At 41.6% G+C, this 114,554-nt stretch overlaps 4 protein-coding genes across 9 annotated transcripts; 1 reads left to right on the forward strand and 3 right to left on the reverse strand.

Moving 5' to 3' along the window:
* Positions 1-20,135: 20,135 nt before the first annotated feature.
* On the reverse strand, positions 20,136-42,331 carry BMS1 (BMS1 ribosome biogenesis factor). The gene is made up of 23 exons (XM_058841622.1): positions 42,216-42,331; positions 41,750-41,986; positions 41,180-41,370; positions 40,722-40,801; positions 39,084-39,272; positions 38,485-38,627; positions 37,159-37,280; positions 36,220-36,416; positions 35,413-35,549; positions 34,099-34,928; positions 33,172-33,273; positions 32,079-32,236; positions 31,478-31,559; positions 30,470-30,546; positions 29,232-29,417; positions 27,706-27,894; positions 26,928-27,108; positions 26,395-26,453; positions 24,212-24,334; positions 22,998-23,145; positions 21,986-22,161; positions 21,359-21,520; positions 20,136-20,652 (listed from the first exon to the last, which is right to left on the reverse strand). The coding sequence occupies exons 2-23, from the start codon at positions 41,923-41,925 to the stop codon at positions 20,416-20,418; spliced, it is 3,945 nt and encodes a 1,314-aa protein (XP_058697605.1). The 5' UTR covers positions 41,926-41,986; positions 42,216-42,331; the 3' UTR covers positions 20,136-20,415.
* Positions 42,332-43,854: 1,523 nt separating this feature from the next.
* Positions 43,855-58,990, reverse strand: LOC131580321 (uncharacterized). Its single transcript, XM_058841381.1, has 3 exons — positions 58,621-58,990; positions 46,205-46,941; positions 43,855-46,115 (listed from the first exon to the last, which is right to left on the reverse strand). Exons 1-3 carry the CDS (start codon positions 58,988-58,990, stop codon positions 45,177-45,179), a joined length of 2,046 nt encoding a protein of 681 aa, XP_058697364.1. The 3' UTR covers positions 43,855-45,176.
* A 907-nt stretch (positions 58,991-59,897) lies between these two features.
* TMEM254 (transmembrane protein 254) lies at positions 59,898-66,687 on the forward strand. The gene is made up of 4 exons (XM_058841907.1): positions 59,898-60,089; positions 61,605-61,708; positions 62,904-62,963; positions 65,134-66,687. Exons 1-4 carry the CDS (start codon positions 59,988-59,990, stop codon positions 65,252-65,254), a joined length of 387 nt encoding a protein of 128 aa, XP_058697890.1. The 5' UTR covers positions 59,898-59,987; the 3' UTR covers positions 65,255-66,687.
* Positions 66,688-71,609: 4,922 nt separating this feature from the next.
* On the reverse strand, positions 71,610-103,887 carry LOC131580374 (L-threonine ammonia-lyase-like). Of its 6 annotated transcripts, none has more exons than XM_058841449.1 (12): positions 103,655-103,887; positions 98,741-98,767; positions 95,177-95,519; positions 90,901-91,017; positions 89,721-89,962; positions 85,608-85,773; positions 85,040-85,136; positions 84,070-84,145; positions 83,243-83,368; positions 81,959-82,126; positions 81,589-81,646; positions 71,610-73,877 (listed from the first exon to the last, which is right to left on the reverse strand). In XM_058841449.1, the coding sequence occupies exons 1-12, from the start codon at positions 103,753-103,755 to the stop codon at positions 73,779-73,781; spliced, it is 1,620 nt and encodes a 539-aa protein (XP_058697432.1). In that variant the 5' UTR covers positions 103,756-103,887; the 3' UTR covers positions 71,610-73,778. The 6 variants fall into 6 exon arrangements, with proteins under 6 accessions (XP_058697432.1, XP_058697430.1, XP_058697433.1 ...); XM_058841447.1 differs by having other exon boundaries at positions 103,461-103,796; XM_058841450.1 differs by lacking the exon at positions 98,741-98,767.
* Between the last annotated feature and the right edge of the window lie 10,667 nt (positions 103,888-114,554).

A 114,554-nucleotide genomic window follows, 5' to 3' on the forward strand; every position in this document is an offset into this window, starting at 1 on the left:
AACTTTTAAAGCACATTATCTACAGCATTCAGACATGAAAACTGTCTAGCACACATGCCCTGGCTGTATTAGATGTGCTTTCCAAGCTTAGATTGAAGAGTTTAGCCCTCCCCCCCTCCTTGTTTCTCAGGTCAGAAAGGGCTAACAGTACTTCAAAAGATAGCACATACTCTCAGCTGGAGAAGTTTTTCACTGTGGGGGGAATTACAGTCCCAAAGGAAGTTCCTTTCTTCCATTAAAAGGAGAAATTTTGGCTGCTGAGGGAGGCAGAGCTGTGGGAGAAGGTTTTTAATGAACTCAAGTAGAAATTGTGTGAATTAACAGCTGCGTCACTGGATCGGGAGTCAGGAGATATGTGCTCTATTCCTGGCTTTGTGACCTCAGGCAGATCGGTTTTACTCAATAATTACTGCACTACAAGTAATTGGCAGCCAAAAAATCATGTAATGCAATACTCATAGAGAACTGTTAGCCATTTTATGTTGCTTTCAGTTTAGTGGCAAATGAGACAGGAGGTGTCTCAGCCCTTCTGAAGAAATAAAGCGCAAAGACCAAACCCAGGACCTGGTTTGCTAAGTGCCACATATGTGTACAGTATGGAGCAAAGACTGAATGGGTAGACAAGTGAGAAAGACCTCAAAGAAGTACGATTGCTCTAGACCTACTGGCCAAGCAAGGAATAACATCCAGGCAGCAACCACTATCCTCTCTGACCTAGTCTTTTCAAAAAAGTCATCAGTACTACAGAAAAAAATGGAAGTTATATATTTTAAAAATAAAAAAAATAAAAAAAAAAAAAAGAAGTCAACCTAGAAATCATCAAGCATTTTAACACACAAGCCTGATAAAGTTACAGGATTATCTAAGATTTTGCTGGTCACAATGTCAAGCATATTTAAGGAAACCAGTGAAAGGGAACAAATTGTACAACAGGTCATATCTTGGCTTCTGAAAGGAAGCTGGATGGCTTAAAGTTTGGAAGGGTGGAAGGATTATCAATCCTCTAAACACTCTTTTATTTCAAGACTATAAAACACCTTGCTACGTATTATAAAACAAAAACTATATCCCAAAGCCTAATACAATTTAAAAAGGCATTATGCATCCTCTTCCCTTCTGGTTTTGCAGAGTCGTTCCCCATTTGATATTAACCCAGACAACCTGTCTCTTCACATTAGCTTCAAGCTGCCTCTAAACTTTCAGTGTACCCTGGTATGAGATTTCTGCTCTCAATCTGCACTTTAACCAGTGAAGTTTCTAGTTATACTGTCAATATTTTCCTTGGGCCAGGTCAATATTTGACCTCTTGGCTTTCTTCATAAATTAAATTAATACTGCAGCAAGAAAAAAGCCCTCTGAGTTTTGAAACATAAGCTCTAAAGAGAGGAAATCTCAGGTGTCTTTTGAAAATAGAAGGAAAATATCCCAGCTATGAACTTTAGACAATGAGTGTAGTTTTTTATTATCTACCTTTACTTATAAATAATAATAAAAAAAATGTATCTATTATTCTTCAGACAGCCCCCCCTAAATATTAGGGCACATTAATCTAATTTGCTGCAAACTAAAATATTACGTATGTTTGTGTTTTCTTTCCCCTCTCTACATAAATTTGTGTGGCTGTAGAGCTCAATAACCCAAAAGTTTGTTACAGCATAAATTCTTCATCAGAAGAACTACCCCAAAGGCAGCATCCCCTGGTGTGTAGCTGATCTCCAGCTGTATTAACAGGTGTTCACTGCAGTGCTCCAGTGCAGTGTCCAGTTTACCATACTGAAAATAAAACTGTAAAACAAAAAGCCCACACAGCATTTTTCAACTCTCTTTGCTCTGCATAAAAGGGTGAAATGTCCTGCTGTGGGATAACAGAGCCATACAGCTCATCATCAGAGAACAGGAATGGGCTCAGACATCATGGGCTATGACTTGGCAAGCACCACTCAAACCTGGGTGTCTCAGCACCGTGACAGCACTCAAACTCAGAACAGGCTGGCTCTGTGTATCCCAGGATCAAAGGCAAAAACCTCCTGGACCAAAGCCCTCTTCTCTAGAAACACATCATCAGCTTCAACACCTACAAAACACTAGCTTAAATGCAACAACATGAGTAGAATACCTTTGTAAAAGGCTTTTCAGCTCCAGCCCAGCAAAATTGGACCGCTCAGCTAAAGTAAAAGCAGGAACAATTACACTTATAATGTACACAAACTAAGAATTTGTAGTAGTACTTATCACCAACACACAACCATACACCATACAAAATTATTGAAAAACTGTGAGAACAAAGAGTATGTATAGAAGAGATACATTTTATTCCTGCAATCAGGTATCATTATAATGGAGTTTCTAAAGACTGAAATATTTCAATTATTATTTTGTGGAAATGAATGTAAAGTGTTTTCTACTTTACCTATATTTCCTGCCTATATTTGCATGAACTTTGTTGAAAGAAACCAGTCTTGTCCTTTCTAGCAAGCCTGAAAGGTTAAACTCCTATACCAACATGAAAATAAACACATTAAGAAAATGGTAGAACTGACAGATCACAGGTGCTTTCTACTACCTTGGTATAACACCAGCAGGTTTCAGAGAATGGAAATTCTCCAATCACATATTACACCAGTAATATTTGCAAGAACTACATAAACCTCTACCACTTTTCCAGTTAACATGGTAAAGTGACTAAAAGGCAGTGAGAGCAAACATCACTAGGTGGAAGCTAGGGCAGCCAGGACAGCCCCACACCAAGGGCTTTTCCTGTGGCATGGGCCAGGCTCAGCTGCCCTTCCTGCCTCTGACCATTCTTCACACCCACCACATGACATTTCATACCATGAGATTCCTTCCCAGAGCACAGAATAAAAAGATTACCTCTGTTGCCCCCTTTTGCACTTTAATCCCACAGACCATGGACACACTTTGGCAGGTAGATATTCTGAGCTAATTATTGCTGCTCTTTGTTTTGCTTACTTGTGAAGCACAAAAACAATGTTCAGTTATACATCATAGAATAAACACCTGGCTCAAGTGCCTGATTAAATATTAGTCAAAAGATAAATTCCTACTGTAGAACCTTGGCAAAGAGTATTTCTAGATCTACTTCCCACTGCCCAGCAGGCAACAAGACACTTTACACAGAAGGAAGCCAGCCTAACTTACCTTGTTCCTTTGAGGAAGTCTGGATCACAGGGCAAGGAAACAGCAGCTACAGAAAGACCCATAACAGCCTGTCTATTGCAGACAAGAGCTGCAGTCTTTCTGAGGACTGAGCATCAGAAGTCAACCTCTCCAGGCAACACCCCACATACAGCAGTGGCCAAGGAGCCTCTAGGCATCCTGGGCTGCCATAGCTCCTGCTGCAGGATGGGCAGCAACTGGACAGTGCCCCCTCAGACACCAGAGAAGGAAAGTTCCCATAGCAGCGGTATCTGGGGGAAGAAATAGTCTGCTTAAGTGTGTACAAACCCAATTTCCTTCCTGATGTCCTGTCCTCTCCTCCCTTCAATAAGGCACTGCTTTATTATGTTACTTGGCAAAGAGTGGTTTGTTCAACACAAGGGCAATTAGTTTAAATTTTTCTGTGTAGGAGCTTAAACCAGTATTTGTAAGTGACCTCTACAGAGTCCTTGTTGCTCTCCACAGCATCCTGACAGGAAGTTAGAGGTTCAGTGCAGTAATAAGCAAACCAAAGCTGCTTGCTTTCTTACTGTATATATGTCTAGTAATCAGATATTAACTGCTCCCATTTGCAGGGTGGCAGGGGAAAAACTTGGATCTTCAGCTGCCAGTTCAAGGGGAAAAAAATAAAATTGAAATGTATCAACAAAATTTCCCTCCCTTCTTAACACAGAAGGGAGAAAAGGCACACTTGCCTTGTCATAACACTCCTCCTTTCTGTCCTCAGATCAAGAAATCAGTCTGGGATTACAGTAAGACTGTAGCAATTTCTGAACTACTGTTCCGAAAAATACAGGCCCTTTGCCTCTAGAGGCCCTGCTTTTGCACTTCCAACAGAAGACTTCCTACAAGAGAAGGTCTGACATCTTCATTTCTTTCCATTAATGAAATACTACTAAGGGTAAATATCTTTTAACAGAATTTATCTGTTATCACCAGCATGACTGAGTATCATTTTAAAAAAAGCCTAATATTGTGTCCTGTAACAAACTATGGATTTTACCTCTATCACGTGCATTGGTGCTAACTTGTAATGGAGATAACTTAGGAAGAGAGAGAGAGGATTTAAAACAGTTTGCACAAAAATCTAGCAAAGTGACAATCTGTAATCCAGCTCTCAAGTTTTTCTAGGCAATGTGTAAAACTAGTTGAGGCTTTCAGTCTATTACACAGAAAAAGATTCCCCAGGCAAGTCCAGATGCTTAACCAGGGCTTTGCTCAAAAGCCAGAGAACAGAACAGGAGGTCACTTAAGACAGGAACACATGGAAGCAAACTGCTTCCATGCAGCTGCATGGGAAAAAAAGCCACAACAGAGACAATGAAGGGTGTTAAGGTAAAAAAAAGTGCTTTATAACAGTCATCAGTTTAAAAAAATATTTTAGAAAACCTTTACTGTCCATCTAAATACAAATAATTCCCTAAACAGAGATAGCATATAGTGTGAGCTCGGCTCAGCAGTGTGAACCTACTCAGCCAAAACCAATCACTGAAGTCAGAGCTATCTCCAAACATTTGACAAAAACACTTCTCTTCTGCTCACCTGGCTCACTCTGGGGCTGGCTCTGCTGTCACACTCTTTAACCCCTTCAGGAGCTGAGTCTCCAGCCCAGCCATTGCTCTGCAAAGGCCATTTCCCAAGAGGCAACAAATGAGCGTACGCTGGCATGTTTCCACCTCAGATTTATTGCACTCTAGGGAAAATAAATCTTAATAACTAAGGAAAAACAATCAATGTAAACTTATTACAAATGCACAGTTTATGAACTTATTTTTAAAAGTTAGTCAAAGTATCATGTTTTTTTCTTCGTAAAGTTTTGCTTCCTTTTTTTGCCCCCATTATTTGACTAACAGGAAGTCTGAGAAGACAGTTAAAGCTAGTTTAAAACATACCTCCTTCTTCCTGTCTTAAATGCAAAGTATTCCCTGGATTATTAAAAAAATCAACTGTATTATTTTATACTAAGACAAAGAAGTTACACTTGCCTGCTATTTATTGGTAACAATATTCACTCCAAACATTCACAGACTTGGGCACACAGCTGAAATTGCAATATGGGTACTGATGGAAGAACAAAAATAAGCCATGGCTTTTCCTTCATACTTTACATACCACATCAGGCCTCATCCCTGCCTCAACATTCAGGCAAGAGGCAACAGCCATCCCATGCTGCTGCTCAGGCATTGTCGCCCTGAAAACTCAGTTTTCTGGGCTTGCTGATATAGTTTTCTACTTTCCCAGGACAGTAACTGTAAACATAGATGTGTGTACATTCTTTCTGACATACGTCCTTTGATGGACATCTCTCACGGCCAGTGTGGCTGGGAAGGTGTTATCCCGACTATCCAATCCCTGGCCGTGGTCAGAAACCTATAAATTCTGAGAGAAGAAATAGAGTGCTGTCTTCCTTTCACCACACCTCGAGCTGTGTTCATGTGATCCTATTTCATATCCAGCAGCAACAAGGCATCACCAGAGTTTTAGTGGGGGAAAAGAGACCTCGACCAGATAAAGAAGAGAGCAGAAAGTCCCAGATATTCGAGGCCTGTCTGCCTGTTCTCACATCTCCAGGACTGCCAAGTCACCTCCTCACATTTCACATCTTTGAGAACTGTAACTGCTCCTGGCTCCACTTTTTCTAGATTTTCCTCCTAGCAAGCATCCCTTTGCCATCCATTTACCTAAGGCAAATACAGCAAATTCTGCACCAGAAATTGCTTCAGAGCTGCACCATATATTGTGAATGTCAAGGATGACTATTTCTTTTTTGGCTGTTCTACAAATATCTTATACTGTATTATAACAAACCAAGGGGCTTGGAGAGGCAGGGATGTGTATCCTTCTGTTTTACAACTTCTTTTATTCAGTGCACAGCATTTTGTACAGCTGCAGCACCATATTCTACAGGAAGAAATGCAATAAAAGTATTCTTAACCTCCAAGGAAGCTGAGGTTAAAGAGCCCTCTACTGAAAGTTGTGTTTTTCCACAAGTGTGCTACACTTCATAACCTCTTTTTCTCCTCCACATGTGTCAGAACAGTTGCACTGATCACTCAAGCAACAACAGCATAAACTCCCTCCAAAGCCAATACTGTCAAACAGTCAAATCCTGGAGGTATTCATCATGTTTATTAAAAATGCTTTCTCATTCTGCTGATAGCAGCAGTGCTTACTAAGCCTGAACTTTTAATTGCCCAATATAACCAGAGAACAGGCTTCAAGGCCTACATTTAGCTAACTATGTTTACAAATTTGTATGTGCCCAGGTGTTCTGTAGGCAATGAAGAAGAATATGCAGTTCTTCCTCCCAAAAGGCTAAAGTATAACTTTTTAATCACTTTATTTGGAAAAAAAAAAATAAAAGTTATGGAGCAAATAGAAGAGTGTTGATGGTTCCAAATTTTACAGAATATCAGCTAAATTCCTTTTCAATACAAAACTCAACGTAAAAAGAGAAAAATATGAGAAATTATAAATAAATTACAGCAAACTTCCCACTGATGGCAAAAGGAGGATAAAACACACAGTTATCTGACACAGAGAAGGTTAAGAGGACAAAAGAATGAATTGGGTGGACATGAAAAATTGAAGGAAAGACAAATTCGGAACTGATGTCAGGCCACACACTTTAATTGCGGAACTGAATGCCAGACATTAACACAGAGCCGGGGTCATCCAGAGAACGATCAAAGGGCACTTGGGGGACATTGGGCACTGGGGTGCAGCAACTTTCTCCAGAAAATCTTACTGGTCTTTACTTATTTGTGCTGTAGCTGTGTTACATGAAATAGCTAAGATGAGCTGGGGTGCTCCTTCAAGACAAAGCAACAAAACCACAGAAAGAAAGAAAATAGTCATACCACTGAGGTTGTCAATCATAAGCAAAAGAAAACTACAGCCATTCAAAATAAACTGCCCCTTCGGAGCTGAGGTCACCTTGTCAATATCAATCTTCTCATCTTGATGCACATTAAGAGCTATTGGAGTGTCCCCTTTCATCCTATGACTGTGAATTGACCTTACTGACACTACTGAATACAATATGGTCATTTAGGGATGTGGTAATTATTGGTAACTGCACTAACAAAGTTAGTAGCACACAGAACATCATTGCTCTGGCTTGTATTGCCACCTGGCCTTTATTTTAAGAGATTTATTCTCATTTCATATGCCTTGACACAAACTGCATACACATCAGTCCCTTATTTAGAAGTTTTTCCCATGGGACTCCCATGACAGCTTCTACTAAAAAAAAAAGGGTATTTTCACCTGAAAAAAAAGAGCCAAAACAAAGCTGTTGCTTAAAAGTCTGAATTAAATCTATAAAAAGTCATACTACACAAACACAAATAGTCCTACAATCTTATCCTAGAGCCATCCTGATTTCCCTATCTTCTGTCAAAACATAACACAGCTGGGTCAAGAGTGAGCCCTCCTGCCCAGTGTTGCAGCCTGTCACTACAGAGGTGACACAGCACACAGCCCCAACACCTCTGATACACACCAGCCCATCAGAAGCAAACCCCACCAAACTGCACCTCCCTCTCTCCAGGATTTTACTTCCAAACATGGATCAAAAGATACAACTGTCTCCAAGACTCGAGATGGGAAGAGCAGGTGCCTAAAACCTGTATAGATATTCCTTTTTGCATGACTCCTGAGCAGCCTCAGCCTTGTGAGCCCGAGAGGTGGCCGTGCTGGGGAGCCGTGGCCAGCCCAGGCACACACAGCAGCTGCTGCACCGCTGCCAGAGATAAGCCACAGTGCTTCCTCAGGCAGCAGCTTCCTTCGGTCTGAAATTGCCTCCACTGATTTACTGACGAAGATATATAATGTGACCACCGCAGAGATGACTTTTTGTTAAAGGAAAGAGAAATAATCAATAGGAGCTTGGGCTGGAAAGGGACCTTGGAATTGATTTGGAGATGACATGCTGGGCTTAGGCCCAAAGCAGAGATCCTGGCCAAGCAGAGTCTAATGCTTTTAGAGTTCATTTAAAGATGACCCCAAATTAAATTTCCAATTGTAGGGGTCTAATTCACTCCAGATTGTTTAGAAACACTGCTAAGAAAAAAGAAAAATCCCAACACAAATACCCTTCTGAGGTTTTGGAGTTCAACTTAATAAATTTTTAAGCAGACCTTGTATTTTATCCTGTGCTTGTTCACTTTTGTTGCTATAGGTTGTCACATTCTGCTAACCCGGAAGATCAATCAGAGGCAAGTTTCTCCGACAGCTTGCAAACACGACTGTTTTCTTCACACTGTTTCAATTCAGTGCTACTTCTGCCATAGACAGACACATATTTTAAAAGCTATTTATTTTCCCTTGAAATAGATACAAAATGCAATAGCAAGGAGAAGGCTCAATACTCAACCTATTTAAACTAACACTCAAAAATATTTCACCTCGTTTTGCCATATCACAAGCAAGACTTGAGAAGTCACCTGGTTTTAGAGATTGCCACACATTCATCCCTCCAGACTGCAGCAGCCCCATCACATCAGATTCATCTGCAGTGCAGTCTTACCTGCCAACCGTGCCAGCAGCATTTGCTTCACAACTGAGAGAAAAGCGAGAATAAACCCCATGCTGACGACCCAGCAAAAGGTCACTGAATCTCACTCTGCTGTGAAATGCCACTGAAGACATCCAGAAAAAGATCCAGAGCACCAGAAATGCAGCAGTGACAGAAAACCTGTCATCTGCTACTCAGAGTATTTCAGTAGCTCCAGCAGCCTGAGCAGTACCTTTGCAGAGTTCTCAATTTCAAAGTCCCAGTGTTTTTCCCTAAAGAAAGCATCACTCTGCAAAGACAAGGGAAATGGGGGTGTATGTGGTGGAAAGAAGAGGGGAAATAGAGGTGAAAAACACTTCTTTCAAGTGAGTCATACTCACTTTGGCTGTTTCTTCATCTGTGTCTTGACAAACAATTAATGCTAGATTTTCACACTACCACTCATTTGGCAGAAGATATTTAAGTCAATACAAAACACAGATCGGATTTCAAATTAGCAAGATCACCAATGAATTATATGATGAGAATGATAGCAAGCCTGTGCTGGCACCAGGCTTCAGCTTGCCACCTGGTATTCCAGATTGCAATGATCCCAGCCTGTGCTGGTCCCCACCACCTGGTGCATTGCAAAATGCCTCTTCTGCAGCACTGCAAGGCTTTCTGAGCAGCCTCTCGGAGAGAGGGCCCTGCTGTTTCCAAGGTCACCCACACTTCCAAGAAACAGCCTTGCAGAAAGGCTGCTCGGCTCCATCAGACCTTTATTTGCATCTCAGCACTGTAAGAACCACTTCAGCCTGCTGAATGACCAGTGATCCTATCACTGCACTCCTCCTCATGACCAGGACTGCTTTCTCATGCCCATTTTGCTCATTGAAGGCAGCTGTACTCCTCCTTGACACGATCCACTGTCAGCACCCCCACTCCAAAACAGTGTGTATGCTTCTGCCCAAATAAGCTTCTCCTTAGTGCCGGAGCTTTATGGACCAGCTCTTTTCCTTCCCTGTTGAGCTGGTTTGATAACAGCTCATGCCCATCTCCTGGTCACAGCTGGGGCCAGACCATGAAGTGAAGCATCCAGGTGTGTCTCAGAAAGCCCTGCTCTTTCTGGGTAGGGGGCATCTTGTGCTGTATCATCTGAATAGAAAGCAGAATTTCCTAAATGTAAGCAGACAAATTCCCTATTCCAGAAACTATCTGGGGAAGGATCTGTTGCTATATTTAGCAACAGATAATTTTGTAAGTCCAAACAATAATGAAATAATCAACTGTAGAGCAGGGGAAGTCACATGCCTAATCTACATTGGTGAGCAGAGAGAAGTCATACCAGGGTCCAGACCAGATTCCCCACTGAAATCTCACTTGTGGCAGGAGTAAGTCACCACTACTGTTGCAGACAGGCAGCTCTGCATTGCTATTTATCTTCTTTATAACTAACAGCAAAAAACTCCAGGGGTGAGGCCTGAAGAAAAATTGGCAGAGACTTCAAGCCTTGGCCAGGGCCTCTCCAAGAGTGCTCATAAGGACACAGCACACAGTACCTGGTGCTCCAGCCCTTGCCACCTGCAGGGACACAGCAGCTGGAGCCCATGCCAGAACACAATGTTCAGAAAGCAGCACAATCTAAAAAACATCAGCCCAGCCAGCCCCTTGCACTACATGTAGCATGTAACAGGACTGATAGAAAACTTATAAAAACAACAGCATTACTTGGCTTAGGAAGACATTTTCTTACATTGATCAATGGCTTGTAAGGAGATTTCCAGCAATGCCATGGAATCAGTAGTGCAGCAGATCCTTCCTTCTTACCTGGTTCCACCACCTTCTTCCAAGCACAGCAGCTCTCACAACTGCATTCAACCTTTACATGGACCAACTTCAGCCACCTGGAATTTGATACTGAAATACCTGCAAAGGTACAGCAGATCATTTATCACTCACCTTAATCAGAAAAGCCTTATCTGCTAGATCACAGGACTCTAGCAAATTTTCTGGGATCTAGCTAGCAGACCAGCGGGGAGGGGAACTGAGGGATTGCTGGGGATTCACAGAGCCTGCCTAGGGGAGGTGCAGTACTGGGGCTACAGCTGAGCTCCCGGGACAAAAGAAGTACAGGAGAGCTAGGGAATGACTCCACAGAATATTCTGAGTTGGAAGGGAGCCTCAAGGATCACCAGGTACAACTCTCTTGAGTGAATGGCCCACATGGATTGAACCCATGACCTTGGCACTGTTAGCATCATGCTCTGACCATTGAGCCAATAAAAGACTGGAAGATCTGGTTGTATACTGGGGGAAAAGAAAAGACACATGATCTGGAATAAAACCTGCCAAAATGAAGTTAAATCATTATTTTTATTTTTTTTTAATATCCCACATTTTCACCTCCAGGATAAAGATATATGGAGCTAATGCTTTGTGACTCAAAGCTACAATGTTCTAAACCCAGCACCAGGAACACTAAAGGACATTTGCCATGCCATTGCTCTGTTTCCCACCTTGGCAAAAGCAGATAATTTATGATCTCTCCACAATCAGAGTAGCTTAGAGGCTTCTTACACTTACATCAGTAAAAACCGCTGAGACTATTAGAGTGGATGTAGAATGAAAATGCAAAATATATCTGCTATACAACTCTCCATATTAGCTATAGCTGGAAGGAAAATAGGAGGCTCAGCAGATTAATTGCTTTACTCATTATGGCAAATTATCCATTCCAAAAGGCAACTAGTGGCATGAAAATAATGTGTTTATTGGAAGACATTAGCAGAGGGGTAAGATTTCCCTACCATTAAAAGCGCTAGTTTATGTTTTTAACTTTACAACAAATTAGCCATACATTACAAAAGCTTCTCAACAGCTCTCTCAGTAGAAATTAAACCTTGAGCTCACAAATATTGACACCTCTGTCTTTTCATAGTAACAAACCTTAAATGAGATAAATTAATACTCTTCTGCAGTGATTAGGAAAAAACATTGATTCGAATCATGCAAGAGCAGCCTCAAAGGCAAAAGTCCACTTATCCTTTCCTCCCCTAATACATGCTAATTTGTTTCAGCGAGGACATTAACATTTAAGAGCAGGCAGGTCTGCTTCACCTGCTCCAGTGTAGCTGAGAGGCTGCTTTGGAGTGAGAGCTGAAAGCCCAGTGGCACTGGCTGTCCTCACACACACAGCCCCCAGCATGGTGCATGCCCAGGGCCCATTCCTGTCAGCAAGGTGAGAGAGCAAGGGAGAAGCTCAGAGAGTGTCTCACAGGTTGGAATGCAGTAAGCTACTGATACTGAAAGTCCAAGGGAAATCTCTTCCAGGCTGGGAGAGCAACAGGCTAGGGTGGGTCTGCTTTACACCATTAGGCACAGCTGAAGGAAAGGCACATTTCCCTACTGAGCCCTTTCACCCCAGCAACAACAGGCTGAATCATGTGCAACATATATTACAGTTCATTTCTGGAGAAGACAAAAGTGGCGTATTTTAGTTTTCCAGAAGTGAATGGCTGGATCGCAATCTTTCCCGCTTGCAAGCCTCAGGGACTAACAGGCATCACTCCATCTGGGAGACAAAAATCTGCCCTTCCAGCTGAGACCATAGCCCAAGAGTATTGATCAAATGTCCACCTCCCTTCCACATAATAGAATTTCCCAGTGAGCTAATTGTTTTTCCTTCTTTCATCTCCATAAATGAGGTCAGTGGCAAGGGCAAAGAAAAGAGAATTAGCTCTAAGTGTTCTTGGCTTCAAAGCAAGAGGAGACAGAGCTTCCAGATTTTGGAGAGTGCTCTACAGCACTTATAAAGTACCATGGGACCTTCCAAATATCTGAATTTGGAATTGCTTCAGCATAGGACAAGGCTTGCCTGCACTGCCCAAAGATTTATGTTTTCCTACACCTGCTGTTACAGTTTGGCGATGCCACTTGTAGGTCTCTGATGGCTTCATGTTGTTTCTCCAGCAGTGACCAGCTCTCATCCATAGCTCCTACAGCGTTTTGCAAAAACACACAAAGCTTCCCAACAGATGTGGCAGCAGGCACGTAGCACAGTGCATCTCAGTGCCCCGTCCTCACTGCCTTCTGCCTGCAGCAGCAGAGCTGAGCAGCACCTCTGGTCCTGGGAGTGCAAGTGAGGCAAAGCAGTCAATGCAGGTCTAGGTACACACCCACATTGTGCTTTCAGAAAGGAATACTCAACCACCAGCAAAGGTGCCAATGACAGAATTAAAACCCTGAGAGAAAAGTAGGTATTTTGGCTTTCTCTTCCAAAACAGCAATGATTCTCTGAGGTCTGGCCATCAGCCCTCCTCTCTTTTTGTCCCCTCAAAACGTGGGCATTCCCTTGTGCAGTACAAAAACCCTACAGGACTCATTAGTGTCTCAGGCAGAATTAATAACAAGAATGAGGAATGATGGTCAGAAACCTGCAGTTGCAGACTTCTGCTTCTGTGTGTAGGGAAGCAATGAATTTGCTGCTGAACTCTTCACAAAGTGTTTTCCCATATTTTGGAGACAGTTAGAATTGAAAACTTATACTGGTAGTATAAACAGCAAGTTCACCACCAGAAAGGAAAAAAAAAATTAAAAAAAAAAAATACAAAAAAAAATTCAACCCTCCTCCACAAGTCCATCCTGTACTTTTTCATGTCTGAGTCCCAGCACTATCAGACCAAGAGCCTGAATGCTGGTTGTGTGTGGTGAAGCTTCTGGCACACTCAGGGCCATTGCAGCATCTACTTTACAGCCCTCAGGGGAGCGAAAGCTGTCCAAGCATGAGACGGGAGGGCACAGTCAGAGCAGGGATGAGGCTGGGTGGGGTGGTGGGACAGTTATGGCCTCAGCAGCCCTTGTTCCTGCCAGCCACCTCATCTGGAGCACAGGGGAGAGGAGGGCTCTCATCTGCTGGGCAGCCAGCCAAACAGCCTCAGGTGGGAACAGTTCTGTGCTCTCCCAGTCAAGGCAAGGCACACCTCAGTGGTGAAATTCCCAGGAGTTTGCTGTTCCTGTGTTCACACTGCTGCTGAAGCTGTAGAAAACAGCTTTGCATTCTGGAAAGATGCCTTTAAACCAAGCTCTGAGTTTTGTGGGGTTCACAAAGACCACCTCTCCAGAGGCAGAATAGACCTAGCAGATGTTACTGGTCTCAAAGCAGACGAGGAACCTGTCCTGAGGGACCAGCCCCCATTAACCAAAAACTACAACACAAGTAAGGTCAGTGGTAACGCCATGTCCAGCATTTGTAAATGGAATTCTGCAAAGCAAAATTTTTATTGGAACATTCCTGACACATTTACATATGCTTTCACCACACTTCTGCCAGAAAGGACACCTTATAGAATAGAAAACCTGCCAAAAACATGTGCAGTTCAACTCTGGGAATAATTTTTGAAAGTCTGTTCCTTCCTGTATGTGAGTAAAGGTTATTATGTGTCTAGAATAGATCCAGTCCAGACAGATGGAGCATCATGGGGGGAAGAGGAGTGAACTCATGATCTGTTTGTTTCCTGAAGAGCCTTTTGTGATGAACTTTGTAAAAAGATTCCTTGTAAATCCAAATGAATTAAATTGCTTTATATAGCACTGGGATAAACAACTTATTGACAATTAGATTTTTTAAAATTTCTTAAGCAATGGATCCTGGAAACAGAAGAACAAGCAGGAAAAATTGGATAAAATAATTTTAAAATGCACACCTGTCAGTAGGATGGAAGTTCAACCTCTTCCAAAAAAGAGTTTCTCACTTAAATCATACAAACAATCCCATCAAAAGTCAGGAGTTTATTATTTTCAGGAATAAAGATCTCTCTCTTTCTTTTCAAGATCTGACCAGCCTCAGATCACAGAATCATCTCTCAAGATACTCAATAATCCATCTTGTTCCCTGGTTCTTTACTGTCTGTAATGAACAATGTGCCCTAGAAACTATCACATGATCCAAAGACTTCTGAATGTCTAACAGGATGCAGTCCTGCAGCCTCTCCTGGTAATTTCTGAAAGGGCATAAAACACTACAAACACATGCTGAAAATCTGAGCATAGAAGAGAATTCCTATAACGTAGCGGTGTTTTTCTTTAGCATCAGATACATATTACTCAAAAAAACCAACAAACACAAAAAAGCAGAATCAAAAGAAGGAACTTATGATCTTAAGCCAAAACTGAGAAAGAGACCTGAGACAATCTTAGCAGGCCTCTTGAGACTGAAGTTGTTTTCAACTACAGCTAATGTTACTTTAACCTGTCTTTGCTTATATCTTTTAACTCTGTTTTGGTCCAAAACTCTTGTTCTTACTCAGGCACTGAAATGCCAGGTTTGGTGCAAATCCCAGAGGGAAAATATGAGCACATTTCAGTTCAGTCCCTTCCTAGCCTGCTTCATCTCCCAGCACAGTGGTTTTACTCCATTCCGCATTCCTTCAGAAGGAGCAATTCAGAGTAAAGGGTTCCTGATCACTCTCAATCTCTTTGCCACAACATGGTGGTGGGACTTGTCTCCAGGTCCTGCTGACTGTTCCTCTCATGGGAAAACAAGACAAATATTTGTCCAGGAAATTCAGAGTAAAAACCTACTGCAAATAAACAATTTGAGTGAACTTTTGAGTAAGCCAGTCTTTACCTAGTTTTGCTTACGTTCAGACTACGGTCTTATATTATACTACTTAAAAAAAACCCTTGAGAACTCCTTCACAGGTATTTTCCACAGATCATTTAAAATGAGGCTTAAATGGCAATCTGTTAATACCACAAAAGGTGAAATTATTAAATGGATGACACTGTAAAAATTCAACTAGCTTTTAATATTGAATTTCTATGGATCATAGGTTTGTTTCATAGCTCCTATGAAACCCGCCCTAAAGAATAAATGAAAAATAATTACAATATCATATTTCAAGCATGTTTTAAGCATATTTCAATTGTGACTGCCAGTGCAAGAGGGGCTACAGCAGAAATGGTAAGAAAAGCAAAAACTGGCTCAAGACTTTTCCCCCTCCCCTGCCTCCCATGAGTTTTTGCCAAAGCAGATGACACACCAAACTGTGCTACATGGCAAACTGGAGCAAAGAATTGATCTGAGTCTAAAGTACCTCCCCTGTTTTCCTCTTAGGCACCACTGACAAAGGAAATTGGCAACATTAACTTCAGATCCAAATGCCCACATCCTTAGGCCATAATCTGAAACCCTGATTTTTCACTCAGGAAATCTGGCATTTAGCAACAGAAATTCAAAGCCAAAGAGCCAGTTGCTCCAGACTGCATCGTCACAGATGACCCATCTCGGGTTCACTGCTAAGTTATCTTGGTGCCAAATAACTTTTCCACACAACAGTCTTCCAGCACAGGAATTTAAGAACCTCCAAAAGAGGGAAATATAACCCAAAAGGAAAATGAAAAAAAAAAGTGAAGACAAAACAAATTCAACTATACCCAGCAACATCCTGGGAAAAAGAAATGAAGGAAGGAAGAAGTTGTGGATAGGTCTTTATCTGATTTTATACAGTCAGCATAGAAATGCTTTATCACCACCTACAATATAAGCAACCTGAATTTTTTTGTACTGTATAGAAGCACATATCTTTTTTGTACTAAAGAGAGTTAATTTTCATCTATTTCCTCTATTTCCTCCATTCAGGCAACTACTTAATACATTGATCTTTGTTGCATTTCCATTTTCTCCACCAATACATTTCTTATAATTGGAATGAGCTGCTCTATTAAGCTTCTTAATAGATTCTATGTTCTCAAAACCCAATAACTTCAGGACAATACATTAAAATAGACAACAAATTAAGCTTGGTGTTTGTGAATGTGAGACCCCATCAACAGTGACCTTTAAAGTTACTGCAAGGACGCTGTTTAGAATTGGTTGCAGAGAAACCAGTATCTGATATTTGTAATTGCATTAGTTTGTGGCAATGCTAAACACCCTGAGATCTTTTGATGGCCAGGAACAAATTACAGTTGTGATGTGAAGCAGCAATGCACTTGTGCAGATGTCAATGAATTCACCTAGAGCCACGGCTGTGGAATGAACAGGATCTCTGCATCACCCAGCACAGACACAGCCTGGTCTGAGTGATGGAGTCTGGTCTTAGGTTTGTATATGCAAGCAGTGTTGAGCATTACACACAGCGCAGAAGTATTTTGACAGTCTAACATATTTATTTTAATTATATCAATTGGATCCAATAGCTATGCCACAATATCACATTAACTTAGTTTGAAATACCATGTGAATAGAGGTTTTATTTGCAAACCATTACAAAGATGTAATTCCATTTAAAAATAGCAAGCAGTATGAAATAATTCTCTCAAAGCTGGTTAGCCCCGGTATGATTTCTACCTCTGCCAATACAGCTACCTTCACATGCATTTTATATTCATATTTTATACTCCTAAGTCAGTCAGAGGGGCTTTCTGCCACAGCTGAAGAACAAGGTGACCTGACAATGTGGAGGATGAACACCTGAAACACACTGAGCAACTGGAGCCAGGGGAGGGGGATACCTGGCAGACACTGCAAACTGCTGGAGTGGGTATTTGCCAGGTACCCGTGCCACAACCCAGCCTCTAGGACAGGGCAGATCACACCTGCTCCAGCACGTGTATCACCAATTCCAGCCTGAAATCAGACTGAAACAACACTAAAAGTTAGCAGGAATGAGGCTTGGTAAAGTGAATCTGGGTAGACAGCCATGGAATGGAAAATTGTCTTCATCTAGCTTTATGCTTCCTGGGAAAGGTTTTATTTAAAAGTGAGCTCCCAGCTGCCCTTTGCTGGCATGAGCGTCTGCTAACTACTTCCACAAACAGCTCCACGGGTAACATCAGCAACACAGCTGCCCTCCTGGCTGCCCATCGACCCCTCACACCTCTATTTATTTTTAATTCCAATGCCTGTTTCCTTGCAACTTCAGTTTCTTTTCCAAGTTACACATTTCCACAGCCTCACAGGATGGGCTGTTGCTGTTGAAATCGCCCTGGTCACAGGCAATTGGTCAGCAAACACTTCCATGTGATATACTTTGGCATACAGTTCATTTTATATTACCCTGCCTGGATGACCTGTATGGCACCTTCTACCAGCACCTTTTTTTAATCACGGAAATCGTTGTACAAACGACTTTGCTTTTCATTACAGCTTTTCACATTTGCCTCAGGCTTAATGATGAACACAACTGCTAATTATTTGCACCTCCCACAGCGCTGACTGGGCTTATCCACTATAAGAACAGTTCAGACCCTCGTTCCACCACCTGCCAGCCCAGGACTGTTGCCAGCCATTCCCTCTGATAACCCAGGCTGTTTCAGCAGCTGAGGAGGAGCAGTAAATATTGTTTGTTTTCCTAGGGCAGTTTTACTTGGAGGCTGTGGTAAGGGATGTGGGGCTGGGCAGGGGCACAGCTGAAACATTCCATGCTAAAACCAGGCCAAAAGCACTGTGAGAGTTTGCTGTTACTACTAAAACCGAGATTTATTTAGTGTTTGGGGACAAAACCCAAGTACCTTTGATAGCTGGCATATGGTGGTTCTCCTTATAAGCAACATTACATCTCTCCCAGCCTTGCAGGGGCTGTAGCTATATTCAGGTTGACAGAAATTCCAGCCTCCTTCCTCATGGTGCAGGGCTCTCCCTGGCACTGCTGGAGCCTTCTCTGTAGAGCTGTAAGTCCGGGGAGCAGGAGCAGCCCCCAGCTGAAGGCCCTGACCCGGCTCCCTGTGCCACCGCCTTTCCCCTGGCAGGGCTCACGACACACACCAGCTCCCATCTACTGCCCACTGCTTTTTAAACTTGTCTCCATTTAAAACAAATCTGTTAAATTTGCAACATTTTATCTCCCACTGAAAAAGGCTACCTGAAGAAAACAAAAAGTATAATCCAAAACAAGCATCTTGTACCGTCGTCCCAGGCGTGACATCTTCGCGCTCAGCTCTCCGAGTGCTTCTCTCCACAATGAGAAGAAGACTGAAGTCCCCCACTCTTGTCTCTGGCAGAGCTATTATGGATAAACCAGATCTAAGTTATTTTTCATTACATAATGTGAAAACCTGAAGTCAAATTCAGTGAAGTCAAATGCAGTGGTAACTTCCCAGGCACGCAAAAAACCAACTGCTTGTCACATTGAACACATGGAAGATGCAAACAACAGCACCTAGGATGGAAGTTCGCTCACAGCAGCATAAAAACAGCCTTAAAACAACACTTCCTTAACGGCTTAGATAAGACCTAGCCTAGCACAGCTGGACAGAAGCAGAAAGAACCCTGCAGAAACAAAGTGATGGCAAACCATCCTGTACTACTCTGTGGGGCAAAATGCCAACAATTTCCTTGTAAATCTCTGAAGGCAGCAGTTGTCTATTCAGCAGAGACTCTTCAATTATTCAAACATAAATCATGTTTTCATATTCATGTGACCTCATCTGAATCTCTCAAGGGAAAAAAAAAAAATTACTGACAAATTTATTTGAGTCAGGCGTCAGCCTAATATCACATAGACAAAGATGGATGCATTAGAATTTCAGTATCAGTAAACAGAATATTATGAGATTAATTAAGAAAACCCCAAAATACTAAATGTAAAAAAAAAAAATCTACAGACCCATTCAACCAAAGGCTTTTGTGTGAGGCAGCCTGATCCCACATGGGATCTCACATCTGAGATAGCAAATATTACTACAGTGCAATAATAATGAATTTCAGCTTGATGACAAAGAGTAAACATTCAGGAAGGAGACCAAGAAATTACTGATATTATCTGTCCCACTGCCTGCTTGAGGATGAAGTATTAAAAATAGGTATGTCATAGTAAATACTTGAGGCCATCTATGACATAAAAAATAAATTCTGTTGCTCTTCCAATAAAATGAACATTCAAAGTCTTCTGTCATGCAGAGAAAGAGTTCAACTGTCAATTAATTTAACTGTATTGACCTCTGCATTAATCTTAAGCCTAACAATGTACCATGAAACCAAGCTGGCTGGACACAGGAAGATTTTCCTAAAGGAAGCAAGTTACCCTGTCAGCGCTTGCCCCACAGAAAATCAGAGTAGCTACACATTTGGAAAAGGTCTGATACTGTTTGCCCAGAAAGCTGCAGTCAGTGAGGGATCTACTGACAGCCTCAGGGTGCCAAAACTGGCCAAGTAACACAAGATGTGGATGCAACACTATTTTGAAGATCTGCTTAATAACCTAGTGAGAAGTGGAAAACACTGAGATGCTTTCATGCAGGGGCAAATGATCTAAGCACAGGAGTGAGCTGCTCTGATCAAAGATAAAGAATTTCCAAAACTCCTAGCTGGTGACAGTTGATCTTCACACCTTTTAATGAAAGATTTGCCAAGGGCAAAATTTAAGTCATAGCTCAAAGTAAGGAACATATTTGGAGACATTCAGGGGAGTTTTCTTCCACTGAAGTCCACTAAGACAAAACACAAAGAAACATTCTGCAATTGACATTAAAATACTTTATTGGCTAGATAGAATGTGCAGTATGCATAGAAATATACTGAAATACAAAGTCCTCCAGAATACTCCTGTATAAAAACCACAATTCATACTTCTACATCTTATTTATATACATTACCAATGTATTCAAGAGTGTAAGGTCATATTTGCATTTCTTTTTTCTCCTGAAATCACATCTAATGTAGTCCAAGGCCTTTTTGTTTCTTCAAGAGAAAATTGCACAGCTACCCTATTTCTTCATTTGGCCTGAAATCCGATGAAATTTTACACACTCTTCTCTCCCTTGCTCGATCCTTTCAAGCTTGACTTCTGCCTCTTTTTCTCCCTTTGTCCCAGTATGCGATAGACTTTCTTCTTAGCCTCCTTTTGCCTCTTGAATTTCTGTTCATCCTCCTTCTGCTTAACTTTGAGATACTCTTTAAGCTGTTCCCGATGCTTTACTTTGGCTTTCTTTATCTTGTAATTATTCACTGTACTCAAAGCACTGAGTAGAGCTGATATCTAGAACAGAAAATAGACAATCAATACACATGCAGCTCAGTTTTTGTGAGCAAGAAACAGTGTAACCTCAGCAGACACACATAATGAATCAGAGATTCAAGGCAAGTTCCTAATTATCTCTGCACCCGTTACCCCATTTCTAAAATGGTTTAATTATTTATCCTGTTAGGAAGTTAATCAAAGCTTTAATTTTTGTGAACTCTGATTTTGGTTAGATAGCTTTTAAAAGGCTGTGCCTAATTGCTACTATAGAACACTTAAACTGCAGTTTGGATCTTCTTGCCTCTGCAAGTGCTCTAATTCTCAATTTTGGAAGCAGAGTATTTGCTTCAAATCTTGTATGTGTTAATAATGCATGGCAATGACAAGTCAAATAAAAAACTGCATCTACCAATTTAAGCCATCCATAATACGAGAGCACTAAATCCAGGTGAAATACCTTGCAAAAGTGCTGTGACAAGGACAAAAGTTGTATTTTGGCTTCAGGTGACCTACTAGTCTAAAAAATAGACTAGCCAGCCACTCAGTGACAGTTCCATACACATACTATGTGCCAAACAGGAACAAATTGCAAGTGATCATTTTTCACTAGCAACATCTATATCTTTAGCATTAGCAGTAAATTCAAGTGCCAAAACAATAGTTAGAAAAGCTTTAAACACATTTACCCTTCAGGAGTCCTAGTTTCAGAGTAAGTGATAATTACCTTCTTTTCATGAGGCTCCCTGATAACAGCTGGTCTCCACTGGTCTTTTGGAGTCTTGCCTTTCTTCTCGAGATTCTTAGGCTTGTTCTTAAAAGGCAGTGCCTTCTGCAGTGCTTTAGGAATGTGGAGCTTATTGAAATGCCTCTTCTCCCTCACAATAGGCTAAAAGAACGAATATAGAACATATATAAGACTCATGACATTAAAAAGCTTTTATATAGTTTTTCATCTTTCAGAGGAAAAAAACCCCACAAAATTCCACAAACAAAAAAAAGAAACACACATCCCTCAAAAAAACCCCAAATCAAACCACAAAAAACAAACTAAAAGTACATCCTCTGACATCCTTGGACTGAACTGTAAATGGTATGTTCACCCCAGTTACAGAAGTCTCAGTAAGCTTCTGGAGAAGACTTCTCCCCTGCAGATTATTTTATAAACTTTAACTGACCCACAACAATTTGCTCTCAGCTGTTTATTTCCATCTCATGCCAGGACTGTAAATTTGAAGTCACACATGCATGTGTATGAACATGTATTTATACTGCTCTTGGTTTGCAAAGGTCTGTGACACACTCCAAATCTGACTGGTTTTAAAAAACAAACCAAAATTAAACAGAAATATACCTTATAGAGAGAATCCTTGTTTTGTTTCAGTTTGATGCCTCTCTCATACCTCAGCTGGCCTGTTGTCTTCATCCCACTCCAACTATCTTTCTCACCTGCTGGTTTCAGCAAGGATGTTACCGGGTTATAAAACGTTGGGATAGAAACAGGGTACCAAGTCCTCACAAAAACAATATCTGAAAGAAAAAGGACTGTTACTTGGCTCTGAAAATGTAAAGAGTTCATCACATCCACACTCTAAGCAAAGACTGCCTGAACAGAACAGATACTACACCACATGCTAGCTTTGTGCTTGGTACATAGATCAAATGTCTTCAACTTTGGTGGTAAAAGCAATGCAAAACCCCATAAATGCATGAACACCACACATTCCTGAAGAGCAGGCAGCTGAATACCATCCTTTTTATCATCCATTTTCAAGAACAAGCAACAGAATTCATATATGTTGATGTGTCTGTACTATTACTGGCAAAACCAATTTTCCTTTGCCTATTTTTATAAAAGAACTAACTTGCTTTTATTTTACACTCTCCATGATTTTGGTGTGTTTAGAAAAACAAATAATATAAACCCAAGTAAGTATAAACTCATATAAAAAACATGGAAAACTCATATAACTCATAGAAAAAAGTTAACTGGAGTTACAATGCCAGTCCTTGGATTTCTCAGAAAAGCACTTTCTAGCACTTGTACCACTAAATTCAATTCATGTTCAAGGAGAAAGCCTGTGTAAAACACTAAAACCGTGCTGTGCAAAGCATTAAAATACTTGAAGATACATGTCTTCAACTCAAGGCTTTTCATCTGCATACTATGTGATTTCTGAGAATAAGTGAAAGATATCCAACATAAAATATACTTCTTTTTAATTTCACTGTGCATCTCACAGGGTATTTCTTACTCTATGAATTCACATCTCAATTATCAGATCCCAGAATTCTGAGACACGGCTTTGCAATCTGTGAAGAAGGATGAAAGTTGTGTGATAACTTAAATGCAGCATGCAACTTACCACTCATCAGCAACTTGTCTTCAAATGTTGCTCTGAAAGCACCCACAGGAGCTCGGAGGGCCTTTTTGATCTGTCCTCGGATACCACTCACACTACGGATTGCTGCACCTTCAAATTTAGCCACTTCCAACTGGGAGTTAAACATTCCCTGAAAATGTGAATTAGCCACCATCATTCAAGATGCCAGGTCTCTCATTGTGGCCTATGGAGGCCACAAAAACAGAGCTCCCACAAGCATTATCTTATAATGAAACAGGAGGAGCCGTAGCCTTGTCTTTAGACTAAGAGTGCTGATCATACAAAAAACCCACTGAGCTGACTTTCAGGTGAGCTACTGAAAGCAATCACAGGCAAGGTTTCTAAGCATTAAATATATAAAATTTATATAAATTTATATTTATACATATATTTAAAATTTAAAACAGAACATATCTACAAAAGCTTTACAGTTCTCCTTTGAAATAATTTGCTGGAACACAGGATATCTTAAAAGCAAGCAAGCTGCCTTAAATTGCTAGTTCTGAGATTCTCATACGATACAATTCTTGGAAGTTTGGGCTTCTTCCATATATCACAAGAAAAGCAAGAAAAAAAAAAATCTATCTATGCCTAGTGCACATACTTGAGTGCTTCATTGCTGGGATCACTGCTTAGCTGCTTGCTGCCTCAAATGCAGAATAACCTAAGCTCTCCCTGAGCCTGAAAGTCCAGCTAAGCACAGTGGGAAGGTCAGTGGCCATTCCTTCTGCAACACTTCCTACCCCAAACACTTCTGTAACTGTAACTGAGAAGTCTTAAACACTGCTAGAAGTCTCCTTCAACTCCAGAGCTTAAATTTAGTGGGATCAGGCTGATACCTACCAGGCACAGTCTACATCCTCCAAAGATGTCTGCCACTGCTAATCAGTGGGTTTTAGGAAGGAAGCAGGGGGCGGGAAGGAAAAAATTCACACTGAATGTAAACCAGGAGACTGTTACAGAATTTTTGTCTGGTTAACAATAATTCATATTCCTTGGTAGTAATCAGTACCTTTAGAGATCACATGGAAGGGAGCTCAAAAAAACCACAAGTAGTTCCTGAGATCCAGAACAGCATTCAACAATAACTGAAAATTCAACAAGAGAACTTCTGCCTCAGGAAAAACAATCCCAGGTCGCATTCCTTCCTAACATCAGTACATCTGGTTTTACAGTATACATACCTATGAACTTACCTTAATAAAACAAGTGTTCTTAAAAATTTTGAATGGAAAACCAGTTAGCTTTAATTTCTTTACAATAGTTATGGATTTATCTAAGTCGAGCACAACACCCGTCGCAGCAATCCGGAAGTCAGGCTGGAACATCAGAGGTGAAAGATATTACTGAATGTGCATTTCTCAAACCGTGAAGACATCATTGAGAATCACAGAATCATAAAATAGTTTGGATTGGAAGGTCATCTAGATGACTTCTAAAGGTCATCTAGTCCCACCCCCCTGAAGTGAGCAGAGACATCTTCCTATAGATCAGGTTGCTCAGAGCCCCACCCAGTCCGACTCTAAATATTTCCAGGAACAGGGCATCCACAAACTCTCTCGTCATCTTGTTCATGTTTTACTACTCTTGTAAAAAATTTCTTCCTCATATCTAGTCTAAATCAACCCTTTTAACTTAAAACCATTCCTCCTTGTCCTATCACAGCAGCCCCTGCTAAGTTTATCCCCATATTTCTTTTAACCCCCCGTTATGTACTAAAAGGCTGCAATGAAGTCTCCCCAGAGCTTTCTTTTCTCCATGATGAACAGCCCCAACTCTCTCACCCTTTCCTCCTAGGAGAGGTGCTCCATCCCTCCAATCATCTTTGTGACTGTCCTCTGGAGCTGCTCCAACAGGTCTCTGTCTGCTGTGCTGAGGGCCCCAAGGCTGGAGGTGGTCCTCCAGCTGGAGTCTCACCCGAGCAGAGCAGAGGGGCAGAATCCCCTCCCTCGCTCCACTGCTGGCGCTGCTCTCGCTGCAGCCCAGGATGTGATTTGCTCTCTGGGCTGCAAGTTCACATGACCACAGCATGCCCAGCCTCTCATCCACCAGAATCCCCAAATCCTTCTCAGCAGGGGCTGCTCTCAATCCATTCACTGCACAATCTGTAATGACACTGGGGGTTCCCCAGGTCTGGTGGGGGACCTTGCCCTTGGCCTTGTTGAACCTTATGGGGTTCCTCCAGGATCACTTCTCAAGGTTCCCCTGGACAGCATTCCATTCCCCAGGCACATTAACCACGCCACTCAGCTTGGTGGTGCCTGCAAACTGCCCGTGTCACTGATGGTTAGTGCTGATCAAACAGTGCTGGTCCCTGAGGGGGACAGACCCCTGAGGGACACCACTGCCACCACTGCACAACAGGACACTGAGCTGTTGACCACTACCCTCCAGATGCGGCCATTCAACTCACTCCTCATTCACTAAACAGTTCACCCTTGAATAAATATCTCTCCAACTTAGAGAGGATGTTGTGGGGCACCTGCACTCCACATTTCACTTTTAAGATTCAGTCTTTCTGACCTTTACAGAAGTGCTGCAGCATAAAAAACGCAGATTGACTAGTACAGACTAGTTGAGGTGCTGCTGACATAACATTCCTACCATTCACTAATGAGATTTCCAGAGCTGCCATTCTAATTACCTTGGAAACAATCTGAAAGTCCTTGTGATCTACCTCACTATGTTCTCTTTATGAAACAGAATCTTCTCAGACAGGAAGTCTCAAAGGAGAAGTGCTTTGTGCACTGCTCTAAGACACTATATTATGCAAAACTGTGCAATAGCACTTGAAGGCATATTTTAGGAAGGAGATACAGGAAGGAATCACCACTCTGATTACTGTCAAGCTCATTACAATGCTATGCAAAGCGTTTGTTACCAATTGTCTGCAAACATGAACCTACCTTTGATTAATATATTTCTAATAAAGATCATATCTGATAAACAGTGCTTTAACACTATTTAAATTGGAATTATGGAATGGTTTGGTTTTGAAGGGACCTCAAAGATCATCTCATTTCAACACCTCTGCCATGGGCACCTTCCACTAGACCAGGCTGCTCACAGCCCCACGCAACCTGGCCTTGAATCCTTCCCGAGATGAGGCATCCACACCTTCTTTGGGCAACCTATGACAGAGCCTCACCACCCTCACAGTAAACAATTTCCTCCTGAAATTTGTTTAAAAAAAAAAAAATCCTCTCCATAGTTTCCCACCTCAACATAATACACCTTTCAAAACCTAGAGTCCAGCTACTTTCTTAGTTCCTACAACTACACTGCTTTATCATAATGTAAACCTTCTTCCCAAAATATATATATTTTGCCCAAATATCCATAGAAAGCATTAATGAACATTCTGTGGTAAACAACCTACCGTTGTGCCACTGACAGACTGAACTGCCAAAAATCCTGTCCCCTGAGGAGTGATGGGCCCTAAAAGAAAATTAAATTTAAAAACTTACAGAAAGTTTTACTACACATTATCTAGCCCCTATTTAAATTCCAAAAGCTTAAAAATACATGACAAATATACTCAGTGAAGAAAACCAAACTTTAAAGCGCTCGAACTGTTGCTCACATTTAAAGCCCCATAAAGGAATGGTTAACATGAAGTTACTCGTGCAACATCCGGGCCCATAATGAGTGCAATGTATATCTGCACACAAATCAGGTTCCTTTGATATGCAACAACTTAGCAGAATGCTCAGAATTTGATTAAAAGCCAAGCGATTCCCAAATCATTTAAATAACTGCCTATTTTCCCATACTATTTGGTGCTATTTTTTCTTCTGTGGGGAAATTTCAAGACTTCTCATTCCTAAAGCTGCATTCCCTGACACATCCTGCAAAGCTTGAGACTTTCAGAGTGCTGAAGTGACCCAGGAGAGCAGCCCCAGCAGGGCTCACCCCAGAAGGCCGCTCCGCAGTGCATGTGCTGCGGGGTGTACTTCAGCAGCCGGTGCCGCCCGTTGTGGTCCTCGATGTAGAACATGGGGATGGTCTGAAAGCGCCTCCAGCCCAACGACAGGATCAAGGGATCGCGGGTCTTAAGGATCTTCTTATACCACCGGTGCTTCTTCAGGCGCAGCTGATTGGGAGAGAAGGTCAACCATGCTACTACAGGATGGCAACAGTGATTCTGAAATTCAAGCCTTAACTTGTCAAGAATGAAATGCAACTTCTGTCTATGCTACAATTTTTTATACACTAAGTTTTCTCTTCAAATATTCTTGCTAACATTAGATTAACTGGGAAGATCAATCAGTATTTCGCTCACTCTGAAGTCATGTGTGTATGCATTCATGCAAGTATCACATTAAAAATACATTTATATACGTGCTAGAAACTTTTCTGTAGTCACTTGTATATAGATCATGAAGGTCAGAGTACAATTAGTGTTTGCAATTTAGCAATCACAGTATCAGACCTTAGTCCTGAGACACCTCTGCAGCTGAACATTAAACAACAGTAACCTTTTCTGGTTATCCAATTAAGCCCATAAAGATCCAGAATCTGCTACTGTAGAATTACACTTTGTGCCAAAAGCAAATCCCCCATTCAGAAGACAAGGATGGAAGTGTCTCTCTGTGTTTACTGTATTTTAGAACACAGAGAGCAGTAACTCCAGACACCCTGAAGCACACCTGCACCCAGATAAAATGCACTCAGCCCTTTGGTTACATACCTGTACATAGCCAACATTTCCTTCGCTGTTGCCTAGACCACCCAGGATGATAGGGTAATGAGGATCAAAATTCAGGACAAATTCACATGGAACATTCTCAATCTCTATTCGAACATACATCCCAGGCCTGAATCCCTCATACTGCACTCTGGTCTCATCATCTTGATCTTCAAATTCTGCTCGATTAAGCTGTGTGACAAAGAGAAAGCCGTCGTGTGTTTCACAAAATCCAGGTATTAACAACTTGTTCATGAAGGACTGATTCTTTTTAAAACATGCTACCATTTATATAAATCATTTTGGGAAAGATCTAACAGGTTTTGTGACTTTTTATTCAGAGATCTCTACCACCACAACACGCTTCCAACTTGAGATCCCAAATGGCCCTGTTAATCTACCTGAAAGACAGTACCCAAGAAAAGCAAGTTACTGAGTGACTTCTGATACACCTTCCACTATGGTGACTCTGCATTTTAAAGATACAACTATCAAAAGTGCATTTATTGATTTAGGAGCTCAAGTATCTTTTAAAGTTAATGTCCTGATCTTTAAGGTGTCAGTTTATGAGGATGCTGCACTCCTATCTTACCCAGCAGCTTAAAAATATCTTTGTGCATCCTCACACTGTACATCATCAAAAGTTTTTCTGTAGCATATGATAAGAATATAGATAACGTGCAAATATTTAAGAAGATACCCTCATGAATAATAGAAGCCTCACCCTCCTGTTCTAGCTCCTGATGCTTGCCTATCCATAAGACACTGATTCTTTTACTGGAATGTCCTTCTTTACCCTTTAAGTGCTCTCAGTACATCAACAGACCAGAGCTCACATTATCCTTTGTGACAGAGGCTAATACAAGCAGGTATGGATTAATTTAACAACTATTCAGGGCAAAATTTTGTCAGAAGACAAGACAGTGAAGTTTTTACACAAAAATGTAAGGCAGTGCTCTCCCAAGTCAGGCAAAGAAGGAATCTAGTTTTAAGCTTACACATTCTTATGATAAAAAACAAAGGCCTAGATCAACACCTCACATTCTGGATACAGTTATGCTGAAGACTTCTACCACATGTACAGAGCAACAGTCATTAATTATTTTTTCCTCAAAATAACTTCACAGTTGGATGAAAAAGACTGTCACAGAGAATTTACTTATCCATTAATAACACTGCAAAATATCACACTAAAAATAATACTGGGAAAATATATGGCACAAATTAATATGAGAAAGATTTTCACCTTCCTACACATAAAAGGATGCCGTTTTTTATTTTAAAAGTTTTTAAGTAGTTGAAGTTTAGATGATACATCCTGGCTTATTCAGTGATACTGCACTCATTTTAAAGCTTTCAAAAGTTCAAACATAAAAAAAATCACAAGCTTGTATTTCTTCATGTGTACTTTCTGGAATACCTCCTTAGCATCACCTGTGTCTCCAGGAAAAAACCTTTTTGGGGGCAAGCTCTGGGGAGTATTTTTCAAGACATATATCCAGACAAACTGTCAAATTAGCAGATTGTACCTGTGCTTGTTTATGCATTTCTTCTTTAAGATCATCAAAGTATGTGGCGTCCCCCTCATCATATTCTGCATCAAACATTTCTTTAAGTTTTCTTTTCTTGTCCATGCGTTCCTTTTTCTTTTCCTCCTCCTCAGGTTCTGGTTTGGACGTTTCTTCATCTTCCTCCTCCTCCTCTTCACTTCCAGACTAATCAACAATAAGTAGTCAAACATGTAAAATGGTTCACTGGGAACAACCCATTCTGATCAACAGATATTTGATAGATATTATTAAACAGTATTTTTATAGATATGACTAAACAATACTTTTTTATTGTGCCAATTATTGGACAATTGAAAATTGAAAAACATTTCTGGAGACAGAAATTAGTAAACTATTCATACAAGGAGATAACTTCAGCAAGGACCAAAAGATCTCAGGATCTAATCATATTCCTTTTCACTGACAAAGCTTTTTTTACTGAAAATAATTTTCACATCAGGGAACAGATCCTAGAACTGACCTATCTGTTATTCTATAGCTAATATAAGCATACATAATACAGGAGGAAAAAAAAAGTAATTGCTGATAGCGTTGAGCCATACCATGTGGAAGGTAGCACTCTAGAGAGCAGAGAGGAGGAAGTTTGTTCACAGGCCATTTGAAAACTGCCAAATTATGCCATTACCCACGATTTTATAACGAAATGCAAAGCCATCAAATTGCTCAGTCCAAAAACAAATTGATTTTTTCAGTTTGTACTGTCACAGACAACTAGAGTTCTGTTATTGGAAGATATCCAAGCCACAGCATAAAATTGCTTCCATCAACCTCCTTTATGCAGATAAGAGGAATGAACTAGGAAACTGTGTCAAGTTTCCATAATTTGTTGTGTTTAAACAGAGTGCTATAATCTTCCACATCAGATGAGATGACACAGTACAAACAGTTATGATTACATTTGGTTTTAAAATACTTCTGCCATGCCTCCAGATCCTCCAGCTCTTGATTAAGCCTGACACCTACTGTTAAATAAGTGAGGTGACTTCTATGTAATTAACTATAAACAAAAATTCAGACTCAGGCTAAAAACATGCCACTCTAGATAAAGCCAGTAATACACATACCTTTTCTTTCTTGTTCCCACTGATTTCCTTCCCATTGATTCTATGAATACTGAATTTATTACAGAGGATGCCTATCACTTGATAAGAAACTCACGCTTACGTTGCTAAAGAAGATAAAAATGCAGATCAGACCTGCTCTCCTCCAGCAGCAGCCTTTCCTTTGTGCACAACACCAGTTTCCAGATCTTCAAAATCTCCATACAGCTCTTCTGCAACAACAAACACCCAAGACATATGAGCATTAGTTAACCATTCTCCACACCATCTCTCATTTGTTCACTACTGTGCATTTCTCAGTACTGCCATAGAGATTAGTTTCAGTCCAAATATTTTTGATTCCCATCAAGTTTTATATGTTTGTTCTTCCCTCTCTACGGCTTCAGCTGAAAATTCCCAGCTAAACTCAACGTGGCTCCTCCTTTATCCTTTCAACACCCTTATGATTTAAAAAATGTAAAGTTTATATCATTCCAAAGGACTCCAAATACATTAGTATGCACTCTAATGACACAAGACACCAGCAGAGCAATTGAGCTCCTATGTTTAATTAAAAAAAAATAAATATAGTTGACAGTTTTTAAGTTAAAAACATATGCTTATAGAAGCCTGTTAAACCACAATCATGATGCATGTAAGATACAGCCACATTATTAAAACTTTTAAAGTATTTCCTAATTTAAAACAAAACAAAAACACCACCTCCAAACATCTGAAGATAGATCTCACTATTCAGCCAAACATGAATGTCAAGTTTGTCTTCCCAATAAAGAACAGTTTGTGTTTATTTCTACCATGACTATCCAGAAGATTAAACCATATATGATGTATAATGAACTCAGATACATAATTCAAAGCTGGCATGTCCAAGTGTTGAGACTAACAACTCTACTTCATCATTTAAATTACATACTCTATTTTCTGGAAAGTAAATTTCCAGAATGTCTATGTGCCTACTGTTTCTACAGAGATTTACAGCAATGTGTAATTTTGTCAGTATCTTTATAGTTTAATGTATATAATAGTTCGAAAAAACCTGCAAGTATAGCACTAAGGTAAAATATTCTATTTACATAACTAAAAGGTCATACTTTTCTTAACAATCCTGTATACATGAATAATTTTTAGAAGTGTTACACATACCATCTTCTTCCAACAGCTTTGCTGCATCTTTATCATCCTCCCACTTTCCAGTAACAAAGCAGTCTCGAATACTGTTCATAACCTGCAAAATAAGTGTCATTGCCTTGCACAGCTGCAGCTTAGCATCAACAGAAACATTCCCCAAGACATTGTCCACTCCCCCATCAGAGACAATTCTCACATGCAGCTCCACATCAAGACACCATTACCAAAACTACACAGTGCCTTCCCAAAAGCAGGATTGTGAACCCAGTTTAATTCTTGCCCAAAGGTCCCAAAAGGTACCAAAATCTCTACCCAACACTGTATTTCCACTGAGGTCTCCCCTGCTTTTTAGTTTTTGATAAATAAAGAACAAACTATTATCCACCAAATATTCAAGTGAGCCAAGCATTAAATTGATTCACTGTAACTTGCCACTCTTGTAAGAACAAAGAGTTCTGGAATCTGTTACTTATAGTGACAGCAAGGGGCAGAATCTAAGACACTGTGGCCATAGCTCCCACAGGTCTGTTTCAATGACGACTCAGTCACACTTTATGAGACACAGCCAGGACAGAACCAGGCAGGATATGCAGAAGCAATTATCCAATGGCATCACCTCTTCTAAATCCCAATCTTGTGGCTTTTCCACCAGAAATTTGGAGCAGTCAAGAGCATTGGCCTTCTGCTTGGATGCTTTGTCTGGACGGCTGACACGGAACAAGCCTCCAAGTTCATCATCTGCATCCTCGCTCTCCTGGTCCTCATCCTCGACAGCTAAACCAAACACAGAGGCTGTGATGATTTCCCCCACAGTACATGCATGAAATTCATTAACCACCTCTCTCCTTATGTTCCCCAACAGCTGCAGCAGTTTGAGGAAATAAAAGAAACAACCTGGAACAGTTTCAAATGTAAAAGCCTGAAAAAAAGGTACACTGATCCAGTTGTTTTCATAACTGGAACGATATTAAAAAAAAATACTGCCCAGTAAATAAACAGAGGATGCTGCTTCAATATCACAAACTGGAACAATACCAAAATGATCTGTGAACAGGAAGGACATTAAGCTTGCCTATAAATCAAGAATACCAGACCAGAGAATCTGTCAGAAAGTCTTCCCACACCTGCACTGTGGAAGGTTTACAAAAGCCAAATTCTCACCGTCTTCTACAAAGGTTCTGCACAATGAGATTTGTACACTCAGACAGTCACTGGAAAAGCTGAGAATTAAGCAAGACAAATTATATATATATAGCAATTTTCTCTTCCTTTTAATCCAGCTATTTTTTCTTTGACAAACACCTGATACTAAGTCATGTATAAGAGACCCTTCCACAGTCACTGTGAGACAGAAATTCCTGAAACCAGCCAACAGACAACATCCCTTTATGAAACACAATTACCACAATGAGTTTGCATAATATCTATCAGATGATTACACAAATGATCAAACCTTAAATGTTTGGAAGAAATAACTGTACCAGAAAACACGAGTAGTCTGGAAAATTAACTCAAAATGCTTTTACGGGAAAGGTAAAAACTGTCTTGTTATTACAATTATTAGTGAAAGTGAGCATCAGCAATTAAAAAATAAATTAACTCTCCTCAAGCTTCCCATCAAATGACAGTGCTCAAATATTCATACTTGAAAGCTTGGCAACAGCTAAAAGCCACCATACATTGAGACAAGTTTCCAAACTGATGTGTACCTGTTCCATATACAAGTTTACGAAGATTGGGGGTTGATCGTTGCTGTCTCAGAAAGGCCTCAGCTGCCTTCTGTGTGAGGTCCTCTTTCCATTTAAGTGCACCTGAAATGGGAAAAAATTCACATTCTGTCTTCAAAAAAGAACAAGGATCAGAAATTACAAAAATAATTTAAATAAGGACATGACAGAAGGCTTTAAAAGTGTAGACACTACCCACGGTTTCTTTTTCTCGTAATCCATATAGACACAGAAACAAACTGTGGATAACAAATTACACCACTGATTTTTTAAGATATTTTTTAGGACAGAATTTTAGAAACTTATTAACAACAGTAACAGATTCAATCATGTTCATGATGATACATGTCTCCTTCACAGACTCACAAAATGGTTGTGGCTGGAAGGGACTTGTGGAGGTCTCAGTGACCAGCCCCACTGCTCAAGCAGCCACACCTAAGGCAGGTTGCTCAGCACCATGACAGGATGGCTTTTGAACGTCTCGAAAGATGGAGATACCTGTTCCAGTGCTCTGTGAGCAGTTAATGCATTTTAGTAACAGTCCCCCAAACACTTTTTAGTCTTTCTAAATGTAATAGAGCATCGTAATTTGTTTTATACACATAGCTATAAAGATTAAAGTATACACAAAATCAATGAAGCTTTGTTTATAAAATGAATCACCTCTCTTTTAGAGGAAGGAAACCTGATATTGCATACTGCAATGTAAATGAAAGGCTTCAGAGCAAGTATTTCAAGCTTTCCTAACTTGAAGTTTTGCTACTTAAGAATTATATATAAATACATATATATATTAAAACATATATATATATATTTATGACAAGCAACATTACGGGGTATTTACTAATATACCCTTTAACAATTAATACAGTTAAAGTGGACAGTAAAAATTAAACAGTTATAGTCTACCTGTTGTGTCAACAGAAAGGTCTATTTCTTCTTCATACTCCTCTTTCTCTCTCAGCAGATTCTCCACATCATCATCCTCAGTATCTACAGTTTTAACTTTAGTCTGTCTAACACTATCAGCTTTCTTTGCTTGACTGTGCCGAAATCCATTCCTATTTGACTCTTCAGCTTCTAATATCTCATGTGATCCTCCTTCATCATCACCCTCTTCAAGAGAAGAGTTCTCATCCTCAGATTCTGATGTCTCTTCTGCAGTGCAGTTTCCAGAATCTGTAGTGAGCACTGCTTTTCTTTTGGGACTGTGCTCTGAGATTTGTGATTTCACTTCTGTACGTTCACTATTCATATCATAGTGCTTAGATTCAGCTCTTTTATTTGCAGCCTCAAATTCACTATCTGAGCTTTCATCTTTGCAAGTCCTTTGTACATCCCCCTCCTCCTCTTCCTCCTCCTCCTCATCTTCTTCCATCTCACTGTCTTCAGGGGCAGTTTCTCTTTCTTCAGAGCTCATCTCCAGATCATCATCACTGTCTGCAAATGCTGGTAGCTCATTCACAGCTTCTTCCTGAGCTACCTCTGTTTTCAGCCGCTTGGCTCTCCTAACAGCCATCCCTTCCTGTAAGAGCACTCTCTCACTTTCTTCCTCAGCATCATTTTCATCATCACCATCACTTCCATCCTCAGACACTGCTTCTTCATCATCTTCTTCTTCTTGGTCATCTTCCTCATCACTTGCTTCATTTTCCTTCTCATCATCTTCAAACACAGCCTTCCGACGAACTCTTCCAGTCTTCAAATCCACCTGCCTCTCTTCTTTTGGCATCACAAACCTGTTTTCCCAAAGACCACATTTGGGGTAAGATGGTAAAGTACAAGAAAATGTTAATGAAAGAATGAAGCTTCATGTCAGTATTTTTAAACAGTTCTACAAATTCTCTTTCAAACAAAGTAAAGTTATGTAGACCATTAGAAAGGCAGCGGCATTCTCTAATGTCTCTTTATTCAAGAATATTGAATGTTATAGCCAAAAATAATTCCAAGAAATTTCTTCATTGTCCATGGAATGAGTTAAAACAGAAATGTTATTTGTATCAGCAAGAAATCCTTGGAAGGCAGGACTACACTGCTTGCAACTTTCTAGTACCAATTATTTCTATCCCAAAATACAGTGTGCCATATGAGTAATCTCAGAACAGGAAGAATCAGACAATATGTCATTTTACTAGCTATGCTCTGTTGAGAATTTTTCCTAAATTTGAGCCCGAAACTAGAGATTCACTCATGCTCAAACACTGCCCAGCATTCAAAACTTACTCTTGTCCCACATCTTCTGAGCCCAAGGGTTTAGAGTCCATGAAGAGAGAGACCTTGCTTGATGCCATCTTAACATCAATGGCTGAGTGTGTGGAAATGAGGCTCTGAACAAGTTCATGATTTGGCCTCACTTCCTCCTGGAAAGACAAAGTTAAAACTCAATTCAATTAAATAAACAAATGTCTATTGACAGCCATCAGTCTAAACCAGCAGAAACATGTATATGCAAGAAAAAACTGCAGAGCATTTTAAAGAAACATTTTCTCAGAACAGAATAGCAAGGCCTCCCTTCCCCTCTTCACATTTCAAGAATATCTATAATATCAACACAAGAAAAATTAAAAAGGGACTCCTTCACAATATGCAATCGCTACAGTAAATACCAGCAAACATACCACAGACCCAAAGGTATTTAACATTTAGCACAATACAGCAGAAAAAAACTGAAATAAATTTGTTTGTAGACAATTTTTTTTTTCTCCCTTTGACCAGTCAAATCCTTAAAGTCCTCTCCCAACAACCACCATGCCCTGCAAAATAAGAGTGATAACAGTCCAGCACCAGGAGATTTCATAAATCTTAGGTCAATATTTGGGAAGCTATTACACAAAGTTTATTAACTGATCTTCCAATGTTTTGTACAATATCTTCTCAAAAATCCCTGAAGGAGAAAAGAACTAATTAACCAGTATGGATAGATAAGGATTGATTATTTTAAAGAACCATATTTTTAAACACTTATTTTGGCTTTAAGGATAAAAACTGCTTTTTCCAAGAGAATTCAAATCACCAACAGCATTCTTTTACCTCTTCTTTCTCATGAGCATGGCTTCCACCAAGGTCAATGTAAACAGCATCTTTATCATACACAATACCCCCGACTCCTGAAAGAGGAGCATAGACGAGCTTCTCTTTCTCATTTAAGGAGCGCTTCTTCTGCTGCTCAGGGAGAGCACAGGGGTCTGGCAGGAAACTCACATCACTTACAGTGAAATCTCCTACACCTGAGAGGACAGACAAAAGGAATTAACAAAGTTTGCAGAACATTTTGATTCTGAAATAAGTGTAATTCACCATGAAAAGATTCAAAACCCACGCTCCCTCCCAAAAAAAAGGAATAACAAACAAACCAAATCCAGACATTGTGGCATTCAATGATTCAGCAGGAAGCTTTGTACCAAAAACCCAATTCCTCTGCCTTACCACTGAACTTAGAGAAGTATACATAAATTCACCAGAATCCTGCAAAGCTTTGTTTCTTTGCTTGTTTTCAAATGACAAAAACAGCAACACACTTTTCTGAGTACATCTGTAAATTTATTATTACAGTATTTCTTAATTTAAACTTTTTAATCATTCACTTGAAATATTAAGTTATTAAATTCTGACCATAATAAATATATTACATATTTTACTAATTTACATCATTCAAATTTGCTTTTCATTATTAAGGCTGGTACGTTTTACATTTTAAGCACCTTTTAAAGTGATAAACCTTTGAAAAAAAATAAATACTGTGAATAATGTGTCTATCAATGCAACAAAACTGCACAATTAAAGGCAAAACCAATGACAAGATTTATTTTCACAGAAGCATGCATTATGAAAAAAAAATTCAAAAACATAACAGGTATTTAGAAAGGTGAAAAATCTGTTGCATAACAAACTTTAAAGATAGAAATAATTTCAGCTATGTTGTTTTCCGCAGATCGGTACAGAAAGAGTTCTAAGACTCTGAAAAATTACCTGGCATATGAATTTGACTTTTGTTTTTTAGGTGTGCTCCTCTCAGGTATCCATACAGTGATATCTTCCTGTCACATTTGGGATTGATTCGAACATCCTCTGGGTTTGTCAGCTCTTCCATTCTATTCAACATTTAAAATGATAGTTAAAATATCCAGAGTCCCAATGGTAACTTTTGAGTAAAAGAGAACATCACTGCTGCCACTACATGATCTGCAAACTCTAATAATCAAAACTGAATTATCATAAGAAAGAAAAAATTCATCAATAAAAAAGGTCTTCTAAAAGCATTTTAAAACTGTATTTTAAAAGTTGTATAATTATGCTCAAGAAATTTCCAGAAGGTTTACTGACACTTCACTGAACAGGTACTGCTTTCTTAGCACATTTTAACTACTCTTTATGGGCTTTGCACCCACAACCCTCCTCTAATCAATTTCACCGTTAGAGGGTTCACATTCCCTGCAGCCACACAGCACCTTCTTTTCCCTAAGAATGGTGGTGGCATCACAAAAGCTACCACAGAAAAAAAGAGTGGCTGTTTGCAGGCAGAGGAGGGGGAAACTCCTTTCTACTCTGCAAGTGGGAGGCAGCACACAGAGGCAAGGAAGAGAACAGGGGGCACAACCCTGCTGCAGATCCGCTTAGAGCTGACCCAACAATCATGAAACTGCAACAGTTACAGCAGCCTAAAACTATGTTACTGAAAAACTACAGAATGCGGGGTTTGCATTTTCCCTCTCTTTGCTTCATGTATTTTGCAGAGCTTTGCACAATGCTTCTAGTTCTCTGACAATTTTTCCTGAAGAATTAAAAGCTAAAGAAGAGGCTCATTCAAGGCACTTTGGATTATTGTGGGAGTTTGGTTATAACTGTAAGCATTCTGGCAGTAAAATATGAAAGGTGAGGTAATTTTGCAAGCAGGCACAGTTGCCATCAAGATTACTTTTATGTTCTAAAGAGACTGAATTAAATGTTACAGGGAGACAGAGCAGAAGGGATATTCCTGGGACTAATTCACCAGCTGATGTTTAATCACTAGAATGTTGTTTCTTTTTCACAGAAATTCAGTATAATCATAAACAAACAAGATTATTTTAACTATCCTGTGTTTCAAAAGAGTTTACAACAGACTGGATGTGTGTACATGATCTGACACAGGTGAAAACTGCACAGCACAAACCTGCAGAGTTTGGTGTACCCAAAGCTGCTTAGGGAACACCAAACACTCACACACACACAGAGCTGAGGGCTAATAGCACAGCTTTTTCAAACAACAAGGTGCAATTTATGCTGAGAATGAAGAACAGAGAGAAAAACACACACCTGTCTGCAAGAACATACGGATGAGACGTTTGCCAAGTGAGAGGCCGGAATTTCATAACTGAGATAAAACGCCCCAAATTGTGAACTTCCTGCTTTTGATATTCTCCATGAACCATCCCTGACAAATAAAACAACTTGGCACCCTAAACACATTAAAAAGACATAAAAACATCAAAAAATTCAAATTAGTAATGCAATTCTAATTTGTAAATTTTAATTGAAAATTTCACATTACAATTGGTTCTGAAAGATCAAACTAACCAATTTACTTCAACATGAAAACTGTCCCCTAAATCTTAATGGAAAACTATTCACATCCTCAAGACCTCATACAGACCTACAAGCAGATTCTCTCTGCACAGCACCTGCATAAACAAACCTAGTAGCAAATTTAGCAGCTTATCACACTGGGATAGAGAAAAATCACACAAGTACTTTAGCAAATAGAAGAAAGATGAAACAACCTGATACAGTTTCAACATTGTTCAGTTACCTATTTAAAAGATGTAAGAACATAATAAATACTTAAGTATTGACCCACTGTTAATTTAGCTTCCACAACGCAAAATATATGAAAAAATTAATGTTAAATGTCATACCGGATACACTTCAGTCCAGAATCTGTGCTTTAACTTCTTTTTAGTCTTCTTTAATTGTTTGTTGTTCTTGAATGTGTCCAAGTGTGTTAGAACTCCCATAATTTTGGGAAAGCCATGTACCTGGCAAATGTTCAGGAATTCAAATGTCTCCATCTCAAATCCAAAGCTGGCATCAATGAGCATTAGAACCTGTAAACACAATAATCACATTTCACTACAGCAATACCACAGTGCCCACATGAGCTAATTTCAAAGACCACACCTTTAAACTCTTAAACTTCTCAAGAACCAAAATTTTGCAAAAGGTTCTGCACTTTATTTTCATATACTCTGAAAACCAACTTTGGCTTTTTATTTGACGTATGGAACTTGCTGCTAAAGATGTTCCAGACACTCTAGGAATGCAATAACATTCAGTATTATAATAAGATCTGAACGAGTGCTTACCCGGTTTAATTTAAATTTAAAATTTAAAACATGCAAAATTTATTATCTTTCAGGAACATCTTAGAAAAAATTAATAAAACTCTTATATCTGTGTCTTGGGTACACTAATGCTGCTAAAGCCAAGTCTTTTGGTAAAATTAAACCAACTTTTTCCCTTGTTGCAACTGGTGTTACACATCACCAAAATGCACTGACACAGGGAAAAAGCAGCCAACAACCCATGAAAATGGTATCAAAGTTGGTTTAGGGTCTTAATAATAGAGAACTTGAAGCATACAGGAACTGACAACAGAGCTTCAAGTGCTGATGTAATCTCAGCCCCCTAACAATAAATCCAAACAGATTCTCAGCACCACCATGTGCACACAGAATCTGAAACATCCACCAAATACACTAGCAGAAGTATTTGCATTGTTTGGTACATCTCCCTTACTCAGTAGAAAACATAAAAGAAGAATATCTAGACCAGTGTACACATGTATTTAGATATCTATATAGTTAATACTTAGACAAGGATCCCAATACCTAACCAGCTGTGAATAATATACTCCAAATCCAAAAATAAAGTAAAATTCTAAACAAATTGGATCATGCACTGGACCCCCAGGATCAGTTGATGTAATCTCTTGATCCAAAAGTTGCAAGTAAATTGCAACAGTCACCACATTCCACTGAAATCAGTTCTATTACTACATGAGGTTCTTCACAGATGGAGACCTCAGAGTGCATAAAAAACCCAACTAGTAAACTAATACACATTTCTACTTTGAATATTAGTTGAAAACTTCTTGACTAAAAATCATTTTCAGATTTTATATGGTTTGACCAAATCCCTTAATGAGAAGTGACTGTGTCACCCTGGCTTCTTATAACATCTTCCACTCAAAGTTTACCAGTTGCATTAGCAATGAAGTTCAGCAGCATTTCCCTTCTCTCACATCCTCCCCACCACCACCAGGTACACACACACACACTTTACTTTCCCTCACTCCCAAGATGAGGGAGGTCCCAAGGTTGTTCCAGAACATTAAGTGTGTCAAAGAGCTCGGGTCTTGCTCTCTTTGAAACCAAAGACAGTTTTGCCTTTGACAGCAAAAAATGTGTAGAGAAATCAGACACGGGTGCAGTCCAACCAAAAGTAGTCTTTTCAATGTAAATTGTAGTAGAAATCACATTCCATTGTTAACTTACCAAATCGGCAACTTTAGCCAGGTCAATCATTGTGTTAATGTCACATCCACATTCAATAATGGTCAGCCGGCGTTTTTTACCTGAAAACAGAATTGAGCATCAAAAACTGAAACAAAGGGGGCAAACCAATTTGTACAGTTTTCTTTTCAGAAATTTCTTCTCACATTCCTGAAGTTCCTCCAGGGTATCTGGGACTCAGATTCTGGTCTAGCATGTAAATAATCCAACATGCATCACTGTAGAAGTGTCTGTTTTTAACCTGTTTAAAATTCTGCTAAAATATAATTTTTAGATTTAAAATTATCAGATCTTCTTTTACTGCACGTATGCCAGATCACACATCCAAATGATTTCTTCAAAATGACCAAAAATTATGAAAACATGAACACATCCCATCTCTCAAAGCAAGACAAGTAAGGAGTGCAAAAGAAGCATTTTCACTTCTCCTTTGTTCTCACCTGAAACAATTGTAACAGGACCCCGGATTTCAACCAACTTTTGCCTTGTGAAGTTCTTAATGAGACACTTTATTACAGTGCTCTTCCCAACCTTGGGAGGGCCAACTACCACCACCACCACGGGAGGTGGCTCCAAAGGAGTCCGGTCAACCACAGGAATGTGATGCTTTTTAGTCTTCAGATCCTGAGTTCTAAGAAGAAATTTGTAGTAAATAAATACAGGAACGTTATAGATAGTGACATTTACTATTTGAAAGTCTTCAGTACTTGCAAAAGTTTGAACACAAAGGTTGAGCACAAGCACACCAGGAACACCCACTGAGTCTAAGGAGCTACTCAGTTTTTCTGGGGATTAACCCAGGGTACAATGTAACAGCGACGCACAAAGGTCCCCACTTCTGACACACACATAAACTACAACGTGGCTGGGTGAACGATGAGCGCTAGGCACTGGAAACGCCAGTGAAAATTAGGGGCTGTGTATTTCTACACAAAGTAACGAAGCAACTCCAGGCAACTCCCACCCGTCCACCGCCTCTGCACACTCCAGAGCCAGTTCCCGCTTCTCACCGATGGAAAGTCCGGGCCATCCGCACAGCGGACTGCACCGTAAAGGCTTTGGGGTTTCTCTTCCGTGCATTCTCCTCATCTCCTATTCCCAGGTCATTGAGATAACGTTTCCTTTTCTTCTCTGCCTTGGGCCCGCTATGCTTTGCACGATGCTTCTTCTTCTCTTTTTCCTCCATCTTTCTCGCTCAACAGTTGTTTACAACCAGCAAGGTTCTGAGCTCCTCCGTGTGACAGGGGCTGGCACAGAAGAGAGCATAGTTAGCACAGGGCACGCGTACCCAGCACACCGGCTGGAGAACGCCGTGCAAGCACTGCCAGACCCAACTCACGGAGCTCATTCGCTCCCTGCCCGGCGCACGGCAGGCCCGGCGGTGCCCCGGCGGGGAGCTGCCGGGCACACTGCGGCCCCTCAGCTCGCCAAGGGGTCCTGCGGCGGGGCCGCTCCCCACCAGCAGCCACCACACACCTGTGCCGTGCCGTGAGTCCCGGTCCTGCCCGCTCCGGTGCCGCCGCCTCGGCCCGGCCCGGCCCGGCCCGACCCACGTGTGCCCGCACCGACCGCTCCGCTGCGGAGGAGCCCTCCCGGAAACAGCGGCTGAGCGCGGAGTTCCGGGCGCGGCGGAGCGCTATTGCCGGCGCACACGGGGTCCCACAGCGGGAGCGTGGCGGCGGCGCCGCGCAGCCCGCGGGGGAGCGGGAACCGGGAACCGGGAGTCGGCTTTGCGCAGTGTTTCGGAGTGAATTACTCTCCTGCAAGCTCTGTGAAAGCGCGCCGGGGCCGGCCCCACAGCACCCGGCGCGGAGGAAGCGAGGGGACCTTCAGCTGCCCGCGGGTTTGGGGCAGTCCCCGTACGAGCTGGCAGATGCGGCCCCAGCAATCACTGGGACAAAGATTAAGAAATAAATCCTTGCCAAGGACTGGAGGGGACATCCTTGACAAGGATGGGAGGACGATCGAGTCAGAGGGTAAAAGCCTATGAAGCGCTTTTCAGTGCAGTAAACTCGGACGGAATCGCCACAGAAACAACTGGGATTTTAGCTCTGAGCCCCCTGACAACATGGCAAGCACAGTCCGAGCCGTGACCGAACACCGCCGTGACAGCCAGGGCTTGGCACTGAGTGCCACGTTCCCTTAGGCACAGCCGCTCCACCACCTCCCCTGGCAGCCCATTCCAGTGTCTAATCATCCTTTCTGTGAGGAAATTCTTTGTAATTTCCAAGCTAAACCTCCCGGGTGCAGCTCAGCACTATGTGCTCTCCTCCTGTCGCTAATACAGCTCAGGTGGGGGCATTTTGCAGGTACGGAGCCCCGCACCCACAGGGACATGACCAGGCATGCAGAGGACATGGTGCCCCAGGTGAGAAGTGGGCCATTGTTCCATCTCGGCTCTGTGCCACGCTGGAAGGCCAGTCCCCCTGAGGTGCCCACCCTGCTTAATGAAACCAAGAGCCCTCTGGGGTGCTTTGCCTGCTGGCGTGGCCAGCGAGTGGCAGGGCTGCTAAAGAGGTGTCCAGGCTGTGAACTGCTCTCTGTGATGCTGCTCCATCCTGCATCCCAGGCAGCTGGCTTCCAGCTGGACTTGCTGTCACACTAGTCCTGCTGCCCAGGAGGTGGCTGTGAAGAAAGGAATGTGATTTGCAGGTTCCCACAGGAGCTCGGGACACCCAGCAGTGGAGTAGGCCCAGGCTGACGGTGACATTGGTGAATTTGGGTTCTCACTATCTCTTTGACAAGTTATATAGAAGAAAATACATTTTTCAATTATTTAGCATGCAAAATCCTCCCCTCTTCTATAAACAGGAGCATTTTACAGGCAGTAGAAGATAGGTTCAACTACTGAACACATTTGGTTCCTTCCCCAGCTGTTCCTCAGCATCACCTACTCATATGACAGCAGAGCTATTGGCATGCAAGTCCAGGGGAGGCTGCAATACCATCGCTGTGGAAGCACCTCCTATGTCTTGAATAAGCATTCTCATCAAGCAGGTATTATGAGGGAGAGGGTATATGTAAATAAAGAAGTCTTAATGCATTTTTCCCAAAAATTTAATAAAAGAATCATATATAAAATCATAAATACAATAATCTCTTTATCCTTCACTCTCAAATACAACTTGTGTTCAAAGTGCCTAGCAGCTAGGCTTCTCATTCTGAAGCCATGTAGCTGTTCTGTAATACATGAGTTTGTTCCAATCCTTTACATCAAGGCAGAAAAGTTACATCCACAACTCAAAATTACTGACAAAAGTCAGGACTAATTTTCTGGACTTGTTGTGTACACACCTCCATAGACAGTTTCTTCAGGGATATCAATTTTATTAATAAAATAATGGTTTGTGATTAAGTTTAATTCTCATTGTTTCTCTTGTTCTAGAAACAAAATAATTAAGTTAATAACAAATGTATTGTAATCTAAGCATACTTAGAAGTATTCCAGAGCCACATTTTAAACACAAAAAAAAAAAAAAATTACATGTGGAGTTTTCAGCATCCTAGACTTAATATTGCTTTAACACACATCCATGGCAGTTCTCCAGAGATACACATGGAGAACACTTCTATGATTTCTGTGGTGTTCTGCACGACCATGGATCTTCAGAATTCTAAAAATAGGCTCAATGTGCAAATGCAAAGATGAAACACATTTTTTTTCCTCTGAGTGCAATTCTACAATTTCATGAAGATAGAAAACCTTAATTTTGCAAATAGAAAACTAAAACTAAAAAAAAAATTGCAAACAAATTATACAAAGGAAAATCACAAAAGCATTGGCTTTTAAAAGGCTGTGGTCATTTTTAAATGAAAACATTATATATGAAGTACCCAGGAAAAGACCATTAGTGTTCCTTATCAGGCACATACCTAAAATACAAACACACCCAGTGAGATGTCCCCTGCCACCACCAAGGTTGCTTTTCCCATGCTTGTGCCCTCTTGTGTTAATGCTTTCTCAACTAAAAGCTATAAATCTGTTATCTAAGTTTCCTTAAGTTAAAATAAGCAAATTATGACCAGAATAGAAAGAAAACTCATTGCCATAAGGCCACAGAAGCAATCCACAGTGCTAAGCTGCCTGGCAGAATCAATCCAGCACAATCTGAACACAGAGAACTCTTCAGTACTGACATGCTTGTGAAGATATGTCTGTGCATGCAGGTTAAAGTTAGGCTGCCCATAACCAAACATGTGCAGGAATACTGCAAGCAGCTGGTGAAAGATCGCTTGGGGTGGGGAGGCAGCTTAGATTCAGCAGGTAGCCCTTGCTAACATGGCTTATCTTTCTTTTTCCCTTCCAAACGGCACAAAATTCAGGGCAAGCACTGTGCACTTGGACCTGCAAAACCTCGAGCTACTTCAGACAACACTGCCAACTAGGAAAAAAAAATCACATTCATTTTCCATCTGGCAAGTTGACCCACTGCCAGCTCATGTCTGACCCAAATGATAGACCAAATTCTGGCCACCAAAAGCAGAAAGGTAATTTTTTGTCTGACCTTGCTCTGCATTTTGCTCATTCTCAAACAGCAAATCTAAACCTGTTCCCAAAATTTCATTTCGCATGCCCAGCCAATAAGGGTCAGAGTCATTTACTGTCTCCAGCAGCTGCTGCCCATACAACGGGGCTGGAGTGGCAAGTGTCCTTTGATACCCCCCTTCATGTTTTGGAAGCACCAAAGGAGGACTAGCATTACTAGCCGCAAGCAGAGGTGAACTCTGCCTCATCTGCTCGGGCTCAAACTTATGTTCCCCCCCATCATAACTGAAAGTGGAGCCCATCCCAAAGGGAGAAGTGCCTGACTTGGCATACAAACCGTTCTCAACACCCAGGCCCTGGTTAGCATTTAAGTAGTTTAAGACAGGCTTCCTGTACATATTCTCTTTAGCTGCTGGGTATTGGTGATCTGTACAAGGCTGGAAAACATCTGCGTCTGAGTAGAAGTTTTCAGGAAAGGACTTCTTCAGGTGCAGATACTCCTGTGTCTGCTGCACAGGGAGCGAGAACGGAGGGACACTCCCCACGCTTCCCGCACCTAGTGGGACCCCCGTTCCCGAACAGTCCAAACCGAAGTCAGCTGGGGTCTGACCCAGCGCTCCGAAAGTGTTGTCCAAGCTCCTGAAATGCATGTCGCGCCTTGAGTACAGCTGCCCCGAGCAGGACGGGGGCTGACCGCAGAAGCTCTGGCTCCCTCCCGGCAGGCCTGGCTGCGGGCAGAGGAGGCTCCGCTCTGTCCCCGGGCCCTGCTGCGCCGGGGGCCGCTCCTGGCCAGCGCACCGGGGAGCCTTCGGCTTGCCCGGCCTGGCGCAAGCGGCGGCTTCGCTCTTCTTGTGGTTGAGCTGCCGGGCTCTCCTGTTCTGGAACCACACCTGCGGAACCGGCAGAGATTGAGCACCCGGGCCGCCGGGGAAGCCGCTCCGCCACCCGCCTGTCCTCCCTCCCGGACAGCCCCTCTCACCTGGATCCGTGACTCGGGGATCTCGGTGAGGCCGGAGAGCTGCTCCCGCAGGGCGATGCCGGGGTACGGCTCCTTCTCGAAGGCGCGGACCAGCAGCTCCAGCTGCGCCTTGCTGAAGGTGGTTCGCTTGCGCCGGCCGCCCTCCCGGCCCGAGCTGGGGCCGGCGGGGAGCTCCCGGGGCTCGCCTGCGGGGAGAGAACGGCGAGCGGCGGTCAGCGGGGCCGGCCAGCATCCTCCTGCCCCAACGCCGCCAACGCCAGCACCGCCACCAATACAGCCACCACCAGTACAGCCACCACCAACACTGCCACCAACACCGCCACCAATATAGCCACCATCAAGACTGCCACCAACACCGCCACCAAGGCCCCCGGCTCCAGCCCGCCCGGGGCGGCTCACCGGCGGGTCCGGGTCTGGTGGCCAGGCTGGCGGAGGGGAGGCTGGAGGGGACCAGGCTAGCGGAGGGGAGGCTGGCGAGTTCCATGCTGGCCGAGGTCTGCGGGCGGTGGAACGAAGGACACTAGCTGCTCCGTGCCTTAATAGCTCTCCACCCCGGCCCTTAGCGACCCCCACCCACTGGGTCCGGCCCCCGCCGGGGCTCCGAGGGTGACTCAGAGCCATCTCCCACACCTCCATTGTCATCCCATCACCAAAATACACATAATGAGGGCTCGTCCCATCCAAGGAGCCAAAGCGTCTCCCAGCGAAGTCCCCGCTGCTGCCACCAGCCCATCCACCTTTTTTTAATTCAAATGGAGAGCGAATAATTTAATGAAGAAATCTTCCACCTTTGGTTCAGCTCTCTGAGGGAGCTCCCCTTCTCTCTGCACTGCAGGCCTGGAGCTCTGCTGGAAACCTGATGTTCCCCAAATTCAAGGAGGTTTCCATACCACCCTTCTCCTAAAGGCAAACCATCTTACTGCACCCAGGTGACAAGTCCTTGTTTTCCTCATTTGGTTACCCTGCTCCTATTCCCATCCAAAGGACATTTCTCATCAGCTTTACTGCAGGAAATAAAATGCTGGTGTCTTTACTAGACATTGCATCAATATCCAATGTTCACAGTAAAGGACAAAACCTCCCCCAGCACACTCTGAGGTCACCCAGGTCAGATGGAGCAGTGCCTCTCCAGACTACATGCTGAAGAGCTCAGCAAAGTCTTCCTTTCCTGGGAAAGCTTTTTTTTTCTCTTTAGACAGCTCTGTTCATCCAAGTCAGGTACAGAACAAGCAAGGTCTGTGCCCAAAGTGAAATAATGATCAACATATTAATTCCAAAGAGTGGCCAGAAATATCATTTAAGAGAGCCAAGGGTGACATAAGGGACTTACAGGGAGCAACAGTTGCAACATTGGAAAGGATTAGATGTTAGAAAATAAGCAAATCAATTAGGCAGTGTAATAATTTGTTAAATGAGGCCATTAATGGCTATCACTGAAGGTGTTCAAGAACAGCAACATCATTACATCATGTGTTTTTCATCTCAACATGTCCCCATTCATTTTTCAAATTTGGGACCCACTCCAGCTTGCTGTGAAGCTGAAGGGTACAGGGACAAAATGTGTGTGAGCTGGTACATACTTTGCATTCTGTAGGGACCAGTGCACCCATCATCCATGCTGCCACTTCTGGGTTGAGCTGCACAAGGGTTTTAACACCACACACACCATCACAGTGCTTCACAACAAAATGTTAATGTCCTTCTGCACAGGAATGACAGTCAGCTCCCATGAGTCTAGTACTCCAGAGGCCGGATTCCTTTAGCTTAGGTTAGCTCTGTTCTTAAGGCAAGATCGATGTCCTCAGAAACCACTACACCTAAATAATATTTCCAAGCAGAAGTGCATATGAAGACATTGAGAATTTCAGAGGGATGACAGCAGAAAGAAGTCCAAAACATCTGGAAACAACAGCTCAAAGCAATTTCTCAGTACTTCTCCCCTTTCTTATACCTTAGCATCCCCATAAGCCTGAACTGTCATAGCAGGAAACCATCCCACGATTTTTTTTTCCCTTTGGCTCCAGAATAGTTTGGAGTTTTTTCCTGTCCATGTAAACAGTAAAATTTGTATTTAAGCAAGAATTGTCATATGGGAGAAAGGAAAAAAATATGTCAGGTGGAAAATGGTTCAGCGGTTCTAGGAAGTGTAGGTGTTTCTAATCCTTCAGGTTTATTTAACTTCTGTTTTTCACATACATGTAAAGGTAGGGGTGGATGAAAGCACAGATACAAAAAACAGAGTTATAAAGCTTGGGGGCATAGTTTTATTGACAGCATTCACTATAGCAAATTCACCTTCAGATACTGATTCTTGTTCTAAGCATGAAGGGTTCATCTCTAGCTGTCTTGAAAACCCCACAGGGCTTTGCACATAGTCATGCACAAGCCATCTCCAGTGCACTCTTGGCTAGCAAAGCTCATGCAGCTGCTCCTTCAAAAAAGCTGATTTTTTTTCCTCCAATTTAGTTTTTGACAAGCTTTGTTCAAGCATTGGCATGGGATAGGGATGTACAGGGGCAAATGGTAAGAGAGAATTGGGGAGCCTCAATTTGAACTGCACAATAAAATATGGAATTGCATATGACCTTTCCACCTCTCTGCAATTCCAATACAACTGTCCATGGGGTACATGATACAATGGATCAAGGATACCAAGGATGTTTGAAGGGTACAAAGAGAGATTATTAATTCAGTCTGAACAGAGGGAATGCTAGAACAAATGCTTAAATTTTTCTTTCTGGATTTCCAGTTTTCATGGCAGAAAATATCATCTCATGGGACTAACTACAACACAAAGCTGTCCCTGTAGGCAGCCTGCAATATTGAGCCCAGAAGAGCAGGGAAACCTCCTCCCCAACACACACATACACACCTTATAGACACAGCCAGTGCAGAAGAGATAAGAAGGAGCCAGCAGAGGCTTGCACAGACTTGCACTGCTTGCTAACAGTGACTGTCCATCACTACTAGCTGGCTCAAGTAGAACATGCTTTTGTTAACATCCCCTAGCTATAGAGAGAGCAGTTCACACTTCCCCAAGTTATTGTTTGAGGCATTCTGCCAGGCAGCCCCTTTACACCCTTAATTTTCAGAGATTTTCTTTGCAATGCTAATTGATAGAGATTGCAGAGTTTTGTTTTTAAGTCAGATTCCAGGAAAGAAGATGACAATCGTTGCCTCCCCCTCTTTTTCCTCCTTTACTGCTGAGGCATATGGACTTGGCTAACATAAGAGCTCATTTCTGCCACAGCTGCAGTTTGACCATACACTAATCCATCAAGAACACTGACCAGCCCTTGCTGTCCATGTTCTCTTGGCATCTTCATGCATGTCAGTGATAAAACAACTGTTTGTGAGCTCATGCATCTCTTCTCTGAACTCTATCAGGAAAATAGTATTCTCATCCCTACTTTTGGTTCATTTCACAAACTGAGAAATGGGAAGAGTGTGGTAAAAGAAGCAGGAATACCCAGAGCAGCATGCTTAACAAAGCATCTCTTTGGTTCATAGATTGTCTTCAGACTTCCACAAAAATCCACAGAATTTCTCTATACATTTAAATAGAGTCCAAATGTGGAAACACACTCTGCCAAGGTTCCTTTACGCCAGTTGTGATACAAGTGCATCTACAGAGGAATCCTAATCACAGGTGGGATATGCTAAGAACAGAAATTAAGGATATGTAAGTAAAGGGCATTTAGGAGTGACAATTATTAGACAAGGACTAGCCACAGTGCTCTTTAAAATGGCTCTCGTAAAAAGGTTTGCGCCCATCCTACACAGGGCACTGGAAGCAGCTCTGTTCTGTCTCTCCAGAGCAGCCCTCATGTCAGGAGTTGCAAAGGTGGCCCCAAAGTCATGCCAACATGAGTGGTTTGCTGAATCACCCAGTGCAGCAGGGCTCTGGCACCAGGCGCCTGCCTGGGGAGTCTTAGGACAAACAGCCTTCAGAAATCCCTACATCAAACATTTTCTAGGGCAGTACAATGCTATTGATGTTTGAGCAGAACTTTCATCCTGAAGCAGGCAAGATCAATTTCACTAGTTGGTCTTCAGACATTAACACCTCATAAAGAGGATGCTCATGCCCTGCTTATCTGGAATGTGTCTTTAATTATCTTTTGGTACTGCGTTTTGCAGCCCATTACTTACCAGTCAACACTGCTTTAATTATGGGCTTGGCAGTAACAGGCAGCTCTTACATCATTGAAATAAAAATGCCAAAAAGGAACCCTGGTGAATTGCAAAGAGATTTCAAATCATGTTCAAATGGAAAACGGTGGAATTCAGCAAAGCAGCATGGATTCTCATTCACAAAGATTTCATACCATGAGCAGCACTCTCATGGCCAGGGGCACCCAGGAGCCCTCCAGAGAACATGAACAGACAAGTGATGGTTGTGCTCTCACCTGTTCCTCAGAGAAAGGAGCGCTTCCAGCAGCCTCACTTGCTTTGAAAAGTGTCCAGACATGTCCAGTGTCATGGTTGTCAGCAGGATAAGCAGGATGGAGGCCCATTTTGCACCTTGAGCAAAAAGAAGGCAACATTTATGACAATCCTTGCTTTTCAAGAGTATCCATTCCCCAGTCTAGAAATGGCTTTTGAGAGAGCTGTCACCTGGACTGAGCTTTCCCTTACAGTAAACACCTTTGTTATGCCACAGCATTGCTCTAGCCTTTTCTCCTACCAGAAATAAATATTGTTTCTAATGTTTCAAAGTGGAGGCAAAAAATATTGCTGAAAAACACCACACACTTTTGGGACATAGCAGGCTTGCTTATAATTCACACTAAAACCTATAGATTTCAAGGTGAAAAAGGCATTAGGCCAGTTCCAGATAACTTGGAATAATCTCACACTTTAGTATTTCTTATATTTAACTCTTTAAATATTAAAATCTATGGAACTGTTTGTAATGCTCTGAAATCCAGGAAAATTATAAAAAATGTCCTACCTCCAAGATCAAATGTCTGTCTTACCTGATATTTAACTCTTCACCAATGACTAAAACTGGATACCTGCCAGGGAAGGTAGGAATCTATAACCAGCTCAGTAAATGATATACTGGTACTTTTACTTGGAAATTTTGAAGACCTTGGTAATTTTCAGCCCAGAGTTTCTATTTAGTGAATTTATTCAGTCTTTCTCTTTTACATGTATGTAAAATTTTAGCTTTCAGAGCATCCTCTCACTAGGACATGTTATGTGAAACAACACCTAATTTTCTGTGTTCTGAATGTGCAACATGCTAAAATCATTTGGTGCTTGCTGCTGCCCACCCAAGAATGTGGAGTGACTTTCACTGATTCTATCAGTTCATACTGATCATTTTTTCATCAAACCCCTTCACTCTCTACCTTCAGCCACCTAATTTCCAGACTGAAGAATCCCATCGTGCTAGCTGGCCCATGATTATGTCCTTTTATAGTAACTGCTCCTCGCCTTCATTGTTCATGTTGTCTTTTCCAGAACTTTTTCTAGTTATGCTGCTTCCTTCATGAAAAAAGAAGATAGAGTGACTCAGAATTTAAGATGTAGAGGAATCATGGTATTTAAACTATTATGAAGGTAATGTGCAGGTTTTTTTCCAGTGCTTTCCTAACAGCTAACATTTGCTTTGTCTTTTTCACCCTCACTGAACTTGCATTCTCATAGAATAATCTATCAAACTCCAAGATCTCATTTCTGCATCATAATGATAATCTGTTGTGAAACCTGAGAACAGTTCCTTACATGTACCGTCACTATGCTGCCTACTGGTGAGTTTTTGAGTCCCGTGTTAATCTTGAAATAAATTGTCATCCCTGTCAAAAAGAAGGCTGACTTAAATTTTAAAGGAAGTAAGACCCCAGATAAAACTGAAGTCAAAGTATTTGTAAAAATTGTATCTCTTATGAAGTGATAGCCCAGCAGTACCCAATAATGTGTCCTGCTCTGCTGGAGGAAAGTCTGTGTTCTGTGGGACAGACCTTCCTCCCACAGGCACACAGAGCACTAATCTGCAGTTTGAACAGGCTGAGCCTCAGCCTGCAAAGGGTTAGGATGACCACAGGGAAGGACAAAGCAATAGCACAGTCTGCACCAGTGCAGGAATGGGCTGGAGTAGGATTTCCCTGTTCAATAAACCTAATGAATATTTTATCAGTATTCTTGACCCCTTTGAGCACACAGTAGAAAAGCCACACAGCCATGCAGTAGCAAACCTGTGGCCACTAAAATCCTGCCTCAGGAAACATAAAAAAATTGTGGATAAAATATCCTCCAGAAATCCAGCCTGGGCCTCCAGAGAGTTACTGAGCTCGGTTCAGTCTGGCAAGCCCTCGCTTGCTGCAGCACCACTGAGATGAATATGATCTTTAAATGTGGTGGTATTTCATGCCCAGTACAGTCAGGCTCACAAGCTACATTACTTTATGGTAATCCTTTTCCCTGTACTCTGTGCTGTCTCCTTCTCTGTCTCCTTTCCTTTGGGAGAAAGTGTCTGTCTGTTTGTGTAACTGCAGATACATCCTGTGACTGATCAGCTCCACAAGCACTACTGGACTCTTGGCACCCAGGAGGATCAGACCTTTGCACTGAAGACGCTTTAGGAAAAGGACTATCTTTTTCTTGTGCCTTGAGCACACCCACATGATACTATAGAAATACAACAAATCTCAACATCATAGTCTCCTAAACTTGATTATGATAACTAGTCACCTAAAGACGAGTGAATTTGGCCTTAGGGCTAGTCTGCTGGGACTGGAGACAAGTTGTCTGGAGTCTTCTCCTCCCTGTTTAAAGAACTATTGCTCTAACCTCTCTTGTCAATCCTATTCCTCCTCCCAAATGACATCCCCACCCATGTGGCTGTAGTGAAACCTGCTTCCCACCTATCCCACCCATCTGCTAGTAGTGAGTGACCCCATTTCTTTGCTAGATCTGTGCTGGATTTTTTCTACTGCACTTAGCTTTTCCATCACAATATTCCTATTCCAGACACATAGGAAAAAATACTCATGACTAGAAAACTGTATTAATTGCCATGACTTGTTCATTAACTGAGAAGCACAAAAAAGATCCATTAGTTGTTCCCAATGGACCCTCAAGAACAGTAAACTAAATGGAAGCCTTTCCTTTTTCTCAGAGCTGTACTCTGTGTTTACTGCCATATGCCTGGCAACATAAGGCAGTGTCTTTCCAAACAGGAAACAGTAATAAAGGGCTAGGAATTCCTTCAGAGAGAAAGAAGAAATAGTGTCAGATACCAAACACTATGTATTAAAACACACATGAACTGTCATGAAGTGGTTAAAGGACAGAACAAGGCATCAAAATGCTGAGGGTTTGCTGGAGATTTACTCCTTCATCTTGTTATAACCACTGTATCTGCAGTTGGATGCTGGTGTGCAGAGTCATGGCCCTGGATCTGTATGAAATATGCTTTTGAATAGTCTAAGCTACTCAGGTTTTTCCAATATGACCAGTATGAATAAGGCTGTCTGGTCACAATTTATCCTTGCAAAGTACATTCTGTTTTATTAACTACCCTCCCCAAATGACATAAAATCTTTTTTTTGCTTCCATACCTTCCAAAAAACCTTGTCAAATACTTATAATTCATATCCAGTTTTTAAAATTCCACCAATTCCATGTAGCATAAATCCAACATTTATAAACTGAGATTTCAAATGGATGTTACTTGTTAATATTTGATTTTTTAAGCTATCTCACATAATAAAAAAGACATCAGAGATGTCCACAAAATATTTTTAATAGGACTCATGTTACTGACTTCCAGCAGATATGGTTAAAAACAAGTAGAAAACTGTAAACTGCACAACTGTGGTCAAAACTGAAGCTCTCTGTGCAACCTGGATTTCAAATTGCTGAGCCTTGACTGTTTCATTACAAAAGTTTATTAAGACAGTGTTGGCTGAAGCACATCATGATAAAGGTGGCTGTTTCACCTTCCTCCTCCTCCTTTTTAATAAGGGAAAAAACCCCACAGTGATATTAGAATGAGCATGTGGAACTCTGACACAAATTCACCTCTAAAATGCACAAACTGAATTTGTAGTAAAATCAATGAGAATTTCATATGTTTATAACCTAAAGGTGTTACCTTGTTCTTAATCTTTACAAAAAATAAAGTATTTGGCTGGCACCTTTATAGCTGAAAATCTCCAAGACTTGAATTATGCTCATAATTGTGTTTAAAATATGATAGAAGTAGTTTTATCAAACATTCAAGGAATCCGATGACAAATTGAAAGGATACAGCAGACATATGTAAAGATTAACTCACTCCAAGTTGCAAAGGCTATTCACCACAGCAACAAACAATTATTATAGAACATTGTTTCTTCTTATGCACATCTCATTACACTCAACATTTCCTGTAAATATGGGGATCTGCTGAAAATCTTGTCCATTAACCTCAAAAATTTAATGCTTGTCAAATTGCAACACAAAATATTTTAAAAGACCATAGTTTTCCTTAGCTTCTCTACTCTTAGAAATAAAATATTAAGGTGATACAATCCTGAGTCCCCATTAAAAATTAAATTAAAAATGACAGGTTAACTAGTTACATTAGGAACCAAACATTAGGAACATTAGGAAGTGCTTGCAGCAGTTTCATTATAGCATTGTGCCATTTAGTTCTGATTAAAAAAAGTCCTGTTGATAATTTTTTTCCTTAGGTAACTTTCCCTGAACACATCCCATCTCTTTTATACCAGCTTCAAATCCAGTTTAAAATTGGCTCCAGTTTATTTCCAAGTAACTTCCTAAGAAAAGCCCAATCCCTAAATCCTTGCTGTTTAAACAAGTCACATCACTGACCCTAGCACGATGACTCATGCCATAAAATTTGTTCTGAATTTGACGAATCCTCCCTCCCCCTTCTCCGTTTTTTAAAGAAATTTTAAACGACAGAGAAGAGCTAACGTGTCTCTATCTGTTCTCTGGCATCCACCAGAACACCAAACAAAAGAGGCCGACTACCTGGCAAATACCCTTTGTACTTCCCGATGGAAGTGAGATAGCCAATATCTCTAAGTTAGAGATAGCAAATGTTTCTAAACGGGGAGGGAACAATTTTCTCCTCTAGTAGGTACAACAGGAACGTTAGTATTTGAAAATTGAAGAGAGTGATCTATTGATGTAAACAGCATGTGAAATGAGCCAGCTTTGTCTCAGGGATTAAGCAGAAAGAATGCACAGATCCATTTGGTTGTTTCAGTAGAATTAACCCATCTCAGTGTACGCACCCAGTCACTGTGGAGACTTCGGGACCCTCCTTCAGTAAAAAAAAAAAAATAATTTTTTAAAATTAATGTAGCTGTCTTTGAAACCTCAGAGAGGATCTTTTGTCCCATCCTCATGGTGCTATGTGGTTTTATACTTCATCTGTTGATTTTATAAAGAACATCTCTTTCAGTTTTAGATTCTTAATAAATACTTGAGTGCTTAATACCAACCTAATTTAAATCTAAACCAAGTAATACAAATGCAAGGGAAAAAAGTTTGTGTACAATTAAATTATAAAGGAATATGGGGGGTTTTTTTCCTTTCTAATTTTTTTTTAATTTTTTTTTTAGGATTATGCTTTCCCTCTTTTCTATGGCCTCGACTCGTATCAAACCAGACTCAGTTTAGCTATTTGTGCAGCCTGCAGCAGGGTGTAGCTGGGTTAGCGCATCTTCTCTAGAGCTTACAGAGCCTTGTCATGGGGCTGGCAGTTTGCTGATGCTCCCTACCAATATCTATATGTTCTCCAGCACAGGAAAGGCCTGAGAAGGGACAGGGAGCTGTGGCAATCCTGTCACAACTGGCATGTGTGTTCCAAATTACAGCTCTAAATCTGGCTTTGGTAAGCATGGCCAGAGCTACCTGCTCTCTGCACTCGGCCTTGATGATGTTCTGGGGTGTGGCATGCTGCTTAGAGCACTTTTTGGCACTGACCAGGATAAAAAGAAAGGAAATCAAAGTAGAAATTTCAGAAGTTATGGATAAATAGTTTTATTTCCTGTAAACTCGGCAAAGTGAATTTGTTCTGCATTTTTTCAATAATTCATGTAACAGTGTTCGGGATTTGTTGTTTCCAGTTTATTATACTTGACAATAAATGTCAATTCACTGACAAATATCATTTCCAATGCTGAAGCTACAAAAATAACTAGTCTGTCAAAAATATGAGGGTAGAATTGCAAATCCTTGCTAAATATGATAGAGCAAACTTTTCAGCTACTCTGGGAAATGATTCCCTCAAAATTAGTCATCAGATGTACCTAACAACACCAAAGAAACACAAGAAAGATTAATCACTGAAATCTGCGGACTTTCTCTTTTATTACACCTTCAAAGTAAGACAAAATGCCCCTTGAAAAGTATCCTGTAAGTAAGTGCAAGTCACTGACCGCTATTCAGAGAAACAAGATAATATTTAATGGCCAGCCTAGATGATGAAGGTCTTCTGGCTTTAAATTATTAAAACTGGAACTATATTCAGCTTCTTAAATACTCTAAAGACTCCTCTCTTTGTCAAGAGAAATAGCCTGTTTTAAAAAGTCAGGTCAAAGATGCTGTCCTGGATTAGAAATGGAATATCTAAATGTCCCCCAAAAAGGTCTGGGCAGGGAGTTGTCTTCATGAGCTATTCCACATTCAGTCCAAGTCTGTTGAGATGGCCCAGGCTGGTAGAGCTACCCATGACAGTCAATGGGGCTGGCAGCGAGTGGGAGCTGCTGCCACCCAGGAAGAATATCACTTAATAAAAAGATATATCAATTATTTTTGGCAATAGAGGAAGAAAAGTAAGCCAGCTCCCTGCCCTCTGCCCATGATGTCACAGTGCAGGCGGTCCTTACTGGAGTGTACGGTCTCTGACCCCACCTGGCCAGCAAGGCGAGTCTAACACGGGAAATGCAGCAGCAGCGCCTGGCGCTGACAGCCCGAGCCTCTGCTGTGCATGCACTGCAGCAGCAGCAGCGCCTGGCGCTGACAGCCCGAGCCTGTGCTGTGCATGCACTGCAGCAGCAGCAGCGCCTGGAGCTGACAGCCCGAGCCTGTGCTGTGCATGCACTGCAGCAGCAGCAGCGCCTGGAGCTGACAGCCCGAGCCTGTGCTGTGCATGCACTGCAGCAGCAGCACCTGGAGCTGACAGCCCGAGCCTGTGCTGTGCATACACTGCAGCAGCAGCAGCGCCTGGCGCTGACAGCCCGAGCCTGTGCTGTGCATGCACTGCAGCAGCAGCAGCGCCTGGAGCTGACAGCCCGAGCCTGTGCTGTGCATGCACTGCAGCAGCAGCAGCGCCTGGAGCTGACAGCCCGAGCCTGTGCTGTGCATGCACTGCAGCAGCAGCAGCGCCTGGAGCTGACAGCCCGAGCCTGTGCTGTGCATGCACTGCAGCAGCAGCAGCGCCTGGCGCTGACAGCCCGAGCCTGTGCTGTGCATGCACTGCAGCAGCAGCAGCGCCTGGCGCTGACAGCCCGAGCCTGTGCTGTGCATGCACTGCAGCAGCAGCAGCGCCTGGCGCTGACAGCCCGAGCCTGTGCTGTGCATGCACTGCAGCAGCAGCGCCTGGAGCTGACAGCCCGAGCCTGTGCTGTGCATGCACTGCCCTCTGCAGTCCCCGCCGCGCAGCAGCGCCCATCGCTCCAGCCCTGGGCTCGTCTGCACGCCCGAACACGGGCCGGGCTGTGACCTTCGGTGCTGGTGCGGGGGCAAGGTGGGCTCTCCTTGTGCGGGGCAGCCCCAGGCCCTCCTACCATGAAGCTCGGCCCGTCTCAGGGTTACCACCTTTGGACACGGTATTACAGGGAGACAGAAACAATTGTGTACAATGTTCTAAAGACGAAGAAATAAACTAATAGGCTACAAAAAAACAAACAAACTTAAACAATCAAACCCGACAGAAAAAAAAAACAAAAAACCCACACACACAGAAAGTTTAATTATAGAAATTCTCCCAGACATAAGAAATAAGTGGGGCCACACACTCTTCTCTCCTGCATCACCAAAATAACACAGGGAAATTTATTAATCAGGTGTAATTCCACATAGCCAAGCTCACTGGGTTTTGTAGATGGGATTCCCAGCAACGGTTTTATCACAGCAGGAATTTTTTACCAAACTCTCCTGTAATCTCCAAAGAACACCCCCCCCCCCCCCAAAAAAAAGGACGAAAAAAAAAGGGAGGGCGGGGAGGGGAGAAAGCACAGGCATGTCATTAACACAAAATTAACAGAACAGCCTGTTTAGCGTTCAGGCAAGGAGAGAGAAGAGCACAGTCAACACTTTAGCGTGTCTACACTGCCAGTCAAGCCAAGCAAACAGGTAGCAAAGCTCAAAGGAAAGCATAAACCCGCCCAACCCACCCCCCAACATTTCTACCCCTGAGCACTTGTCCCAAGGCCCTGGTGACTCATTACCGAGACCATATTCCCAAAAGGGCAGAGAATGGAAAATGCTGCGCTCAATACGCTTAGAATCGCTAGTTTTCAAAAGGGAAGGTACTCTGTACTGTTCTAGGTAACGACTGAACTTTTCATCGGTAGGAAGGTCAATAGCTGCGTATTTTAGCCCAGCAGCGAGCGCCCCCGCAGCCTGTGTCCCCGGGTGTGCTGCGGCAGGGCCAGGCACAGCCCCGCGCCCGCCCGGGCGGCACCGGGGACACGGCCGGGAGCCGCCTCCGCCCCGCTCGCTGCCACGAGAGGGCGCTCCGGCAGCCGGGCCCGGGCTGCGGAGGGAGCCGGGGCTGCCCCGGAGCCGGGGGCGCATCCCGGGCCGCCTCTGCTCCATGGTCCCGTTCTCTGCATTTTCTCCACCCCTACGCAGACTGCTGCAGTAAAGTAGCAAGGGGTCAAGCTGAAAACCTCACTCCAACTTCTGTGTTGTTCCACGCTGCGTTCGGTACAGAATCGCAGAATCGATTAGGTTGGGAAAGACCTCCGAGGCCACCGAGTCCAGTCTATGACCGAATGCCACCACCTTGTCAGCTAGACCATGAGACTGAGTGCCACATCGTCTTTTCTTAAACACCTCCAGGGACGGTGACACCACCACCTCCCTGGGCAGCCCGTTTCCATGTCTAATCACCCCAAACTTCCCCTGGTGTGGTTCTGGACTATGTTCTCTTGTCCTGACAATGACTCCCTGCGACAAGGGACCAATTCCCAGCTGGCTGCAACGTTCTTTCAGGTGGGTGTAGAGATGGATAAGGTCTCCCCTGAATCTCCTGGTCTCCAGGCTAAACAACCCCAGCTCCCTCAGCTATTCCTCACAGTTCTTGTGTTCTAGACCCTTCACCAGTCTCGCTGCCCTTCTCTGGACACATTCCAGCAGCTCAACATCCTTCCTAAACTGAGGGGCCCCGAACTGGACACAGCACTCGAGGTGTGGCCTCACCAGTGCCAAGCACAGGGGGATGATCCCTTGCCTGCTCCTGCTGATCCAGGCCAGGCTGCCATTTGCCTTCCTGGCCAAGTGGGCACCGTGCTGGCTCATATTCAGCCAGTGTCGACCGGCACCCCCGCTCTTTTTCCGCTGGGCCACTTCCCAGCCATTCTGCTCTCGGCCCGGGAGGAGCCCACACTCGGTAGCACCGGGTCTCCTTCCAGCCGCGGGCGGGCGGTGCCAGGCCGGCCCCCGCCCTGGGCCCGAGGGCAGTGCCCGCCCAGGCCCGCCCAAGCCCGCCTCCCTCCCGCCCGGCACCGCCCCCCTCAGCCCGGCCTTAGCGGCGGCGGCGGCGCGCCCCGAGCTCACTGCACGGCTCGAGCTCACTGCACGGCCCGGCGGGATGGCGGCGGCGGCGGAGCGTGGCCGCGATGGCAGCTGCCACTTCCAGCGCTCCCGGCTCATCTGGATGGTCGCCATCATCTTCGGCATGATCCTCCTCGGCGTAAGGAGCGGCGCGGGGGGGAGGGAGGGAGTCCGCTCAGAAGCCGCGGGGTGCGTGGAACAGGTTCCCTGAAGCGTCCCCTTGTCCGCCGAAACGCCGCTCCCTGAGATAAACGGGGAGAAAAGGGAAACCGGAGGTGCTGGTTTGGCTGTGCAGGGAGGAGGATGGGCAGAGCCGTGCAGGGAGGCCAGTGTGAGGGAGAAACCGCTTGGCCTGCGAGGGGCAGCGGGGCCGTGGCGCTGGGGGCGCGTCCCGGGCCCGGCCAGAGCAGCCCGGGGCGCGGGGCTGTGCGGGACTGGTGCCCCGGGAAGGGGCTGCAGCACTCCCAGAACCGGGAGCTGAGGCACTGAGCATCGACACAGCTCGCTCCCGGGCAGCGGTGGGGCATGTCAGTCCGTAAGGTGCATTTACAGGTGAGGGCTTTAGGCACGGGCTGTACGAGGTGATGGTGTTGGAAAACAAGAGTTTAGCCACCACGTTATCTTAATTTCTAAAAACGGGCTTTGCCTAACTTGTTGGATTACTGGAGCAGGGATATTAAGGGCTATTTCGATGTATCTGACGAGTTTATGAAAGTCATTCCTTGACTTTCACATGTGATTTTCCTTCTGTTTGCACAGATATTCTAAACTTAAGAACCGTCACTGTAAAAATGATGGTCAAGGCACATCAAGCGACTCACAAAACAGTTTTTGCACTGTTTCAAGAAACAGAATGAGCTTTAAGCAGATTCCCTGTTTAAACTCATCACCTTGCCACATCTTTGGTATAGCTAAATTTACATTTAGTGAGAAACTGCAGTGTTGATACTAGAAGGCAGTGTGAACTTTGGCCTGACTGAGTGGTCACTTTACATCCCCAATGGACTCTGAAGTGCACAGCTCATCACTCACTGCCTGCTTCTCCTCCCTGGCTTTGAAATCAGGGTGCACGGTGGTAAACACCGTGGACAGCTCTGTGACAGGAAAGAAACTGCATCTCTGGTCTTGGAATTCGTGCTTAGTTATCTTCTGTGCCCTGTTAAAAATAAACAAAATCTGACATTTTCTTTTTAGGGGACAAAAGAAGAAAGACTGATCCCCTACTTTTAGATAAATAGTTATTCCTCTTAAACAGTGTGTGTATTCATTGTTTGGCTTCTTCAGGTCACTTGCCTCAGATCAACTTCTTCAGGACAGAGACAATGTAGGTTTTGCAGCTTCCATGTCTAATAGGTAATGAGCTTACAACTTAAAGGCCACTTAACGTGCAGATGCACTCTTGGTACCCAGACAGCAACCTTAAACTTATCCCCTTGGCATCTGGTTTGTCAAGGAATAGAAATTCCCTAGTTGTTGCCTTTCAAAGGCTACTGGAAGAATATGGTCCTTGGACAAGGTTAGTGGAATGAAAGAATTTAAGTACTATGAATAAATAAGCCCTAAACTAATGGGGTTCAAAACTAAAGCTATTTTGAAGGTTAAATTGATTCTACCTTGAAGTAAGATAACTATCTTCTTCTTTTTTTTTTTTTAGTGGGTAACACTTTGGCCTTCCACTATACCTTATAGTTACTTGGGAATATTTGGTACCTTTCTTAATTATTTAGTGGAGCACCACCACAAATGGGTATGCTACGGGTAAGTTATATTTGACTGTGTTATTATTTTGCCTCTCTCTGACTCTTGTACTTAGTCTGTGTTAACAAGCTTTCCTGTAACCCAGTTGTTAATTAGATTTAAAGAGCTCTCCTTTCAAGCTCATTACAATTAAGGGTGTGGGGTAATAAGTATGTAGAGGACTAGACAGGATAAGACCAGTTTGATAGTTTAAAAATTCAACTTTGAGTTTGGCATCACTGGTGGCTTAACAAGAAAGGGTAAAATGTTAAGATACTGCTTTTGATGACAGTTATTAGACCAAAGTTATACTTGTATCATCTACTGAAAGTCTTTTTTTCCCTCTAGTTGTTACTTGAGCAATTCTTTCTTTAGGAGTCTTTTACATCCAGCTTCAATTAAAGCACATATTCTACCCTGGTACTCACTTATCCTGATCTACATGAGAAGTAACCTACTGAATAAATTGCATAGTGCTAAGTTTTGCTGGGTTACAAAACTTAATTTTTGCTACTTTAATTAACAGAAGAGCCAAAAAATATTTCCTTGAGCTCAGTGACTTCCTGTAAAGCTAGAAATCAGTAGGGCTTTCTTGTTTATTTTTCCATTCATCTTGTAGAACCTTCATCTTTTCTCAGAGCATCTTTTGCTTTAGCAAGGTATTGGATTAATCCTAACTGAATATCCTGTCTAACTTTTTTTTTTCCCTACAAAAGCTTCTGTATAAAAATTTGTAGGCCAAGTGTGGCTTATCAAGTCACACTATATATTCTGAATCTATACATACAGTTGTTTTTGTAGAACTAAATCTGTAAAAACTTAAGTAGCTCTTTAGAACCACTAAAAATACTTGTGTAAGTAAAAGGATAGATTTTGCATGCTTAACTAAGATTAACTTGTACTGCTTTCACTAAGCATTTGGCTTTTTGGCTTAATCCAAGTGCTGAAAGTTTTGGAAGCCTAGTGGATGCTTCAAATAGCAGGTCAAGGCTTATTTGCACAAGTTACAGTTGTTCTGATTTTCTCAGTGGACTTCAGTTTTTTTGAAGTGTACACTTGGGGATTTTTTCAAGATGAAAAACACCCCTTCCTTTCTAGATTAAACTAAGTTGTCACTTCACTGCTTCTAGATTTATATTCTCTGCATAATGCATCTTGGATACAACAGCGTTCTCCCTGATTTTCAACAAAATAAACCATGTTTTCTTTCCACCAGGTTCTGGATATCCTGGTTGATTCACGTAGTGGAAGCTCTCTACGGTATTAAGTTATGCCAGTAAGTTGTTCCCTCCTCTCACTCCAACATAGGTTCTTTGCAAAGGATTTCTGAATCAAGTAACACAAGCTATAGACTGATTGTGGTGGCTCTCAGCAGCAGTGAGTTGAGAGGATGCTGGTGAAACTCTTGCTGCAGTGATAGTTTGCTGTCCTCCATGGTTGGTTGCTGCCAGTCCTCCCAGTGGTTATTGTTGTGCAGGGCAGCAAAACCAAGGGCTGGCAACTTGCAGAACTGGCAGCAGCAGTGTTTGCCAGAGCTTGTCTGGCGGCCTCTGAACTCCCTGTTCACTGGGTAACTGCTGCTCAGGAGGCAGAGGGGGCAATAGATAGTGTAGAAATAGTCTGATAACTTCAGGTGTTAAAATTTTATCAGATCTTACCTCATCAGGATTGCGATACTGCTAATTACAGGCTTAAACAATTGCGTCTGTATTGTGAGAATACAATGGGACACTTTCATCTGGGCACTCTTTCAGATCTACTTGCATCTGCAGGTCAGTGGGATAAAATACATGAACTGATAGGGCTGTGCAAGCCAGGCCATCTCAGCCTTATATGAGGATAACAATTTACCTGGAAAGGAGCACTGTCCAGACACATTGTCCTTCTGTTCATTTGACCTGTGGCTGCAGTAATTCAGAAGAATGTAGATTACTTGTTTAGGTTCTCATGCTCTGCAGCGTAGGTGACCAGTCTGTTTGCCATGGTACAAACGATGGGTTTCCACTTCATTTGGGTGTCTGTCCCAGGCTTCTCAGGTAACAACTCTTGGAAACAACAGGATTTTGTTTCATGCAACACTGCAGAAGTGTTTTTTTTAAGATAGTAGAAAATGGATGAATAATTACTTCCCTCAGAATTAGAGTTAGTAGAAATTTTGTGTTTATCAGACTCTCATTTTAAGTTATGTAGCTTTAAAGTTAAAACTTTAAGTCTGAGTGTGTAAATAAATGGATATCTGGGCCTAAGGTGACTTTTAAGTATGAGAAAACTTGACTACCAGTGAACATACCAAATGAGTGTATTGTAATTTATTTTACTAATGAAGTTTTACAGAGTAGTGTTAAAACCCACAAAAAAAAACCCAAAAACCAGAGATGGCCTGCCCATCATCATCTCATCAGAAATGCTGCTTTAGAGTATCAAACAATTGTACTTCTGTGAGCACCAAACACCATTTATTTTTACTTATCTAACAGTTATGTCTACATTGCAACTTCACAAAGGAGGCACAAGGAAAAACTGTGAGGACTCAGATACAAATTTGTTAATCAGCAGTAGTATTGTCATTGGCTCTTGGCCTGCATGTGATCTATTTATTAAGCTTGCTTTGTAGTAACAGGTAAATTTCTTAAGCTTTTGTTCTTCAGGTTCTGTGCTAATTTGAAAATAGTGCAGCTGGGATTATAAACAAAAAAGCACAGCTATGCCTGACAGAATTGTTTACTGGAAATGTGCAGTCCCTTGGGTTTGCTGTTGTGTTTGTATTTGTTCCTTTCAGTAGAGCACTTCTCAAGAACAGTGGAGGAGAAAATGCCACTTTCTGTAGTGTACAGAAAAAGCCACATATGTTACATTAAAACTAGTCACATATGTTACATTAAAACTAACTAACATAGGAAGGTCTCTCCTTCATAAATAAGGTGAAATGCCTTCAGCCCTTTTACCTGTTTTTGTCCAGCCACAAATTCAGGTACCAGTGTTTCTCTATCCCTCATTACAGTCATTGTCAGGTCTCTGCTCTGCCAGCATAAAGTCTCCCTTGACTAACATAGTCAACAAGAAATGATACTCAGACTTCTGTATTAAGATCAGTACTGAGCTACTCCAGTTTCTTGGTACTTTGCACACAGGCTTCAGTAATTTCAAATTAAGTAATTTCAAAGATTGAGATTGCAATTTATATATTGTTGAGGAAATTGCATGCATAGAATGTTTGAAAGACTTTTTGTTCAATAAATAGCTTAAAATCCTAAAACCACAAGAACTGGTAATGTTTAGTTAGCACAGGAAGTGTCTCCGTAGATGGAAACTAATGTGCTGAAATGTTCTAATCCAGTCTGAATCTCAAGGATGGGTGGAAATAGCTAACCTTACTTAATAAGTACCAGCACAACCTGCAGGAGTGTAAGTTTTTTGACACGTTTTGTGGTTTTGTTATGTTACAGAGCTAAAGGAATCACTGACCCAGCTGTCCAGTTTCAATGGTTCGTTCAGACCCTTTTATTTGGATATGCTTCCTTTGGTCTCCTGGTGTCTTACAAGCCTGCAGCCAAGAAGCAGTACTAGAAGACAATGAAAGAAGTCACTTCTCACATACTTCATCTCATTTTTCTGAAAAGACCCCCACATACATGTCTAGGTGCTGTAATTAATTAGCTAAACTACATTCCTGCTGCATGAAGCAGTGTCCTTCTCCCCAAGCAACTCTCCTCTTACTAATCAACAATTAGAATTCACAGGGCCCTGTGGATAGTTCAGTAGAAAATCAGCCCTGCAGTCTTGGCACTGCCAAATTGTAATCCTATTTATTATGCAAGAAGCCATAAGTTGCTCCTTTGCAGATTTTGACATGTAAACTCTGTCACTGACAGCTGGTAGCAGTGATTGATAAATTACCTTTTCATGAGGAGAATTGTTCTTCTGCAACAGGGAGGGTTATTGACAGCCACAAGGCAGCTTGCACCTGTTTTGTAATAAGATTTAAATTTACCTATGTTTTCTCTGTGGGACTGATGTTGTTAAAGCCTGCTCTTTGTACTTGTTTTGTCTCCTTGTTTTGTTCCACAAAGGACAGACCACTGTACTGCTGAAGGCACATTGAAAAGACCACGTCTCAGCTCAGGCTGAGGTGCAGTGAGCTTGGATACATAAAGCACTTTAACTGGGTTTGATACAAGTGCCTTAAAATTCATGCAGTGTGACCTCATATTTTTAATGAAGATTTTAAGTTACGAGTTACTGTAGTAAAAAGTAGCTTTGAGGGCAGCTTTTTTGTAAAGTAATTTATTATCCAAAGAAAAAAATATTGCTCAAAAATCTAGCTGAAAAGTTGATATTTGGGAATGAAATTAGACATAGTGAACAAACATATACCACTGTTTCCCAGATGCTGGTCTTCTGAAACCTAAGGTTGAGAGACCATCATAAGCACCCCTCAAGAGTATTTTCTGTATGTGTAGTGAGTCTTGAGTCTTCCATCAGATTGTCTTTTACTTTTGAATATTTGAACAAGAATTTAGCCTGTGTAGTTTTAGCACTTTTAAAAGGAATAACTATTTGAAGTACTAACTCTGGTGCAGGGAGAAGTTTTATCATACTGCTTGCCATGATACTGTTCTGGAAGAAAGGGTAAGAAAAGGTTGTTTCTGTAACCTCTAAGATCTCCACAAGGCAGTAATGAATAACTTTGTGCCCTGTGCAGTACCTACAGACTGTAACACTTCAATGTGGGAAGCCTTATTCAGGCACAGGTACATGAAGTTTTTGCTTTCAGTGGGTACTAAAAGCCTGGAGGACTGAAGGGTTTGACATGGTGGTTTGTGGTTTGGGTTTTGTTGTTGTGTTTAATGGCAAACTGTTAACTTAAATATTTTATAGAGAAGTAGAAACCCGTTCTGTGGCTATAAATCCAACAGGAATGTCAAGAGCCTGAGCTTTCTTTTACTGTGTAACCTTTTGTCTTAGTCTGTGACCCGGGAATAAAGATTTTTAAAAAGTGAGGAAGTTGTTTTTCTTTCTAATTCATCCTAGAAATAAAATGCCCCTACAAAATACATAGAAACCTTCTTGACACCATTATCAGTGTTCACACTTGGAACACCCAGGATCAGCTTTTTGGAGTCCCATCACTGACACTACGCTGCCTTCCCCTCCCATGGCCAGGCTGCCCTCCAAGCACTGGTCAGGCTCGGCCTCAGCCCTTCCACTGGGCTCTGGGATGGCTACAGGTAAATCACAGCTCTGAGACATTAACTACATCCTGTTAGACTCCCCCTAATTAGACAGGCTTCCTTTTAGACAGGTGATGGCAAAGCTTCCTAAGGGCAGCCCAAGTAAGCTACAGTAGAAAAAGTTATGTACTGCCTTAGTTAAAAAAAAAAAGATCAAGTTAGAACAAGTTTTAGCCAGGCACAGCACCATTGTTTGAAGCCTCTCTGGGATTTGTTTTGTTTAGGATGACAGATTTCAGCAGCTTTCACTGTGGAGGTTGCTGGGCCTTGCTTATCAAAGATTTTGCAGCTTTTTCTTTTCTTTTTTTTGCAAAGAAATGCAACTCCCAGGTATTCATCTACCTTCAGACACTTTCCCTAGCCTTTGCTTTTCAGCAGTTCAGTTTTAACACTTGTTTAAAAAAACCACAGAAACCCCATAAAAATAAAACCTCAAACCAACCAGTGTTTGCTGCCAGCCTCTGTCCCAGAGCTGTTATCAGCACAGATACCTGTTTGATAAAGTTTTGGAGGCTTCACAACATGAACCCAACTGCTGCAAACATGAGGAGTATGGGATAAGCAATACTGACTGGCCTTGAGGAAAAGGAAGAAACCCACAGCATGACAAGATCAAAAATAATAGTGAGATACCATTTCTGAGTAAGTGTTTATAGTGCCTGTAACATCACAGTAAGATAAACATACCTTTAATATGTTACAAAATTATTTTAAAAGCCATCAGGAGCACAAATCCTGGTTGGCACCACACTCAGCTTACAAAAACACACATTCCTGGCTTTGACAGGCTGGAAATGCTGCTGGTTACACCAGACACAAGCATTTCTCCAGGCTAGTCCAATAGCAGCAATAAAGGATCACTCTTAATCAGTTAGAGCAACTCTTCTTTCCACTGCAATCAAAATGCGCTTTACGCAACAGAAGGGCAGAGCAGCAGAAGTGCACCCTGTCTTCCCAAAGGCTGGGCTGGGTGTCAAACCATCCCCAGCAGCACCCAACACACCCTGCTTGCCAGAGGAAAATACCTGTAAATCAAGAAATTCACTGTAACAAAATATTTTAAAATATTGCTTCCCACTGAGAGGAATGAACCCCAATGAAACATACAGAAGAGCTTTTACTTTTGAAAAAGACCACAAAATAAGAAGGTAAATCATCAGGAAATGATGGAGATGACATCAATAAAGGTTTTTCAGGATGGATATTTCTGCCAGCTGGGCTGGTGACAGCAGTGAAAAATAAATGCTGTTTAGGCATCCATTTCAAATTGGAAAGAGGAAAAAAACCCCAACCTTTGCTATGAAAGCTAAGTGCAAGACTGGGTATACATTATATTAACAATGTAAAGTAGATGCCAAGAAAATTTAAAGCAACCAAGCCTGTTTTTTCTAGACATATAAAAACCCCACCCCCATTCATTATTTATTTGACCTGAATTGGTGATCAAAATAAATGATTTCATACAAGTCACAACCACATCACTTAAAGCAGTACTTTTATGCTGGGATTGCTTAGTAGCTTTGTTGTGGAAGAAAACAAAGAAACCACCCAGAGCCATTTTCACCCTTAAATCATAATATATGGAAATGAGTGTAATTTATGCCTTCAAGACAAGTTATCTGGACCAGCATGTCTGGCAAATCGTTGTTCAAATCAAGCTTTGTTGAGGAGATCTGGATGTGTGGATGAGGATCAGGACATGCAACATCAGCTCAGAAACACTGCTGAGCCTGAACAGAAGCAGTGAGAGGCCTCCCACCCATTTTCACAAACTTCTAAAGCCTTCAGGGCTGTAGCTCATTTTTGTGAGGGAGTGATGAAAAACTTCTCAGAATCTCAGTATGTTGTCTTGCTTTGCCTCTTTTTCATGCTGACCTAGATTTTTCTAAACACAACAGGAGTGGACTGAGCCAGACTTTGGAAATACCCAAGTGCTGGGTTAATTAAGGATAGTTAATTTGCTCTGGGGCTGGGCAGCTGGGCCCCTGCAGAGCAATAGTGCCCTGGTGAAGCTGGGGGAATGGCCTCCCTGGTCACTGCCACGGAGTCTGCAGTGAATTTGACCACTACAGGCAAGACCCTTGAGGTCCCACTGTCTGATGGTTGTGGATATTCTGGTACATCTCTGTATGCAAGAGCTACATGAACAGTTCAAGAAATTACCATTGCTTGTTGAAAGCAAAAGAAACAAAATCCCTCAGTATTTCCTTTACTCCTGTTCCTCAGAGGAGCAGTAATACAATGGCACAATCCACGTGCTGTACCGGACCCTAGACAGCCCCTGCAACTCCAAACATACCTACAGCACATGCATGAGGGGAAGGAGGGGAGAGGAGGAAAAAGAGGTGTAAGGAACATTATTGTATCATTTATCAGTGTTCTTCAAGACCATTTTCACAAAGGAAAACCACTCAGGTGCCCTTTGTGGGAACACACAGGGTGACCAATTTACTGAGTTTACCAATTACACAATTTAAAATGTCCTTGTAAAGACAATTCTAGGCCTTTTATCAAAAGGAAAACCACGTCCTTCTCCAAAATTTCAGAAGTGTGAAGGATAGGGATTTTCACAGCTGTAATCTGGCCCTGCATCCCCCCACACCAGTAAATCAGAAGCAGATCAGAGTGCCTGCATTTAAAGGAGCTTTCAGACATCGACAGCACAGGACAAGCCCCAGTATCCTTTGTGTGGATGCACTCAGATATGACTGATCTGGCTCTGTCCTTAAGGACTCCTCATTCCTTCAGAGTTACAGGTTGTATGGGCTGAGCTGTAAGGGATGTTGATCATTATGGACGTACTTCAAAACTTTCATATTTTATTAGAATATTTTCCAAATACTGCCACCACTTTTTGTGCTTTTGAACAGTGAGAAATTCATCAGCTCAGGAGAACACAACATACTGAAGGATTCCTCCTCTGAGACGTAGCAAAAGTTTGGGAACACATGACAGCAAAGAGTTGTAACAGAGGAAAACTCTACAAACTTCAACACCTTATATGTGGCTGACTGCTTACAGTTAAACAAACGGCAGAGAAAGTGACCATCCAATAAATGACTGGCGGGAATTACAGCCCAACCCTGGAGAGTTGCAGTTTACTTTTCCATTCAGTAAACCACATGTCTGTGTTTGGGTCTAGCAAAAATTTAACAATTACATGTCAAATGCACTTACTGGATTGTGGGATGGGGAGTCTGTGAATCTCCCAAAAGCAGTAGGCCAGAAGGCAAGGTGCTGCCTGTGAGGACATGCATGGGGAGATGAACCGCTCCTGATGCCGCAAAAACATGCACTGGCAGGGATTTAGATGTTAATCCCCTGCTATCAGGACCTGGCTGAAAAAATTAAAGAATCATGTGTGGGAAGAGATTTTGCTTCAATTTAGGATGCACCTTGTTTGGATCAGTGCTGGGAAGAAGTTGTGCTGTGCCCCTGACAAGCAGTGTGTGCCTAGGACAGCTCCCAAAGTGGCTTAGCTCCAGTGGAACCGCCTGGCTCATCTTGTGCCTCTGGAGACAAGGAACTGGTAAATCACACTGGTAAATCACACTGGTAAATCACACTGGCAAATCACAATGGCAAATCACACTGGTAAATCACTGGTTCCCCAAGGTTTGTGATGATTGCCATGAGAATCTCTGAGAGCTGACTCAGCTGATCTCATGGACTTCTCCCTCCTGAGCCCAGCCCAGGACACGCAGCACCCACGCAGTGCCCACTGCCCAGGAGCACAGCCAGCCCAGCCCAGGCCCAGGGCGAGGAACAGCACCTCCTCCTATGGCAGTGAGGAGAGGCCATGCTGGGGAGCAGGCCAGCAGCCTCCCCTGCCACTCCACAGGGCCCCTGCAGCCATCCTGCCCAGCTGCACGCTCTTCCCTGGCAGCTCAGAGCTCCTCCTCGCATGAATTATGTGGATTTTGAGCCAGTGTCAATGACAGAGATAAGAAAAATATTAACTCTGATTTCTTAAAGTGAGGCTGCTATCAGTATCACACAAGAGAATGACAAATCTTTCATTGGTGGTTGTAGCAGAATTTTAATTATTTTTCAAATAAATACAATGCTTAGATTTATATTTTGCTGATATAACCATTAGTGAAATTTTTACATAATCATTAAAGTTATTTTTCAAGGTATATAAGAACACTCTATATAAAAATACTTATTTAAATAAAACATTCAAACCCACATTTTTAGATCTTTGAAATGCTATAGATCTTATTATATTTTATAATTCAAAAAGGAAAAGGTTAGCAACACAGGTATTTCACTATCCTTTCCAAGCATACATTCATTTAAATGTCTCATTCATTTAAATTTTTGAGGGTTTTTCCCCTTGGAAGATCTTAATTTTATCATTTAAGCCAATGAGACTTCAATAAAGGCAATATAGAATGAAAAACACCTCTGGTATTATTATATTCACATATAAGTGTTTATTACAGAAGAGTAATTTAGACTTTAAAGTATGTTTATACTTAAAACAATAAAAATAAAACCAAACTGCAAATATCATGTTTGACATTTAAAGCACCTTCTGGACATCACCTTCTTTCCCCTCCAACGCAAACACATTCCAAAATCATACAGTGATTTCAAGTGTATTGGTTTTTTGTTGCTCTGTCTGCTACATCTGCTTGCCCCAGGTTTGTGAAGGCTTGCTAAATGAAGTTCCCCCTGATTAGGAAAGAAGTCATTAATGCTCTGAGCTTCTAAAACAATAGCGTCCAGGAAAATACAAAATTTTAAAACAAATATCCAGACAGCAGGACCTGTTGGCCACTACTGAGAACTTTGGTTATAAAACTCCATTTTCTTCTCATGGAGGTACCTGAGACATCCTCAAAATTTCCTGAGACTTTTGCCAAAAAACACGAGAGGCTAATTAGATCCTTATTGATAGTGGGTTTTCATCCCAAATCTGCTCGTTGATAAGTGGTTCATTTCTTGTTCCAATGGAAGTAGCAAGTATGTAAAATGGACTCTGTCATCTATTTCCATACAGATTTCTTAAACTCTTCTGACAGTGGAGAAAGGAGTTGTGTCTGACAGGACACAGCTGTGATTAACAGGACCAAGGCCTATACCCATCATTCAGGATGGCCAGGAGGGAACAGAACTAACCATTGGGGCATCAGTAATTTTTACTTCCATGTGCAAACCAACATAGTCCTTCCAAAAAGAGACCAAATTTGTCAACTTCTATTTTTTGTCCACCATTTGTCAGACTCTGTGCTCTTGCTCCTTTGTGAACCACAACAAGAAGGAGCAAACACATTATGTCCCAGAAAAAGAATACTGCAGAGACAGCCAAAATGCTGTCCTTCTCATCCCATCTGGTCTGTGTAAGCTACAGAGAGAGATGGATCATGGAACCACAGAATAGTCTGGCTTGGAAGGGACCTCAAAGACCATTTAGTTCCAACCTCCTTGTCGTGCAGTTCTGTTCAGTAGACAAGGCTGCTCAAAGCCCCGACCAACATGACCTTGAATCCTGCCAGGGATGGGTCATCCAGAACTTTTCTGGGCAATCTGTGTCAGTGCTTTGCCACCCTCACAGTAAAGCATTTCTTCCTAATACCTAATATAAATCTTTCCTCTTTCACTTTAAAGCCATTGCCCCAGGTCCCATGCAGCTTTTCTGTAGGCCCCTTTTAGGTACTAGAAGGTTCTATAGAGTCTTTCCAGAGCCTAAGTTAAATTCTGCCCAAATGAAAAGTGATAACTTTGTTGTGTGCACATTCAGAAGAGGGCCTGAACTTCTCTTACATTTCTTGCCATCCCACTCAGTTATATTATTAGTTGGTCTCTGCCTGTAGTGATAAAAATGGTATTTAGGTCAATGTGTTCTTTGTTAATTGCATTAGCCACGTCCCTAAGACTTAGGCTTCCTCTTCTCTCAGCACTGCCTTTGGCTATAAACATGTGGTCTTTAAATATATGTCACTATTAACAGTGTGCTTAATCTGTCAGGTGAGATGGATAGAGTCTGTTTTAGACAGAGTAAGATAACCAGTGGAATGCTAATTACAAAATTCACCTGGATAGCGAGACCCCTTTTTTATAGAGAAACACAAGACAGTTTATATGCTACTTTTTATACTGAGTCTTCAAAAGCAGAGGCAAGAAATACATATGTGTTCTGTTTATGAGCTCTAATCATACTCAATACTTTTCTTCCAATGTCTGCAAAATATTTTGGAATTTTATTTTGCAAATAGGATCATTTTCCCTTGGGAAAAAATTAATATTATATTGGCTTTTATCTTCCAAGGGTTTTTCTATCTGTGTTTAAATCACCTTCTATTAATTTTTCCTCATGTGGTAGCAAAGATCAGAACAGAAGTGTGTTCAACCCCACATACGTGTATACATATCCTGAAGCAGATTTAATGAACAGAAAACTGCTTCTGCCTTGGAAACAGAAAATTTCTGTACTTGTAGTGTGGCTAAGTCCAGCAGAAGGAGCTGCATTACTTTAACAAGGGGCATCAAAATCAAAGGACCTTTGAGAGGTCTATATTCTGATATAAAGAAAAATGCCTTCAGCTTTTTTGTTTACAGAATATCATTGGATTCTACAAACAAGCTAAAACCCAGGCAGCCAGCTGATAATGAACTGAGGAATTCCAAACCAGCAGAGACTAAGAGCTTCCCTTAGCTAAACTAAAGTTTTGTGTTTAACTTTTTTTTCTCCCCAAAGATATTTACTACATTTTGAGCAGGAAATAAATAACCTGAAACTATTTACTAACTGTTCAGCTTTGAAAGATAATATTTGTTGTGAAAGCCTCGAGCCTGGGGCTCTGTGGAATCCTTCTCAGAGGCCCTGGTGCCCCCTCACCGCGCTGTGCCCGTCACCGCTCGGTCCAGGCAGTTGTGGGGTAACGTTCCAAGAGGGCATTCCTCAGCTGGGCTGTGTGGATCTTGTCTCTGGTCTCCACAGTGCAGATGACCTGGAAAAAGAATTAGGACCATTCCAGATGGCATGGTAGCTAGCTCAGACAAAGTAATTTCCAACTTAATCCTAAAATATCGGATATTTTTATCAGTCCTAAATAAAAACTCTGGCCCTCACATCTGCTGTCTATGCAGGTAAGAAAACTGACATTGCAGACATCTGGGGCTCTTCCAGCCCATCTGCATGACCATAAAACCTTCCAAAAACCCTACTTTATTGCCTTCAAAGTTTAAACAAGACAGGCTGATCCTCTTCTGGCTCCTGGGCAAGGTACCTCTCTGCTCTTGGCCTCCCTGAAGACATCTGTTAGTAGCTTCTCTTTTCTCTTCCCTGGGGTATGTACGTGGTATTGCTGCCACTTCACCCGCCTCTGACTCTTACCTCACCACATTTCTGTATTTCTAGCAAGTCCTTGTTCCAGAACCTCCATTCTTCAAGCTTTTTATATTCTCCTTCTCTTGTCTGTCATGGAGTTATGCCCAGTTCTTTATCATCTCTGCAGTATTTTGGCTGGTTTCATTTCTCACACACCTTCTTGCTTCATTCTGGCTTTTGTTTGCTTATTGCATCACTTCTAGTTTTCTTTTATGGTTGTTCTGCTGCTAAATAAAACAACTTGGGCAAAATAAATCTTGATAGTTTTTTTTTAATTCTTCACTTGCCTCCATAGGTACAATTTAAATCCTGTCATGTAGCCATTAAAGATAATAACTTCAATGGCATTTTTTCAATTTTTCTGTAATCTCTGGTTTTGTGTACTCACATCTCTGCTCCAACACTTGAAAGACTGGGTACTAGAAAAGATGAGACACCTATGTAAAGGTGCAGAAGGAAAATCATGCTTCACAATTTGAGACTCCTAACTTCCATTACTGCTAGTCCTGCTGGAATAATCACTGGTGTTGAAAGTGCCACATGGAAACAAGACCTCACAGAAACATGGAAATCTAGCAAGGAAAGGACCCAAGATGAGTCACAGTGCAACTACAGAGAGTTCATAGTAACAGGGAAATCTACAGAGAGCAGAGAAACAACGAGCTATGATAACCTGATGGTGGGCTGCTCCAGACATGCCCTGTCAAAATATTCCTATCAGAGCTGCATCCCTTTTAGAAAGCAACAACACAAAAAATACTCTAATTTATTTACAAGGACATTTCTAAATAAGAACTTTGAATTCATGTTTTCTGGAACTGTCTTAAAATAACAATAAACCTTTAGCAAAACTGTTGAATGAAAATATAAAACACTAACACTCCAAGTTAATCTAAATACCCATAGTTCACTTAGAAAACTGGCTACAGCTTCTCAATATCCATTATGAAATAAGCCACAGATCTGATCTGGTCTTGTAATTCTTCACCTCTTGTGCTGCACATAATTCTATTTGCTGGTCCTTTGGGATGTAAATTAGATGCCAATTTCTTTCTTCTTCAAAAAAGTGGGATTTAATCTCAAGAGAAGGACAGCCATAGAGGGCAAGTAATAAAGAGGAAAGGGGAGAGAGCACAGTGATTGGGAAAAGTACCTGAGAGCTCCAATGTACCAAACACCCATTATCCATTCCCTGGTTCATATAAAACCCCTAAAGCTTTGCAATCATATCTTCAAGGGGACACGGGCGTCTCACATGGAGTCTGTAATTAAAAAAAGCAAGATTTTCCCTCTTCCATAGTAATCATGCCTGTTTTGTCCTGAGTAAATCAATTGCTGCCCTTGGAACTAGTCTGGATGTGACAGTATCTGGCAGCAAGCCGTTGCTCTGCCCTGGGAACAAGCATGGGGAAGCATTTTGATTTCTGGCTATTTATCCTCTCTGCCCTTTCCTTCCTGCTCATGATGGAAAGCAGGCAGACCTCACTAGACTGGAGCCAGAGAGCTCGTGAACAGGTTGGATAACACTGTCATTTTCCTCTAAGCATGCACCACAACCAGCAGCTGATACTGGAGATATTATGCTGTAGTGTATCATAGAAGTAGTAACAGCAACAGCAGCGATAGCAAACAACTACAGAAATTCACTTGACTTTTCACAGTTGTCAAAGAGAGGAATAGAGAACATTTGGTCACAGCAGTAGTGAAGAGAGAATCACACAACACCTCAGGGCAGCTACAGATGCCGGCAGCAGGGAAGGCAAGAATTTAGTTTCTTGCTTAGATTAACCCAATTTTTAACTGCAGTTTTACTTTCACAAACTGCTCTCTCTTGCTTGCTTCACCTGGGACACATAATTTTCATGAGAGTTGCTCTGTTGCTCCAACAGAGCAACCCTCACATTCATAGGGAGGTTTATGAGGTTGTATTTTATGCGGGATGCAGAAGCACCCCAGTATCACTCGCTGGAGGAGGTTGCACACTTACCAATGACCTAAGAGTAAGTGCCCCAAAATGGTTTTATTTAAGAATAAATAACATAACTTATTGCCTGATCTTTCTTGTATATCAAACAAGGTAACTTATGAGGACTAGAGAAAAATTTACTTTAAACTTATTTCATACTGATAGGCCCTCAGAGCCATCATGGGATTTTTGAACCTGCAGAGCTCTTACTGGCTGTGGGGCCAGCTGTGCACAGCACACCTTTCTTTTCTTTGTATCAAAAACCCCACAAAACCACCAACAACTGAGTGCATTTTATTAATTTCTCCCCTACATACCATATATTTGCTGGATTAAATAAACAAACAAACAAACAAACAAACAAACAAACAAATAATTGTCTGGTCCAGTAAGACCATTAAAATAACCAGCCAGATAGATCTTTCACTGCATGTAAAGTTCCATTCCCTGTGACAGGTAATCTAAAGATACATTTCAGCCTAAAGGTTTAGTCAGCCTCTAAGGTTTTTTTTCAGAGCAGGCCTACAAGTAATTAAAGACAGAAGAGATTTCACTGAATATTGATGGATTGTGGGTTTTATCTAATGACTGGAAATAACTGAGGAAGCAGGACAAAGGCTAAAAGAAAATTAAAGGAAAAATTGATTGCAGGTTATTGCTGTGCAACACCAAAATCCAGATGCATAAATCCAAATACTCTTAGGAATTACAGTGATTTCAAAGAGAGGAAATTTCATAACTTCACAAAAGGAAAAAATTTGCAAAGTTCTGTGCTGAATAGGGTGGGCACCTCTACTCCATTTTCATTTCAAGTTCTCATAATGGAGGCACTTCACTTTTTAGATCATATTTTCCTAGATTTTAAAAACAAATTTTGCATGCCTCTCAGCTCCATGCCTACTATCTGTAGGTTGTGTGTGCAAATAAAAGCAGTGGGTGGAAATGCTGAGCCAGTGTTAGAGAGCAGAGGATATGTGAGTAGTACTGCTGAATCAAGAGATTTCAGTCTTTTGTGCTTTTCCAAGCTCTGTGTAAAGCTAATTCTAAAGTAACTAGTGCAGTTCTTTATGTCTGTGAATTATCCATTGAACCTTTGTATCCTTTTTCTTTAATTCTAGAAATCATGTTCATCATCTTAAACTGTTGTTGTTGGATTTGCATAATTTTGTGTTCATGATACACCACATTTACCAACATTTTAAGTTTGTTTGCATGAAAGTCATTGGAGTTAAGAGTGAAAACTTTATTTATATACACTTGTTTCAGTTATATTTTTAGAAAAAGGGGTTTCTTTTAAAAAAATCAGCAACTGGGCAATTCTCTGAATTATTCAGTAAACACCCAGGACAGATTACTTCACATTAGAGATTATTTGGTAACAGCAGCTCAGCTGATGGTTTGGGGATCAGCTGTCAGATTGTCCCCAAGGTCAGAGCAATGGAATGCTTGAGAAAGAGTACATCAGCTGTCAGCTGGTTGTGCAACCTGAGCCCTTATCTTTTGGCAATTGGTGCATTTAGGTCGGTGAGCACGAGCAGGAACAAGCTACACCTTACGTAAGGCAGGTAATAACCCAGCAGGAACACTCAGACCCTCCCCAGAGCTCTCATTCTCCTGCTGGGCCAGGCTGCTCTGTACCACAGACTGCTGTGGAATGCCATTAGAGAGCATGACCAAATTCTTCTGGAGGGCCTCAGAAGAAAAGGAGTGTTGAACTTCCCACTCTCAGTGCCTCCACTGTGCAGCTGGGAAATGGAACATGGAAACACAGCCTTGCCCATGGTCCTGCAGGAAATACTTTGGGAATGATAGCATCCTTCTGCACATCTTGGCTGTACAGCTGCCTGCTCCTGAGTATTTGCTTCACAGGGCAAAAATGGAATATGTTGCCAACTGGGGACTCTAATCCAAAATATTCCCTTCCAGCCTTTACAAAATGCAAGTTGGCCCAAACAAATTATTCAAATTAACCATAGTAGACTAAAATAATTTTTTGAGTTCTGGCCTGAGGTGAATGAAGTGTATGAGAAAAAAAAGGTATTACACCACACAAAGCCAGGAATTCCAGCACCACTGGGAGAATGCTACTGAAAAGAAAAGGAAATATTTGATTTATGATCTAGCATTTTTGGGCACAAACAAGAAGGAGAAGTAATATGGTGGGTGTTCTTTTTACTGCTGGGCTCTTCCAAGTTTTTTTTAAAAAAACAACTTTCAGCATAGGGCAGCTGAAGAGGTCTGAAGTGAACAGAGCAGATAACCCATAATGTCAGAGAGGAGTGAGCTCAGAGGGAGCACTGCCACCCGCTGAAAAGCTGCTGGGGCAGTTCAAGACCTTACAGACCCCTCCTGGAGACTCCCTGCCACTTTGATTATGCTGTAGATTCAGTGGTGAGAAGACTTTTATAGAAAACTGATGAGCTCAAAAAATTTTTTTTCTACTAGATTACCCGAGTCCAAAAATTAAACACTTATTAGGCAGGAAAGGTGCTGATCTACTTCATAGCAAAGAATGTCCTTACTTTATTAAGCTGCTTATTGATTTTGCTCATTGACTTCTCTCTGAGCCAATAGTAATATGAAATTAAAGAGAGTTAAATGGTTTTAAAGAGATTTACAGATGGAAGCAGTTTAAGTGAAAAATTGTCCCAATTGAATCTGAGGAATATTACTGATGGAGAGCAGAGAGAGTTCACAGAAGCAAGCTGCAGCTTCCCCCCATGAATTGGGACATCCTTTAGATCTCTGTACCCAGTTAACTGGTGATAGCAGATGATTTTTTTCATTAGCGCTGATCTTTCTTCTGTCCAGATATTCCCAGTCATGTAACCTCCTTCAACAGCTGTAAAATGTGAAGCCTACCAGACTGGTTATTTGTCTGATTTGCTAAGAGTTATCTATTTCAATATAGTGACTTTGGAAGTAGTTTTCTAACCAGTCAGGTAAGAGTTAGGGTGTAGTCCTTTGTGAGAAAGAAATCCAGAATGAGTCACAAGGGAAGAGAGTCTGAACTGGAGGTATGAGCAGGCAGAATCCTAAAGAAACTCCTATAATATTCCAAGGAACACAAGCAGCTGATCCCTCTGCACAAGGCACTTCTTACTCTAACATAGACAATAATTCCTTGCTTATTTTTTAGTTAAAAAATAAACAAAAAAACCTCTTGTTTTTGCCAGTAAAATGTTCCAAAAGTTGGGTTTTTTTCAGAAGTGTAGTTTGAACATAAAATTTCATTTTAGAAAGTCCTTACTTTTCCATGAAATCAGACTATCAGCAAGGATCTTTCCACAGAGTGTTCCAAGTGTGCACTAGATGAACAAACACTAACCCAGGAAGACATTTCACTAGAATGAAAAAAACCCCAAACAAAGCAGCTCTATCATCCTGATAAGTGACTAGAAGCCAAGTTTCTCTTCGTTAGAAATAAAAGAGTAAATCTAAAAGGATGATTAAATACTGAGGCAATAATCTTGACAGGACAGATTTAGTGTTTCAAATCAGCATCTGTGCTCGCTGCTCTGTTCTGTCAAACACCTAATCTATATCCACAGTCAAAAGTACACATTAAAGTCAGAATGAGATGGGTATAGCTGCAATGCCTTTCTTCTTATTACCACCAGTGCAACACAAGGTGGTAATTTTGGTTCTTGACCCAGGTTTAAATTCATGCCTTATTTTATGTGCCATAATTTACATAATAAATGCTTGAAATATTTTCATGACACAGGTCTTTCGCTCTTAGAAACAACAAAATAAAAAACAAAACATCCCTCACAGGTATTAGCTTTTCTATGAAAATATGTTTTTTTTCTTGTACCTGCATAGAGCAAATTAATTTTGATGCTTAAATATAAAACTCTACATTTTACCCATTTTGATTACCTGTGCTTTAATTTTTAAAGAAAGCTTCCCAATTCACTAGATGTCACCAGACAGAGGTCTGTATGTCTGGGTCACTACTTTGTACTTCACATCTAATTATCCAATAACCTCTCCCAGACTGATTGAAAGCCATCATGAAAAGCCAATATCCAATTAAATTATTCAGGAATGCAAATTCCTCCCTTTAATCTTTATGTACAATACAGTCAAATTCTTGAAGTGGACAATCAGTGAAAATACATTGTGTTTAAAGTGAAGAGAGTAGCACATGGCACTGTTTTCATTCAGGGCCTGTATTTACTAAAAACTTAAAAATAAAACAAAACAAATCACAACCAACCAACCAAAAAAAACCCCAAAACCCCCCATCTAAGACAGTAGTTTTCATTTAATTTGCTTGATAGCATTAATAAAAGCTACAAGCCTTACTCCATAAAAATGGCATTGAAAACTTCCAAAGAGTTACAGGTTTTGCTGAATCTAGCCTTCAGTGAAAAGCGTTTCCAGAGCTAAGTTAGTCACTCAGAGGGATTTGTCCACCTCGTGCAGTGAGTGTCACACCATCTCCAAGACACCCAAAGCAGGGAGCTGGCCTATCATTATGGCACACTGCAGAACAGTGTGGGTTAAGTCCTAGATGCTTGAGAGTATTGATGATATCATGTACTATAGTGATCTTTAATCCACCTCTTCTTTGTATCTGCAAGTGAAAATACTGGGCAGGCTTTTAGATCCAGGTGGGAAATTAAATTTAAAGGCCAAAATCAAAGAACTCTCTTACCCAGTAACATTTCTGCACCCCAATTATGAGCCTGTTTAGCAAAGATCTCTAATTTGACTTCCACCTGAGGTTTCACAAACTAAGTCAGGTTGGAGCTGGACAGCCATAGCATGAAGTCAGTAGGACCACACCTTTGCCAAACCAGTTGAAATAAGAGATACACCATGAGACAAATGGTCCTTTTAAGAGACATCATGAGCTGGTAGCACCTCTTCACTGTTCCTGCATCCAGTACACAACCAAGGAATAATGGCTTTCCTCTGTGCTCTTGGTGGATAAGAAACAAAACCGAGTTAAAAAGGAGGATTCCTTAAGAGTAAGGGTGTTCTCTACATTGCTTTAAGGCAAACACATCAATTACAGCCAGCCTACACAGCTGGCTCTTCAAGTTCTGGATGGATGCTGCAGCTTGCTCACCTCCTCCAGCAGCCTGCCACACGTCAGGAGGGTTCATAGCAGCAACTGTGCAATGCAGCACCTGGGGTACTTCCCCAGGGTGTTGCAACAGCAGGTAAAACTGGTCCTGTGTTATTTATATGCCTGCTGAGTGTTTGGCAAGAAGCTGTGTTACACAGGGGAAACAATCTCTGACACTGCACACTCTGCTGGACTTCTTCAACACAGGCAGAAAGAGACAAGGAAACAGAACAAACCAGGGGAGGCCAGTACTATTGGAGAAACTGAAATTGCATCTCATCTTACCTTGACAGTGAAGAGCTCAGACGTCACAAATGTGCGTTCTTGTTTGATATCCAAAACTCTAGATCAAATAAGAGACAAACTACAGATCACAACAGCTCCTTGTCATTGCAAAACAGTTTCTGTAAATGTCTGGAGAGTAAATATCTTTCCTGCATTCTGAATTAGGCACAATTCTATGCTATAAAGGTGTTTTCAGATTGGAACAAAAAGGAAGGAAATATAAGATTTTCTGCAATATAACAAGAAAAAAACCTTAGATTAATTAATTAATTACAGACTTGGCTTCAGAGATGCTTGGAAACACTTCCAAATCTTTAATAATCTTTGTGCTAGTCTGTGATTATATTTCCCAACTATTAGTCTGATTTACCTTGCTTCTTCCCGAGCCAAAATCTCCAGTAGCTTTGACATGTCTCCTGGGCAGTCGGAAATCACAAGGGAAAATCTGCACACTCTGTTATCCAGGGTCAGGGCACGAGCTATGCACTGTTGCAGCAAATGTAATTCCAGGTTTCCACTGCATATAACCACTGCCACTCTGAAAACAGAAAGATGGGAGTTTTGATTAGTACTTCCCTGTGTAAAGGAGCCATAAATTGTAAATACTGTATCAATATCAGCTTAAGGTCTGCTAGAACCTCCCCTCAATAAGTGTCATATGTCAGAGGGCTCCTGCCTCTCAGTATCCATTATGAGCAAGTAGGGGAGACCTAGAAGTTGGCTGCATTGGTTTGACTGATGTTTTCATTTCACATTTCCTAGAGGTTTGAGTTTTGTTAGAGATAATTACCTGGAGAACTGTAGGTCTAGGTTTCAAGTTTCAAAAATTCGACATAATTCTCCCCTGGAAGTTCTAAGTTTCAGCCTCTTACTGCCCAGACTATGTCTATGTTCAAGGCTTTCTGTAACCATTGATTAAATTCATCACAACCCTAAAAAATGAGTGCAGAAATGTTTGAAGTGCCAGAGCCACATGAATAGACTATTAAAATCTCTCTCTGCAGAGTCAAACCTAACCTCTTTGAGACCAGACCTTTGCATTTTCCCTTTCATTTTAGCTGTACTGAAACGTGCTGCTGCTCTGTGCGTACTGTCAGTCTCCTCTGAAGAATTGCCTCTGCAGTATTTTAGTGTACAATGCTATGCACTAGAAATTTTATTTTGTCTTGAGGGAGTGTATGTTTAAATACATTCTGGACTATGACCTGAGCTGAGGCTCAATCCATTTAAGTGCTGAGTCCTCAAGCTGAGAGGCAAGGCAGCACTTAGCCACACTAAATTCAACACTAAGCACAAGAATAATCCCTCTGACAATGTAGACAGCTCTCAGGACTGGGTCACTGCAGCAGACAGCCTAGCTCCTGTCCCACCACAGACAGGGCTGGATGCCACAAGGGGAATGAGAGGAGACAACAGGTTGACAGACAAGGTTTATCAGGTCTTCAGGCTGGCATTTGTCTGGTTCAACACAATCTCACCACCTGTGACGGGTCTAGTCAGTTTGAAGGTTCTGGCACCAATGAGCCCCTTGCCAGTTCAGGGGCAGTAACTGCCTTGTCACCCATAGAACAAATAGATTTTCACTGTTTCCTAGGACCAAGGTGCTCAGCCCCATGTTTTTGCCTCAGTTCCGTGTTTGCAATAGCTGCTGTACCTTTTACCCTTCAACTCAGGCAGCTTCCCTGCCACCAATGCTGCAAGTGCAATGGCCCCTTCTGCATCAACCGTGGCTCGCTCATACTCCAGCAGTCTCAGCATTGAAATGAGGATGTCCTCCTCCCTGAAAGCAAGAGACTTGGGTCAAAACACACCCAAAGAGCTCCCAAGAGCAGGAGATAATACACTTACGTGTAACTGGGTTCTTGCCATCCACCCACATCCATATGACCCCAAGGTGGTTTTACAGAATGCTGTGCTGCTGGGTGTGAATGCACATCTCAGACTCATTATTAACTGAAAGACAGGATTGCTTTTTTACTAGAAATATTACCTAAATCCTAGCAGTAAGTATATTCCACAAATGTGGCCTTTTTGTGAAGATTAGAAGAGGTTTGTCAAGGGCTGCCTTCAAGTGTCGTAGAACACAAGGACAAGTTTCACACCCAGAGCATGATCAGGTAGTGGTGGCAGGTGAAGATTTGGCCAAAGGGTCCATTTGGACAACACTTTTAGTCATATCACTTAGTTTTAGGTAGTCCTGAGAGGAGCTGGGAGTTGGACTTGATAATCCTTCATGGGTCTCTTCCAGTTTGAGATATTCTGTGGTTCTGTGATATGTGGGTGTGGGTTCAAAATCTTCAGTGCCCCTCTTGGAAGGAAAGGTACCCCATTCCCACACTCTCCCAGTCTCTGCATGATGGCAACTCCTGCCAACCTGCTCTCCACTGCACATGCAGAACCACCATACCCTGCAAGCAGAGCACATTTTTCATATACAACATGCATCCAGTATTATTTATTTCACTGTTTTGCTTCACCTACCTCACAGCAACAACTTTATCCACAAGCTTCCCAGTCAGCTGCAAAGAATTGCTGCCAAAGCAAACTCCACTCACATCTGCAGATTTCAAAAGACAAAAATATGAAGTTGGCTGCTTTACACATATTCAACATTTTTTAGAGCCTTGGCTGGTTTGTGCCCTTAATGAGTGCAGCACACTGCTGTTACATGACCTTAAGTTGCTTGATTTTTTTTTCATGTGACAGAAATGTGTTTGGCAATGAAAGACCAAATCTCACAAGAAGGTTTTGCCATTTTGGACCCCTTCAAGAAACTTCTGATACTTCCCTGGCATTGTTCCAGTGTGAAAGTGACCCTGCAGCCCAGTGCTTTTCACTGTTCAACGAGGCTTGAAGGAGAGGAGACCCAAGCACAGCACTGGGCTTGTTAGCTTCAGCAGGACAGCTGAGTGCAGACACAGGCAGAGCTAACCAAGAGAAATTAGAAGTTTCTTATAAAACTCCCATTTAATCCAAAACTTTCAGAGACTTGAACATCAGGAAAACAGGATGTTCTTAAATTGCTTAACAACAGAGGTTTTTTGAGTAAATGACACGGAAACAACTGTACCATTTATAAACACTTTTGTTCTGAGAACAGTTTTGTGTCTAAATATTTAAACACTGCATCATTTTCCTGCCTTTTCCCAAATTATTTTTTACACAAGAACTTTCCCATTGACTTCACTGGTTTAGATGCTGGATGTGAGCACAATGTTCAGATAAATACTCTCATATTTGTAAGTATTCATGTGCACTGGAAATCATATTTTACCCCATCAGGGTGTGGGGAAAATGTGGCAGAAGTTGCTCTTACAGCTTGAACTAAATTCTGACACTTCAGAGAACTCCCTTAAAATATGTTTGAACTGAAGTAACAAGAAAATTATGTATTTGGAGAAATCTGTTACAACCTATATTTTACTTCCAAAAAAATACTGCATTTTCTCACCTCCATAGAAGTGATGATTGTTGCAGGCCTGGTCATCAGTTGGGTGGCCAGCTTTTAAGGACTGCTGCAATACTGGGAAACTTTCAGATTCAACTCCCTGAGAGGAAGAGACATGCTGTCACTTTTTAATTGAACCCATTATAACAGAAGTTACCATGAAAGTAGATAGCAAAACCTAAAAGAAGTTCCCCTTCAAATTAACAATTAATTAATTAATTAATAATTTCAAGTTGCAAAACAACCCTGCTGCCACTAAACTTATTCTGTGGCTTACTTAGGACCAATTTTTTCCAGTAAAGACTGATTTCAAAACACAGAGCTGGATTTTGTTTGCTTAGGAAAAGTCTTCCCACACTTTTCTCTTAAATCCAGCCAAACAGCCAAGGGACAGGAACTTACTTCCCTGGATCCTACAGGGTCCTCTCTGAGGCAAAGCCCATGGGATCAGATGGTTCCTGTCCCCAGCACAAGCAGTCTCTGCAAGTGTCACTAGATACCAGTGTCTTTTGTAAACAGCTGTGGTAAAAGCCACCCAAACTCAATGCTTGACAGGTGAAAGGCGACTTACAATTACAGAAATATGTGGGTTGAGGTGTTTGAGTGCAGCAGCTGACCCTGCCAGCAGGCCACAGTGGCCTCCTGCAGGGAAAATCACTGCGTCCAGCTTTGGCACCTGCTCGTACATCTCCAGCCCCACGGTTCCCAGGCCTGACAGGTACACAGCACTATCCTCCCTGCGGGAAGGAAGGACACACATCAGCAGAGGTCACAGCTGTCAGTCTGTAATAACTCAATCTACTGCTTTCAAGACATTGTTCAGCAGAAAAAGATAAATGTGAGAGTAAATCAGCAGCCCAGGAGGAGGGGAGGAGGCGATGCAACAGGACGGTGCCATCAGGTGGAGCATAGCATGCTGCTGCCTACTGGGAGAAAACTTGTGCTGCAGACAACCCCTCAAGGAGTCTTCAGTCTGAACAGCACTTAACTCCCATTGTTATCAGCTGTTTACAGAACTGGCAGGGAGAAGTCATGTTTCCATTGCCATTGCTTTCTTCAGCTTCATAAACTTTAAATGTTGCAGTTCAAACTACAAGCAAAGTCTCAAAAATAAATCCCCCTCTGTAGGTGTCAGTGGATTTAGAGTTTGTGATGAAAGGAATTTTTCATCAGATTTAAGCAGTGTGTTCAACCTCACAAATACCAAACAGATTGCTAGAGTTGTCTTTCCACAGTCCAGGGCCAATATCTGATACCTTTGCATAAAGTAAAGCATTTAGTCATGCCAAAATATTCACTGGTAAAATACTTTCAGGCAAATGTAATATAAAGAATAGGGACAAGCAGCACCAAAAAACTGAAGAAAATTCCACTATACAGTCACATGACTGACCTGGATCTATTTCTGAAAGCTGGTTTGCATTTTATTTACAAGTTAGTAATGATGTAAATGTAGAACTACATATAAGAAAATAAGTATGAGCTCTCTGTACATTCTGCTTTTTCTGGCAAACGGAATTATAGATCCAATGACTGTGCTCAATTTGCTTGACTTTATTTACAAGGATGTTTGGATTAGAAAATTGTTTTTATTACTGTCAGACAGGCATAGAGGGAGTCAGCATAGGAGCACAGAATTCCTGCAAGAGGGAAACCAAGGCCCTTGAGAGGTTAACTCACATATATACCAAGACACAGAAAATTCCTCAGGGCAAGGGCCCATATAACTACATAAGAAAGGAGAGGATTAATGAACTTCCACTCCTGTAGCACAGCCAAAGTCAAGAAATCATAGTGGAATGAGTAACTGAATCCTTGTATTTACTGTCTTTATCAAGATACTGAAGGAGTTCTCTCCTCCTTCTTATACGTGACAAAATATATTACTGGCCTCCTGTAGAATTCTGGACACTTATTCCCAAATAAGATTAAGATCCGAGTTTGTGGAGCTATGCCTGCCATAGTTACATGGGTTACAAGGGGACCTGCAAAAATGAATGAAGGCTTGAGATGTGCAATGAAGGAATAAAGCCTCTCTAACAACTGAAAACCGTCCAAATGAGACTGCTCTGGACACGGAGAGCTGATAGCAATTTGAATCAATATTTCAGATCATCGTGTTTTCCTTGCTAAAATCCAGTTGAAACATCAGTTCACAGATCAGCTGTCAGCTTTTATAATAAAATGAGTGATTTTCTTTGCACTGTGACTGATAACTTTTGCTTTTTGAAAGCAAGCATATCTCTGAGAATCATATGCCATTGAGGTAAAATGAAGGAACAATGCAGATAAATCTAAAGACTGTAGACTGAAAAAAGCATTTTTGAGGCAGAGCTAAAAACTTGGCTATTTACCTTCTGAAATGCTGTCAGACTTCATTTTTCCAATGAAGTTTTGGTGTGGCAGCTAGAAGGTTCTGGTCCTATCTGTTCTAAGTAAAAGGTTCAGAGTCTGCTGGGCAGAGTAACAGACTAACCAGATCACGAATGATCAGGTTTGATCAGCATTTAGATAGGGAGTTACACGAGAAAAAAGTGGGCTCTCAAGGAAGGAAGGTGTATAATTCAATCTGCAGCACTCTTTCCTCCTTGATTCACAAAGGAATCTTTCTCACATCCTCACAGAGGTACTGATTTAGTTATTGGCAATAGTCACTATTTATTATTGCATGTGTAATGAGGTCCTGAGCATCTATAGTTAGTAAAAATTTCACAGCACCTAGGCAGCAATTAGGCAGACTAAATGATTGAATTCCAATTTGAAAAATCACATTTCCTTCCTGGGATTTCCCAGGAAGCTGCCACTGAGTAAAAAGTGTCCTTCATCTATTTGAATTCTTGCATGGTCATTTTCATGGCACAGTATTTTAATTGCACTCAAGCAATGGGAAGAGCTGACGATGACACACCCAGCTGCAGGGCATTGCCCACGCAGGTACAGCCAAACCCAGGCACGCAGTGTCTGCTTCAGGAAGGGCAGAATGAATTACTGGGTGAGCAGACCCAGAGACAAAATTGCTAGGGGTTGTATGCAAGCTAGAATTAAAGTGAAATAAAAAATGACACTTTGGAAGTTCCATTCTAACACTTGGGAGATCAGCTGGTATTTTACAAACAGCTTTGACAAAAAGTGACAAGAATGTGTGTCAGACCCACACTGGAGAACACTGGCTACCCATAAAGGCATACAATACACTGGGAAATCTCTCACCTAACAAAATATTTTTCAGATATCCCATTATGAAAAGATTCACAATTGAAGTGGGGGGGTTTCTTCCTTTTTTTTTTCAATGAAAAATTGCATCTGTGAGGTTTTAATTAAACACAGTCACAGACTGAACAACTCTGTGTCTTGTAACCTGAAACCAATCAAAGTGCTTTAGTATTGTTAATGGTAGTGTGTACATTTAGAGTTCCTCAGCGTTGGATGTTGAAGTTCTACACAAGCATTGTCCCTGGAGCTTCATGAACCTGTAGAATATCTACCTCATGTAACTTAAATCATTATTTAGGGAGGAGGGGAAGATTAAATATCAAATTACCATAAAAAAAATTAGTTCTTATGTGTGAATGTGATAGTTGATGGAAGCCAGCTGGAAGTTAACACATCAATTGAAAAATGGCTGACAGAAATTTGGAAATCACAAAGTTATGGAAAACTGTGGTTTTCAAAGGAGTCTAAAAGTGTTTAAAATCCTTTGGGATTCAGGGCACCGCATTCTCTACCAGAAATCCCAGCCTGGGACAAGACTGTGCCCGTGGTGTCTGACCAGGCACACGAGCCAGCCCCGCGTGTCACCGGCTGCTGGCAGAGCTGACAGAGGGGTTGAACAGTTGTGTATTGCCTTCCCTACACACCAGCTGGGAAAGAAGGGAGGGCTTCCTGCACAGAAACAGAAATGGTACAGGGACAATAACATTCCAGCCCAGGGCATCAGAGGGGCCACTGTTAATGACTCACCCCTCTGTGCTTTTGGAAATCTTTCTTGAAGAAAGGTAAAAAAAGAAAGGAGGGGGGAATGCACAAGAGGCTGCAGAGATCAAAGAGAACAGGGAAAAGGTATCAGTTCAAAGTGGTTTTGCCTGTCATATTTATGTTTTTGTTAGATCTGCCTTGTCCAGTGATCTCAAACAGTGCAAATTTAGATTTATGCTCATCCTTAGCTACTTTAAATGTATGTGTGAAGTAGCCTCTTAATTGTCTTTTTTTCAAGGCAATATCAGTTTTGTTCTTCACACCAGATATGTGAAAATCTTAGAGCAGTTTTCTAACCTTCAACCATTCTTCAACATTCTCTTGCTCCACATTATCCCACTGAACCTTTGCATTGAACTTTTACCCACCTGTCTTCAAACAGAGAGACCAGAAATGAACACTAGCCTGAATGCATTCTGACAGAGTTCCTAAAGAATTAACCTACAGCCACTATCATATTAGGCCATAGAAATCCCTAACCACAGTTTGCCTAATCTAGGGGCAGAGAAGAGTGTTTCATTTTGGTCTCCATCCTCACCTGTTACAGAAAGACATGATTTGTGCCTGGAAACACATAACTGTCCATGTTCCAGGTAAGAGGAGCATTTTGATGAGCCGTGATAACATTTTAAAGAACCCAATTGTTTTTGCAGAGCTGAGTGTGCAAGCATCTAGCCAGATCTTTCTAATGAGCCTGCCTTTCACTTACTCTTCGAGGTAGAGGTAACCATTCTCCTGTGCCAGCCTCCTCGCATGCACCTGGGAATCCTTCGCCGTGGTGCCGTAGGAGATGACCATGGCGCCGTACTCACGGCACATTTTCACCCTGGCTGGAGCCGTGCTGGTGGACACGATGACAAACACGGGGATATGGAGCTCTGAGGCATGGTAAGCAACAGCCATGGAAAAGTTACTGTCCGAAGCCACGATCACCCCCTTTCTTTGCTGCTCCTAAAAAACAGGGGCGCTTATTGCACATTATGCAGTGTAGTGTAGTTGTCCCATATGATCCTGGATCATTCTAGTGATCTGACTTCCTTTTTTTCCCCTTACTAGATGGTTGAATTGTGATATTATGGTACAGTATATGCACGTCTGGTGTGATCTCAGGATTTACACACAAAGTTAAAACAGCTTTTTTTTTAAAACAGCTAAAACAAGATCAATTCCTGTGCCTGCACTCCCCTGGGTTCAATTAATTGAATTTCAGTTTCATTGGAAAGAGGTGAAAAACTCTAACTGATCACAGAAGAGCTGATATCTGGTCCCTCAGAGCTGATATCTCTGCTCTGCCTGTATGAAATTATTTCATTTCAGGCTTCCTTTTAACAGAAGATTTCATTTATATTATTACGAAAGGCAGGAATGACCACTGCTCTGGGCTGCTGTCTCATGCCTCTTATAACATTTATTACTGCAGAGACTCCTGTGACAATGGCAGCCTCCTATGACAAATGATAAACAAGCTATTCATATAAGAAAATTGAAATTCATTACAAAATCAATTGGTGATCCAGATCCTTGTCATAGTCATTGTAATTCAATTTCATCATCACTCAAGCGTTTGGTGGTTTCAACATACCAGAACTACAATACGCATAAAAACACTTGCACTATAATGCCACAGGAAAATGCTGATGTTCCTATTTTGCAAGCTTTTGTTTCAAACATTTTTAAGAATTTCACCAGCTGATCAGCCAGCTGTAAATAAAGTAGTATTTTATGTTCAGACCTATCTCCGTTCACATGCTGTGTTCAGTACAATGATTCTAAAGACAAGAAACACTGTGATTCCATGGAGATTAGAGGAAAATTTATCTTCAACCCTGCTCCATTTTTGTGAGGCAGAGCCAATCCACTTCTTTTTGAATGGTGAGATTGTGCTGTACCTGAGGCAATGACATCAGAAGGTAAAGTACACCTCGCTCCTTCACAGACCCCGTGTACTGGAGGAACTCCTTCTTCAGGTAGATGTCCATTCCATACTGCTTGGATAGCCTAGAATACTGCAGTAGATAAATAATATTATGTCAATATATCTACTATTAAGAAAAATCTTCCACACCCCATCAGCTGCCTGTTGAGGCATGAATTCTACAGCTATATATGAGCTCCAAAAAGTAAAATTCATCTTCTGTTTTTTTATAAATACAGTGTGTTGTTACTCACCAAGTCCTTCTGCTTTATGGAAGTGATTTTCAAACTCACAGCAGTGAAATATGGACCACATGTCATTAAGAACTCTGAAAATAGCACTTGCTCTGGATCATGCTGTTCAAACACAGGCATTAAAATAAATATTTTCAATTATCTCAAAACCCATGCTTCCAGCACTTGGCAGAACTGGATATTGAATACCCAAAAAATAAGATCATCATCTAATAGATACAAAAGCCATCAGAAAACACTTCCTTGAGCCCCATTATGGCTCTGCTATGGTTTATCCCACTGATCCACTACTGAGTGTTGTCTATTTTGCATCCTAAGGCCAATAGAACGCTAGTAAAGACATTTCTTACTCAAAGAAAGATGCAAATAATAAAAAACAATTTCCCAGGGCTGCAAGTGTAAGCAGCAGCTGTTTGGAAAAGCTTAGTGTTTGGAATAGAAAGGATGCCTGAGCTGAGGGGAATTAGCAAGCACATTTCATGTGATGCAGTGTCCAAGTGCATGATTTTAAAACATTTTTAATGCCTAATATTTGTTAAGTTTCATAATAAGACACTCCTAGCACACATCAACATATTAATTTCCTATTACCATATTCACTAAACCAAGGGTTTTACACAAGAGAACTTGTGAAATAGAGCTGCAGTAAGCCTGTGGGTGCCAGCTCCCCAGGCTTACCGCAGCTCTATTTCAGAATTGGCTCCATCTCCTCTATTGGCTGCCAAAGCAAATGAGGCCCTGGTGAATAAGGGGATCAAGTCCTCATTTAAGATAAGTCACGAAGTGAGACACATCCAAAAACAGCACGACAAAATATTTATCTCCAGCAATATCTGGCTGTGTCACACGTACAATGAATAGTGTATACACTAATATGTACTGACATGCTTTTCAGAGTGCAGGACTTTCCAAGTGAATTTATATAAACTAAATATATCTGACACAGATACTTGCTGTAAAGTATACAGTTAAACTACATGTTTCAGGTGACCGTTTCAAGGCTTTTTAGTGGATTTCCAAGCATATGTTAAATTCCTCACCCATAGGTGGGGCCAGATTCTATATTTTGCTTCTGAAAATCCTGACATAAGAGCTTGCTGCTCCTTTGCAAATCTGGCAGCAGAAACTGAAACAATGGAAAGTGCTTAGCAGACTAATAAGATAATACTTTATATCCTATACATCCTAATCTATGGAGAATGCCTATGCAAAACAGAACAAGAACACTATAAAAGAAATGCTACTAGTTCTTCATATACCTTACTTGTTTTTGTAGAGAATCTTGTATTCTAGAGTGAACAATCAGAAAAAAGATTTAAAGAGATGAATCCTGTGAATAATGAAGTTGTTAAGTCTCCTACACTTAAAACCATATAATTAAGTTACTCTTTACCACAGAGATGGTGTACGTTAGATTGATATTTTTCTTTGAATTTGATATTCAGGATTTTAATTCTTTAGGTTATCCTTTTTGTCTTCCTTTAACTGAGGATTTTTTCATATAGCCTAAATATAGCAATTACTTCTAACTAAGCAGGCATCAGTGCTATTTTCAGCTGAACTGACCTGATGTGTGACCTCCTAAGACTCATTGAACCAGCCTGTAAGATTTCCCTTTAGTCACTGTGATCTTATCTAAGGACTACAGATACTGTGTCTAAGGTACAGCACACAGCACAGCCTCCTTCTGCATCCACAAAGGTGACACAACACAGCCCTTACACAGCCCTCCATCAGCAGCCAAACCAGCTGTCCAGTTTGGTGACAGCTCCTGGTTTTCTTATGCTCACCACCTCTTTGGCATGTCACAATTCACTCCTGGTGCCATTTCTCAGCTCCAAGGCAAAGTCCTACCTAAGGAATCGGGATGCTCCATCTGTGGTTTTACCTGCAGATTAGGAATCACCCTGCAAAGTGTCTCTCCCTTCAATTAATTAAATGGATTATAGTCACACTCACTTTTTAGTCTAAACAAATGTAATTGAAAGTGGCTCCCACCTCTCAACAATGAGTAAAAATAAAGGCTTTCTGTGTTTTTCTTGACACAACTCTGCCTTTGAAGCAATGCATGAAATGCACTGATGACTTCTGCAGGAACATTACTTTGAATAACAACAGCCATAGGCTATTTTCACACTAAAATACACAGGTTTTTATATGGATATATGTTTTCCACTATTCTGATAATTTTAAAAGCATAGTTTATAAAAAAAGACTAAAGAAAGTGAGACTGTTTAGCTTGAAACAGTAAATGCAGAAAGGGGATACAACTAGGTTGCATAAATCTGCCAGGGACACCCAGAAGAAAGGCGATATTTAAATTGAGGGGTGCCACAGTTTACCCTCAACTGGCAACTAAACACCATCCTACCACTTGCTCCTTCCCCTGCTCCTGTACTCTGGGGGAGATGAGAATTGGGAGGGTAAAAGTGAGAAATCTCATGGGTTGGGATAAGAACAGTTAGTAAGAATAAATAGAAAATAAAATAATAACAACAACAACGTAATTAAAAGAAAAATAACAGAGAGAGATAAACAAGACCCAAGGAAGACAGCTTATCCAATTGGAAACAATTGTTCACCACCAATCAGCTGATGACCAGCAAGGCCCTGAGCCACAGGCCCCCAGGCAACTTTCCCCCTAATTTTTTTTGCTGAGTAAGGTGTCATATGGTATAGGATGTCCCTTTCATAATTCCAGCTGTGTCCCCTCCCAACTCCTTGTACATCCCCAGTCTTCTCACTGGTGGGATGGAGTGAGGAACAGAAAAGGTCTTGACTCTGTGTAAGAGCTGATCAGCAGTAACAAAAACATCTCTGTCTCATCAACAATATTTTCATCACAAATCCAAAACAGCCCCATATCAGCTCCTGTGAAGAAAATTAACTCTACCCTAGGCAAAACTTCCCTACATTCCAGCCAAATCTTTTTTGCCACCCTACAGCCCCAAACTGTCTTATATCACATCCTTTGACACAAGACGCACCTCTTCAGTAATGTGCTACAAAAAGCACAGCTGTCCTTTATTTTGGGAATGCTAGGCTAAAAAACCCACACTGGAAGTAGTTATGATGTCTCTGGATCAGCAGGCAGAACAAGAACAATGTTCTTGGGAACAAGAACAATTTCTGCACTTTGAAGACCCAACCACTTCTCTCCAGGGACTGTTAGCACCAAGCAGATTGCAAGGTTTTTACTCTGTTCATGCCAGAAAAACTATCCACAAGGATTCACTGAGAGCACGATTTGCTAGGAATTGCCATTTGGCAGAGACACTCCTTTCACCCACCAAAAGGAAAATAGATTACCAGAGAGCCAAGAGTAGACTGCTTGAAGAGCTCCCAACAGTAGAAACACACTATGAAAAGGTATAGAAATACAGTACAGCTTGCCACTGTACTTCTCTTATGCTTTAGCAGACCTTGTACATCAATGGGGGTATTTCAGTAATTTCTACACTAATTGACGTTTGTGTGTGTGTGTCTGTCTTAGCATCCTTATTTTGCTGAAGACATCTGTGGCAGAAATACCTGGTTACAGGACATCCCCAGCCCTTCCTGGCTGGCCTGACTGAGAGGGAAAGTCTGTACCTTCAGACCCTCCAAATATGAGGGCTGGTTCCAAACCAGACCCTCCCACAAGAGTGCTCACCCAAACACTGGTAGTCTGCTACCTCCACCTCAGGTTCCTTATAGCAGGAGTTTTTCACTGGGACCATAATACCACAGTGCATTAAGTCTATGCCTAATGTGGTTTATCCTTTGTTTACAGGTCACTGCAGTCTTTGAGGATTTAGGTTAGTGTAAACAGATAGGAAGAAAATTATTATTGACAGTTAAATACAATTAATATGAATGTGAGTCTTCTTACACAGAACTATCTGTGCAATTCACACAAATCCTTCCTTCTTTTCCTCCTTCCTTTTTTCTAATCAACTTTCATAAAGAAAAAGAAAAGAAACATTGAGAGAATGCAAAACCATAAATATTTCCTACCATGCAGGGGGTTTTCTGAACACCACACTGGATTTTGAAGGCTGCTGCACTAATGTCTTCAAATCGAATCAGCTTGTTACAGCTTGTCAGGCTGGTCCTACTGCTTGGCTGAGGGATGCAGGAAAGGGCATCCCTAAGTAACTCCTCATTTCGGCTCACTATCTTCATTTCCCAGGTCTTCACATCCCCATTGAGGTAATCCTCCTCACCAAAATCCTTCAGTCTCTCAGGGTTGATAGAGGGTGGCTTCTGCCCAATTAGGCCATTTCTTACAGGCACATCTTTACAGCAGTGAAGATCACAGATTGCTGGCATATCTTGTTTCTTTATTTTATTGTCATCCCTGAAAACAAAAGAAACTGGTTAAATGTCTTGGATGATTAAAGGCTTGTTATTTAGCATTTTAGAAGGATGCATATCTCAGTTGCTCTTTGCAGGCCTCAAGCAGGCAGAGTGAGTTACCACTCTCATATTACCTACCTGTAGGTGCACTGAAAGATTCTGTAACCTTCCAGCTGTTAGAGAAGCCATAAGTAACCAAACATGTGGGCAAACTGTGAAACTGTCCTACCCAAGAAAATACAAAATGTGTAATCTGTGTTGTCTGGACAGCCAGACCTTCCTTAGTACTCAGTATTCAATCAGCAACAATCCTGGTTCAGTGCTTCTAAAAATTTTGGAATAACTGGAATTGTATTTTCTGTATGCAATTCTATCCTCTTCAAAAAAGGCAAGTGGCTGCTGCAGACCACTCCCATAAACTATTAATAGCAGTAACAAATGCCACTACATTGTACACCAGAGGTCTGCTCTCTGCCCTTGCATACTTGCAGAGTGTACTCTTGACAGCCATCAACCGCCTCGTGATGGGAAGGAAATTGCTTTGATAAGGGATAGCAATTATATCCTCCTACAAAGCTAAAGAATTAAGTCTTCTGATCTGTGGGTTAACATTTCATGGGTAAATACATGTGTAGATATGGCGGAAATGTGGTGGCACAAAAGCTTTCATCCCCAAGAAACTTAGGAGACAGCACTGCTAGAAAAAATTGCTGGACTTGCTGCCTTCAACTGCCTGGCTCTATGGTCCATAGCATTCAGCTCACAAAGAATAATGTACTCTAGTGCAGGACTTTGCAGTCCTATTAATAGATAAATGCAAAACTTCTAGGAATTCTTGGAATTTGGAGAGTATTACGGGGAAAAGGAGCATTAAGCAGAAGACCAGTGATTGGGAAAAGAGCTGATACCACCCCTGGTTTGTGGCTATGATTAGACAGATGGAATAAGCTCCTCTACATGACTCACTATTAATCTATTTGGTAAAAATGGTTTTCTAAAAGAAAACATGTTAAATTACATCAGACATTCCAGCATTATCTCCAACAAAAAATATTTACCTTTTTCCTAAAATAATTTGGGTCTAAGTTTTGCAGTTATTCATCAGCAGTGCTGGCTAAAGCACATTTTACAGCAACAATCTGTAATATATCTGACCATAATATCCTTTGCAGCTATTTCCAAAAGAATTTAAAAATATTTAGAAATATCTGTTTTTGAGCAATTGCCCACTTTGGGCAGTATCATCCATTTCCTTAATGGTATCAATAATCTGTGCCAGTAGCTCTGGTTCCTATTACACTTCCAATTTTTCCACTGAGGAATTCACCTAACAATATGGGCAATATAAAATGTTTTATTATTAGAATTAAGTCATATACCAGTAACATCATCAAACATTCTGTATATCTTCACAGGAGAAAATTTTTGTAGCAAGATGTTCTCTCTTCAAAATTAATGAGAACACTAATTTTCTAAGATAAATAAGGTTACATTTGTAATATTTTTATGTTGAAACTTGTAATGGAATGTATTTTCCCAATACTGTATCTTAAATTTGATAGAGCCTAACACCAGGCATTCTGCTTTCAAATCAAATAACTTACCAAGTAGCTCTGTTCTATACTTTTCTGCATCTCTGCTCCATCAGGGTTAGGCAGCTGGAACACTTCATAAAGATGTTAAGCTTCCAGTGTTAGTTTGAGTGCACATTAGTCTGCTTAAGGCAAAGCTGAGACCCAGATCAGACTGCCTCCCTGTGAACTTGTCACAGCACAGACCCCACAAAAACAGCAGCAGCAGCAGCCAAGAGGCCACAGCGCTGTTAGGGCTCATTCCACACCTCTCCCTTCTGAAAAAATTTTTTCCATATCACAGACTCCCATAACCACTCCAAAAGGAAGAACAGATACATCTTATTTCTGAACACTCTGTCTAAAATGTTTAGCAAGCATTAGAAATGAATTATGTTTCTTACCCTGGAAATGGGTTAAAGGGTAAATGTAGGGTAAAAAAAAATAGGCAGATCAAAACTTTGTGAATTTGTGGGTCAAATTTTTTATTCAACTGGCTTTGATATGGAATAACAATTCTCATTTTTCATTGCATCTGTTGCAATCAAAAAGCCTATAAAAACACCCAGCCAAAGATGACCACCAGAAGTTTATTGATGAAGCAGGATTCTGTGAGAAATTAGAAGTGCATGGTAATGCCTCACCACACTAGTGCCATCAAATATTTTTATCTGCAATTAGAAAGACCAAAATGGTATATTAATTTTTTGCCCTAGTCTTAGGTTTTCCTTTTTTGGCAGGAAAAAAAAGGAGGGAAGTAAATCAGATTCTCAGTCCTTGATGTGCAGTAGCACTTTGATGACCAGTGAATATCTGCTCAGGACTCCAATGGAGACAACACCTTGTGACCATTGGAAAAGAGGAACAGAAATCAAATAGCTGTAAAGTATGTATACGTTTTCCAGGCTTGAGCTAAATTTAGAGCACATCTGAATTATTACTGCCTCAATATTTCATATGAAAACTATCATACATTTGCATCTGAAAGGTCAGGAGCCTCTTCATCAAGGGATTGTCATTCAATGGCATATATATGTATTTTATGTATTTATTTCAGAATACCTTTGATTCTTCTTCTTCTTCTACACCCATGTTTCATTTACTTTAGAGAGTGACATTTTCCCATACTGAGCCCACCTGGATGTGCCACAGACCATCCTAGAGCTCTCCCAAGATAAACAGCGGGCTGAAGTTTGATAAAGTATCACAAATGGGCAAATAATGACCCTGTTGGATCAAAAGTATTTCTTGTCTCAAAAGCATTCCCCATGCCTGGCAGAGATCTATATGGATTTCTTTTACAGGAGCAGCCGAAGCAGGCAGCAAAGCATGCAAGTGCTCAAAAAAAACACAGCACGTGATTTCTCAAGCACAGTAACAAAATATAGCCCCTACTCCGGCAATCATGTCCACCAGATGAAGATCTGAGCCAATACAAATACAAATCCCAGCACTATAAAGCACTGTTCCTTTCAAATGGAGCTTTTCCTTTTTTGGAGTTTGTCAAAAGTTTTCATTAAAAGGTCTGTTTATTTCCAGACATAAAACAAATACCCAGCTGGCAAGCTTTGTTACATGGTTATAAATTACAACATTTTACCTTTAAAGTTATTAGTAAAAGCAAACACGAAAATACGGTTTATAAACCTACTTTTTCAAGAACAGCTGCTCAGCATAACTGGAAAAAAAAGAAGATCCATATGCAGACATTCCATAAACAATTAAGGCATGGGGAAAAATATAATTTTTTTAAGTAGATAGCTTTACATATTTTAAAATCTTAAAGTCAATGCAAAGACAGTGTGTACCAAAATGTACTCCTACAATAATAAAAACCAACAATCTGGAATTAATAATTTTTCTATTTCTAGTTTGGTTTTTTGAACATACTGATAATATTCATCAAGTTAAACAGCAATAGGGAAAAAATTCAGAAATAATAACATTAAAAAACTAAGAAAATAATAAAACCAGCAAAAATAATTTTGGGAAGATAAAAGGCAATAGTTCATACTATTATATATATATGTACTGTATATATATATAGTACACCTAAAGACCAGAACTGTTGCCTTCGTTAGACAGAGAAGTGTCCAGGTGTGCAGTGATGGACAGTTACACATCCCTGTTGTGAAGCACGTTCAGATTGCCTCCCTCCGGACCCAGAAAACAGAATAAACACATTAAACTGATGCATTGGATGTCCTCAGCTTCTAAAACTAAAGGAGCAAAATCTGCAAAATCACACATGTCCAGAGAATAGCAAATTGTGCAAAACTAGCCACCATTCTGCCCAGTATAAATGTTAAAGGGAGATGGTATGAAAGAATCAGGTAGAAAATATAAAATTTCCCTTCTTAGAGAAATTAATCAGCTCACAGACCTCATTGCCAGAGGACTCCATGAGGAACAGCAACCTAAATGGGCTTCTAAAAAATTGCACAACTAAATGGAAGTAGTGACCAAAACACACATCATTCAAGAATTAATCTGTGATTCAGGAAGCCCCTGAGCACTTGGCAAACTCCATGAAAGCATATGAGAGAAAATGTCCTAGGTGGCCTTTATTTTCCTCCCAGCTCTGCTACTGGCTAGCTCTAGAGAGAGGACACAGAGGAGGACTGCTCTTTGGCCTGACCAGTGTTGCCATTTTGATTACAGATGTACCCAATGCCAGCAGCTGGCCCATTTGGCAGCTTTTACACTTTCAAAATGAGTCACAACAACATGTTTTGAGGCAGACATGAAGTTGGAATTATGGACATACATTCCCATGTATGGTTCACAGATGGAAATTCAAGTGTCACCAAAGGAAACTAATTCTAATATAAGACTGAAAACTCAGCCTTTCTCTGTCATTTCTAGCTTTTGTCATCTGCATTCACTATTAAGAGGGACTGTTACAAAATGTGCAAGCATAAAAATTTTCTTAAGGAAGGATGTTTTTGATGTTTGATGTTTGTATATTTTCAAGCCTAATCAACAAGAAGGGAGATTTAATCCATGAAACAGCAGCTAACAAACTCCAAGTGATGTTCATGTGCTAGGAAAGCAAATTAGTTACTGGTAGAATTGCCTCGGTAATGTTTAGGGCTTGACATACTTCAGTGATCTCAGACCTCATATGAGGTTAACAAAGCTTGGGGAGAAGGATGTACCCCTGACAGTGGACACAAAAAATGCAGAATGCCCCAAGGACATTTGGCAGAATTCCCAAGACAAAGGAGAAACTAACAAAGCCAACTCAGCAGCTGTGGTGCAATTAGCTCTGATGGGGTAAAAGGTGGTTCTGGCAGGGGTAGACTGTGACCACCAACCCAAGAAACCACTGACCCAAAAGAAGAGAAAGACTGAGCATGAGAACTAATTAGCATGAGGAACAAGAGAATCATCAACCAACAGAAGATAAAATACTAATTAAGAGAACTTGTAGCAAATGAAAGCTAATTCCTTTGCTTGTTAAAATGCATAGATAGTAAAAAGCATTGATAGTTGGTGTGCTTGATTTGTGGAATCCACAGAGCACCCAGGCTTGTGCAGCTCTCAAGTATAATGAATGGCTCTCTCAGCATGTAATTATTGGCTTGTTGCACACCAGGTAAGGAATCTGATTTTTGTTGACAACAACAGTATGGCACAAGTTCTGTGGAATGCTTCAGCATGCTTATAAGCCTGTGCCATGACAAAAAGTTCCAACTCCAATGCCCAGCTTGGGCTGAACAGTCACAAAATGTTTAGCTTGAATAACACTTCAAACTCATATGCATGTATTCTCTACATGTAGATTTTAGTTTTGTCCTTTTTTAATGTTTTGGTTGTAGGGGTTTCCTAAGCTCATACCTATATGCTGCCATCATCTTCAGGCTCCCTGAAGACTTTCCTGGAGCACACTGACTAAAAGACACTGGTAAGATCCAGTTTTAGACATATTCGTCATTTGCTTTCAGTTAACTGGGCTCAGAACTTTTGCCTGCAAGTTCAGAATACTTATTAAGGCAAAAGGTGACCCTTTAAAGTCACTTCTGCCTCTCTCTTGAGCAGAGATGGGTCATGTACGGGGGGCAAGGCAGGGGGAGCAGCCTGCTGCAGGAAGCAGCCTGCTTGGTTTATGACTGCAATGTGACTGGGGCTGGGATCACGTCTTACAGGAGTGAGAAAGAGGCAATCCCAGGATATGACAGAGAGGGCCCTTTCCCTCATCCAAATCCCTTTTACCCAGAACCTCTCCGGCTCCATTAATCCTTCTAATTCCATGTCCCAGCGCTGTCTCCTCTGACCCTTCTCAGAGCCTCCCAGACCCCTCTGATACTTTCCTCATTTGTTGCAATCCCCTTTCCCAGTAGCTCCTGAACATTCCTGTTCCATCTCAACTCCTCTTCTACCTTTTTACCCATCCCCAAATACATCAAAATACTGCAATGGCAGCAATTCTTTAAAGCATCTCAGTAACTTGTGCAAGTGGGACTTTATGAAAGAAAAATGGTAGAAAAATAGAGGCTTGCTGAGATAAAAGTGTCAAGAAGGATCACAACAAATGTCATCTTCACTACCAGGAATTCTGGGTTATGCACTCTATAGTGTCTGGGTGCCCTGTACACCACTACAGGGTGACAAGTAAACTCCTGCAGGTACAGGGAAGGAACACAAGATCTCTATTTGACAATAAATTTAAAACAGACCAAAGACAGCACTGCACTCTAAACATGACTGTCTTGAATTATCAGTATTTTGTGTAATACTAATACTTGGAAATACCCATCCGAGACTGTATTGCTCCAGCTAGTGCCACATACAGGATGGAAATATAAAATGCATGTCTGACATTTATATCCCTAAACCCTATGCAAAGTGATTGTTCCTAAGTCACACAGGAATCACCAACACCTCCTAAACAGAAAGACAAGTTCAGCAAATATTAGCTCAACTTTATTGCTGGAAACTGGGACACAGACCCAGTGACTTGCCTAAGACTTCCGCAGGGCTATTTATCAGAGTGTCTTAAAGACAAAGAGATCAGGGCTTAGCAGCCATCCTGGATGGCAAAAGTGCAAGCACTGTGACCATCCAGCACAGAAAGGTACATAATAACCAAGCCTTGAGACTGAGCAGGCCTTTATAACTCTATCACCACATACAGGTCTGACAAACCCGTGTGACGCTGCACCAGCAGCACACACAAAGAAAGATCAGGCTCATGGAGGAGAGAACCAAGCTGTATTATCACCTCTGATTATATCTCTCCTTACTTTTAATAAGTCAGATTTACCAGAGGCCGAGCCTGGCACTATATGTGCCTTCATCTGTGGCCTGATCTATTGCCATTCTCCTGTACACACTGTGCACATGTCATTGCTTACTGCTGCCAGTGGCAACTGCGTGTCAGCTGCTGAAGAGAAAACACTAGAAAAAGCAATCTGAAAGCAAGAAGAATTCACAAGGCCACCCATCATGGAAATGCTGCAGCAGAGGTAACTAACCGTCCCTCAAACAGACCCACCCCTCTCAAAAGTTCTTTAAAGACATTTACAGCTGTGAATGTCAAATGATCACTATCCAACACTGCACAGAATCTGACAGCTAAAACTCTTCAAGCAATTTAACTTTTTTCCTAAGTTGAAAGTATTCTGAGTCTACAGGTTTTCTGGTGACTAACACATCTCCATAATTCACTTCCAATTAGGAATGAATAACAACTCAAAATAGAGGAAAGAGTGATCCTGTGGTGAAAGGAAATTCACAATGCACTGCAGAACAGGTCATACCACAGGTGACTTTGGGCAAGTCCTTTTTGCAGGCCTGCTGAAACAATTTATGTCTTAAATGTGACAAGGAGATGCAGGAAATGAGAATTGCTCCTTGTTAGTACCACATCTGGCAAAACCAGAGCGTGATCTCAATACTGGTGTCCAGATAATAAAACTGAGGGAGAAACAAACTATGGAAAAGGTTAAGAATGAGGTTGCACAACACCACCATGCCATGTGTGTGCGCAGCTCATGCTACACAAGGACACTAGATGACTCTTAAATTCCATCTGCACCATCCAAGTCTGAAAACAGGAATTTAAGATCACCATAACAAAGACAACCACAGAGCTGTAATAACAGGATCTGACATGGGCTATCCCAAGATAAATTTTCAGCAGTCCATTGGCCTGCCCAGGGTTATTTCTGATACCGTACTCATGAAGAAATAAAAAAGCTGATCTCTGCAGGCTAAAAATACTCAAATCTCCACCACTTCCAGTGGATAAGAGCAACTCACACCCACAGAACCCTGGGAGATTATGGAAAATTACAAACAGTTTCCTGGATTTTTTTGTTTGGTTTGATATTTTTAAGAAAGTAAGGAAAGGAAAAAGAAAGCATTACCTATACAGCACAGCGACTAAATAAACAACGAGGTGAAGCAAAACTCCAACTACGACACCATAAGGAGGCAGGAGGGGTCCAGGGGTTGTCATGTCCGTGGGCCTGGCCCTGGGTGGACCCCGAGGGCTGACCATGACCCCTGAGGGGGATAAAGGAGCACTCTAGCTCTAAGTCAGACAGCAATATTCTCCAACCTTTGCCAGAAAGGATCGTAGTCTTCGTCTTCCCTGTAGCGGTCCCTGGGACTTCTGTTTTTTAAGACTCTGAAGTAGATAAACTGGGCTGCAAAATTCATTGCAACTCCTGGTGCAAAGCAAAGCTGGGAGACGGCTGGCAGGGGACACACTTGCCTGTGAGAAGTGTCAGCCCTGCACTGCCTGGGTGGGAAATAGCAGGAGATGTGCTGTAAGCAGCTCTCAGCGCTGGCTGGGGGGGAAGTGCCTTTGAAAGAGATGGGTGCTGCTATTTAAAGAGATTATTTCAGAGCCCAACCTGTCCTTGTCAATTTGAGTCAGGGCCTGGATTATGCTTGGGTGACGCTCTGTTAGCAGGACACTTGAAGCTTTAGGTACTTACTGCTTAGCTGTGGAGCATGATCCCCACCGCCTGCAGGGCCCAGCACTGAGCAGCGGGGCTCTGGTGGCAGAGCACGAAAGGGATGCCAGGTTTGGGGTGGCTGAGGCTCTGCAGGGATCCTTTGAGGCAGCACCAGGGGACACAGGTCCTCATGACTGAGGCACAGAGGAGACAGCTCTGCTTGTCCGGGTCTTCTCTTGGCACAAGTCCCTGGAGAAGAAAAATACAGGTATCTAGATCATAAAGAAAAGAAAAGGCCATCTAGGGGAGGGACTGCAGCAACATTTAACTACATCTAGATAGATATCTGTTATATCGATTTATATATATATGGGGATTATATATCTATATAGAAATATATATGCATGTATATACATACATATATAGAGATATATCTCTATATATATACACATATAGAGAGAGATATAGATAGATGATATAGATGATATAGATGATATAGATATAGATAGATATAGATAGAATCTCCATCTAAATCTGTCTCTCTTTGCCCTGAGAGAGCACTAGCAAAGACAGAGTCACAGTTCCAGACACTGAATGGCTGTGCAGCAGGGATGGGGCAGAGGTCCTTTTGTGGCACCTCTCCTCTCAAATATATTCCTGATGGAATGCAGTCTCCAGGCAGCCTGGAGACGAACCAGGTATCCATTTCCAGGTATCAGTGGTGCCTCAGTACCCTCTGATTTCTACTGAGAGCATACAGAGTCTTAATCTCCAAGACAGAGAACAGACATGTCATAGAATCTAACCCAAGCTGTGACCGAACTCTCCCCACAGGATATCATGAGAAATACTATAATCTGATTATATGGGAGAGTCAGAATAAATGATCAAACAGTCTTCTGGGATCTCTGGAAAGTCTGAGCTGTGCTGGTGGAGCCTTCCACTGGTGTGGCAGGCAGGCCCACGTTCTCCTGACTTCATCAGTACTGATGAAGCTCCACATTCACCATTTTTTCCAGTTTCTCCTACACAAACCTCTTTTATTCTTCCTTTTCCAGGTGGTGGATGTGCAGGTTGTGGTGGTGCCATGTGCTACAAGTGGCCACAGCCCAGCAGCATGCTGCTGCCAGGAGAGATGAGGAAAAATGCACTCAGCTGCTGCCAGCACTTGCAGCCCTGTGGCCAAGTTACATTCAGGCCAACGTCACTGGTGCCTTGAAGTGCAGAGGGAAGGCAAGGGGAGTTCCTATTTACTCACAACACACCTGAACTGCAATGGTGGACAGTATGGAACTCCATAGCAGTGAAAATGGCAATTCCTTTGGATTTTGGATATCTGAGGGTCCAGACCGATGCGCTCAAGTCTTGACATCAATTCAGTTCCTCATAACCAAGGCTCTGATCTGTGATTGACACTTGTAGACCATGCTGCATGGGTAAAAGGACTTCTGGGACCATTTGGTCAAGAAGCTGGAAAAAAATTCACCAAGCTGTTGCATGACAGAAGCACCTGAAGTGCTGAATTGCTATCCCTATAAAACACTCCCAAACAAACAGCCAGCCATAGAGAAATTATCTTTGGGAATTTCTGCTACAGATTTCTGCCCATGTCAAGCATTCTTTCAAAGCCCTTGTCACTTCCAAACCTGTTCACAGTGCTTTAAAGAAGACCACAATTACCACAGGAAGGAAAAACTCACTTTCAGCTTTGATTTTTTTCCTTTTATAAGGGTAGAAGGAAGGGATAAGTAAGATACAATTGCATTGCTGGTACACAATCTAACACAATTGGTGAAAAACTGTCAAGGACAACACTAAGTTACAGGTCACCCCAGATGACATTTCTTTTCAAATCTAGAGTTTCTTACTTCCTTCCCAGCTGCTCTTTGATGGGTCCTAAGGGAAGGAAGCCAATGCCTCAGTTCTCTATAGCTTTCCAGAGGTTTCATTTACAGCTTCCATGCTGCCACCACTCACGCTTTGTGTGTTTGTGAAAGGAAATCATCATTCCTATCTGCCCAGCTTTAGGCTGGGACCTCAGTAAAACCAGACCTGGTCAGAGGCACTGTGTACATCTGAAATGGCAGTTATTGGGAAGTGGTTTTATCCATATCATAATAAAATATTATCTTGTACTTAGATAATTTTGAATCCAAAGAAAGAAATGAACCAGACAGTTTAATCAACAGACAGAACTGAAATTCAGTGCTTGTGTGGTGGTGTGTAAGAAAAAGCAATGATTAGGACTGGAAGGAACTGGAAAATCCAAGTCTCAGAATAACAGTTTTACACTCAACAGGTCATATATAACTGCCAGCCTTCCTTCCTCAGTGCCTGGCGCAAAACCCATTAAAAATAGCATAATGTGGAGAGTAACAGCTGCTTCTTTTTCTAGAAAACCTTTTAAACAAGGTTATGATGCACTTTTCCTGAACTAAAAAAATAAAATAGAACCATTTTGCTGTCAGAAAGGAAAACAATGCTTCATTCTCTTGTAACCAGAGAGAAGTCAGTTTGGACAGCACTGAGAAAAATAGCTATGGCCATTGTAAATAAGGACTTTATTGAATTACAGGACTTGAAAGATTGTTTTGAAGGGTTAGCCAAGCTTTTCCCTGCACTAAATAAAATTAATAACATTTCCAACCTCAGTGAGAACAGCATGGGTGGGAAGTGATAGTCTATCCAAAGCAGAGAATTCTTTACAGAATTTGATCACTTGCAGAAGGAAAGAGGGTGGAGGCAATCTGCAGTTAAGCCAAGAAAAACAATAAAATTTTCTCAGAGAATAGCAGCTCAGAAAACCAAGATAATAATGGAGGATTATGCAACATATTGATGCAAATGTGGTGGTAAACCACTGTGATAATCAGTATGGATAAAAAAATAAACAACTCATAAAGAATTGCCAGCTAGAAAAAATAAAAAGGCACCAAAAACTTCCCATTTCCTTCTAAATCAAGATACTAATATAACTACCATCTCAGATTCTTCATAAGTCAATATTCATAAAGCAGACTGGAGTTTCAGCCCCCAGTTTTTATATTTTTATTTGTTTATATTTGTCACATAGCTGACCCACAGCAGTAAAATGTCACACTCCCATTTGCTATCTTTAGGGATCTCAGAAAAGGCTGACAAGGTAGATTGAAATAAGTGGAAACAGAAGTAGCTTCCTCGAGCTGTATTTCACAGAGCCTGAAAGAAAGGGCAGGCATCAATTCAAAGAACATATTTGCTGGACCAAGTGGTAACAAGCCTGGATGTGCTTTATCTAAAGTTATGGGACAGACTGTATCTGTTTATGTGGGACAGACTGTATCTGTTTAATGCAAATATTTTGCAGAAACTATGAGATATTTCTCAAGGCAAAGAGACAAAAGTTTACATTATAGACCAAAAATAATCTCCTCAAAATAGTATCTATATCCATAAGAGGCCTAATGCTAAGATGCTGAACCAATAGCATCAGATGAGAAAAAAATGGGGGCACAAAGCTTGTGCCTTGCTGTTACAAGAAAAATGTGCATTCTCCTCTACTGAGACTAAATAACTGATAAGAACCAGCAAAATATTTTGTGCTGCTGTTTGTGACATTTAACTGTAACGTCTTGCTTATCTCAGTTTCAAGTGGCAGGATAACATTTCTAAAACATGCAGAGGCAGCAGATTAGCATTGCAGATGCATGAAAGGACTCAGTAGTTTATTCTGAGTTTATTCCACCTCACAAAATTATATTAATGAGCAAAGACTGTATCCAGTTATCTTTGAATAACATGAGATCCCTTATGTTCTCACTGGCTCCAGGGTTTTGGTCCAGCTGGGTCTAAAGCGCTGGTGATGCAGTTGTGCTCACACCAAGTGGAAGTGCACTGACTGAAGCCCACACAGGGAATCACTGAAAATCTACATTAGATTGTCTGTGCAGAAAACAGCAACTGTGATCAGCAGCTTCACTTCTTCTTTTCCAGACACATCAGACCATCACGGTGGCACCATATAATTTCAAAGTACTACTGCAATATTTTTTTTCTCACTAGCGGAGATCACCAGGCATTCAAATGGCAAGTGAACATGGGCTGAAACACAATTAATTTTGGGTTTTTTAACAGACTTAACTCCCAAAGGGGCTCTGATTTGCCACAGCCTATACATAACTCCTACACGACGCCTTCAGAGAATTAAAAGGGCTCGGGATGGGTTTGCCCCAGCAGCAGCACAGAACAGATGGTGGTTTCTGCTGAAGCAAACCAGCGCTGTCTCTCCAGCCCCTCGGCACGGGCTGAACTCTGCTTCCCCTGCAGCCCGAGCACGGAACAGGCGGGGGCTGGCACTTTGTCCGAGACACTCATCGCTGCAAATCCGCTTCCCTCCCGTCCCGCTGGGGCTAATTAAAACGCTGAACTCTCGGCTGCAGTTCACACTGTGCTGGAGACCGGCTCACCTGGGCTGCGCCCGCCGCTGCTGGGGAGGAGCGGAGAAGCCGCCGCAGCCAAAGGTGGGGCAGGAGCCGAAGCGGCCCCCGGGGTGAGCTGGTGGCCAGAATTAGGTCACCTCAGTGCCACTGGGAGCCAGCTGCCAGGGCCACTCACACGTCTTTGCCAGCCCTCTCCCCACCGCCCTGCCCTTCTGCAGGGATGTCCCCCCCACCCTGCCTCGCCTCCGCCTGCTCCCAGCTCTCCTTCCAGCAATCCCATCAAAGCTGGGCAATCAAATCCCTCCCAATGGCCCCAGCAGAACGCTTTGTGCACCCTGGACTGCTATCATTTCCTCTAAATTCAAACCATAGGCTTTTCCCCCATCAGCTTCTCCTAATTCACTTTTTTTAATGATAAAGGGATTACTCCAGAATTATTTATAGCATCCTGATGATTCAACTGGCTCCTGTCCTCACCTTTGATGCTTCTTATTCTTCGAACACATGCAATGAGCCCTCCATTTCCCTTCAACGCTTTTATCCTCTAATCTTGTATTTCCTCTTTTCTCAGTGTTAATGAGAAAAGACATTAGATAGTCACCACAGTCAAAGTCATCCCTTCATTTTTGTTTAGATGGCAAAATGTAGTATTAAAAAGGATAAAAACAGGTAGGACAGAAATGAAAATTGCAGTATGACATAGATTAATATCTGCATTAAGAAAATATATTTCTGTTATTCTTATAAAGAGTTCCAGTGGTGGGTCTGAATTAAAGAACATTTGGGACAGATAATCTAAAGCATTTTACTGCATCTGGACAGAGTACTGTAACAGATCTCTTAACTTACTTTGAGCCAATTGATCTCTTAAGGCAAGGAAGCATGTCCTAAAATCTAACATTGGAAACAGCATCCATGCTATCCCAATTTCCTACATGGATGCTGCTTCAGGTGATAATTCTTGCTCCTACTTCTTTCATCCTTAACATTAACTAAACTATGCATGCAGATACAGCAAACTAATAGCAAGTGTAGCCACCATCAGGCTCCCTCCTAAATACATATGGAACCGATTGCACTTTAACAAACTCATTAGAAAAAAATTTTAGAAAAGGGGTGGAGGACAATAGTCGAGTTCACATCTGTTTTCCAACAATTGGAGTTAATGTCCTGTCTCTAGAGTTTGTGGAGTGTGCTAATCTGTTCATTTGTTCATATGCTCACAACATTTTTCATGCCTTGGATCAACTTTTAATAGAAATTTTTCATGGGCCCTTCTCTTCCTTCTCATAGTTATACTAATTCCCTATGTCAACTACCACAAATTCTCCTATTAAGTAGTGGCATTATGAAAGTATTTAAGTTGTCTTTTAATGCAGTTTTTCAGCTGGAATTAAAGAGGTGAGAAGCCAGTACCATACAGTAATAACTAGTTGTACTGGTGGAGAATCTTGTTGGACAGGATCCATCATATGATTAACTACACAGGCAGCAGGATGAAAAAAATTCATATGCATTCTTGTTCAGTCTCTGCCTGGAAACATGTACTGGAAGCATGTTTGAAGAAAAATTGCAGCTAAAGATGTAAGGGATCTGTAATAACAAAGGAACTACTATCACCCTGCTACAGTACTGTATATTTACTCACACATGTATTTTAAAAGGAATTTTAACCAGGGATTTTTATTGCATTGGCTTTAAAATTATACACATATTGTAAATTTTCAGAGAAATGGCAGTGGAACGATTAGCTTGGCTTCTTTCTCTGGCAAGTCATTCTTTCCCTTGCATGTCTCCATGACCTTGTGGTAATTAAGAGGAAAGGGGAGCACGCTGAGTAGCAAGCGAAAATGGTATTTATTTCCAGCTGTTTCTCTGTTTTGTTAGGAATCTCCACTCACATGGCAAACACTACCTATATTCAAAGGCTTCACACACATGGCTGATGCCTTCCTAATGGAGAAAGGAACACAGCTGTTAAGTAACAGACCTTTGCTATACTGCTGTTTGTCATGACTCCTGTTCAGCAAGGTGCTACTCAACACATGAATAGCTTCTCAGATATTAGCAGGTTCTTCATGGAACGAAATTGTGGCTTCAGTTGCAAGTAATTATCTCATTTAATTGGTGTGGTTTGCAATACCAATCGGCTAAAGACACTAGCTGAGTAATTCTAATTTGGGAATAATCAAGCACTTCCCCCTTATTATTTTCCTGGAATATTATCCACCTCACAGGTCTATTTCCCATTTTTATCTGACGCAAACGGATGCACGTAAAGTTACAACAGCAATGGGCCACAACCTTCTGCAATAGAAAATAAAGCAAATATCAGATCACCATTTATGCAATACAAGACTGGGAGTCAGAAGTCTATTCCTGAATCACTAATTGTGCTGGGAATATAGTTAAACCAATTTTCTAAGCACAAAGGTTTCTTTTCACCTAAAAAAAGGGTGGCACACTGCATATCATATTTCATAGGGTTCCTGAGGCATGGCCAGGCTTCATAAAATGCCTGAAATCTGTCAAATGAGAGGACATAACTAGGTAAAAATACAAAACAAACAACATAATTCACTAATATTCCATGTGACCCACCTTTTCCTTCAGCTTTCTGATTCAGTTTCCTTGTGGATCATTGCTCAGGAAGCTGAAGCCACAGACTGAAAACAGCCTGAAGCCATGGGATGCTTACCTAATGCTGGCAAACAGAATCCAGCCTAGTGTGTTGGCACCAAGATTACACCAGAGAGTCAATTCCTGCAGCTGACTCACTACTGGCTTTAGGCATAGCACAAAATGTATTGTTTGGAAGAAGGCTGGATCAGAGTTGTCTGCTCCATGACACACACGCTTGTTAACCTCTCCAGGGAGGGCAGAGACAGAGCTGATCTTCACAGCGCTTCACACCATGAACCATGTGATATGGGCTTTTAACTGCATCAGAGATTATGCCCCTATGACAATAGCAGGAGAACTTGACACTTTTTGATGTTCCTTGCAAATCGAGATAATAAACAGGAGTACAAGTTGATATACAACAGACCAGAGAGGGGCTTGCATTGGCACAAAACATGGAGAACATTCAAGGCTGCAGCTATAAGACCTGAAACTCCAACTGAGGCTGCCCCATGAACAACAGAGGCATGGAGGCTCCGTGGAGACTGCCAGGAATGTGTGCTAGGAATCACTGCTAGCCAAAGCTTTAAATGGCAATGTCTACTTCATTCTAATGAAATCACCACTGCAAGAGGCCCTTCATCTGTTCACCAAACAGAAGTACTATTGCAGAGCAAACTTCTGCTTCTCTGAGAAGCAGCCCAAAAGCTGCATACCTGCTCTGCACAGATCAGCCTCTCCAGGTAATAAAATTCTACTTCTGCATCTATTCAACAACTGTTCCAACTGAGCAGTCAGAAACCAAATGAATTAAGAGAGTGAAAGGAAGTGACCTCCTCCAAATGGATCATGTAACAAGTCTCAATTTACATTAGGTATTCAACAGCCTCCAAGTAGCAAGAACTTCTGGTCATGAGCAGCTGACAGAAGTTAAGCCTGTGACGAGAGCCTAAGGTACCTCCACAGCCTCTAATGGAGATGAATCTTCTCTCAGGGGCAGGTAGGCAGGCTACACCAAACCATGCACTGATTTCATCATCCACCAGGGTTAAATCCAGGATGGTGATTATACTCTTTCATTTCCTTCTCTTCAGGGTAAGGCACTTTCCTCTCACTACAAGGATTGGTTTCCTACCATATTTTTGTCTCCTGAAGTAATCTCCACTTAATTTTCTCTGTGTTTCACATAAAGTCCCAAGAGTTTGTTCAGCTATATCCTTTGTCAGCCCATGCTGCAGGATTTCATGCCCAATAGCAATGTGGTTTTTTCACACAGCACATATGTCCTCTGACAACTTATACCCTTTATTTAGTTCATTCCTTCTCCCTATGCACCCTGTGGGATCATTGTGCAGTTATTTATTGTTTTTGCCAAGCACTTAACTAGTCCAAGAAAGAGATACAGAAAGACTGTACCAAAAACAAACAAAAAAGCACCTCCCAAAATAGCCTTAATCCTTATGTTTGCTCTCCCTTTCACCAAACTGCCTGCTGGCATAAATTCACATCCCTGTTCACTGGTATGCTTTTTTTGGCTGCCAGTATCTTGGGAACATCTCAACAGCTGGATTTTGTGCAAACCTACATTCATATGATCTCATTGTGTTCTCATATATGGCCATTTCCAAGATGAATGTGCTAAAGAATGCTTTCTCTGATGACAATCAGTTACTGACTAACTTCTCAGAGCACAAGTGTGTTTGCATCATATTTTTTCTTCTGCTCTCACATCTTCTGTCTTCTGAAAAAATCTGCTTTACAATTTAATGGGTGTGACAACGCCCATATTTTTTGTACTTTAGTTGCCAGTTGTCTTACCCTGCAGCTTCCTTCTGAGTATTTATAAATTACAAAAACAATCTGAGGTAATTAACCAAGATGACCAAAAATCTCAGGACAGGTAGTCCTACTGAAAAGCAGAACCCCACTTGGCGGAAATATTCCTTCTGGCTGTATTTCCCTGCAGTGGAAAAAACGACTCTCTGATTACAGAAACAATCCCTGGAGGATAATACTAGAGAAAACCCACACTATTTTGTTTAGTTCTCCATGGCTATCAGACCAGCACCTCACTATACTCAAACATAACACAGTATGCAAAAATATGCAGCAAGTGCCTTAGAGGGCCTGAACTCAGGAGCCTCTCAGGAGCCTGAGAGCAATTCAGGAGGAACCTCAAGGAAATGGGTAATGTAAAGGAGGTGAATGGCCTCAGCAAAGGCGGTCTGGAATGGAAATTGCCATATTTTTTACAGTGTTTTGAAGGGAAAACTGTTTCAATGAATGTTCATTGCTTTTTAGTGTGTGGCATAGAGGATGGCAGAGAGAGCTTGCAGAAATCCTCCATGAACAGGCTCCCTTTGTAATACAGAGAATGCACTGGGTGATTCTGCTTAAAGAAGGACCCAGGCAAAGGACAAACACATTCAGAAGACAGCAGCCAACTATTCATAAATATTCTTCCCCTGCTCCCCAGTCCCCTCTCTTCAAAGAAAGACAACACACAAATAACGTCTCACTTCAAAAATCACAGCCTCCCACATCAGCATCTCATACTGAAACACAGGGTAAAACTGAGGGTAGACTCACTGTTACCTTTTGCAGTTCCCCTCTCGGGACCTGTTAATAAGAAAATTAAGATTTATGTAAGCTTTTAACATGCATAATCATAGCGGTTCAAGCCAAAACACCCAGAAAAACACTGTCACTCCAATTTTCATAACTAATTTAATTTTTTGTTTCATAAAAATGTTAACTTATTCAAACTGACCCCGAGGGCTTAATAAACACTGAGGTTGTTCTATGTCTCATCAAAGTTATCAGCTAAATTCCAGTCACAGACTCTCTGTTACTAAGGCTATTTTGCCTTGCAACTGAGGTTACAACCTAACTTGTTACAGAAATCACTGAGGATGATTATACTTTGAACTCTAAGGTAGCATCTCTACAGGATCATTTTCAGATATTCAAATAAATTGATTTTTTGACTGCTAGGGAGGTGGTAAAGACCAAGGAAATCTGTTCTAGTTTGCAGGGGTTTATTTTCAATGGTTAAAACACCGTCTATCCTGAACAACGGCCCTTAGGATTAAGTAGAATGCCTTACTGACTTCTCATTTTTTCTTACAATAGTTTGGAAAAAGGTAACACAAATTAATATGAGGAACAATACCAGGAAGGAGATACCTTAAATATTTTAACACCAGCCTAGAGGGGCCAAAGACTGATGCTTATCCAGTCAACACCCAGGAACCTGCAGGACAAACAATGTTCTTCCAAGATCCTGCTAAAAGTCACACACGTTGCCAGGCTACCATGACTAGTGGTATTTTTGCATGTGATGTTACCAAGCCCAACCAATTTTAAAACCCTGCCAAACCAAGAAGAGCTCAGATGGCTCCTCAGGAGATCCTATGATACTGTCCAAACATAAAGCACCACAGACGCCACCTCCCACAAGACTGCCACATATTGTACTGCCTGAGGAAGATGCTTCTGCGCTCTTCAAAAAGATCAT

This window comes from Poecile atricapillus, chromosome 6 (genome assembly GCF_030490865.1).
Source record: "Poecile atricapillus isolate bPoeAtr1 chromosome 6, bPoeAtr1.hap1, whole genome shotgun sequence".
In the NCBI taxonomy this organism is placed as follows: Eukaryota; Metazoa; Chordata; class Aves; order Passeriformes; family Paridae; genus Poecile; species Poecile atricapillus.

Excerpts from the sequence above, each read along its gene's own strand:
- BMS1 (XM_058841622.1), bottom strand. The coding sequence starts at position 41,925 with ATGGAGGAAAAAGAGAAGAAGAAGCATCGTGCAAAGCATAGCGGGCCC. Across the intron at positions 35,550-36,219 it reads ATGCTCATGAGAAAGAAGAG|GAGGAAGTGAGGCCAAATCA; the intron begins GTAAAAGAATGC and ends TTGTCTTTCCAG. Across the intron at positions 27,895-29,231 it reads AAATGCATAAACAAGCACAG|CTTAATCGAGCAGAATTTGA; the intron begins GTACAATCTGCT and ends TTTGTCACACAG.
- LOC131580321 (XM_058841381.1), bottom strand. The coding sequence starts at position 58,990 with ATGGAGCAGAGGCGGCCCGGGATGCGCCCCCGGCTCCGGGGCAGCCCC. Across the intron at positions 46,942-58,620 it reads CTTTTGGGAATATGGTCTCG|GTGGATGGGCTGGTGGCAGC; the intron begins GTAATGAGTCAC and ends AATTAAAAAAAG. Across the intron at positions 46,116-46,204 it reads TCCCCGAGTCACGGATCCAG|GTGTGGTTCCAGAACAGGAG; the intron begins GTGAGAGGGGCT and ends CCGGTTCCGCAG.
- TMEM254 (XM_058841907.1), top strand. The coding sequence starts at position 59,988 with ATGGCGGCGGCGGCGGAGCGTGGCCGCGATGGCAGCTGCCACTTCCAG. Across the intron at positions 60,090-61,604 it reads TCGGCATGATCCTCCTCGGC|TGGGTAACACTTTGGCCTTC; the intron begins GTAAGGAGCGGC and ends TTTTTTTTTTAG. Across the intron at positions 61,709-62,903 it reads CACAAATGGGTATGCTACGG|GTTCTGGATATCCTGGTTGA; the intron begins GTAAGTTATATT and ends TCTTTCCACCAG.
- LOC131580374 (XM_058841447.1), bottom strand. The coding sequence starts at position 103,594 with ATGGTCAGCCCTCGGGGTCCACCCAGGGCCAGGCCCACGGACATGACA. Across the intron at positions 95,520-98,740 it reads GAGCAGCTGTTCTTGAAAAA|GGATGACAATAAAATAAAGA; the intron begins GTAGGTTTATAA and ends TTTTGTTTTCAG. Across the intron at positions 73,878-81,588 it reads CTGAGCTCTTCACTGTCAAG|GTCATCTGCACTGTGGAGAC; the intron begins GTAAGATGAGAT and ends TTCTTTTTCCAG.